Here is a 144,179-nt window from a genome sequence, read left to right as displayed (position 1 = left end):
ACTGTAAATATTTCCTTTCACGTAGGGTGAAACTGGGCCTCAGAGAAATTAGGTAACGAGCCCAAAGCCACAGGCAGTTGAAAGGCAGAGTTCTGAATCACTGCCCATTATTTTGCAGCCACACCACTAGCCCACACAAATCCTTATCTTCAGAAGAGAAGGCAGTCCAGGGTTCTGAGTGTCTGGGATTCTCAGAGCTCCTCTTTTGTAACTGGGTCCTGACTGCCCCCTCAGGAGAGAGGGTGAGATGGTAGTCATCGATGGCACAGACACTGGGAGTCAGGTAAAAGGCAAACAGCAGACTTGTTTATTCAGCAATGGGGAGAGTGTTATTTACCCTTCCAGTACCCAGGCATTCTGATCTGTTGACATTATGTGGTTGCCCCTTATTGGCAAGGCATGATCAGGACCTCTGGCAGCTCCTGTAGCTAGGCCCTCAGGCAGCATCACTGAGTTGCCCCTCATTGGCTGGGTAGACTCCACATTGGCTCATCTCTCAGCCTTGTAGGCCTTATCTTCCTACACCCTTTAACTCTGGGTAAGATACCAAACTTACCGCCAGGCGTTGGTGGTGCACGCCTTTAATCCCAGCACTTGGGAGGCAGAGGCAGGCGGATCTTTGAGAGTTCGAGGCCAGCCTGGTCTCCAGAATGAGTGCCAGGATAGGCTCCAAAGCTACACAGAGAAACCCTGTCTTGAAAAACCAAAAACAAAACAACAATAACAACAAAAAAGACACCGAACTTACCAACAGCAGCAGTCCAGCTACTAAACACAGCTGTTTCAGGAACTTCTGGTGGTCCAAAACCCCTCGGAGTGCATGTCAGGGCTGAGTATGTGTCTGACTCCTGTAGACGGTGGTTTCTGTCCTGCCCAATTCCACAGCCATTTAGTCTCAAATAAACACGCAGAGGCTTATATAAATTATTAACTGTTTGGCCTATAGCTCAGGCTTCTTATTGGCTAACTCTCTCTTAATTATTACTCCACCTGTTACCTTTCTCTTTTTCTGTTTGGATTTCCCATCTGGCTAAATCCTGCCTGTCCATTGGCCAAAACAGCTTTATTCATCAACCAATAAGAGAAACATATATTCACAGCATACAAAAGGACATTCCCACATAAGACTCACTTCAACTTGACAGGATTGAAGATCATGCCTCTACATTTGTGAATGTTTCTAGGGAGCTCTAAATGAAAAGGGAAACATACTATGAATATAGGCAACAGCAACCCTTGGGTTGGGGGTCACAGACTGAGAGAGGGGGGACCTGAGAACCAGCATTCACCTGTTCCATGACTATAGACATGTGACCAGCCACCCCATGCTCCTGTTGTCACAGATAGAGCTTTTCCTCACTGCCTCACTTTTCTAACACCATAGACTGTACACTCAAACTATCAGCCAAAACAAACCTCCCTTTCCTTGAGCTGCCCATGTCAGGAATCTGATTCAGCTTTCAAAGCTTCCAAAGGCAGAGGCCAAAGTGTGCTGGCTCTCAGGGGAACCCCTGGGCTGTCCTGCCCACCCCAGGCATTGAAGGCTTGACTGCAGGAATTTGGCAGCACACCTTGCCTGACCCTCAGCCCAGACCACATACATTCAGGGAGGCCCATCTCTTTTTTACCCTAATCCTGCTCTCTGATTTTGTGGTGACATTCTTTTTTATCTTTCCTGTGGTTCTTAACCCCTGTGTGACCTAAAGGCTCTATCATTTTAAAAACCAGTCCTGCTAGCCAGCTGCCCAGCACAATAGACTGGGAAAGCAAAGTTATGGGACTGAAACTAGAAGAAACCCTATTCATGAGAACAGCTGGTGGCTGGGAAACAGACAAAGCAAAGGAAGGCAGGCCAGTCCCTGCCTCCTACAGGATGGCTTGACTGGAGAGTTCAAAGCCAGTTTCGGGCTGCCTAAGACCTCCTGGCTTCTCTCCTAATAAAGCAGTACTTATCACAGCTCCCACCCTTCACAGAGGGGCTCTATGGGATTGATCCCCTTAAAGGAGCTTTGAGATGGAAAGCAATCAGGACAGGAGGGAAAGGATCCAGGCCCACAGTTAAGAATAATCATGTAATTCCACTGCCCAATTAAATACCAAAGAAATACCCCTAAGAGTTATATGTTTTTATTAAATGATTTTATTCCTTTTTAGATGACATAAGGAGAGCATACATTTTCATTGGAAAAAAAAGAAATCACATAGCTCTAATACATATACAGAATTATACTATATTAGTATCACATAATTATAGTACATATACAGAATATATACTATAATTTAATAGTATCACATAATTCTAACACATATACAGAATGTATACTATAATATAATAGGCACATAGCTACTTTTAGCATTTCATATGCATGGCTTTCATGCCCCAAAAGCCAGGTAAAACACATTTCCAACAATAGAACATGCACATCTTTTTCTTCCTCATCAAGCTCACTATTTGATCCTTCTAAATGGTGATGGTGTACTTCATCATATGCACAAAAGATAACAGTTTAAATCAATTCCCTGTCTCTATGCACTTAAACTGAAAGAAAGCTTGTAAGAAAACTTCACTTCCCTTTGGAGTATCAAGCAGAGACTAAGAAAGGTGATATCCCATCCTACTTAACAGTCTTCAATCCCATCATTCCATCCACCAATCCACTGGCTTGATACACTTGAGCTACTCTGCATTTCTATATAAGTTTGTCTGGACTCAACCTGGAGGAATTTCATTTGCTTCATTGTGTGTGTGCCATCCATAAACATGTTACAGGGTATGTCTTACCTTACTTGCTCTTCCTCTTCTTATCTCTTAAAGAAAACAGACTACAACTGAAGGCAAACAGCTGTGATGGGGGACTCCCTTATGTATATATGCTTCTCTTATTGGTTGATGAATAAAACACTGATTTGCCAGTAGCCAGGCAGGAAGTATAGGTGGGGCTACCCGATGAGGAGAATGCTGGGTGGAGGAAGGCAGAGAGGCTGCCAAGAGACACCATGTAGGTACCTGGAAGCTAGGACGTGCCTGGGGTTCTCTGGTAAGATAAGACCACTCAGAAACACTTAGATTAATAGAAACGGGCTAATAATTAAGAGAGAGCTAGCCAGTAAGAACCCTAAGACACCAGGCAAAATTGTATACTTAACATAAGTCTTTGTGTTTTTATTTGGGGCAAAGTGGTTATGGAACCAGGCGGTACAAGAAAATCCAGCTACACAGCTGGCTTCATGTGGAGTGTATTTACAGCATGTAGTATTGGATAGTGGAACTCCATTTCCCAATCCAATGTTGGAATTTTCTGCCAGTTTAGACTAGAGGCCCTGAAACTGGCTATCAGGGTGTTGAAACACCCTACAGAGAGAGGGGATAAGACCAGGGTAGAGAGGAAGAAACACTGAGAACAGGAACATACACACACTAATGCAGGCCTGCTCTGGAACCTTTACACTGGGAGATGAAAAGTGTCCATGAAGAAAGAAAGTCATATCTCACACTTTTCAGAGGAAGAAAAGTTGAGACCTGTAGGTTGAACACTGGTAAGCCTAACTCTGTCCATTTGATACTACATGCCAATGTCAAAGGAGTCTGAGAGCATAGCTGCTGATTCTCTTCCTCAATTCAGGTTTGTTTTGTTTCTTGCTTTAGATGGGATTTTGTGTAGCTCAGGCTAGCCTCAAATTCATTATGCAGTGAAGGAGAAAAAGCTGTTTAACTTCTAATATTCCTGCTTCCCTTCCTGAGTGATGGGATTACAGGTGTGCACCACCATGCCCATAGTATGCAGTACTGTGGATTAAATTATGCTCTACCAACTGAGCTTCATCACCAATGCAAGCACAGCTTATTTTTGTGTGTGTTTGCAGGTGCAAAAGAAATAGATAAATTTCTAGATTCATCCAAAGTGTCCAGATGAATGCACAGAAGAATTCTACCAGCATCCCGGCCTGGGGATTGAAGGCAGGAGATTCACCCTGGCAAACCAAGCTACTCCCACCCCACCCAAGGAAAGACATGAACAGGATGGGAACACAACAATACAAGAACACATTCAACAACAGAAAAACTAATATGACACCACCAGGGTCTAGGGAGTCTATACCAGCAAGTCCTGAAGATCCCAAAACAGAAGAGAACAACCTTAAAAACAACTTTATGCCAGGCATTGGTGGCTTACTCCTTTAGTCCCAGCACTTGGGAGGCAGAGGGAGGCAGGTCTCTGTGAGTTCGAGGCCAGCCTGATCTCCAGAGCGAGTGCCAGGATAGGCTCCAAAGCTACACAGAGAAACCCTGTCTCAAAAAACAAAAATAAAAAAAACCAACTTTATGAAGATAATAGAGACCCTTAAAGAGGAAATGAGAAAATCCCTTAAAGAAATGAAAGAAAAAAAAACAAAGAAAAATTCAAGAAATGGAGGAAAAGACAAAGCAAAAAAAAATGCAAGAAATAAACAAATCTCTTAAATAAAGCAAGAAAAGAACAACCAAACAAGTGAAGGAAACAATTCAAACAGTTCAAGTCTTAAAAGCTGAAATAGAGACAATAAAAAAAAAAAACCACAGTCTGAGGGAATGCTGGAAATAGAAAAGCTGGGTAAATGATCAGGAACTACAGATTCAAGCATAACCATCAGAATACAAGAGATGGAAGAGAGAATCTCAAGCGTTGAAGATACACTAGGAGAAATAGATTCATGGGCCAAAGAAAATCTTAACTCCAACAAATCCCTAACACAAAAAATCCAGGAAATCTGGGACACCGTGAAAAGGCCAAACCTAAGAATAATAAGTATAGAAGAAGGTGAAGAAACACAACTAAAAGGTGCAGAAAACATATTCAACAAAATCATAGAAGAAAACTTTCCCAACCTAAAGAAAGACATGCCAATGAAAGTACAAGAAGCCTACAGAACACCAAATAGAGTTGACCACAAAAAAGTCCCCTCGCCACATAATGACCAAAACCCCAAACATACAGAATAAATAAAGAATATTAAGAGCAGCAAAGGAAAAAGGCAAAGTAACATATAAAGGCAGACCTATGAGAATTACACCTGACTTCTCCATGGAAACTCTGAAATCCAGAAGATCCTGGATAGATATTCTACAAACACTAAAGGAACACTAAAGGAACACTAAACTACTGTACCTTTTAATCACTATAGATGGAGAAAACAAGACATTCTGTGACAAAACCAGATTTAAACAATACATATCCACAAATCCAGCCCTACAGAAAATACTGGAAGGAAAACTCTAACCCAATGAAGATAACTACACTCAGAAAAAAACAGGTTTTCAAACTATGACCTGATGATTCTCTGGATTTCCTCAGTGTCTGTTGTTGTGTCCCCCTTTTCATTTCTGATTTTGTTAATTAGCATGCTCTCTCTCTGTCTTTTGGTTAGTTTGGATAGATGTTTTTCTATCTTGTTGATTTTCTTGAACATCCAACTCTTGTTTTACTGATTCTTTGTAATGTTTTCCTAGTTTCTACTTCATTGATTCCAGACTTATCTTATCGGAAGCCTTCCATTGGTGTCCTCCCTTGCTGTTGGATCACATCGTGCCACTGGAGGAAGAGAGGGGGGAAAAGGAACACTTCCTGTTTGTCCTTGTTTAAATATGAGTCTCCATGCTATGTCACTTCCTGCCTGGATCACCACTTCTCTACTATATTTCCCAAAATCCTCTTTGACTCCTAGTCCCGTCTAACTTGCTGCCTCATTGGCCAAACAGTACTTTATTTATCATCCAGTAAGACAAACACATACACAGAAGCACTTCCCCCATCAAACAATATTCAACTTTATATGGAAACACAAAAATCTCAGAAAGCCAAAACAACCCAGTACAATAAAGCAACTTCTGGAGGCATCACCTTCCCTGACTTCAAGCTCTATTATAAATCTATAGTCCTGAAAACAGCTTGGTATTGGCACAAATATAGACAGGTGAACCAATGGAATAGAATTGAAAACCCTGATATTAACCCACACACCTATGAACACCTGATTTTTGACAAAGAAGCTAAAGTTATACAATGGGAAAAAAGAAAGCATCTTTAACAAATGGTGCTGGCATAACTGGATTCAGACATGCAGATGATTGCAGACAGATCCATATCTATCACCATGCACAAAACTTAAGTCCAAAAGGATCAAAGACCTCAACATAAATCCAGCCACACTGAACCTCTTAGAAGAGAAAGTGGGAGGTACCCTTGAATGAATTGGTACAGGAGACTGCTTCCTGAACATAGCACCAGTAGCACAGACATTGAGGTATGCAATTAGTAAATGGGACCTCCTGAAACTGAGAAGCTTCTGTAAGGCAAAGGACACAGACAAGTCAAAATGGCAGTCCACAGAATAGGGAAATATCTTCACCAACTCCACAACTGACAGAGGGCTGATTTCCAAAATATACAAAGAACTCAAGAAGCTAGTCACAAAAATGCCAAATAATACAATTTAAAAGTGGGATACAGAACTAAATAGAGAATTCTCAACAGAGGAATCTAAAATGTGCTCAACATCCTTAGCTATCAGGGAAATGCCAATCAAAACAACTTGAGATACCATCTTGCACCTGTCAGAATGGCTAAAATCAAAAACACCAGTGACAATTTATGCTGGAGAGAGTGTGGAGAAAGGGAACAGTCCTCCACTCCTGGTGGGAGTGCAAACTTGTACAGCCACTTTGGAAATCAGTACGGCCGTTCTTTAGGAAAATGGGAATCAGTCTACCTAAAGATCCAGCAATTCCACTCTTAGGCATATACCCAAAGGATGCACATTCATACAACTAGGACATATGTTCACCTATGTTCATAGCAGCATTATTTGTAATAGCCAGAAACTGAAGCAACCTAGATGCCCCTCAACTGAAGAATAGATAAAGAAAATGTGGCACATTTACACTAGTCAGCAGAAAAAAAAAATGGAATCTTGAAATTCTCAGGCAAATGGAACTAGAATAAACCATCCTATGTGAGGTAACCCAGTCACAAAAAGACAAACATGGTATGTACTCACTCATATATGGATATTAGATATACAGCAAAGGTTACTAGCCTGCAATCCATACCTCCAGAGAAGTTGGGAAACAAGGAGGACCCTAAGAGAGACATAGATGGTTCCCCAGAGAAGGGAAAAGGGACAAGATCTCCTGAGCAAATTGGGAGCATGGGGGGAGGCGTGAGGGGAGAGGGAGTTAGGAGATAGAAAAGGGGAGAAGAGGGGGGAGGAGGACATCAGGGAGCAGGAAGATTGAATCGGGGGAAGAATAGAAGAGAGCAAGAAAAGAGATACCTTAATAGAGGGAGCCATTATATGTTTAAAGAGAATTCTGGCACTAGGGAAATGTCCAAAGATCTACAAGTTTGACTCAAACTAACAATCTAAGCAATAGTGGAGAGGCTACTTTAAATGCCCTTCTCCTATAATGAGATTGATATTACCTTATATGCCATCCTAGATCCTTCATCCAGTAGCTGATGGAAGCAGAAGCAGAGACCCAAAGCCAAACACTAAGCCAAACTCCTGGAATCCAGTTGCACAGAGGGAGGAGTGATGAGCAAAGGGGTCAAGACCAGGCCAAGGATATCCACAGAAACAGCTGACTTGAACAAGGGGTTGCTCATGGACCCCAGAATGACAGCTCAAAAACCAGCATAGAATTGAACCAAGCCCCCCGAATGTGGGTGTCAGTTAGGAGACTGGGCAGTCTTTGGGGCCTCTGGTAGTGGATCAGTATTTATCCCTAGTGCATAAATGGACTTTGGGAGCCCATTCCACATAGAGGGATACTCTCTCAGCCTAGACACATGGGGGAGGGTCTAGGCCCTGCTCCAAATGATGTAACAGACTTTGAAGATCCCCCATGGAAGGCCTTAATCCTCCCTTGGGAGCAGAAAGTGGGTGGGATGGGGACTGAGGGGGGCAGGGGAGGAGGGAGGCAGAGGGAACTGGCATTGTATGTAAAATATGATTGTTTCTAACTTAAATTAAAAAATCTAGGAAAGTAAAAGTATTTAAGTAAAGGTGAATGCTGGGATGGAAGGTAAGCTCTGAAGTATAGATAAACTTTAAAAGGAACCCTTAAAAAAGTTCTACCAGATTTTCAATAAGTTACAGGCAATCTTTCTTAATTATTTTTTTTAAATAGAAAACAGAAGGAGTACTCCCAAACTCCTTCTACAAAGCCAGTATCATTCCAAGACCCAAAACAGGCAAGGACATAGAAGGAGGAGGAGGAGGAGGAGGAGGAGAAGGAGGAGGAGGAGAAGGAAGAGGAGGAGGAGGAGGAGGTGGAGGAGGAGGAGGAGGAGGAGGAGGAGGAAGAAGAAGAAGAAGAAGAAGAAGAAGAAGAAGAAGAAGAAGAAGAAGAAGACTAGACGACTACTGGTCCATATCCCTGATAAACACAGATTCAAAATTCCTCACTAAAATATTTGCAAACCAAACATAGACATACATCAAAAAGATTATCGACCATAATAAAGTGAGCTTAGCTCAGGGATAATAAATGAAATAATTGACTTAAAGGCAAAATTACACAATCATCTCAATAGACGCTGAAAAGGCTTTTCGACATGTCATAACAAAATCTAGCATGTCTTCATTATAAAAATTGTAGAGAGAGTAGGACTAGAGGGGACACACCTCAATATAATAAAAGAAATATATGAGACATTCATAGTCATTATCATCCTAGAGGGAAAACTTGAAACTGAAGAGGCTTTAACATCAGTGCAGCCATGTTAGGCTGCAAACTAACCAAACTGGGACTAGGCCTCACTACTACAATAACCAGCAAAAGCCACAGATTGTACCCCATGGGGGACCAATCAGAATTAAGACAAACAAGTACTAGATGCTTTAAAACATTAAGAATAGCTTACCTAACTTGTATACAGGTTGCCAATTTCCTTGAAGCAATGCCAGTACCAATCACTATTTGACAAATCTTCTGTTACGTCACTTCTTCCCAAATCAAGAGTTCAACCCCCATCTTAATCAGGAATTTGCATAGCCCACCCCATCCTTTACTCATTAAAAACCCTACCTCAGCTAAGCTCATGGCTGCCTGGTCCAGCTGCTGTATCAAAACAGATGGATAGCACAAGCTTGAGCTTGCAATAAAGCCTCTTTGGCAATAAAAGCTCTTTGCTTTTGCATATGAACTTGGACTCCTGGTGGTCTCTTGGGGGCTCATAACATTGGCAAAACTGAAACAATCCCACTGAAATCTAGAATTAGACAGGGCTGTCCACTACCTAATGTTCAATATTGGGGTTCACATACTAGCTGGGGCAATAAGGCAAGAGAAGGAAATAAAGGGATACATAAAGAAAAAGAAGAAATCAAACTATCCCTATTTCCAGATGATATGATATTATATGTAAGAGATCCCAAAAATTATCCCAGAAATCCTCTAGAAATGATCAAAAATTTCAGCAAAGTGGCATAACACACAGTCAGCTTACAAAAAATAAAAGCTTCAATCAGAAGCTTGAATACATCAGTAAGAAACAGAGAGAAGAAGATCACAATATTCTCTATAGCCTCAGAGAAATTAAAATATCTAGGAATAAACCTAATCAAGAAAGTGAAGGACCTCTACAACGAAACTTTTAAATCTCCGAAGAAAGATCAAGAAAAAACATCCCATACTCATAAATTGTGAAAATTCTACCAAAGCAATTTATACTCAACACAATCCCAATCAAAATTCCCATCTCATTCTTCCCAGAAAAAGGAAACAACTGTCCTAAAATTCATTGAAATCATACAAGACTCCAGATAGAAAAAACAGTTTTGTGCAAAAACAATGGTACTGGAGAGATAACTGTCTCTGTTAGGATCTCTATTGCTATGAGGAAACACCATGACCAAAGTGCAAACTGAAGAGGAAAGATTTTGTTTGGCTTACACTTCCCTGTCACTGCTCATCACTGAAGGAAGTCAGGACAGAAACTCAAACAGAGCAGGAACCTGGAGGCGGGAGCTGAGGCAGAGGCCATGAGTGGTGCTGCTCATTGGCTTGCTTCCATGCCTTGCTTGGCTAAAGTCAAATGCAATGTGGAGTCAGATCTAGATTAAGAAATAGTACTCACGCAAGTCCACTCAGCCAGGCAGCAGGGAGCAAGAGAAGGGGCCCACATGTGCGCCTCTAAATTACTTAAACCTTTTCCACGTCATTCTGACCACGCAGGAGTGGGCATGGTCAGCAGTACCTCTAAACAGGATTTCCCCTAAAATTCCCCTTTTAGTCTAAAAAGGATTAAATTTAACAATGTAAATTATCTATAATTGACAATCATAAAGGTGAATTACAAGAAGACACAATTATCTACTAATATCACATCCTAACTATGTCTATTCATCCAACTAAACCCTAAAATCATCTGAAAGAGATGTCCAAGCCTGAACAACTCCTTCTAAACTCAACCCTAAACAATAGGAAACTAGCCCTAACTAGGTGTACATTATCCTTAGTGACAACAGTGGGGAAAGGGGACATAGTTTTATCCAAGTTACTTCCTGCTGAAATGGGATCACGATAGCCTCATGGGGTCCTGTAGGAAGAAAATGTTAGAGTAGTGAAAGTCTTGAGTAGATTATCTGCAACACATGTATCCAGTTCTTGTGTGGTGGGAGACGCTTGATTGAAGATCTAGATTGAAGTCCTTATTCTTGATTGAAGTTCTTGTGTTAATTGGAGTCACTACTGGAAGCTCTGGCCAGAGTGTCAGTTCAAAACAATCAAGTTGGATCCAGTGGACTCGATGAGGTGGGTACCATTTTCTTTCCAGAGAGTTTAAGGATTGCTGTTAGGCAGTTCTTCATTGGCTGTGTGGAACACAAACATAACTGTTATCAGAGAAATTGTTACTTTTATATGTATGCATACCGGGAAAGGCAACAAAGGGAAAATAACAAGTATGAGAGAGTGTATACTTTGAGAGAAAGAGCCAAGAAAAGACAAATAACAGTCCCCAATTTTTCTCTTATTCTGTATTACATCAATTGGCCTCTTAATATAGTACAGAAACTCTGAATTTTATTTTAACAACATGCTTGGATTTAGAGGAGGAAAACCAAATCCAACTCTAAAGCCAGCATTGGTTTAATTGAATAGGGACTAGGAAACAAAGAAAAATAGGTTTAGAGGCATATATAGAGTTTACCATATGACAAATTTCATTTGTTTAATGGTTCTTTTTAGACAGCTACCTTCTCTTATTTAGGTATCTACCCATGCTTTTTGCTTTCTGGAGATGAGTTTCCTGTGAAAATAAAAACAAAACACTCCCTTTCCTTTGTGAAGCTTCAATACAGTTTATGAGATAGACCTTGGCGGATTACCTGTCATTTCTCCTCATTGAGAGGTTTTTCTTTTTCTACTGGAATCTTGATCAACTTTGATGGCATCCAAAGTTTTTCTTCTTCTGTGGAAACAAAGACAAAACCCCTTCCTCAGCATAACACATGTCCTGGTTTCCATACAGAGTTAAATACATCTTTGAAGTATACTGGCTGATTCAGTTCAGCAAGTTTTTCTATGGTCCAGTGTCTTTCTGCAGCTGTTTGTCCTTTCTCATTAGCATTAAGAAAATTTGGTGTTAATAAAGCATTATGTAACCTATGTTTGGGGGTTTTCATTCCCCCAGTCTGTATATGGAGCATTTCTTTTTGTGTTTGATTAGATCTCTCTACCACTTTGTCCTGTGTGATTGTGTGGTATACCGGTTATGTGCTTTATGTTATAATATTTGAAAAACTGTTCCAATTTAGTGGAGACATACGCTGGAGCATCCTCAGTTTTTATTTGTGCACGTATACCCATAATGGCCATTACCTCTAACAGGTGTGTTATATAACAGAATCAGCCTTTTCAAAGCTGAGAGCAGTAGCCCATTGAAACTCTGAAAATGTGTCTGTAGTGTGATGCTCATATTTTAAATTTCCATATTCTGCAAAGTGAAAGACATACATCTGCCAAACCTCATTTCTCCAAATACCCTTAGGATTACAGCCTGCTGGTAATGGAGTTTGGTTATAAAAGGAACAGGTAGGACAGTTTCTCACTATCTCCTTGGCTTGTTGCCAAATGATGGAGAAATCCTGTTTCAAACCTTTGCTATTTACATGGTGTTTCTTATGAAATTCTGAAGCTTCTAGCACGCTTCCTATTAATAAACAATCAATCTCATCATTGCCTTGTGCTAGTGGGCCTGGCACACCCATATGGGATCTGATATGTGTTTTATATATATAGGATTAGTTCTGTTTCTGATTGTTTCTTGTAATTGTATAAACAATGAAATTAATTCTGTATTGTCAGGAACAAATTCTGCAGTCTCAATGTGCAAAATGACTCTCTCTGCATATTAAGAATCAGTAACTATATTAAGAGGCTCTGTAAAATCCTTAAGTACCATAAGAATTGCATACAATTCTGCCTTTTGTACAGGGTTATATGGACTTTGAATTATTTTACTTATTTCTCCTGATTTATATCCTGTCTTACCTGATTTGTTTGCATCAGTGTAGAAGGTAATGACTCCAGAAATAGGAGTTTGTCTTACAATACATGGAAGGATCCAGATTGTCTTTTTTATGAATTTAATTCTGTCAGTTTTGGGATAATTGTTGATAATTGTTCCCAAAATGTCAGTAAAAACTACCTGCCAGTATTCATTTCCCTTCCATAAGGAGGAAATTTCCTCATTAGTTAAAGGTACTATAATTTCTGCTGCGTCTTTCCCAGTCAGTTGATAAAGTCTTAATTTGCCTTTTAGAATCAAATCAAAAATCTTTCCTATGTACATCTTTAGCTTTGTATTCTGCTTATGTGGTAGAAATATCCATTCTAATATAATATCCTCCCTCTGCATCAGAATCCCTGAAGGGTATTCTCTGTATGGTAAGGTAACCAGAATACAGTCTAAATTAGGGTCCACACGGTCTACATGTGCATCCAGTATTCTGCTTTCTACCCATTGTAATTCTTTTTCCGCTTCAGCAGATAATATTTGTGGACTGTTTAAGTCCTTGTCCCCTTTAAGGACCATTTTTAGATGCACTAAGTCATGTCCTTCTACTCCAATAGTTGTCTGTAGTTGAGAAATTTTCCCTAGCAATTTCTGAAGACTATTAAGAGTTTGATACCTATCTCTTCTAATTTGTACTTTTTGAGCCTGATTTTTGTAAGTCTATCTTATAACCTAAATAATTAATAGAATCTCCTCTTTGTATCTTTTCTGAGGCAATCTGTAATCCCTAATGAGGTAGAACTTCCTTCACTGTCTCAAATATTCGTTCTAATGTTTCCTTCTTAGAAGATGACAATAAAATATCATCCATATAATGATAAAGTATGGATTGTGGAAATTTCTTACAATTTATCTCCAAAGATTTTTGCACAAAGTGCTGGCACAAGGTAGGACTATTTAACATTTCTTGTGGCAAAACCACCCACTGAAATCTCTTAACTGGCTGTGAATTATTAAAAGAAGGTAAGGTGAATGCAAATTTTTCCCTATTATTTCTTTATAATGATATAGTGAAGAAACAATCTTTTAGATCAGTGACTATGATAGACCATCCTTTAGGAACCAAGGAAGGTGAAGGCATTCCAGGCTGTAGAGAGCCCATAGGCTGAGCTCTCAGGTCTGTCAGCATTCTCCACTTACCTGACTTCTTTTTTATAACAAATACAGGAAAATTCCAGGGGCTGGTAGATTCTTCTATATGCCCAACCTCTAGCTGTTACTGCAGTAACTTTTGTAAGCCTCTAGCTTTTCAGAGGTCATATGCCATTGTCCTATCCAGATATGTTCATCTGTAAGCCATTTTAAAGGTAGAGCTTTTGGTTCCTCTGAAGGTTTATCATCTGTACTTTGCTTATGTACAACTTGGATGCTTAGTATCTATTTTCCATAGTGCCTTACCATCTAGAGTTTGTATATGATTTTTTAAAACAATACATGTTTGTTTATAGCAACATTGTCACAAGATCTTTTTTTAAAGATTTTATTTATTTAATATGTATACAACATTCTGCTTCCATGTATATCTGCACACCAGAAGAGGGCACCAGATCTCATTATAGATGGTTGTGAGCCACCATGTGGTTGCTGGGAATTGAACTCAGGACCTCTGGAAGAGCAGTCAGTGCTCTTAACCTCTGAGCCATCTCTCCAGCCCGAGTTTGTATATGATTTGCATCTGATACTGGAGGAATATTAATCTGGGTATTCCATTGCTGTAACAGATCTCAACCCCAGAGATTTATAGCTATGTCTGCTACATATGGTTTTAACCGTCCTCTCTGTCCTTCTGGTCCAATGCAGACAACCCACCTAACACTCTGGCGTACTCTAGATAGAGTTCAACCCCTAAAAATTGAACATTCACCTAAGAGGCCATCTCTGAGGCCAGGACTTTTGGATTATAATAGTCACGTCCACCCCAGTGTCCACCAAACCAGCAATAACTTTATTATTTATTCTTACTTTCAACTGAGGACTCTGATCCTTTATAGAAGTTTGCCAAAATATGTGTTTCTCATCTCCTCCAGTCACATTTGATTCCTCATCACTAGCCAAACTACCATCTAGAGTAGTATCATTTTTTACAATAGGCAATGTACTATTTATTCATCCTGTGAGAGATTGTCCTCCACAGTGACAGGGAATGACCGGACCTTTCTCAATGTGGGGTAAGGCCCCTCAAAGAGTTTCCCGATTGTAACGGGTTTCCTTGTATGTCTGTGGTTGATCCACCTTCATTTGTACAGTGTCTGCCCTTACCACATCTCTTACAAAATCCAGAAAGTGGAGGCTTTCTATATGAGGCATTGTTGGAATTTCCTTGTCTACAATTTCTCCTAATATGTCCTATTCTGTCACAGTTGAAACATCTAGGTTCCTGATGCCTTCTTGACCCTCTAGGGATTGCTCTTCCTACCCAAGTTCCTGTTCCATTACGGTGATAGCATCTGGCCTCTTGGTGCCTTTTTAGACCTCTGGAAGTTGCTTCTCCTTCCCAAGCCTCTGTACCATCACCTTTAGAAAATTTAACCTCTTGGTGTCTTTTTAAACCTTTTGAGATTGCTTCTCCTACCCAAGCTTCTGTATTTTTGGACATTATAGTCAAGATTAGCTGTATGCAAAAATCCTTTCTTCCAGCGGTGCTGATCTGATTTTTTTTTTTTTTTTTTTTTGGTTTTTTCGAAACAGGGTTTCTCTGTATAGCCTTGGAGCCTATCCTGGCACTCACTCTGGAGACCAGCTGGCCTCAAACTCACAGAGATCCACCTGCCTCTTCCTCCCAAGTGCTGGGATTAAAGGCATGTGCCACCAATGCCTGGCTGATCTGATCTTTAAGGGCAAAAGTATTCTTTTGCATATTGGATTTGCATTTTCATAAGCTAGAAAGTATATGAGCATTTTTCTAGGTTCTGGATCTCCTACCTGTAACTCTACTGCCCTGGATAGTCTTTGCAAAAAGTCAGTGAATTGTTCTGTCTGTGCCTGTTCTATCTTCATATAGGTTTCTACTCCTTCTCCTGGTAACCAACAGCTCTCTAATTGGAATTAAGACCTGCTTGACAAGAGGAAAGTCATACCTGGTACAAGTAACGTAGTCGATTCCCTGGGGCTGGTAAGGTCATAGACCTAAAGGAGAACCTACAACTAACTGACATTTTACTAAGCCGGCATAATTCCTAACTACATTCTAAATATTTATCGTTATACCCACAGACAAGTGTAGCTCTGACCTTCATCAGAGAAATTTCTCTATGCAACAGACAGAAAACATTACAGAAAAACACAACTGATCATAATATACCATTGTCTGGTGCCCATCCCTAACCCATACATCCACAAAACAACTCCTGCATGTAAGGCTCAGAGAACATCTTAGAAGAGGGGACAGAAAAACTGTACGAGCCAGTGGAACAGGAATTCTGCTGTGAGAGTATGTCTCCTAGAAATGCCAGGGAAGCCACACCCATGTAGTCTCAACATGGCTAACTAAACAAGACCTGAACAAAAATAACACCAACAGACATGGTAACATGGAAGGGAAGAATCTCGCCAGGGCCCAAACCCTAAAAAAAGAACCATAGATAAATTAGGAATGCTGAGAGTGGAAGAAATAGACTTCCCCAAGGAAGAACACAGCAACAGGTTATCCAATTCCAAGTGGTCGACCCTGAAATCATATACATACAAGTAACATTAAACAGACTGAGAAGCTTTTATTTATATAATTAGGACAACAATTAAGAAAAAGGCCATGGGGCTGAAGAGGTGGTTCAGTGGTTAAGAGCATTGGCTGCTCTTGTAGAGGACCCAGGTTCAGTTCCCAGCACCTGCATGGCAGCTCACATACACCTGTAACTCCAGTAGCAATGGACCCACAGTCATCTTCTGTCCTCTGTGGGCTTGCAAGCATGTGGTGGTGCACATAAACTCATAAATGTTCCCATAGATATAAATAAACAGGTATTTCATAGGTGTGGGGGAGCTGGTTCCACCGCCTCTCCTGAGGCAGGTGACCCCAGCAGCCCAGACCCACCAGCTCAGCTACCACCCAGGCCCACAGCAGGGTATTGGATTGGTCCACCATCTGCCGTCTTACGACTTGCTGGAGCTCCTGAAGAGACTGGTCCTGTGGAACATACCTGCAGGATTTCTACGACTCGAGGTGGCCACAGGATGTCCCAGAGGAGTTCAGTGAGGATCCAATGATGAGGGTGAACCAGAACTGGAGGCCTTGAACCAGACCACTGACTCATTGCTTATTTGCTAGTAAAGTTGACTGGACAAAGAGTGTGACACACCAAGCCCCCAATGGTGCCAGGATGAAGGCGTTGGAGAAGCAGGAAAGAGAAGAAGCAAACAGGATTTGGGGGGAGGGGTTGGTTTGTTTTGTTCCTGTTCTTGTTTGTTTGCTAGCTTTATTTTGATTTTTTAAATTTTCTTTTGTGGGGAGCTCTGCAGGGGTGAGGAGAAGATATGGGGAGACTGAGAGGTGAGTGGAATTAAGATGCATGATGTGAAACTCCCAAAGAATCAATAAAGAAATTGTGTTAAAGGAAAAAAAGGCCATGAATTTGAAAGAGAGGGGGCCACACATGGGAGTGTTTGGAGAAAGAGAAGGTAAAAAAAGAGAATTGACTCTCAAAAGTTGTCCTCTGGCTCCACACAGGCACACACCTGCATTCACACGCACACACACACACACACACACACACACAGAGTCACACATCTGCATTCACACACACACACACACACACACAGGAACACACCTGCATTCACACACACACACACACACACACACACACACACACACACTCACACACACACACATACCTGTATTCACACACACACACACACACACACACCACAACACTCACACACACAGGCACATACCTGTATTCACACACACACACACACACACACACACACACACACAGAGGCACACAACTGCTTCACATACACACACACACACACACTCGCACACCTGCATTCACACACACAGGCACATGCCTGCATTCACACACACACACACACACACACACACACACACACACACACCTGCATTCACACACACACTCACACACCTGCATTTACACACACACACACACACACACACACACACACTCGCACACCTGCATTCATACACACATTCACACACAGGCACACACCTGCATTGACACACACACACACACACACACACACACTCGCACACCTGTGTTCCCACAAACACACACTTGCACACCTGCATTCCCACACACACTCACACACAGGCACACACCTGCATTCACACACACACAGGCACATATCTGCATTCACACACACACTTGCACACCTGCATTCACACACACACTCACACACCTGCATTCACACACACAGGCACACACCTGCATTCACACACACACACACACACACACACCTGCATTCACACACACAGGCACACAGCTGCATTCTCGCGCGCACACACACACACATACACACACACTCGCACACCTGCATTCCCACACACACTCACAGACAGGCACACACCTGCATTCACACACACCCAGGCACACACCTGCATTCACACGCACACATACCTGCATTCACACACACACACACACACACACACACACACACACACACACAGGCACACACCTGCATTCACACACACACCTGCATTCACACATACTCACACACAGGCACATACCTGCATTCACACACGCACACACACACACACAGAGGCACACACCTGCATTCACACACACACACACAGGCACACACCTGCATTCACACACACACACAGGCACACACCTGCATTTGCACATGCACACTCACACTCACATACATAAATAACATTAAATGTGTTTTCACATTTTGCCACAATTAGCCTTTCTCCTGCTCTTGCGGTTGTCTCTCACCACACTTGCAAGCATGTGAAGAGGCCTAGGCTTCCCGGGGATACCCACCCACCTTTGCTTTCAGGCTGCCTACAGCCTTTCACAGCCTTCCCTTGAGAGTCACAACACTTCAGAGCAAATCTCCACAAACGTCAACTACAAGAAAACATCCTCTAACAGTCTTAGTTCTCTGTCTACATTACCACCGTGCATTCTGTTGCCTGTTAAAATCTCCTGCTGAATTCTGAGTATTAAAGGACTGAGGCTGGGTTTTATTGGTCCTTCCCCTGCATGCAGCCCCAGGAAACTAAGTTTCTATGGGCCCTGCTATCTGGTAATTTCCATGCACTTGAGGCAACATCCTGGAAGACTTAGGCCCCACCTACCACAAGATCCCCAGGAATGAGAGAAGGGTGCATACACTTACTCATGAGTTTAGTTTGTTGTCATGGCTGTTCATTTGTTGAAATGATAACTCCTAAGTGAACATTTGAAAATAGTGTCTTTATCAAGGTAATCAAGCATATGCTAATGCAATTTGAACACAAAGATATACATTTATGGGGAAGATACCAGCTCACATACAGTCATCTATATTCCAAGGAGTACAAAAACTTAAAGAGGATCCTGCATCATATTTTCCTTCAACCCTGCCAAAAGTTTGATTTTTTTAGTCTCAACCTTCCAGAGCCGCGAGACAATACATTTCTGTTGTTCTGTGCTTCCTAGGTTAGACTGTAGTTTGCTTTTGTCTTTTGTTTTATGAGACCAGATCTTGCTATGGTCCCACATCATTCTCCTGGCCCAGCCTCTCCTAGGGCTACAGATAAGCACCACCTGCCAACCTCGTGATCCTTTCTGGAAGCAACTAATGTTGAAGCCTGAGAAAAATGAGGGCCTCAAATCCTTTCAAACCAGTAGTAAAGCCCTCTGAGATTCGCTAGCCAGGAGGACAGGAACCACAGCCAGGCCGCCAAGAGCCAACAGCTAGGCAGAGTGGCTGGTCAGCCATGTGGTGCTGACCAGGAGGAGTTGGCACACCTGAGACTGAAGCATCTCCAGGGAAATTTAGTTCTGCATTTGCAAAGGGAGGCAGCAGTGCAAATGCTGCAGGCAGCCCTGCTGTAGACCCGGCCCAGACTCTAAAGAAATGCAAGGAAGCCACTTTCTCCTTTGTCTAAAAGAAACAGCTAAGGGAAGAACAGTCTGGCTCCTTGGGAAGCTCTGATTTGGGGCTGATAAGGGTTTAGGGGCTCAAATGGTCAGTTCAGAATGATCATCAGACCACAGCATCTTTGCCCAGCCAGACCCCACCCTGACGCAGCATTCTAGTCCTTGGTATAGCTCAAAGAGTGACGCTACAGCACTCAGACCCTCAGAAGTTAAGACACTTACCTGAGGTCCTGCAGACACAAGCAGAGGAAAGTTGGTGGGGCTTTCAGTGAAAAGCACTTACGGTTGTATCAGAGACCTAGAGTTTGGACCTTAGCATCCATATCAGGTGTCTCACAGATGCCTGTGACTCCAGCTCCACTGTATCCAGTATCCCCTTCTGGCCTTTGTGCACGAATGTGCACAGGCGCGCACGCGCGCGCGCGCGCGCGCACACGCACACACACACACACACACACACACACACACACACGTAAATAAAAGTAAATCTTTTTCATTGAGGGCCGAGAACTGGAGAGGTAGTTTAGTGTTTGAGAGTACCGGCTGCTCTTGCAAAGACCTTAGCACCCACAGGATGGTTCACAAGCCATCTGTAACTTCAGTATGAGGGAATCTGGTTCTCTTGTCTGACCTCCATAGGCACCAGGTATGCATGTAGTACACAGACATACAAGTGAGCAAAACACACACATAAACAAAAAAAATAATTTCCCAAGATCTATCTATTTTTATCTTATGTGAATTTATTTATTATGTGAATTTATTTATTTTTATTTTATGTATATGAGTTTTTCAAGCTCTTATGTCTGGGAGCCACGTTTGTCACATTATCCAAGGAGACCAGAAGAGGGCATCAGATTTCCTCAAACTGAGTTACAGACACTTGTTACTATCTGGTGGGTGCTGGGATTTGAACCACCTTATGTTGAAAGAGCAGCCAGATCCTGTCTTTAAAAAGAAAAAGAAAAAGAAAAAGAAAAAGAAAAAGAAAAAGAAAAAGAAAGCAGACACACACATGGATGACAGGCTTGGGGCCAAGCCTATTGTTCCAAAGTTCCCATGGGCTTTGGCTGGCCCTTGAGTTCTGTGGTCTGGTAATCAGAGGTGTAAAGGTCCCTAAATGACCAGAGCCTTGGCTTTTGTTATAGTTGCCAAAACCCACATTTTCTGTTCTGGGAACAATGCCACCCAGTGACTGAGGCTTCCTCCCCACCTTAGTGAGAAAGCGTAAGCTGGAGCTGGTAGGTTCTGTGAAGGCAGACCTCAAAGGACGAAGGAGCTCTTACCCTGGCTAGCCTTCTTTCTCCCTGGTAAACTCTGAGGTACACCTTCAAACTGTCCTCACCTTACTCTTCCTGTCTCTGGCCCCTCGCTGGCCAAAGGCAACCACACCTCTGTCCTTTACTATTCAGGAGCTATTCAATAATTACACCCAAAGAGCTGCTTAGCTAGGCAGGGCGGCACAAGGCATGTCTGTAAACCCGGCATTTAGGAGGTGAAGACAGGAAGATCAGACGAGTTTCCAGTCATCCTCAGTTGTGTGGCTGAGTTCCCAGGCTAGCGTGGGTTACAGAGAGCCTGTCTCAAAATAAAATAAAGTAAAATAAAATAATAAAAAGTTTGTCGCACTGGTTTAAAATTTTGCCTTGGCTCTGAACTCACTTCCTCCGGATAATGGGCAAGCTGCTTCTTGTCTGAGGTACAGTGTAAAAGACAATGAGAGATTTCGTTACAGGGACAGAAAGACACGCTTTTCTGACGCCAGATTCAGCGACAAAGCCCCTCTAGGGTACATGCCATCTGGGGTAGTCCCTAGAAGGGCAGACATCTACGTTAATTTGAATGATGCGGTGCAGGAATGCAGGCGAGCAAAAGGTAATTTCCATTAGGTAGAGATGTTTTTTCCACTTCCTGTTTCTTGTCGGGTTTGCAGCGTTCAGGTGTGAAACCGCCGAGTTTCAGAAGCAGATGAAATTTACCAAAGGCTGTGTCAACTCAGCCCCTTGCCTGATGCCGATCATTTTAGAAGGGCAGGCATTTCTCGGCAAGCAGAAAACCTGCTCGAAATCACCACTCACCGCCCTGGGTCAATCTAAATGTTGAGTCTGATTGATTCCCCGATGGCGACTTAAGGAAATTGGGAAAACAATTTTCCGTCGCAGCTCCCCGGTGCTGACTGGTGTTTCCTCTTCCTTTGGTTCTTGTGAGGCATCAAGGGCAGACAGCCACTGCAGCCCAGACTAGATCATAAGCTCTGAGAAACAGGAGATGGGTGGGGCGCTGTGTTGCCATGCAAACAAAGGCAACACAGCTGCAGACCTCTGCCAGCTGGGCCAGCCCATTCAAACCACAGGGAGTTTCAAGTGGCTGTGTCCCCTAGGGACTGGGCCTAGCTCTAACAGGGGGAAATGTCAGCATTTAAACGGACGCGATGACGCAGAGGAAGCCAAGAGGACGCTGTCAATGTCTAGTCATCGCTGATTCTCAGTCAGAATGTTTGAGCAGGAAAGAACTGCCAAGAGCTAACCAGCTAACCAGACACCCCATACACCTCTCTCATCCCCTACCCCCACCCCCACCCCCACCCAGCCTGCCTTCTTTTAAACTTTAAAAACGTCTATTCTTTTAAAAATTAGTTGCTTTTTAAGCAGCATACAAAGCAGTTAATGTTTCATTGGCAATAGAATATAATGGAATTTAACAACTATGTAAAAAAGTTACCTTTGCCTAAGAAACGGTATCCACCTATGTGTCTACCATCCAGCACCCCTAGGGAGAGAGAGATACAGACACAGGCACACAGGCACACAGGCACACAGGCACTCATGCATGCACACACAAAACCTTCTGTGGCTCAAAACCACAGAATCACAGCCTATCTGCAGGCAACTCACAGAACTGCCAAATCCTGTTAGTGATAAGAAAAAGCATTCAGTGATGAAAGAATAGTTAGCAGTTCCACTCAGCTCGCTCTAGCTCAGCTCCACGCTACTCTCTGCAGCAGCTTCACATTGGCTCCATGGCCGTCGACAAGCCTTCCGGTTCCCCCAAGCAACTGCAGTGAGGCTTTGAAATAAAGGGGAAAACAGAGAGACAACATCCAGTGCTGGTGGCAGACAGCAACTTTACCTCTTCGTTCTTCACAAAGACTGAAGCCACTTTTCAGGACCCCGAAGAGCTAGGTAGGAGTCATCTATTTTCAAAGACTTGTCTGTAGACTATGCAATGACTTTATTGTCTTTTCCTATAGTCAAAATCTGAAATGAAGCCGGGCGGTGGTGGCGCACACCTTTAATCCCAGCACTCGGGAGGCAGAGGCAGGCGGATCTCTGTGAGTTCGAGACCAGCCTGGTCTCCAGAGCGAGTTCCAAGACAGCCTCCAAAGCCACAGGCAAACCCTGTCTCAAAAAAAAAAAAAAAAAATCTGAAACCATTTGTCCCTGTGACCACCTCTGAATCCACTCTAGGGTCAGTGAAGGTCCCTTTGTGGCTACTAACATATCCTCTGCCATCACAGAAGTCAAGGCCTCCTCTGTCTTGGTAGCCCTATGGTCAACAGGCAGTCCCATGGCCACCATTTGTCCACATTGGGGTTTCAAATGTGTCAGCATTCAGTCTTTCTTCAGCACAGATTGGTCTGCTTTCTCTATTATCATCACAAGAAATATTGCCAAAGAATGATTTCATTTTGTTGTAATAGTAGCTGGGTCTGAGTGGATCTTCAGCAGTCCCTTCTCTGTTTTTAAATACCAACTTCTGAGTTTCCTGCACCATTTACAAGCTTCTCTTGTTTCTCAAGTTTCTCTTCTTATGAAACTCTGTGACTGTCAAGTTCCTCCTTGTTAAATTGTGCATTTGTACTTTCAAAAGTCAAAGTCTTTCTCAAACTTCATTGAACCATCTTAATGGATACCAAATCTTCCTCTGTCACCTCGATGATCCCCAAGCCCTCTCCTCAGAGTAGAAGGAAGGTGTGGAACTACTCACCTCTTATAATTTTTGAGTTGCTCCTTTTCTGTCCTTGGGATTTTGTATATTTCAGGTTTTCTCTCTTCCTCTCCTTAACTCTACCCATCTTTCCCTCCCCCTTTCTAGGGACTAATTCTGTAGGCCAGGTGGAGCAGTCTGGCTATCACCTGATAAAGAGTCTGAGCTACACGTTGTCAGTTCTCTCCTCAAATCACCACTAAGAAATTGCTCCTGGCCATTTGGCTCAGGCAGTCAAAAGATACCCACAGGGCAGCCTGGGTCCTCAAGGTCCAGGCTGCCTGAAGGCATCCACCTGCTTGTGGCACTGGATGGGCAGGTGCCATTATGATGAGCAAGTATATGGTGGAGAAATGGGAGAGAAAGAGAGGCAGAGTAGTTTGCATGTAGCACAAATTCTAATCGGTATTAATACTAAAAAAAATTAGTATTTTATCCCTCCATGGGGGATCCCCAAAATCTGTTATATCATCCCAGGCAGGTCCTAGAGTCCTCCCCCCACCACACTGTGTCCAGACTGAGAGAGCATCCCTCCATGTGGAATGGGCTCCCAAAGTCCATTTGTGTGTCAGGAATAAATACTGGTCCGAGACTAGCCTGGTCTGCAAGAGCTAGTTCTAGGACATCCTCCAAAGCCACAGAGAAACCCTGTCTCGAAAAACCAGAAAAAAAGATATACAGCCTGAGACAAGATGTGATTGATTCTTAGTGTTCTCTCCTCCAGATCCCTAGTCTCTGGAGCAGATGGCCATAAAGCCTGTTTCAACTTTTGAAAAGAATTCCCGAGATTACAACTACCTCATATCTGTAGTATCTATAGTCTCTTTCTTGCCTCCAAGCCCTACCATGATCCCTTGCTGTTTTCTAGTTTATGGCCTGTTTTTAACATCATTTACACAGTAACAATACTGTGTGACCTATGAATATTCGAATGTGACCTGTGTATAGCTGTGGGACTTCCCAGAATTAAGCAAAGTGTTGGCTACCCTGGATAGATATTGAATGTGTAATGGAATGTTCAATAGAGAGTTCTTACCTCTACTAATACTCAGACCAAAGGGGCCACCCTGTCCTCAGACTACCTCAGTCTGTACAAATCCTCAGACTGCATCCTCAGACTGCATCCTCAAACTGCTTCCTCTGACTGACTGCCATGCCAGACTGACTGCCTCAGACTGCACTGCTCCTCAGACTGCAATAAGTTCCTGTCTCTTCCCACCTTATATTCTTCTCTCTACCCAGACATATCATTCCTGCCTCCACCTCCTTAATGCTGAGAGTAAAGGTATGGGATCCCAAGAGCTGGAATCACCTTTTTGTGAGCTCTGTTTCTTTTTTAGAAGAGTCAATCTTGTATAGTCCAGGATGGCCTTGAACTAACAGAGATCTGCCTGCCTCCGTCTCCTGAGTGCTGGGATTAAAGGTGTGTGCCACCACTGCCTGGCCTCTATGGCTAACTTGTGTGGCTTGCTTTGCAAACACTCTGGTCTTCAGGCAAGTTTTATTCATTAGATCATAAACAAAATATCACCACAGGGGTAAGAGGCAGAACTGAAGAAGCAAAGATGGTGAGGAAAGGGCTGATATTGGTGGCCTGCTTACCACCAGGGCCCAGGATGTTCTCCAGGCCAGGGCTGCTGCTAAGGGCCATGTCTGAGTCCACGTAACTCTACTGCAGCCAGGGTCTGTGTTGATGTCTGTGGCTTCTGATACCATTGAAGGCCAGGAGTCTGAGCCACCATCTGGGACCATGTTGGTGTCCAGGGGCCACACTGCCACAGGGTCCATGCTGATCTGGGTGTCCTGCCCTGCTACCTGACATCTGGGCCCAGGCTGCTACTGAGGACCATGTCTGGGTCCATGATACTACCACAGCCAGGGTCTGTGTTGATGTTGTGGCCCATAGTAACACCAAAGACCACAAGGATGCCCAGGGTCTAGGCTGTAACCTGTGGCCTTGTCTGAGGGCCATACTGCCACCAGGGACTATGCCAATCTGGGTGGCCTGTGCTGCCTCGAGGGGCCATGTGTCATGCAGGCCCAGGCTGCTGCCTAGGGCAATGTCTGGGTCTGCAGCCCTACCACAGCAGGGTCTGAGTTGATGTCCACAGCTCCTGTTACCACCAAGGGCTGTGTGGATGCCTGGGATCTGGACAGCCACCTGTTAATATCAGATGTCCTTGCTGCCACCAGGGCCATACTGATCTAGGTGACCTGTGCTGACACTGGCATCATGGTGATGTCCCCCAGCATGAGCTGCTACTGAGGTCCATGTCTAGGTCTGTGTTCCTGCTGTAACTGTAGTCTGTGATGATGTCTATGGCCCGTGTTACCACAGAGGGGTCATAGGAACCTGTGTGTTACAATCTGAAGGGTGTGCTGAGCAAGCCCTGCCCCTCACTGGCCTTGGGATAGCTGGCCCTACCCCTTGCTGGACACTGCAGCAGAATAACCGGCCCTACCCTCCATGGGAGAGCAGTCCCTTATACCAATGCTATGAGTCTACAAGAGCTGGCTCTGCCCCTTACCTAAAGAGGGCAGTTCAGCTACCACACAGACCCACATCCTGGGCATTGGGCTGGCCCACCCTAACTGGATTGTGTGAAGCGATTGGTTCGATAAGCATAGAATCTCCAAGCCACAGCAGGTTATCAGAGAGGAGTTTCAGTGAGGGTCCAACGATGATGGTGCCAGTGACTTGAACCAGACCAGTGACTCATAGCAATGAGCATTCCGTGGGTGGGGCTGATTGGACAAAAGGGTATGTTTTGTGATACACCACAGCACCCAGTGCCACTAGGATGGATGTGGTGTTGGAAAGACAGAGGAGTGAGGTGGTTTTCTTGTTTTGTTTTGTTTTCATTATTTAGTGGGATTCTTCGGGGGGGTGGGGGGTGCTGCAGAGGGGAGGGGAGGGTATGGAGAGACTGGAGTGAGCAGGGTCAGGGTGCATGATGTGAAATTCCCAAAGAATCAATACAGAATTACTTAGTTAAAGAAGAAGGAGAACGAGGAAGAATTTGTTGCTCCTCTCCCCGTCCCACTCTCTTCAACCACCACCACTGTCTCATCGTCACCACCTCTGTCACCGACCACCTCCACCTTTTCCTGGAGAGGAACAAATCAGACCGGAGGAACTGTCAGGGCCAAGGGGGGACCTTAATAAATATGCATAAAACACTTAATGCCCGGCATAAAAATAAATGATCAATAAAAACAGTAAGTTATTACTCTAGCTATGGCTTATTAGTCATACCAGAGACTTCTCGGCCTGCGCCATTGTGATTTCTCTAACTATATGTGTGTGCAAGCCTGGTCATGTTACTCAAATTTTCTAAGCCTAGATGTCCTCCTCCTTACAGAACATATAACAGCACTATGTTAGGGGGGATTACATGATTTTTGTATACAGGATTGGCATGGTTCCTGGAACCCTTTAATATTCAGTGCATAGTGACTATGATAATAAACAGAACTTGGGCGTTCAAAGCAAAATAAATGTAAAAGAATGAGACATAATTAATTTAGAGATGTGTGTAAAGGAAAGGTTGCATTCTGTCTTAGTTGGGGTTACTACTGCTGAGAAGAACTCCATAACCACCCTTGGGGAGGAAAGTGTATATTTGGCTTACACTTCCACATCACAGTACACTGAAGGAAGTCAGGACAAGAAAACAGCAAGAAGCTGGAGGCAGGAGCATAGGCCATGGAGCCCTGCTGTTTACTGGCTTGCTCCTCATTACTTGCTCAACCTGCTTTCTTATAGAACCCAGGCCCACCAGGGTGGTACCACCCACAATGGCCTGGGCCCTCCCCCATCAATCACTAATTAAGAAAATACCCTGCAGGCTTGCCTGCAGCCTGATTTTAGGGAGGCATTTTCTCAGCTGAGGCTGCCTTCTCTCAGATGATGCTAGTTTGTATTAAGTGGACATAAAACTAGTCAGTACAGACACTATTGCTTAGAAACAGAGTGATAGACTCCTTTGGATCCATACTCTAGATGGGTGGGAGGTGGACGGATGGTGGGTGTCCCAAGTTTACCCTTGGGATTGAAGCCCTATCAGAAAGTACTAAACCCTTTGGACCCCTTTTCATTACTTTCCATAATGTTCACCTCAAGAAGGTAGCAGTGTAATGAAGCTTTGCACTTAAAAAAAAGAAAAGAAAAGAAAGAAGGCCGGGGGTTGGTGGTGCACGCCTTTAATCCCAGCACTCGGGAGGCAGAGGCAGGCGGATCTCTGTGAGTTCGAGGCCAGCCTGGTCTCCAAAGCGAGTGCCAGGATAGGCTCCAAAGCTACACAGAAAAACCCTGAAAAACCAAAAAAAAAAAGAAAAAAATAAGAAAAGAAAAGAAAAAGAAAAAGAAAAAGGAAAAGAAAAGAAAAAGGAAAAGAAAAAGAAAAAGAAAAAGAAAAAAAGAGGGGCCAGGCAGTGGTGATGCATGCCTGAATCCCAGCACTTGGGAGGCAGAGGCAGGCAGGTGGATCTCTGAGTTTGAGGACAGCCTGGTCTACAGAGTGAGTCCCAGGATAGCCAGGGCTACACAGAGAATGTCTCAAAAACAAAACAAAAACAAACAAACAAACAAAAGGTAACTAAATGATATTTCATGTGTTGACTGAAATGGCTGAGCCAGTCACAGTGTCTTAGAGTTACTGTCATAGACCTACCAGAATAGACAATGGGTGTGTGCCCCAGTCACTTTTTGGGGGGTGGTGGTTTTTGGTTTTTGTTTGTTTGTTTTTTATGGTACACAACATGGTGCCTGGCACACAGTATGTATTTCTAGATTTGTTGAAGTCAGTGGAGCAGGTACCTTTCTACACCACAGTAAGAACAAAGCACTTAAGGCAATGTGTTCACCCTCCTGTAGATTGAATGAGGCAGATCTAAGAATGTTGAACCAAATCATTTATATAATGGGTTGTCCTTACAAGGTAAAGAAAAAGAGGACAGGCTACTGAATTGTAGTAACACAGAGAACTATAGATTGCTGATTTCCCACCTTCCAAACAAAGTCTGTGGGTGTTAACTGAATATAACAGCTGAGTTCTTCATGCCTTATTTCCTATGCAAAGTAAGAAAACCAAAAAGTGAAACATGGCAACATTGGAGCAATCAAGTGACACATAGACACAGTCCACTTTGAAATAGGGATGGGTGGAGGATTCTGGCAGATTTAATTAAATTGTCTTTTGTGCATGAAAGCTACCAGCACACTTTATACAATAGCAAAACACTGGAAACAACACAGCTGCACTGCTGTACAAGACAGCCACAATTGAATATTGTGCAGCTGAAAAAATCAATAACAAGTTGCTTTGTGTGTTAATAATGATCCCTAAAATATATTGAGGCTTGTTATTTGTCTGATTAAATTAATTTTAGCTGGGACAAAAGTATAAAAACCGGATATATTAAGAGATACCCCTGGGGGTTGGCCTTTAGTCACAGCTCACCAAAAGATCTTGCTCCTAATTGTAACTGAGCACCTAGTACCATGGCGCTCCTCTGGCTGCTGCCGAGAACACCAGGGTTTCCAGACTCCATGTGTGAGTGAGATAACCTGGTGCTTGTCTTTGGGTGCCTGGTTTTTCATTAGTTGGTGGACATTTAGGTTTTTCTCTGTCTTTTTGGCCTTTATCAATAGTGCTCAATGAGAAAAATGATTTTATTTTCTTTCAATATATACCCTGTAGTGGAACGTCTGGGTCAAATTGTATTTCACCTTTCCCCCCTACTGGCCTTTTGGAGATAGGGTCTCACTTTGTAGCCCCTATCTCCTAGGATAGCCTGAACTCATTATATAGCCCAGGCTGGCCTCAAACTCAAGATCTTCCTGCCTCCACCTCCTGAGTGCTAAAATTATACTTGTGCACAATATGCTTAGTTTTCTGAGGAGCTGCCATACTTTCCATAAGGACTGTATTCACTCACATTTCTACCAACAATGTGGGCAATGGCTCCTTTTTCTTCACACCCTCTCTAATACTTGCTATCTTTTTGTCTCTTTGAGGAGTTATTCTTATTGGGGTGAGGTGGTATTTTGCATTTTCTTGATAGTGATTGAGAAATATCCTTTTCCCAGGGAAATCCATGTATGTACCTCTAAAGATCTTTCTTGTTACCTAGCTTCTCTGGGACTGTGAATTGTAGTCTGGTTATCCTTTGCTTTCATCTAATATCTACTTATGAGTGAATACATACCACATTTGTCTTTCTGTGTCTGGGTTACCTCACTCAGGATGATTTTTTTTCTAGTTCCATCATTTCTCTTCACATTTCATGATGTCATTTTTGTTTAACCACTGAGTAATAAATACTCCATTGTGTGAATGTATCACATTTTCTCTATCCATTCTTCAGTTGAGGGGCATCTAGGTTGTTTCCAGGTTCTGGCTATTAGAAATCATGCTAAGCAAGTGTCTTTTGGTATGATTGTGCATCTTTTGGGTATATGCCCAAGATTAGTATTGCTGAATCTTGAGGTAGATTTATTCCCAATTTCTGAGAAACCGCCACACTGAATTTCAAAGTGACCTTACAAGTGTCCACTGCTGGATGTGGAGTAAGGAGCATTCCCCTTACTCCACATCCCCTCCAACATAGGCTGTCAACATTTTTTTTTTATCTTAGCCATTCTGACAGGTGTAAGATGGTATTTTGATTTGCATTTCCCTGATGACTAAGGATGTTGTGCAATTCTTTAAGTGTATTTCTGGACATTTGAGGTTCTTCTGTTGAGAATTCTCTGTTTAAATCTGTACTCCATTTTTAAAATTGGATTATGTGGAAATTTGATGTCTAGTTTCTTAAGTTCTTTATATATTTTGGAGATCAGCCCTCTGTCAGATGTGGAGTTGGTGAAGATCTTTTCCCATTCTGTAGGCTGCTGTTTTGTCTTATTGACAGTGTCCTTTGCCTTACAGAAGGTTTTCAGTTTCAGGAGGACCCATTTATTAATTGTAGATATCAGTGTCTGTGCTACTGGTGTTACATTCAGGAAGTGGTCTCCTATGCCAATGTGTTCATGGCTACTTCTTTCGGGTTCAGTGTAACTGGATTTATGTAGAGGTCTTTGATCCACTTGGACTTGAATTTTGTGCAGGGCAATAGATATGGATCTATTTGCATTCTTCTACATGAGAACATACAGTTGTGCCAGTACCATTTGTTGAAGATGCTTTCTTTCTTCCATTGTATAATTTTGGCTTGTCAAAAATCAGGTATTCATAGGTGTGTAGGATTATGTCAGGGTCTTTGATTCTATTCCATTGATCCACCTTTCTGTTTTTATGCCAGTACCATGCTGTTTTTATTACTATAGATCTATGGTAAAGCTTGAAGTAAGGGATAGTGATGCCTCCATAAGTTCTTTATTGTAAAGCATTGTTTTGTTTTTCCATATAAAGTTGAGTATTGTTCTTTCAAGGTCTGTGAAGAATTGTGCTGGGATTTTGATGGGGATTTCATTGAATCTGTAGATTGCTTTTGGTAAGATTGCCATTTTTACTATGTTAATCCTACCAATCCATAAGCATTGGAGATTTTTCAATTTTCTGATATATTCTCCAATTTCTTTCTTCAAAAATTTAAATTTCTTGTCATACAGGTATTTCACTTGTTTGGTTAGCATTACCCCAAGATATTTCATGTTGTTTGTGGCTATTGAAAGGATGATGTTTCTCTGATTTCTTTCTTAACCCACTTAGGATCTATATATAGGAGGGCTACTGATTTCTTTGAGTTAATCTTGTATACATCCACATTACTGAAGGTGTTTATCAGCTGTAAGAGTTCCCTGGTAGAATTTTGGGGGCCACTTATGTAAACTATCATGTAATTTGCAAATAGCAAAAGTTTGACTTCTTCCTTTCCAATTTATATCCCCTTGATCTCCTTTTGTTGTCTTATTGCTGTAGCTGGAACTTTGAGTGCACTATTGAATAGAAATGGAGAGAGTGGACAGCCTTGTCTTGTTCCTGATTTTAGTGGGATCACTTTGAGTTATCTCTCCATTTAACTTGATGTTGGCTGTTGGCTTGCTGTGTATTGTTTTTTACTATGTTTAGGTATGTTCCTTGTATCCCTGATCTCTCAAAGACCTTTTTCATGAAAGGGAGCGAGATTTTTATCAAAGTCTTTTCAGCATCTAATAAGATGATCATGTCTTCTTTTTCTTTCAGTTTATTCATATGGTGGATTACATTGACAGATTTTTGTATGTTGAAACATCCCTGTATTGCTGGCATGAAACCTACTTGATTATGGTGGATAATTTTTTTGATGTGTTCTTGGATTCAGTTCGCCAGTATTTTACTGAGTATTTTTGCATCAATGTTCATGAGGGAGATTGGTCTGTAATTCTCTTTTTTGTTTCATCTATGTGTGGTTTGGGTATCAGTAACTGTGGCCTCATAAAAAAGAATTTGGCAATGTTGACAATTTGAGGAGTATTAATACACATTGAATTTCTGATAGAATTCTGTGCTGAAACCATCTGGCCCTGGGCTTGCTTTTTGTTGTTGGGAGATCTTTATTTTTATTTTAGATTTTTTTTCGTTTTACATACCAACCCCAGCTCCCCTTCCCTCCCTTTCTCCCACTTCCCACTTCCCTTTATCCAAACCCCCTTCCACTCCTTGGAGGGCAAAGGGCATCCTATGGTGAGTCAACAAAGTCTGGCATACCAAGTTGAGTCAGGACCAAGCCCCTTTCCCCTGCATCAAGACTGAGCAAGGTATCCCACCATAGAGAATGGGTTCCAAAAAGCCACATTGTGCACCTGGGATAAGTCCTGGTCCCACTGCCCCCCCCCCACAAACAGATAAAGCCACATAACTGTCACCCTCATTCAGAGAGCCTAGTTTGGTCCCAAGCAAGTTTCCAGCTCACAGTCCAGAGTCTGTGAGTTCCCACTAGCTCAGGTCAGCTGTCTCTATGGTTTTGGTTGGAAGACTTTTAATGACTGCTCCTGTTTCCTTAAGGGTTATAGGTCTGTTTAAATTATTTATTTGGTATGTGTTACCTATCAAGAAAATTGTCCTTTTTTTTTAAGATTTTCCAATTTTGTGGAGTACAGGTTTTTTAAGTATCACCTGACCTGATGTTATGTCCCCCTTTTTGTTTCTGATTTTGTTGATTTGGATATTCTTTCTGTCTTTTGGTTAGTTTGGATAAGGGTTTGTGTATCTTGTTGATTTTCTCAAAGAGCCATCTCTTTGTCTCATTGATTCTTTGTATTGCTCTCTTTGTTTCTATTTTACTGATTTCAGCCCTCAGTTTGATTATTTCCTGTATCTTCTCCTCTTGGGTGACTTTCCTTCTTTTTGTTCTAGAGCTGTTAAGTTGCTAGTGTGGATTTCTCCAGATTCTTTTTTTTTTTTTTAAAGATTTTATTTATTTATTATGTATACAGTCTATACAGTCTTCTGCCTGCATGCCAGCAGAGGGCACCGGATCTCATTCAAGGTCTTTGTGAGCCACCATGTGGTTGCTGGGAATTAAACTCAGGACCTTTGGAAGAACAGTCATTGCTCTTAACCGCTGAGCCATCTCTCCAGCCCCTGCTCCAGATTCTTTATGTAGGCACTTTAGTGCCTACTTTCCTCTTAGCACTGCTTAGCACTAGGCTGGTCTCAATTCACAGAGATCCGCCTGCCTCTGCCTCCCAAGTGCTGAGATTAAAGGTGTGCACCACCACCATGCAGCTTAGCACTGCTTTCATAGTGTCTCATAAGTTTGGGTATGTTATGCATTCATTTTCATTGAATTCTAGGAAGTCTTTAATTTCTTTATTTCTTCCTTGATCCAGTGGTGATTCAGTTGAGCATTGTTCAGTTTCCATGAGTTTATGAGCTTCTACAATTAGTGCTGTTGTTGAATTCTAACTTTAAGCCATGTGATCCAATAAGATAAAAGGGATTATTTCAATTTTTTGTATCTGTTGAGATTTGCATGTGAGTGAGTATGTGGTCAGTTTTAGAGAAGGTTCCATGTGGTGCTGAGAAGAAGGTATATTCTTTTGTCTTTGGGTGAAATGTTCTGTAGATGCCTCTTAAGTCCATTTAAGTCATAACATTTGCTAGTTCCCTTGTTTCTCTGTTAAGCTTCTGTCTGATAAACCTGTCCAGTGGTGAGAGTGGGGTGTTGAATTCTTCCACTATTAGTGTGTGGGGATTGATGTATGATTTAAACTTTAGTAATGCTTCTTTTACAAATGTGGGTGCCCTTGTATTTGGGGACATAGATGTTCAGAATTGAGACTTCATCTTGATGGATTTTTCCTTTAATGAATATGAATGTCCTTCTCCATCTTTTTTTATTAATTTTAGTTTGAAGTCTATTTTGTTAGATATTAGGATAGCTACACTGGCTTGCTTCATTTTATTAGATCTTTTCCTAACCCTTTTCCTTACCCTTTGAGGTAATGTCTGTCTTTGAAGTTGAGGTGTGTTTCTTGTATGTAGCAGAAGGATGGATCCTACTTTTTTATCCATCCTGTTAGCCTGTTTCTTTTTATTGACAAATTGAGTCAATTGGCATTAAGAGATGTTAATGGCTGGGCAGTGGTGGTACAGGCCTTTAATCCCAGGACTTGGGAGGTAGAGGCAGACAGTAAGTTCAAGGCCAGCCTGTTCTACAAAGTGAGTTCTAGGACAACCAATACTGTTACACAGAGAGACCCTGTCTAGAAGGGGAAAAAAAAAGATGTTATTGGCCAGTGAGTGTTAATTCCTGTTATTTTTTGGTTTTGGTGGTAATGGTTGTAGTCCTGTGTGTGTTTCCCTTCTTTGCGTTTGTTTGTTTGTTTGGTTGGTTTTTTGTTTGTTTGTTTTTGTTTATTTTGGGGTTTTTTTGGTGTGAAATTATCTATTGCCTGTGTTTTTGTGGATGTAGCTAACTTCCTTGGGTTGGAGTTTTCCTACTAGCACTTTCTGTAGGGCTGGATTTGTGAATAGGTATTGTTTAAATCTGTCATGTAATATCCTGCCTTTTCCATTTATGGTGTTTAAAAGTTTTGCTGGATATAGTAATCTGGGCTGGCATCCATGGTCCCTTATTGTTTGCAAAATGTCAGTCCTGGACCTTCTGGCTTTTAGACTCTCCATTTAGAAGTCAGGTATAATTCTGATAGGTCTGCCTTTATATATTACTTGGTCTTTTTCCTTTGCAGCTCTTAAAATTCTTTCTTCATTCTGTATCTTTAGTGTTTTGATTATTACTTGGGGAGGGGAGTATTTTGGGGGGAGGTTAGCCTATTTGTCATTCTGTAGGCTTCTTGTATCTTTATAGGAATGTCCTTTAGGTTGGGAAAGTTTTCTTCTGTTATTTTGTTGATTATATTTTCTGTGCCTTTGAGCTGGGATTCTTTTCCTTCTATGCCAAAATCTCTTAGGTTTGGTCTTTTCATGGTGTCCCAGATTTCCTAGATGTTTTGTGTTAAGAATTTGCTGGATTTAAGGTTAAATCCTTTTCTTTGACTGGTGAATCTATTTCCTCTATCAAATCCTCGATGCCTGAGATTCTATCTTCCATCTCTTGTATTCTGTTGGTGATGCTTGTATCTGTAGTTCCAGTTCACTTCCCCAGATTTTCCATTTCCAGAATTCCCATGGTTTGTGTTTCTATTTGAATTTTCAAATCTTGAACCATTTCCTTCACCTGTCTTATGGCTTTTTCTTGGCTTTCTTTAAAGGATTTATTGATTTCTTTCAATTTTTTGTCTTTTCCTTGATTTCTTTAAGCAAATTTTTCATTTCATTTTTAAAGCCCTCTATTATCTTCATAAAGTTATTTTTAAGTTTGTTTTCTTATCTTTCAGCTGCATTGGAATGTTTAGGTCTTACTGTGTAGGATCACTGTGTTCTGGTAGGGTCATATTGCTCTTTCGGTTGTTGAATGTATTCTTACATTGGTATTTACTCATTTGTTCTTCCAATTGGTGTGGGTCATGCCTGTGTCTCTGTAGTCTGTTCTTCCAACTGGTGTGGTTTCCACCTGTGCCTATGTATTCTGCTTGTCAGCTAGTGGGGACTGTTTTTCCAACTGGTGTGGTTTGTGCCTGTGCCTGTGCCTATGTAGTCTGCTGGAGTTGTGGGGGAGGGCTGGTCACAGGGAGGATGTTCAGATGCATGGGGTTGGGCAATAGAGTGGGTGTTGGAGGGACAAAGTCCAGTGGTGGGGGTGGGGTACAGCCTGGAGGCAGGTCTCGCACCTGCTTGCCAGCTGGTGGGGACTGCACCAGAGCAGGGGAGTTCCCAAGAAGCAAATATTTTAAAGCTTGCTACTAAATTGTCTCATGATTTTAAAGCAATTACTATAACTTACGGGATTTTTGTTCTTATCAATTATTAGATATATAACATTGTAGGAAATAATGAGTTGGGTGCTTTTTTTTTCTAATTTTAACTTTTTATTGATTTTTTTTGTGGATTTCAAATCATGCACATCAGTCCCACTCATCTCCCTGACCCTTCACACTCGCCCTCTGCCCGTGCAACCTCCCTGCGAAGATAAAATACAATTCATAAGAAAAATAAAAACCTTGTCATGTAGTGTGACACAGTGAGTCAGTCACATGTTATACCCTTTGTCCATTCATCTTTATTTGCAAGTGTTCATTGCCATGAGTCATTGGTCAGGTTCGAGGCCTCTGGTTTCTGCTACACTGTCAATTCTGGGCCCTCATTGGGACTCCTCTTGGTTATTCTGTTACTTTGCTGTGTTATGGAGATTCTGCAGCTTTGGGTTTGCAGGATCAGCCTCTTTACATGCTCCAGCAGATCATAGATGGGATGGATGTTGGGATGGGTCAACTCATAGCCCTGGTTCTGGGTCTGGATGTTTGCTGGGCTGGTCAGCCTGCCCGCTCTCCCTCATCCTTACCATCAGCACTGCCCCAACTAGCTCACCCTATGCCATAAGCAGCAAGGAGTGGGGCTGATTCTCCGATCCTCATGCCCTCAGGCCTGCTCACCCCACACCTCCACCACCAGAGCCAGATCTACTTTATTGCCCATATGAGGTGCAGCTGGGCGGGGAAAGGACAGCTCTCCTACCTGTCACAGGCAGTGAGGGACAGAGGTGGGCAGGGCATCTCACTCTTGCCCACCACCTTATGACAGATGAGGGCCACTTCTCTCAAGTTCTTGGGGCTGGCTAATGAGCAACCCTGTCAACAGGGTCAGCTCTATTGTGCTGCCCAGATGAGGTGCAGGCCTGATACCCTGAATGCTGCAATTGGTGGTGGTGGTGGGGGGGCTGGGTTAGCTGTCCCGTCAGCAGCTGGTGGCTAGGACAGGGTGGGGTGGGGTTGTGTGTGTGTGTGTGTGTGTGTGTGTGTGTGAATTGGATTCTTAACTATGGGGTTAGGTTCAGAAGCTGTGATTTCCCAAGATGTACACTAGATTTTTCACACCCTATGTGCCCTGCCTTATTGCTTATAAATATTGTTTAAACTGGGCAGTGGTTGTGCACACCTTTAATCCCAGCACTTGGGAGGCAGAGGCAGGCAGATCTTTGTGAGTTCGAGACCAGCCTGGTCTATAAGAACTAGTTCCAGAACAGCCTCCAAAGCCACAGAGAAACCCTGTCTCGAAAAGACACACACACACACACACACACACACACACACACACACACACACACACACGATTTTTTAAAATTTGATTTATGCTATTGTTTTATATATGTGAATGTTTTGACTACACTCACATGCCAGGTATTCTTGGAGGTTTAAAAGGGCATTGGATCTCCTAGAATTGGAATTACAGAGGGTTGTGAGCTGCCATGTGTATTTGTTGGGAATTGAACCCAGGTCCTCTGGAAGAGCAGTCAGTGTTCTTAACCACTCCAACCCTCACATTTTGTTTTCAATTTTTGAGAATTTCATACATGAGTACAGTGTTTTTTGTTTTTTGTTTTTCACTTTTTATTTAAATTAGAAACAAGCTTGTTTTACATGTCAATCACAGTTCCCTCTCCCTTCCCTCCTTCCGTGCCCCCACTAACCCCCTATTCCATCCCCTTTCTGATCCCCAGGGAGGGTGAGGCCTTCCATGGGGGAGGGGGAATCTTCAAAGTCTGTCATCTCATTTGGAGCAGGGCCTAGGCCCTCCCTAGTGTGTCTAGGCTGAGAAAGTATCCCTCTATGTGGAATGAGCTCCAAATTCCATTCCTATTCTAGAGATAAATACTGATCCACTACCAGAGGCCCCATAGATTTCCCAGACCTCCAAACTGACATCCATGTTCAGGGGGTCTGGGTTGGTTCTATGCTGGTTTCTCAGCTATCAGTCTGGGGTCCATGAGCTCCCCCTTGTTCAAGTCAGCTGTTTCTGTGGGTTTCACCAGCCTGGTATTGATCCAATTGCTCATCACTCCTCCCTCTCTGCAACTGGATTCCAGGAGTTCAGCTCAGAGTTTAGCTGCGTGTGTCTACTTCTGCTTTCCTCAGCTACTAGATGAAGGCTCTAGGATGGCATATAAGGTAGTCATCAATCTCATTATTGGAGAAGGGCATTTAAGGTAGCCTCTCCACTATTGCTTAGATTGTTAGTTGGGGCCACCCTTGTACATCTCTGGACATTTTGCTAGTGCCAGATTTCTCTTCCTCTATTAAGGTATCTCTTTTCTTTCTCTCCTCTATTCTTCCCGACTCAATCTTCCTGTTCCCTGATGTCCTCCTCTCTCCTCCTCTTCTCCCCTTCTCTTTCTCCTAACTCCCTCTCTCCCCTCCCCCATCTCCCAATTTGCTCAGGAGATCTTGTCCTTTTCCCCTTCTCTGGGGAACCATGTATGTCTCTCTAAGGGTCGTCCTTGTAGGCTGGTAATCCTTTGCTCTATGTCTAATATCTATATATGAATGAGTACATACATTTTTGCCTTTTTGTGACTAGGTTACCTCACTCAGGATGGTTTCTTCTAGTTCCATCCATTTGCCTGCGAATTTCAGGATTCCATTTTTTTTCCCAATGAGTAGTACTCCGTTGTATAAATGTACCACGTTTTCTTTATCCATTCTTCAGCAGAAGGGCATCTAGGTTGCTTCCAGGTTGTGGCTATTACAAATAATGCTGCTATGAACATAGCTGAATGGATGTCTAGACTAAACTTCTGAGCTGTAAACCTGCCACAATTTAATATTTTCCAAAGAGTTGCTGTGGTCATGGTGTCTCTTCACAGCCAATAGAAAACCTAATTAAGACAGGGACCATGTTTCTTTAAACTGTGAGTCAAAATAAACCCTTTACTACTTAAGTTGCTTTTATCAGGCATTTCATCACACTAATGAGACAACTAATTAATACAACCCCCTTGAGAGAATACTGCAAATAGATTTGGAATTAATGTCCCTCAAAAAAACCATACTTTAAAGAATACAGCTAACTTGTAGGAAACGGGACAAACACTCAGACTGCCACACTGAATGTTCAGTGGATCTTCATATGCAGATGCCTTGCTCACTAGAGTCCTCTTAAGTCCTTCTTTGATGTAAGCCAAATTTACCTGGCATCCCTAGTTTCAGCTGATCTTCTAGATTTCATAACAAGGGCTAAGCACATTTTGCCTGTGTAAGAAAAAAAATCTATTAAAACCAGATACTGTCTGTTCCCACTTATAGAAAATGTTCTGGAATTATAGGCTGGAGGTGTCTTGGTGGCTTATGAGCACTTGTTGCTCTTATATGGGACCCAGGTTCAGCTCTCAGCATCGACATAGTTCACAACAGTCTGTAACTCCCATTCTAGGGGATCGAACTCCCATTTCTGACTTCCTGGGCACCAGGTAAGCATGTCGTGTACATTCTTACATGCAAGAAAAATACTCATATACTTGTTAAAATGAAATAAATGCAGCTCAACAGTTTTATGAAGACATTAAAGTATGCAGAATTAATGTCTGCCTGAGGTCTGGGGAGTTTGGAGGGATATGGCTATAAAGGCTTCTGGATATATGGTTTCTTTGGAAGCTGATCAAAATGTCCTAAAATTGTTTGTGGTGATGGTTCCACAATCCTGTGGCTAAAGTTATTCAAGTGTACATTTTAAGTTGGCAATGTGTATGAAATGTGAATTGTATCTTCGTAAAACTTTTTGTTTTGTATCAGGTAGTCTAGGCTGACCTTGAACTAGATATGTAGCCAAGAATGATATTGGATTTCTGGCCATCCTGCCTCCATCTCCCATGTGCTGGGATTACAGGAATGTACCACTCTTGGTTTTAGGCAGCATTGGGGCTTTGTGCATGCTTGTCAATCAGGGGTCTATCAATTGAGCACTTCGTTGGGAGTGTGGGGGAGTCTGTGCTCACCTGTGCTCACTACAGGCAGAGGCTAGGAGAGTGTCTTGCCCTATCTTTTCCTGCCTTATTCTTTTGAAACAGAATCTCTCACTGAACCTGGAACTTCCTGCTTCAGACAGACTGGTAGCCAGCAAGCCCTAGTAATACTCCTGCCTCGGCCTCTCACAGCCCTGGGGTTAGAGCTACCTGTGTAACCATGGTTTTTCATATGGTTCTGGGATGGGACTCAGATACCCATAGTTGCTTATGTATGGAGCATCCTTACTCCCTGCACCATCCCCCAGGCCTAATTTTGTCATTTTAATGGGCTGAGTCTGATGATAGATGCTTGTAATCTTAGCACCTGGGAAACTGAGATAGGAAGATCTCAGGGTCAGCCTTAGCTGAACAGTGAGTTTGAGGTCAGCCTGGGCTAAATATAAAAACCCAGTGTTAAAACAAAACAAAAGAATACTAGTGTGAAATTGAGTAAAATATGTGCATAGCTTCATTATAGCAAAGGAGAAAAAGATATATATATATATATATATATATATATATATATATATATATATATCTTTACTACCAAACAATATATATATTTGCTACCAACAGAGAAGAGTCTAATCTCTCATCCTATCTACTTTTACATATACAATGTCTATTTTGGTCATTTTCATAGTCTTGTTATAGTTAGTGAGCAACTATGAAGTCAGAAACCACAATAAGGCCTTGGCTACCACATATCCTTGTTTTCAATCAACAATAAACATGACTAATGTCACCATGGCTCATTTCAACCACACACGTGGACTCAGGAAGTTTGGGACATGTGCTGGGGCCTGGCAAGCTGAAGAGCTGGAGGGACAGTGCTTGGCTAAACTTGGATTTCAAGGCCATGGTGTTGGTAGAGGCTGGAAAAATATCCTCCAGACCCTGGAATGAAAAGTTACCATGGAAGTAACTGAGGAAAAAAAGGAGTTTTAGATACCAACTGAGAATTTGTGAGAATGGATTTTAAGCCTAGGAGTCCCTAAATAACTTCCAGCCTAGGATTCTTCTTTTGCCTCACTCCTTTGGTATATGATTTTGCTGTTATGTTTGAGACAAGCTCTCACATAGCCCAGGCTGGCCTCAAACTCATGCAACCTGACTTCTGATTTTTCTTCTGCTTCCTCTTAAGGATTAGAATTACAGGTGTCTGCTCTTTCCCCAATCTGTGGCATGCTGGGGGGCAAAACAGCACCTCGTGCTGCCAGAGAAGCAGCCAGCCTAGTGCTGAGCTTCGTCCTCAGCTCCTACACAAGGTCTTCAAAGGCCACCGCAGAACAGAACAGAGGGCAGCAGAGACGGGCCTGGAAGAGAGCCCTGAAAGAAAGTCCCCACCAGAGGTAAGTGTGGCCAAGAACAGAAGAGCAGGAGACAATTCCCCCTGGTACTTAGTAACAATCATAAAACTTGACCAAATAAGCCAAGAAAGGTGGCTCATGATTTCTGCTTTATCCAGTGAGTGATCTGCATAGCCTTACCTGGGAGGAAGCCCGGAAAATGTAGTCTTGAAATTTTCAGCCTCTTCAATACAAAAGGGAGCCTTAGAAAGAGGTGGGGATGGATGCTAAGTGTCAGTCATTTCCAGTACAAGCAATGGTTAATAACTGTGTTTCTCTGGGTTCAGGGGTAACCTTGATTTAGTTCTTTTCTGTTATATCCGAAATCAATTGTAAGACTCAGTATCCTTCTTTTCTCACTAGAACATTAGGAGTGCACACACGCGCGCGCACACTCACACACTCTCACACTCACACACATACTCCCACTCTCTCACACTCACTCATACACACTCACAACTCGCACACTCACACTCACACACTCACTCATACACACACTCTCTCTCACACACACACCATTTTTTTTAATTCTTTAATTACTACTCATATTTACACATCCATCCCCCCATTCCCTTGCCCTCCCATCCTCCCATGTTCCCCACCAACCCCCCAACCCAACCCCCAACTCCTCCCCAGAGATAGTGAGGCCCTCCACAAGGGACCTTCAAAGTCTGTCATATCATTTGTGGGGAGGGCCTAGGCCCTCCTTGCTGTATCTGGGCTGCAACAGTATCCCTCCATAGGAAATGGAGGGATTTGTGCTCTAGGGATAAAGACTGGCTCCACTGTTAGAAGTCCCACAGACTGACTTGGCCTCCTAGCTGGCACCCACACTCAGAGGGCTTGGTTCGGTCCAATGCTGCTTCCCCAGCTTTATGACAAGGGTCTCCATGCTCTCACTAGGTCAGGTCTCTCCAGTTCCGTCTTGGCTCCTTTGCTCATCCCTCCTCCCTCTCCACAACTGGATTCCAGGGGTGTGGCTCAGTGCTCAGCTCACACACACCATTTCTTTCCCAAGGGCTAGTAAACAGGATGTGTCAAGGAGAGATCCTCCATAAGGAGTAGTGAGGACTCAGACCCAGCATCTCCCGCCAGCAAGCTCTCTGCAGACTTGCCAGGAGTTAACTAGCATAGCCATTTAACACAAGCAAGAGTTAGAGCTTCCTTAGATATAGTTTGGCACTGAGTTCTAGCCCTATCTACTTGTCCATATATCTGCATTATCTCCTCTCCTCTGTGAACCCTCAGCCTGTAGAGTGTTTTTCTAGACTTGATAATGAGTTTTGCTGATGTTTTCTCCCGTCTTTAGCTTTTTAAGTCCTCTCCAGTTCACAAAGGACCTAGAATAATGGTTTTCAAAAGAGCCCCCTCTCCTAACCGTCACTCATTCCTGGATTCCCTGTCTCTTCTTAGCATCCATCATGTGTGCCTTTCCAGTTCTCTACTACTTTCCACACTTTGCTGAGCAACACACATATAATCATTGTTTGTACTGGAAATAGATCGGTACTCAGCACACATCCCCATCTCCTTCTAGGGTGTACACATAATACCTCCTTAATGCTTATGACAATTCCACAGAATGGTACTTTGCTTCTCATTTACAGATGAGAGGTAGAGGTTCAGAAGGGTCACACCACTAGAATCTGTTAATCCCAGGATCTGAGCTCAGTTTTGCTTAGTTCTAGGTCCCAGGTCCTTCCCACATCTCTGTGTTACCAGCCCACAGGATAGAAACCTTCAGTTAGATCCCCATAACAACCCCGAGTGCACCAAAGAAACCCATTTCAAATGCTGATCTCTGAACTAAAGGTCCTGGGACTGCAGAGCCTTAGCTCCACCCAGGGTTCTTTCCTTCTGCTAATGTCTGGGACATTCTTTTTTTTTTTTTTTTTTAAACAAACTATGGTTTTATGTAGAAAAATACTAACAAATTTCCGGCAAATGCAAAATTGTGTAGGTTGTGGGAGAGAACAGTTATTTTTGGCAGGAGTGGTCTAAGTCTGGCAGTAAACTTCAGAAAGCATAATCATAAAAGTGCTTTTTAACATCCTGTTTTTTTACTCTTTTGTTGATTTTTGAGCATTTCTTCCCAAGCAAGGAGTTATGCAACAAAAATTGAAAATTGCCAAAGTTTATTGTTAGTTTTATTTGGTTTCTTTCCCATGTTTCTCCACACCTTGTGTGCTCTAAGTCTTAAATTCAGGAATATAAATGATTATACAGCACTCTGAGGGTGGCCTAAAAGGTTCACACTCAGTGGCAAGGGTAGCTGAGGAGCTGAGTGCCTGTGACTACTGGGTGTTTGTTCTTCTGAGACAAAAAGGTTTCAGGTCATTCTGTCTTTCTGGACATCTTCAGAACCCCCATGCCTATTTCTTAGTAAGGCTAACCTGGAGTAAGAGTTAGGGTGTGGAGCCTGAAAGTAGATAGCTTCATTCAGATCCTGTGTCTCTCCATCTGTGTAATCTTGCACACATTCTTTACCCTCTCTGGCTCCTTATTTTCTTACCTATAAAATGAGAATAACAAAGCATCAATTTCCTAGGCTCACTCTGGGAATAAATTAGTACACAGAGGGCTCCTCTGGAAGTCCCTGGTGTGTAGTAAATAAAATGCTAAAGATGTTACCGGTTCTTTTGCTTTATTTTTCTGTGCCATTAGAAAAATGAACCTTAATATGTAGCCCATGCTGTCTTTAAAATTGCTTATTATTATTATTATTATTATTATTATTATTATTATTATTAATTCTTAAAATCTCATGTGTAGGGGGCTTTTGCCTATGTGTGTGCCTGTGCTCTTCCTGGATGCCTGGTATCTGAGGAGTCTAGAAGAGTGCATCAGTTTCCCTGGAACTGAAGCTACAGACGGTTGTGAACCTCCATGTGAGTGCTGAGAATCTAATCCTGATCCTGTAGAGAAGTGCTCTTAACGGTTGAGCTATTTCTCCAGATACTGATTTCAAATTATTGATCCTCCTGCCTCAACTTCCTGAATGCTGAGATTACAAGCATGAGACGTCATATCTAGCTCTCAAACATTGCTTTTGTTTGATACTGATTTTGTCTTCTGGTATAAATGAGATGGCTATACAAATATACTTCTGAGCATTTTTCTGAAATCTAGACTGGTATATGGACTCAGAAGGTTCTAGTCTTTGCCAGAGATAGATGGTAACAGCAATTCCTCCCCCCAAATTTTTCCTTATAAACTACACTATCATTTTAGTTAGCCCCCTCCCTTTGCTGCTCCATGTCAAAGATTAAAGCTCAGAGGCAGAGGTAACCTACCCCCAGCCCCAACAGAGTTTTCCTGTGTAGTCCTGGCTGTCCTGGAACTTGCATTGTAGACCAGGCTGGTCTTGAACTCTTAGAGATATGACTACCTCTGCTTCCCAAGTGCTGGGTATGTACCCCCTATGCCTGACTGACAGAGGTAATTTTTAAAATAATCTGAGCATGCCTAAAAGACATCTATACTGGGTAAGACTTCAGGCAAGCCTGTGTGAGATTATTATCTAGATTAGTTGAGAAGGGAGTGACCTTGAATGTGGGTAACACCATTCCACGGACTAGAGTCCTGACTGCAAACATTAATCTCTTTCTGCCTCAGACTGTGGGTACAATGTAAACAGCTGACTTAAAGTTCCAAAACCATGACCTCCACCCCCATTTCACCCCCATCCCGCCCCCTCTGTGATGACTATATCCTGAAACCATGAGCCAAAACAAAAACAAAGCCTTTCTTAAACTGCTTTTATCATATATATTTCACGATAACAATGGAACAAGTTACTGGTAAGGTAGTTCTGCCATTAACTCTTTGTAAAACATAAAAGAGATCACTTCTCTAGCTTTAGTCTCAGTACTGAAATAGAAGGCTTTGATCCACTACCTTATGATATGGGGCTTCTGAGATTCTAGGGAAAACTGTACTCACCTCACAACTTTGACAAAAATGACTGCACTAAAAAAGTAACATTTGATAATCAACAATAAAGCATTTCTGTTGGCAGTCGTCCTGGTTAGTTTTCATTGTCTACTTAATGCAACCAAAAATTACCTGGGAATAGGGAACCCCAATCACAGAATTGTCTCAATCGGATTGTTCTGTGGCTATGTCTGTGAGAGATTGCCTTAATTAATGATTGATGTGAGAGGGACTTGCCCATCGTGGGTGGCACTATCCCTAAGGCAGATTGGCCTGGGCTTCATAAGAAAGTGAAGTGAGCATTGAGTCAGTGAGAGAGTCAGTAAGTAATATTCCTTTATGGTTCCTGCCTCTAGGTTCCCTGCCTGGACTCCCCTCAATACCAGATTATGTCCTGGAAATGTAAGCAAAATAATCCAGTCCTCCAAGGTGCTTTGGGTCAGATGTTTTAGCATAGCAAGAGGAAAGCAACTAAGACACTATTAAAGCCAGTCAAGTAAAATAATGTGAGAGGCAGAGACAGCAAACTCTCTTCTAATGGGTGGTATACAGAGCCTTTGTCCAAACCCAAGGCCTTCTGGGAAGAAGCATGGCTTATATTCGTCACAGCCCTGAATGAAACACCCCTCAACAACTGTGCTGTATTATTAGAATGCTGCAGAAGCAAAGTGAGCATGGGGAGCCCTTGTCCTGTGCTTAGGGGTATTTACTTGGCATCTCAAGTTTATGGACAAGTCTTGGCTGTGCTTCTATTTGGGTGAGCTTGAGCAATCCAATGTACTTCTTCCAACTTCAGTTTCTCTTTGCATTGTAGTCATAATGAAAGAAATTTAAGTACATCAAGTACCCAAGACAGTTCTTGACAAAGCTCTTATTAGCATTAATTGCTACCTTGTCAACATCCACTGTTGGGAAGAGGGTGGGTCCAGGATCAGGTGATAGGTTACCAGGCTGGACAGACAGGCTTTGTGCAATTATGGGATCCTTGGAGAGCAAACTAAGCAGCCAGAGTGTGGGATAGTCTGGGTGGTGTACTAACACCTTAGAAAAGCTCTCAGGCAATTGAGTTATTCTAAGCAGAGCCCCAGTAGGTTGGGGACTTCTGGAAGATGACTAGGAAGGCATGTCTCTGGCTAAAAGCAAAACAGGGTAACTTTACCCCAGACAAGGCTTCAGTCCTGAGGAGACAAACTGAGACAGGGGATGGTCTGATGAACTAGGTCCTGGCATGGTAGGAGGTCGGCTGAAAGGAAGGGAAGAAATATTGTGACAAGGGAGATCTGCCACAGCCTCAAAGCTCTTCTGTAAACCAGGAGCTAATTACAAGCTTGGTGAGGCTGAGCCCCTTGCTAGAGCAGCTGTGGCCATCAGTGACTCAGTTCGAACTGTCCCTCTGCCAGATAATCTGGTGTTCTGGGAGGCACAAATGGTCAGAACATGGCAATCTGCAGCAGACAGGAACACGGAAAACATTTCTCAACAGTAACAATGGCCTGAATGTGGAAGAAAAAGACTTTTCTTATCTGCCTAGGATGTACATGTAGTCTGTTTTTGGAAAAGAGAGGGCCTAGGTTTATACCAGCTGTCTCCTTGGTTTTATAACAATGGTTAAAAACAAAACAAAATGAAAAGGTTGGAGTGTGAGAGTAAACAAAGCTACTTGGCCTGTAGATTTTGTGAAATTTACCAAATATGAGAAACTCTGGGCTTTTGATTTCTTTGTTGGTATTGCTTTTTGTTTGTTTGTTTTTATTTTAGAGGCAACTCTGAATATGAGAGTATATTACAAATTGTGTTAGCAGTAGCCTGGGAGTCTGTATTTCAAATTTCCTGTCATTTTTCTTTTTCCATTTATTTGTTTTGGAGACATGAACTACTCCTATGGAGAAAAAAATAAACAATCAGATAAATTGCAGTTTTTCTATATTTCAGATAGGTTTTTCTAAATGCCTATGAGATTTTCTAAATGCCTTTGATTTTTAAAAAATGAGTTTCCTAAATGAATGAATATGAGGACATGACCACTCCAAGGTTTAGTTGAGACAGATTTTATTGTAGATATGAGGGAGAAAACAGCCAGAGGCATCTGGAACCGTCCAGACAGAACTGGGAACTGAGAGGAGAGACCGGGAGAGCAAAAGAGGAAGGGGAAGAGAGAAGAGGGAGCAAGCCGACCAAGAGAGCATATGGCTGAAATGGCAAATTTATGTACAAATGACAATCTGGGAGAAGGAAGAGCCTGGGCTGGAGAGGTTTAGGGCAGGGCAGGGTGAGAGGTGCTGGGAGGAGCCACAGGGACAGTGTGAGCCTTGTCCCAGATTTCTTTGGGACCTGACACTAGAAGGAGCAGTTCCATTGATCTTCTTCTAATTCAATGATTAACAGCAGCAATAATTACTTATCTTTTTTCTAATAAGAAATGCTTCATCCAGGACTATATAGTGAGACCCTGTTTCAACAACCAAACAAAAAGAAGTGCTTCAAAACACTTTCTGGCTTGGAAAAGGGGAGATGCTGCTGGCTTACTACTTTGTGGAGTAAAATCCTTTGGGTGCAGATGACAAATTTGTTTCTGTGAAGTGTTCATGGTCATTGTCTAAAGACTTCAAAATAATCTATCGTACTTCTGATAACAGAACTATACCTGCAATATCTTTCAATTTCCTCCTGCACAAGTTTTGTCTTAGATGCAAGACCTGAGACGATGGTTTGGGGAGAAGGGGGTTGAGATTACTCCTTTGAGGATTTATCAAAGTGTTTCAAAACCTCTATACTGTTATAGTTGGAGGAGTGACAGCATTGTAAGACTATTAAAAAGTAAGTAGACTTTATGTTTTTAACAAGTACACAAATTTAATATCATTACTATTAATGGAACACAGTGTTTGTTCTTACTGCTTATTTTGGCTTCAAGCTACTTTTCTATCTTCACAATCTTTATTAGGTTTAACTGGCCAAAAACCAGCTAGAAGAGACTCTATGATGGCTCTAACTTATTGGTTTTATATTCATTGAACTAGAACCTTTCATCTATGTCTATTCTATTGGCTACCTAAAGCCTTATTAAGCATCTTGGCATCAGTATTTTTGCTGTCCTACCTTCAGAAATTATCATTGAAAACAGATTCCAGTTGGGTTCAGTTAGAATTAACATTAGTTAGAAAATAAATATTGGTGGGTCTATTCTTTGGTATTAAGTTCTACTTGTAGATGATTTTAAAAAATGAAAAAGAAATGCTTTCAAATTGTTGATGATGATGATTGTTTTCTTTTGTTTCTTGTAGTGCCAGCGACAAAACCCAAGGGCTTGCCAGTGCTAGGCAAATCTTCAGTCCTTGGGTTTTTGATGGTTTTCGTGTGCAGTTTAAACTGGTCTTGAATTTGCTATGTAGTACAGGCTGTCCTCAAACTTTTCTCTCCTCTTACTTCTGTCTTCTGCGTAGCTGGAGATGTATGTATGTACATGTATATGAATATATATATATATATAATGTCTACTGTATCTGGAATATATATATATATATATATATATATATATATATATATATATATGAGAGTAAATCCAGGAATATCTGTACACCCCTATAATCCCAACACGTGAGAGATTGGGTGGAGACAGCCTTAGCTGCAATGCAAGTTCAGGGCCAGTCTGGGTTGGGTGAGAAAGACTATCTCACAAAATCAAATAGTAGAAACTATTCAGCGGGGTGTGGTGGCACACGCCTTTAATCTTAGCACTTAGGAGGTGGGCAGATCTCTGTGAGTTCCAGGCCAGCTAGGGATGTACAGTGAGAGGTTGGAGAAAACAAACAAATATTTATCACTTTCTGCTCCTGGAATGTGAATAAGATTGTTCAGTTGCCTCCTGCTGCCCTACCATTCTTGTCAGGATGGACTGTGCTTCCTGGAACTTTAAGCCAAAATAAACCACTTTCTTTACGTTGCTTTTGTTAGGTATTTTTGTCGCAGCAACAAGACAAATACCTAGTACAGAAAACTGGTACAGAGAAATGGACTGCTGCCATGATAAACCTGGCCTCTGGGTGTCAGGCCTATGGAACTGGCTTGCAGGGTGAATATGGAAGAGTCTGAAACTTTAAACTAGAAAAGCCCTTGAATTCTGCAAGTAGAACTTGATGGGCCAGAGGATCAAGAGAAATGAAGAAAATGGAAACCTAGTTCATGAAGTTTCAGAATGGGGAACAAGGAGTCCATTGAGAATTGGAATAGAGATCATTTGTGTGATGGCAAAGAATCCAGTTGCACTCTGGCCATGTCATGAACCCAAGTAATGAACCACTTTATATGGTGGAGGGAATTCAAGGCAGGGAAGCAGCATGCAGGCTGTGATATGGTGATTGCTTGCCATTCTTATTCCTAACTACAGTGAAAAACACTGACAAGTGGGGTTGGAAGCTATAGTGTTTAGTTTTTCCTGGAAAAGAGCTCAAGTATGTTTAAAGTTGCAGAAAAAGAGGCTGTGGCTGTTAAAAAAAAGTAGCCTGCCTCCCTTTGTACTGGGAAAAGGGTAAGACCCTATCCATCAAAATTTGAAAATGCAAATTCACTTGCAAGGACAGCGCCTGAAATGAGAATGCTGCTGCCCAGTTCTTCGAAAGCAACTACCTCAGGAAGTGTTTCCCCAGGGACAGAACAGAGGCTATTGTAAACTGACCAAAAGGGTCAGGTTCCACCTAAAGTGACTAGTGTCACCCAAATGTTACTGGCCATGCAACTATGAAAAATGCAAAATTGAGTAGATCGTGGAATCTTGGACTATGATTTTAGAGGGCTGCTGAGGTCATGCAGAGTGTGGCAAAGCTGGAATTCCTGCAAGGAAGCTCCGCAAGGCCATTGTATGAAACCTTAAAGATGAAGCCCAAGTTGCAATGAAGACCTCAAGATTTTGGAGATGCCAGAACTATAGGGCATTTGCCAAGGATAACTGAGTGTTTTGCAGGAGCAGCTTTGGTGCCCACAAACTCCAGATAACTAGACTTACTGTTCACCCTGTAAGCTTTTAGTATTACTTTGGTCCCAGCATTCCTTGCTATACCTCAATTCTCTATTTTGGAATGGGAAAGTTTATTCTGTGACATTGTATATTGAATGTAACTTGTTTGTAGTTTCATAGGTACAGTTAAAAGAGTGTCGAGTGTCAGAAGACTTTGGAAGTAAAAATCATTTCATGTGTTTGAGTGGTGATGCCTGCAAGCCATGGTGCATAGGAGGAAGTCAGAGAAAAACGTATGGGAGTCAGCTCTCTCTTTCTGCCATGGCTTCTGAAGGATGGAACTCAGGCTTGCATAACAAACTGCATTTACCCATTGACCCATCTTACAGGCCCGAGACTTTGGACCTGTAAACAATGTTGAAATTGTTAAAGATCATGGCAACTTTTTAAAAAAGTTTATCAAGATAGAGTTTCTCTGTGTAGGCCTGGCTGTCCTGGAACTCACTCTATAGAGTTGTTCCTCTACAGTTCCAGGCTAGCCTAGAGCAACTTTTAAGTTGAACTGAATTCATTTTGCATTATGAAATGGCCATGGACTGCCGGGTTAGGGGTCTGAAGGCTATTGCCTAAAAGTGATGTGTTTGAGTATTAAATTGACAAAGGATGTGATTATGTTAATATTGCCAACTTGACAGGATCTAGAACCCTCTGGGCTTATCTGTGATGATTATCTAGATTATGTTCATTGAGGGGAGACCTACCCTAAAGGTGGACAGTACCAGGACTGAGTCCCAGACTGAATGAAAATAGAAAGGGGACTAAGTCTGGGGTCCAACAGCTTTAATCCCAGCACAAGAAGCCAGCCTGGTCTACATAGCAAGTTTCAAGCTATCCAGGGTTACATATTGAGGACCTGTCTCTCAAAAAATAATATTTTAAAGGTGGGGGATTTAACTAAATGTATATTGACTTCAGTTATCAAAAACATTTTTTTTTTAAAGATTCTAGTGGCTGGAGAGATATGGCTCAGTGGTTAAAAGTATTGGCTACTCTTCTAGAGGATCAGGGTTCCATTCCTAGCACCCATATTGTGGCTTACACCCTCCATAATTCCAGGTCCAGGGGAAATTATGCCCTCTTCTGGCCATTGTGGTCACTACATGCTCATGGTAAAAAATAATATTAAAAGATTTTACTTTTATTTATGTATGTGTGGATATTTGCATATAAGTGTAGGTGCCCATAGACATCAGGGTCCAGAGCTGGCAGATCTTTGGAGCTGGAGTTATACAAGGTTGTGAGCCAATGGATGTAATCTACAAAATGTTGGGTCCTCTACAAAAGCAGGACGAGCTCTTAGCTGCTGAGCCATCTCTTCAGCCCCATAAAAATACATTTAAAGTGTTTCTAAAGCAATGATGAGTGTGTAACCTGATACTGGGATTTCATGTCCAATGTTAATATAATGGTGAAAAGAAGTTTCTATTACATACAACTTAAAAAGGTCTAATTAAAGTGTAGAAAAGGTATTCCTTTGCAGTCAAATGCTAGGCAGAGAAATATAATGTCATCATATATGACTATAGCAGATTTCAATAAAGGGTTGCAGGACAACACAGAATTGTGAACCCAATACTGGTTTATTCAAATAGTTTGTAATTCAAAGCAATTGCTGCTCCCCAGACAGGAATTTACAAATGTCACATTTGATGGGAAGATACTGTGTCATTCCAAGGGGAAATCAGGTCTGGAAAGGGCCTTCTGGTTGGAGAACCTCATGTGTCCTGAAACAGCTCCAAAGCAGGCCAAATCAAACAAAACAAAGGAGAACCACCCTATGAAGTAAGCCTGCTTTGAACTCATCTGTATTTCCTTTACTTTCCTGCTTTATCAGTGAGTGACAAAAAGTCCCCCAAAGCAAGTTTAAGACCTGGATAAGGCTGCCAGCTGAAGGATTTTTTAACCATCCGGGCAAAGGCATTCAAGCTCATTCATGAGCACTGTAACACATGTATGAATTGTATATTTATGTAACTGATGAACACAGAGCAGTCTTCCTGGAGTCAAAACATCTGCCAAGAGTCAAACATGAGTCAACACCAAGAGGGAGCTTGAGTCATAGATTTTAAACAATTTGATGAACAGCCCTTCTGGAAGTCTTCAGGTTTTGTTTTGTTTTTTTTTATTTATTCTGAGAATTTCAGATATGTGTACAATGTGTTTCAGTATCTACCACACAATCCCCCTTCAATTCCTCACAACCCCCAACACATTTCCCTCCCAACTTCACATCCATTCTTCATCTTTTCATCCCTGAGTCTAGTGCTGCCTGCTGTGTGCACCAGGCTTATTTTTCAGTTTAAAACCCTTTTTATTTTATTCATTGCATGAGGTGAATGTGTACGTACATGGAGATCAGAGGACAATTTGTAGAGTCACTTCTCCATTTCCACCTTTACAGAGGTTCTGGGGAAGGAACTCAAACAGCCAGGCAAACGGGGCCAATGCTTTTTACCTGGTGAACCGTCTCTCATTGACCACCACAATTCTTCAGTCTTATGCTTTTTTTTTTTTTTTTTTTTTTTTTTTTTTTTTTTTTTTTTTTTTTGACAGGGTTTCTCTGTGTAGTTCTGACTGTCCTGGAACTCACTCTGTAGACCAGGCTGGCCTTGAACTCAGAGATCTGCCTGTCTCTGCCTCTGTTGTTATTATTTTAACATTAAATGGGAACAGTTAAAAGTTTGATTTTTGTTCGTTTTTGTTTTGTTTTGAGATGGTCTTCCTCTGTAGCCCAGGCTGGCCTGGAACTCACAGGCTGAGTATGTGCTTCTCTCCATTCAGCTGAATGCTGGGATAATAGGCCTGTACCGTCATACCTGACCTCTGGGACCACTAAACAAACACACATACATACTACCGTTGAGTCCAGTTACTAATCAATATATTTCCAGAGACAATAAGCTACATCATACCTGCACTGAGCTGCTAGTTTCTCTGGGGCTTTAAATCAGGTTACAGCAACACAACAGAAAGCAAAATTAAACACAGAAGAAGAGAATAATTGCTCCTGGATAAAACCTTTTCACAGAACTCACCTTCAGTGGGTCCTACCTGTTAGGATGCTTAGAGAATACTTAAGAGTTTTAGGTAAGACAGATGACCCCATGAAGATCGGTGCTGCTGTAGCGTGTTGTAAAGGAGGCGTTCCCCGCCCCCTTAGTCATGTGGTTCCTTAACTGTCCCATTCCCCATTTGTTTGTTTCAGCCACTAAGACAGAATTATCAGTTCTAGGCTGAGGCCCAGGTGAGCACATAGGAATTTTCTCCCTCCACAGTCAGGATGGTTGAGGCCAAGGGTTCCACTGATGCAGCTCCAGAGTCCAGGCACTATAACCGGGGCTCCGGACTGGCATTTCCTTGTCAATGTCCTCACATTACCACATCAGTCAGTCAGGATGGGTCACAAAGCAAAAGCAAGATACAAACTTGTGATGAGCCAAACTTCTGTTACTATAGAAAAGGGTAGGGCAAATCAGTAGCTTTTCTAGATCTTTTTGGGAAAAGGAGAAAGCATGAGCAATTTGAGTAGCATAGTCCGTAAGTGAGGCTTTGCCTGGTCACCATTCCAAATTGTTCTAAAGGCCTTTCTGCTTTTGGAGTTGTCACTGTTCCTTCAGGGAGTGGTAGTGAGGGAAGGAAGTCAGTGGTTTGTATCTGAAGGTTTCTCTTCTTATTCCCCCCACATTTCTCTTGGGATTTAAGTCTTGCTAAACACACAGGCACATCAGTGAAATTATTTATTGTGGTTTTCTTTTGAGAGCGCTAGTTTCCACTCCTAAGAAGGGCCTTAACAAAACAGGAAGTTTTTTTTGGATCTAGAAATGGAACAGTGCCTTTTAACAATAGTTTTTTTTTTTTTTTTTTTTTTTCTGACTTCTGCAAATCTGTTTTCCTACTTCCCAGTCAGAAGTGAGAACAAATAGAAGGGACAAGATAAAACCAGGCGATGCTGATTGGCATAGCAGCAAATTGGCTAAGAAGTAAGGGCTATTAGGGTTGTCAGTGTATGGAAGGGATAAAACAGCTCTCCAGACCAGACCCTACATTCCCATTTGACTATGTGATCTCCTACTTCCTCCCTCCCATTGGCCAGAGAGGATGTGTGATGGGAGATTTAAAAGCCCTGGGAATGTATGGGCAGAGAGGATGTGTGATTGGAGATTTAAAAGCCCTGGGAATGTATGGGCAGCATGTCGGCCCTCTTTGACAGTAACCATTCACATATGTATGCCAGCTGGTTGTGCTCGATTTTTAATGTTTTGTTGTTTTTTGAGGCAGGGTTTCACTGTGTGCTCAGATTTTGACAGATTCTCCACATTAATGTAGGCCCCATGAGACAGAGTTTTTTGTATCTTGTTCTCAATGCTCGTAGTTTAGAGGGTACCCAAGAGTAGTAGAAGAGATATAAAAAGAAATAACTGATTTCCTTACATACCTTAAAATGAGGGCAAGGGTTGTAAAGATGAAATGCAATTTTGTTTTTCAAAACTGCTTTCTCTGTATGCTCAGGGTCAGGCTGAGGTGGAATCCAAAATACAAATTTCCCCATTCCTTCTTTCTTTCAATTATATGACAGCTTAAAAGTCATATCCCTACTCCAGCCACTCACAACAGTATTGGCCACTTGTCACAGCAACACAGTGGAAACCACCACAGAGCCACTGTTTTGGATGTCTATGTTTATGTTAGGAAAGACATGGAAATCCTAACATTATCACTGGTGGTAAGAATTTCAATTTTAAGAGTTTTCATTTTTATTTGTGTGTGTGTGTACCATATGTGTGCATGTGCTCAAAGAGGCCAGATGAGGGCACTGGATTCCCCTGGGACTGAACTTACAGGCAGTTATGACCCATCTGATGTAGGTGCTGGGAACCAAACTAAGGTCTTCTGTAAGAGCAAGAAGTGCTTTGACCCACTGAGTCCTCATGTTCTTACTGACACCTAGTTTCTGTACTATCCAAAAATAATCGAGGGAATAAGATGACTCCCAGTTTTTCACATTTTTCTTTATGCAAGGAAGAATATGGGCTTCTAACTCAGCACTGAATTATTAACTAGGCATATCTGAAGTGATAAGCCACAAGAAGAGAACTGTGGCTCTTCTCCAATCTGTATTGTCTTGCTTTCTCTTGGGCTCTCTTTGTTACTCAGGCTGGTCTCAACAAGCGACCTTCTTGCTTCACCCTCACATGTAGCTGGAACTATGAGTGAGCATTGCCATTCTTCGCCCATTCTCTTCTTAAATGGACTTATGTGGGCACATGGTCACACCATTTTTCCACCACCTTTGTAGCTAGATATGGTCAGATAGTAGTAGAAGCAAGAATATAATATGGAGTCCACTACCGGTTCAGGGGAGGAGTGTCTTCATTCTCCTCCTTTCTGTTGCAGAGTGGGAGCTGGACCTATATTGGACTGCAAAATGGAAGCCATGTGTTAAAAGTGAGAGCATAGTCAAACATCGTTGAGTTGGTGCCACCTGTCTCAACACATATCTAAAGTAATACCAGACCTGAACATTTAACAGAAAAGTGCTCTGACTTCCTGGCCTAAAAACAAATGTGCTTTTTGCAAGGTATGTATATTTCAGTCAATCAAGCTTGCTTTCGTCTATGGGCACAAGAACCCAATTCTACTTGAGTAATAGAGTGTGAACCCTAAATCCATGTGTGATGTGACAGGGCAGGGAGGGCACAGCAGAGTCTTCTCACATTTGAGATCATATATACTGGGCCACTTAGTTCCCATTCTTCCTGCTTTAGCCGCCACCACCTCCTCCAGACACCATGTATCTGGAGCTCAAGCCACACATGCCTCTGATAATAATGCAAATGAATTTGGTGGTTGTTATTTGTTCAGGTCTTAGCACACAGATAAACCATGGAGCAGTAGCGTTTGAAAAGCTACCTTGCGACGATTAACCTAGTTTCTGTGGGTGAGGTGAGGGATCTGGGTGTCTGTCCAAAAGCACTATTCAGCATGCTGTGCTCAAGTGCTGAACCTTTTTTTTTTTCTTTTTACCTAAGTGGCTATTAGAATACCAGGTCCTCCAGCCAATAGCAACTTACCAGAAATCTTCAATTTGGGGGCTGGGTGTTAAGAATACAAAATAAATATATTTGCTTTCCTAGTTGAGGTTGCTCATTGACTAGTTTTGGGTGGAACCTTTCTGGGTCACAAGGGACCTTCTTTGTAAGCTTCAATGAGAGTGCCTTAACTTAAAGATGGAATGATCTCAAGTTCTCCCATTAGTAACTAAGGTCTAGTAATGTTTTCGTGCCAACTCATTAGAATTACAAATTGAATGCCAAATACAGTTCATGGCTTAGAGAATTCTCTCAGAAATTCTTTGATCCCAGGAAAAGGCACTTGGTATTGTTTCATTTCCTCTGTTTAAGGAGAAATCTGCAAAGTTGCAAAGTGTCAGGATTTGAAGCTCCATGTGAAGCCAAAGCTCATTTTGTTTCCAGAACTGAGTTGGTCCAGAGGCTGGAAAAGTCAATATAGTATTCCAGCCCAGTCAGCGTCTTCAATGGGTAGCATTGTTATTTGCTGTAAACAGCTGTAAATTTCCAGAACCACAGGCACACCCATATTAAAATGTTAATTGCCAAAGTGTCTCATAATCCCAACTGCAAATGAACAGTGAATTAAATGCCCCGTGGGACCCTGTCTCTGGATTTCCTCCACTTGCACACATCATTGGACACTCTCAAGATCTGACTCTTCTTAAAAGACATTCAGTCCATCATCCTGCAAAACTTCTAGATTGTGGAGATAACACAGCTCAGCTTTATGCTGCTTTGAAAAATGCCAAGCCTAGTCTTCTGAAAGAGAAACTGAGACTTCAAAAACAGGCTTTCTTGGACACACAAATTTTGCCGAAAACTCACAGAGATGGGAAACTAGTTCCTGCTTACTCTTTCTAAAAGTTCCCGAAATTCGAGTGCCCTGCCAAAATAGCAGACCTTAAGAGTCCACAAACCTTTTACTGGGATTATGAAAGAGGCTCATTTGTTTTCAAGCTATGGTCCCTCCACCCAAGTAGTTCCACCCCCATGCCAGTGTCTGCGGCTTTGATTGCTAACCATCCGCTCACATAAACTCTAACATGGACTGGGATCCTTCAAAAAGACTAAGGTGTAAAGCAGGGGAAAGCTTTTAAGAATTAGTGTGTTAGAAATGGAGGGCTGAGTCCAGAGAGAGGAAAGGCAATTAAAAGAAATCACGTGCTTGGCCTAAGGGAAAGGGAATGTGGGTACAGAAGAACTCCCCCTCCCCTAAGAACACAGAATTTGTGTGCATCAAGACAGCTTTCAGTACTGTGTGTAGCTTACCTCAGAGAGCTCATTGCTAAAGCTAGGGTAGGATGGCTGGTGTATGTATGAACTCACTCCCGCTTTGTCTAGATTCCTTTTATATGCTTGCACAGCCTGATCACAGTTTTCCCAGATGTAAGGCTTGGGATAAATAATAGCAGCTGCAGTATTCTGCCAGAAAAGAACTTGCCTCCCCAGCTTAAGCGGATGGATGACAAATGCAAAAGGCTCCCAAGAAGAGAAAATGTCAGAACTTGTGTGCCAGCCTTCCAAAACCATGAGGTGTGGCTAAACCATGAGCCATAATTACCATTACATCAGGGTCCGTCAGACAAGGGGGCTTCCTTGGAATCAAGATACTTAAAAAAATTGCTGGGCTTAGTGCCTCAATGAAGTGCTGAGATTCTCACACTTTCCCAAATTGCTTTCACTCAAAATATTCCTTTGCAATGTTTCTGATAGCTGTGGCCACTGGCTTTAAAAAAAGACAACTTCGGGTTAGAAGTCTGACTCTGCCACTTAGCAGAGCCACTAGAAATTTTGTATAGAAAATGGGGACCATACTCTGTATACTAGTCATAGCTGTGAAAGTGAAGTTAAACATATAAAAAAAATTCAGTACAATGTCCTAACATTAACAGATGCTCAATTAAAGGTTAACCAGTTCACAAGAAAACTCACTTGGGTTAGCGTGAATCCAAAGACAACAGAAGGGAAGCTAAGGTAATAGTTACATGTCTAACATGTGACACACAGGAAAAATGGGCATAGGGATGCTAGGCGTGGTCAAAGACTGAGCTCACACAGGTTGTAAGTAGCTAATCCTCTCCTGAGTTACATGGATTCCTGGGGGACCCAAGAGGTAGTAGTGTTAAGTACGAAAGTCCTTGACGGTTAGCGAAGGAAAAGAACTACAGAGAACATGTCTTTTGGGCTGTTCTACAAGAAATAAATTCTAGCTGCAGAGTTTAGTGGTGCTGGACCTGCGTGACCAAGGGTTGGTTTGTAAATCAGGACTCACGTGGTCTCCTGTAAATGGTGCTGCTTTTGCACCTACACATGCTAACAAATCCTGCTCATAGCTTTTCAGATGTTACCTACTCCAAAAGTCTTTGACTTGCAAAACAGAAAGTCAATTATTATTGTTTTGAGATAGGCTCTCACTGTGTAGTCTAGGCTGGCCTGGACTTTGCTGTGTAGAACCAGCAAGGCTTCAAACTTGTGATCCTCCTGTGTCTGTTCCCTGGTGCCAGATCACAGACATGCTGTTAACGCACCGGCTCCATCTCATGCCGTTCTTTGTCTTCTGTTTTCTAACATCTACCACACAGTCAATTTTAACATTCAAAGACAAGATTAGTTGTTGAGCATGTGCAATTAAAGGCACTGTGACAGATGCAAATGAAATCAACATGCTCCCAGACTGCAGAAATGGTACAAATTATCTCAGTAATAAAGAACCACCTTGTGACATGGCTCAGCAGGTAAAAGCACCTTGCCTTGCAAACCTGGTGACCTGAGTTTGATCCCCAGAATTCACATCAAGATAGGAGAGAACAGATTCCACAAAGTTGTCCTCTGACCCCACCTCCCCCCCAACACACACACCTTAATAAAGGTGGTACTAGAGAGTAAGAATTATATCTAGAATTTATTCTTTACTGTTCTCATTCTCTCAACTAGCAGGATTCTTTATCTTCAGTCCTATGACAGCCAGAGATGCACAGGAAAACCCTGTCTCGAAAACCCAAAAACAAAACAAAACAAAAAATTAGTATTAGACTCCTACTATGTGTCAGGCATCCACCTTACAGCTCGTTTAATTCTTAGACAATTCTAACCTGGCACTTCATTTTACAGAAACTGAAACCTATAGAGATTGAGGAGCATAGCACAAGGGGGGTCTCTGGATGCAATGAAAATTTAAAACAAGTCACACTAGAATGGCAAACAAATTCACGTATCTTTTAGCTAAACCTTAGTAAGAATAAACTATATTTTTGTAAATAGAAAATAAAACACTAGAGGGCACTAAACAGAAACTGAGACAACTGGTTTGCCAACGCAGTTCTCACAGTGGTACAAGATAATCAGCCATGGATCCAAGTCAAAAAAGGCTCTCCCCAAAAGGAGCATGATGCATTTTATGGTAACTAAGAAGCTGTGTTCTTATCTCTCCAACTAAGTTAGGAAACAAACAGAAACAAAAACAAAGCCTCATGTGGTATGTTTGAACAATTCATAATTTGTCTCTACTTGATACTCATTGCTGTTCAAGTGCCTTTCTTTCTTTCTTTTTTTTTTTTTTTTGTTTGTTTGTTTGTTTGTTTTTCCGAGACAGGTTCCTCTATGGCTTTGGAGGCTGTCCTGGAACTAGCTCTTGTAGACCAGGCTGGCCTCGAACTTACAGAGATCCACCTGCCTCTGCCTCCCGAGTGGTGGGATTAAAGGCGTGTGCCACCACCGCCCGGCTCAAGTGCCTTTCACTTAGGCATTTTTTTTTTTTTTTTTTGTTCTGCTTGCTAAGTGGTAAAAAGAAAGCACAAGTAACTTGGGTGAAAATAACTTTAGACTTTTCAATTAAGTCCACACCATGGCTTCTTTATTTAGTGTGTGGCATTGGGGAATGCACACCCTACTACTAAGCCATAATTCCAGCCCCGAGAACAAATTTTAAGAATTAAATATAGACACACTTCATCTTTTAAATTTTACTTTAGACAAGTAAAACAGCTGCACTTTAAACAAACCAACCTTTCATACTTAATTAAATTCTAGAGAAAAGTCTACCCAGAATTCCAGATTTCTGAATATTTTATTTTTTGATTTACCAAAGTTCCATCTTTTCTTTCCTCAACAAAGAGAATACTCGTCTTTTGCAAGCAACCAGATTTAGGAAATACATTTTGTTGTTTTCTATTGTTACAGCACAGAACATTTAAACATCAGAAATAAAGACAAGCATCAACATATTAGTAAGTGCACACAAATATATAAAATGGATTTTGCAAAAATAGGATTATCGCTTTTTTTCCCGTGGCGCCTCCTAGGTGGTCGGCTGTGTGAAGATGAAGCTGAATATCTCCTTCCAGGCCACCGGCTGCCAGAAACTCATCGAAGTGGATGATGAACACAAGCTTCGTGCATTTTGTGAGATGCACATGGCCACAGAAGTAGCTGCGGATGCTCTGGGTGACGAGTGGAAGTGTCATGTGGTCCCCATCAGTGGCAGGAATGACAAACAAGGTTTTCCCATGAAGCAAGGCGATTTGGCCCATGGCAGAGTGCGCCTGCTGTGGAGTAAGGGGCATTCTTGCTATAGGCCAAGGAGAACTGGAGAGAGAAAGCGCAAGTCTGTTCAAGGATGCATCGTAGATGCCAATCTGAATGTTCTCAACTTGGTTATTGTTAAAAAAGGGGAGAAGGATATTCCTGGACTGACAGATACTACTGTTGCTCATCATTTGGGACCTAAAAGAGCTAGCAGAATCTGAAAGCTTTTTAATCTCTCTAAAGAAGATGATGTCCGCCAATATGTTATGAGAAAGCCTTTAAACAAAGAGGGTAAGATCCAGCGTCTTGGTACTCCATGTATCCTGCAACACAAACGCTGTCATATTGCTCTGAAGAGATATGGACAAAGAAAAGCAAGGAGGAAGCTGCAGAATATGCTAAACTTTTAGCAAAGAAAATGAAGAAAGCCAAGAAAAGTGCCAGGAACAGATCAACAAGAGACGTAGGCTGTCCTCCCTGAGCTTCTACTTGAGTCCAGCCAAAAACAAGTCTTTAAGGGTAACAAATGAATAGTCATACATCGAAAGAAAAGATTATCTTGTAAATATTATTCATTAGCCTATACACGATAGCCATCTTTCCATATAATGTTTCGACAATAATTTTATAGTATTTTCCTTGCAGTGCTACCAGCAGAGCTACCACGGGGTCACATTTCTTCATGACATTTTCGTTTGTTTTGTATTTTTACTGTTAACACAGCTTACATAAAAAGTATGTCTTAAGTATTTATTAGAAAACTTTTTATATTATATGCAAATGTACAGCTATACCTCATGGCTTCCTCCCCATCAATATGGCTTTAAACACAAGGCTCTTCTAATCCCTATCAAAGACTGTATCTACACTTTTAAAGTTCGTGTACAACTTCCATTATTGTTCTAATATATAAAGAACCTCCAGTTCAGCTGATGTGGGGATCTGAAGTTTTTACGTCACCGTGTGAATTGTGATAGTTGATTGTATCATTCACTATCTTATGGGCTACTGAGAATAGTGTCTAAAGGGATTAGGGTTTGGAGTCCTGTGGAGATTAACAACGGAGCCTGAAACAGAAATGCTCAAATTGTTCCTAAGTATATTAAGACTCAGTGGATTACGGATAAATCACATGTTTTGGGTTATTTATTTTTACTGTTTAAATCATCACTGCCTTTTAAGTTATCACAAATACACACAGCTGCTAGATTATCAGTACACCAAAAAAACAAAACAAAACTAAAACAAACAAAAAATCCCACAAAACAGCCCTCTCTTGCCCCTTAATCAATACCTGGTTCTAAACCAGCTAGCTATAATATAATGGAAGCAACACCATAAAAATAAAAGGGTGTGTGTGTGGGGGGGGGGCTGTGCAATCTACTATCACCTATCACCTAAAAACCTACAACGTACTTTAAATTCAGTGTACTTGTTTTTTTTTTCCTATAAAGTAGAACCCTGATGGGACTACCAAACTTTTATACAGTATAAAAGTATATTCATTCAGCAAAAAAGGAGTAAGTCACTTAAAAAGAAGCCCCCTTAGACAACAGAAATCAATAAAGACTGCTTTGGATAGGTCAGCCATACCGAAGAGCTGTCAAAATACACGCGGTCAGAGGTCAGAGGCCTCAGCATGTTTCTCTGCAGCTTTTCCTCTTCCTGCTCATTTTTAGGTGGTGATGCCCAGCCAGGTTCTACACGTATTCCCCAGCCCCTTGTTTGCTGTCAGGTACTGTTGTATGCCTGATACAGTGTTCGGGCTGTGCATGGTTATCTCATTTAATACATCAGTCTAAGTTAAGTGAGAAAAGACTGTCTTAGGGAGATTAATTATCTTTTCAGTCTGTACAAGAGTTGTAAGAGGGCATTCAAGTAACGGCCAGACCCATAGCAGGACGGCAGCTTCTGCTTCCCTAAGCTGAACATCATCAAAGCATCAGACACGGCGTATGTCTGTAACCTTAGTGCTGGGGGCGGTGGGGGGGCGTTAGTCCAAACGCAAGACCTTCTCAAAAAAAAAAAAAAAAAAAAAAAAAAAAAAAAAAAAACAAACAGAAAAACAGTCATTTCCCCTGGGCACACAGGGCGACGAACAGGCTCACCACTGCCACCATTTCCGGAATACGGTGGCGGCAGCAGCGAGCTCAAAATGTGAGCGCAAAGCACCGAGGACCGGGCCCAGCCAGGGTGGCCCGCCATTGCCTCCCTGTGAGGCACAAGGACTAAACAGAGAAAGGGGTGAGCGTCGCCGGCTGGGGAAAGGACGAAGGGCCGAGACCAAGGTGCGGTGCAGTGCGTGCACTCCCAGGTGGGGCCGCCGCTCTCCCGGGCGGGCGGGAGAGCGGGAGGACAGAGCCACTGGGGAGACGCCCTGCCCCGTGGCAAAGGCCCACTCCCTGTTCTGCCAAGACATGTTTTTCCTTAGGTGTACAGCGGCGTTGGCAGCCGCAACAGAGAAGCTTGGGTTTTGTTCACCGTTAGGAAACGCCAGTATCTGTAAATGCGCTATTTGCCACAAAAGGTAAAAACTAAGCTCCAGACCCTCTCCACAGTCAAGCCGGGCTCAAGAGGATGGAACTTCAGTGTTTCTTATTGAAGAAAAATCCCTCCCTGTACCTTTTCACTTCAGCCACTTTCACTGGACTAGTTTCTAATATGTCAGTTGAGGGAAGGGGTCACACCAGGTGAAAACTAAAATAACATTTAACAGAATAGCTGCGTACGGTGGTACACACCTGTAATCTCAGCACTAGGGATAGCAGATATAGCAAGATCAGTTCAAGGTCATCTTTGACTATAAAGTGACTTGGGGCCAGTCTGAGTTAACATTAATCAGGCCTCGCCTTACGTAATTACGTTTGACCCAAATAGGGCGTAGAACACCATTCCACATACACTTCAATATTTGTCAGCTTCCTTTTAGAATCTCAACATCCTGCAAAGGATTTCTAAGCAGGAGTGTTCAGGTTCTAAGAGGATGTGTGCACTATATAACACACCTACAACATTCCGAGAAGGCACCCACACTTCACAAGCATTAATACAGATGCACTTCTAGTTAGGGAATCCCGCAGTGCTGGGTGTTGTGGTGAGCCTGAGTTATCTGAGACCATCTTTGCAGAGCAACCCACACCGAGGTCATTTAAGCTCATTTCTGCGGAACTGTGGAACCAATCGTATTCAAAGGCACACTCTGTAAAAGCTAAGCCTCCAACTTCCGATCCTTCCTGAGGGCCAAGACTGCAGTGACTGCCTCTATGTTTTCTTATTAGGACTATTTTTTCAGTTATGGCTGGGTTCACAAAATACTTACTCTATGGATGACTTCTCTTCTTTGGTGCTGGGGATAGAACCAGAGCTACACCTCAGCTCCTAAACCCTCTACCACCCTCGGGACTTTTAAACCCATGACAGGCATGATGGAGAATGCATTTAAACCCAGCACTCAAAGGCAGATTTCAAGGCCAGCCTAAAAGCAAGTTCCAGGCCAGCTAGGAACAGTGATAACTTTCCCCCCAAACAAAACAAAGCTAGAAATCAAACATACGACTGGAAGCATATGGAGCAAGTGCTCTACCACAAAGCTATAACCAAAGTTCTGAATACTTTTAAAGGGCCCAACAAACGACCATAAGCAATCAGTTAATACTGAACTGAACTGAATTCATTTGGCTGGGTGAAACCCTTCCCTGTGGTAGTACTGTCAGTCTCCGGGACCTCTACTACGAATTAAGATACGAGTTTACTTTAAAGCATGCAGTTTTTCCATTCAAAGGTACAGAGAAGAGGGTCTCTAAAAGCCAGTGACTGCTCAAAGATGCTGCTCTTCATTAGTTTACACCATGTACTAGACTATCTGTGACTGTCGTCTTTTCATAGTAAAATCAGTATCACAAGTGCTTGGTGAAGGCACTAAAGCTCTGAAACAATATACTCTACAGAATGAATTTAAGTTCTCTAGCATTTATTCATGTTTTAGAGACAGGGTCTCCCTGTGTAGCTCTGGCTGTCCTGGAGAGCACCATGTATATCAGGCTTAAAGGTGTGTGGCACTACACCTAATTTAAAACTTCAATTCTTACTACTTTTGATAATACTGACTTGGGGCCTAGGATGAGGTAACAAGCTAAAGTCAGAAGGTGGGCAGGCTTTTCAGGGTTAAGCAGACTGGAATAAAAATGTAAGATTGTGCACTTTCAACAAAATTAGCTGGCTAAATCCAGTGAGATGATCCCCAAACATAAGAACTGACACTTCCACAAATGGCAGTGTCCCTCTGTGACACCTATTAGAACACATCATATTTGCTTCCTCTGAGTACATAAAAACACACTAAGTTTGTCTACTGCTCTCAATTACTCCAAGAGTCTGCCTGTGGAAGGTTTTTTAGTCACCCTTTCCTCCTTGCTGGAAGCAACTGTTTGAAACTGTGTTTATGTAGGGGATGGACTTGGCAGGCCTCTGAAAGAGCAAGTGTGTTTTGACCACTAAGCCAACTCTCCAGCACTACTTTTACAACTTAAACACAAGCTCAGCCTCAACTGAAGCAGTCAGTAAAAATAACACATTGCTCTATTTTCTTGTGGACCATGATCAAACATAAAACCTTTGTCACCCTCCACCCCACAGCTTTCCTGAGTCAGGGTCTTACAGGTTAGTCCTGGCTAACCTGGAACTCATTATGTAGACTTTTAGGGCCTCTGGAGTGTTGGGATATATGGCATTTGTTACCAGGCGTGGCTGACAGTCTTTGGTTTTAAAATTTGCATCACTGCTGAAGGCTGTCCATGGAGATGCTTGTGGGGTATTTTCTTATGGCCAATTTCTAAGTCTCATACAGCTTTGGTAATTACTTTATAAAATGCTTATGCCTCAGTTAGAGTCCATCATGTTACAGAAAAATGTTTACAGTGATTATTATGTCCGATTTAACTTTTTTAGTAGCCTGTCAAGTAATAAAAGTATTCAGAGAATTAGTCATTCCATTGCATTCAACTTTAACCTTGTAGTCTTATTTTTAAAGGTCAAATCTTCTCAGTGAGAAACCATTTTTTCCCCCTCCATGTAGCCTTGCTGTCCTGGAACTCACTCTGTACACTAGGCTGGCCTTGAACTCAAGAGATCTGCCTGCTTCTGCCCAGTGAGAAAGCAATTTTTTATATAAATGTCAGTTACTTAATTTACCAAGCCTATTTTAGCTTCCATTTTATTAAAAAAAAAAAGGTAAAAACAAAAAAGGAAGGATATTGGTAGCACTCTAGAGAATACTGTGGTACCACCACCTATCTAGGAATGAGGCTGTAGAAGACCCTGCTGGAGATCCACTAAAGCTAGCAAATCTTTATTTTTCTAGTTGCTGTGATGGTGGATCCTTTATTAATAATACAGTGTAAACTCACTGGGCTGTTTGAGTTTCTTTTTAGACAGTCTTTCATAGCCCAAGTTGGCCTTGAATTCCTGACCTTCCTGCCTGCAATCTCTCAGGTGCTGGGGTTACCAACACATGTGGCCACCCCAAACATAAAATCTTTTTTTTATTTTTATTTTTTTGTGGAGCTATGAACTGAACCTACAGGATAGGCAGTTGTCCTATCACCAATCAATAAAATGACTACATATTACTGCATTTAGTGGCTGGGACATAATGTATGTAATTATCACCTATCCATTTAACCCCTCTGATTATTGGTATTCTGGATCCCAGACAGCGATCCCCTCGTTTCTTTATACTAATGCATCTCTGATACATACTCTACTATTGCTCTACTCCTACTTCTAACAATCCATAAAAATACTCAACCCTGTGCTTATTATGGTTTTCTTATTCCTATTCTACACATTAGAGAGAAGTCAAACTCAGTTTCATGTACACATCTATGATTATAGGAATTTAGTAGATGCTAGTTGGGTATTTAACTGAACTTGGTCTTCATCATCAAGCTTTCTGACATCTCAAATTACCTGAGTTCTTATGAATGGCCAAATACTACAGCAAGTACTGAAGCACACTAAGCACTGTGCCCTAGGGGAGGAGGAATTTAGTGGTTATAAAGCAAAAGCAAACCCCAAACAAAAGAAAATACTTAAAGTTTATTGCAACAGGAGCACAAAAATCATACTTATATGTGACAAAGGAATTCATAATTTCAAATAGTGTCTAAAACTTAGCATTATAATCCCAGTAGCTAATATATTTATTTTTTATGAAAACATTACTAAAGAATCAAAAGTCAACTCAAAAAATTAACACTGGTCTTGGAGAGATGGGTCAGGGGTTAAGGGCACTGGCTGCTAGAGGACCAGGGTTCAATTCCCAGCAACCACACGGTGGCTTATAACCATCTGTAATAAGATCTGGTGCTCTCTTCTGGCCTACAGGGATACATGCAGGAAGAACATTGTATATGTAATAAATAAATCCTTTAAAAAAAGGTAACATTCAACCACCTTTTATTTAGTTGATTAAGTACACATGAAAGGAGCTAATAATTTAAAAATGTAAGTATTTGCCATCTACTTGCTCGGCTCCTCATTTATTCATGTTGTGAGGGACAGAATCAATCTAGGAGACTGGTTAAATCTAGGGGCCCAGAGGAAAAGAAAAATCTGATCAAAAGAAATGTTTTAATATAAAGGTGTCATTAAGCAAAAGTAGGGAGAGGAATTAACTAATACTGAACAACTTAAAATTGCTTCAGGTTAATCCTAAAAAATTTTTGTTTTGCTTTGTAGATAGGGTTTCTTTGTGCATCCCTGGTTATCCTAGAACTCACTCTGTAGACCAAGCTGGCCTCCAATTCAGAAATCAGCCAGCCTGTTTCCAGAGTGCTGGGATAAAGATGTGTGCCTGTGCCACCGCCACCGCCACCACCACCCAACTAAGACTGGAGATTACTGTTGAAGCTCTAAGACTTTACTATTTGATGTGCAACATTTACTTTATTATTTTATGTGTATGAGAGTTTTGCTGAAGTATGTGCACTGCATGTATGCCTGGTGTTCCTGAAGGTTAGAAGGACTTCAGATCCACTGGGATTGGAGTTACAGATGGTTGTAAGTTGCCATATGGGTACTTCAATTTAAATCCAGGTCCTCTGCAAAATAACAAGTGTTCTTAATCACCAAGCCATCTCCTTAACCCCTTCAAATTTTATCATCAAAAATTTCCACACATTCCTAGAGCTAATCCTAATATTGTATCAAATGTCAGAATTCCTGAAATTAGGGGTGAGTGAGCTGAGTGCGTTGCAACTTTTCCTGGTAATTTTCATAACAAGCCCTCAAGTCAATGTAAAATGCTGGACGATGCTGCAGAACGGGAATACCCCATCCCCAGATAGTTATCTTGAATTATGAAAGAAATGGTTACAAAATCTCCAATTTTCTTATGTTGGATAAGTCCAATATAGTAATACTCCACTAGAAAGAAATGGAAGAATGTGTTTGAGCTGGTCTTTACATTTTGTATCCTTGTGTGGTGTGTCATGTGTCTTTAGAAGCCAGGAGGCTGACAAGTGTGGTCCCTTGTGTGTCATGCCCCGCCCCACACTACCGTATTTATTTAAATAAGGGCTCACTGAGCCTAAAGTTTAATGATTGGCTGGCCAGTGAGCTTGATTCCCGTTTCCACCTTTTAGTGCTGGGAATACAGGCATATACTGCCAGGTCTAGCTTTTTAGGTGGGCACCGGGCTCCAAACTCAGGCTCTCATGCTCATACCACAAGCTACCGAATGAGCCACCTCTTTAGCCCCTACATAGGGCATTTTAATAAAACACTTTCCATTTATCTGTTTTCTGAAGTAGTGTGTCCTATTTAACTATCAGCTTGACACAAGCACAGTCTGGAGACACCCCAAAAAGGAGTCTCAACTGAGGGACTTCCCTGGGCATGTCTGTGGAGGATCCTTTTGTTAATCACTACAGGAAAGCACAGTACCATTCCCTGGTCCTTCAGTGTGTAAGCTAGTTAAGCATGGGCCTGAGAGAACCAGAAAGCATCATTGTTTCTTCACTGTTCTGCTTTAAGTTCCTATCCTGACTTCCCTCAACAATAGACTGTGACTGTTAATTGTAAGCTGAAATAAACCCATTCCTCCCCTAAGTTTTTTTTGGTTAGTGTTTTATCACCAACAAAAAGCAATCTTGAACATAGTGTCCACAAACAGCCTATGGCTGAGAGGAATTAACTTCTAGAGTATGAAGCAAAAGGGTCCTTGATTCAGAAGTAACAAATCTAACTTGTCAAGAAGCATAGGTACTAATGACTAATAACTATGTAACTTGACAAAGATTGCGTATTATGATTAGTAAGTACCCTGACGTTCTTATATCCCTCCAGCAGCTCAAAGTCTAATCCACAATACTTTCCTTAATAAATATCAACTATCAAAATAAACAAGATCAGTTCTTCCGAGAAGCTGTAAAGTTTACAATCAAAGTATATCCTTACAATGTCAAAGATGGGATTACAGATGAGGGATGGAGAAGCAGGGCTGAACACAACAACGGAAGGCTATGATCCTAGCACCTATCCTGCCTACATAATGAGACCTTCACTCAACCAAAACTATCATTTGCTCTAAAGGCCTAGAAGCCTGCACATTTTCCTGAAAGTTCCAGCCCCTCAAATTTAGTAAGTCAGCTGGTAAGACTGTAATTCCTGAGCTCTAAAATATCAGTTTTTTTTGGCTTCTGTTATCTTTCTTGCCAGGTGTGGTACACACCTTTTTCATTCCAGCACTCCGGTCTTAAGACAAGTGACTTAGAAGACACTGAGCTATTTTGTCATGAAACTCTTCAGTAAGAGAATAAAATGGATAATGAATCAGTAAAAAAATAAGCAGAGATATATTTTCTAAAGCAGAAGCAATTTTTTTTTAAGGGTTTTGCTAAATACAGACTTATTTGTCACACAGATTCTCAGGATGGAATTTTAATTGCCAGAATGTACACACATGTAGTTCAGACTGGCCTGTAATGTGAGCTCTTGTCTTAGCCTCCTAGATGGTAGGAATATACCTAATTTGATGTTTCAAGTTTTTTTGTTTTTTTTTTTCTGGAGCATAGACCTTTCATGAAAAATTTAATAAAGCTAAGGCTAACCTTGTAGAATAGGTTCTTTCTTGATTCAACAACAGTAAAGTTTGTCAGAAATACAGCAGGAGCTTGACGTTTGGCATTATGTGTAAGTGAGGTATGATAGACAGGTATAAATTGCCTATAAAGAAAATTTTTTAAATATAAATGGAGATGTTTATACATTTCTCACTTAATCAACATCAATAAATGACCTACGGTGGCTCACCTGGCTAAAACACAAACCCCAAGGTCTCATTACAAATTGTTACTTCAAATTAAGACTCTCATTAACCAGTGATTATTTCTTTAGCTCTGCTGTTGTTAGCAACACAGCAAACCATCCACAAGGAAATGCAAATGGTACAAAAACCATATAAGTTTCAACTGACAAAGTAAAGAATGGAAGGAAATGACATTCAGATAGGAAGGTCTGAAGTTCTGATTACATAACTTTAAATCAGCCTAAGATGTGAAGCTGGGAACTAGTTATCTGTTGGCTGAAATCAGGGTCACAGTGGCCATTTTCCTCAGGAATAGAGAAACAATAGAAGGGAAAAACCAGACAATAGCTTTGACACTAATACTTGTACTTGGAAAAGACAACTTTAAAAATAAAATCTCTTGAGAACAAGGACTATGAAAATCACAATCTCTATGACTAAATCCCTATAATCATTGAACAATCTGGATTAGTTTATATAAAGTAGCATCTATTGTAGGTTATATTCAACTCAGTTTATTATATAAAAACTTTTATACATAAAAGTTATTTTGGGGCCAGGCGTTGGTGGTGCATGCCTTTAATCCCAGCACTCGGGAGGCAGAGGCAGGTGAATCTCTTTGAGTTCGAGACCAGCTTGGTTTCCAAAGCGAGTGCCAGGATAGGCTCCAAAGCTACAGAGAGAAACCCTGTCTCAAAAAACCAAAAGTTATTTTGGGGCTAGAGATAGCTTAGTTGATAAAGTATTGCCATGTTTATAAGGACCTGAACTGGACCCTTAGAACCAGGGTATATGGGGGTGTTGGAGAGAGACAGGAAGAACACTGGGGCTTGGAGGCCAGCCAGCCCAGCCCAACTGTTCTAAGAGAACAGAAGCTGTCTCAAACATTAAAAAAGTGGATGCAGCTGAGGAATGACAATTGCTGTTGATCTCTGGCCTCCATTATGCTCTGCAGACATTATGGCTCCTCTGTGTGCACAAACATATAAACATACATGAAGAAAATCATGTTTTGTAGCAGTAATTACACCAAAGGAGAAAAAAAACCTAAAAAAATTTAAGTTATATATAACAGAGATAATGAAGGAAAATGTCAAGAAATACAAAATCGGAAGCAATCCAACCATGAACACTAATAGGACAAATACAAAGTTGGTACATTTATATATTTTATTTGAAGTACTGCTCACTTTTTAAAAATTTTTTTAAAATTTTAATTAGAAAGAAAATTGTTTTACATGTCAATCCATTTCCTCTCCCTCCCCTCCTCCCCTGTCCCCTACCTATCCTATACCCTTTCTGCTCCCCAGGGAGGGTGAGGCCTTCTGTAGGGGGGTCTTCAGAGTCTGTCATGTCCTTTGGCATAGGGCCTAGGCAAACCCCCTTGTGTCTAGGCTCAGGGAGTATCCCTCCATGTGGGATGGGCTCCCAAAGTCAGTACTGCTCACTTCTCCAAGTAAACAAAGACCTCCAACAAGTGGTCTTCCTCATTAACTGCTGTTTTGGAATTCAAAGGTTACAATTTATACTGGATATTAAAGGAATCCCCCTCCCTCTTTTTAACTACATACATGGTTAACACATATTTATAGAGGCAGTAAGGTTTGTAGTCAGAATAATACAACATTAGCTCACCTAAAAATAATTTCATAGAACCATGGGGTCTCTGTGCTTGTTACTTTCCTATTTTGCTTCCTTTAAATGAAATAGTGAAATACTGGTTCATCACATTTTCATATGAAATTCCATTCTGAGAAACAGAATGATCTAAATGTTAAATGGCACGGAGATTTATGGAATCCACTTTTTGGCTAGCAGCATTCAGTAAACTTTCAGAATGTTCTTGGTTATTTAGGAATAAATTTACTTTTTCAATTTTCTGTTGAAACAGGGTCTCGTGTAGCCCTGGCTGTCCTTAAACCCCTTCAACCTCCTGCCTCTACCTCTCTGCAAGGTTACATTTTCATTTAAAAAAAAATGAGAAAACTGGATTCAAGTTACCTACAACTCTTAAATATTTAGAATCTTCAGATCCCTAATCTGCAAGTAGAGTTGGGTATTGCTGCCACTAAAACATATTATCCAGGAACAGGCAGGTAATACCAAATTCATCTTCTTAAAGACAAACTCAACAGACCATGTGCATATTTAGCTGTGACCTGTTTGAGACAGGATCTCATGTAGTTCAAGCTGACTTTGAACTTCTGACTCTCCTTATTCCACGTCCTAAACGCTGATTAGAGGGATCTGGCACCATCCCCAACAAACCATAACATCTCATTTTGTCTATCAAATGATTTCAGTTCCAATCATTTTCAGGTATGAAACTTGATATCATTTTGTATTTTCAAGAGACACTAAATGTCAGGGGCATGGGTGAAACATATAGGAGTATTTTAAATAAAGAGCAGTTCTAAGTTAAAAGTGGAATGTTTCTCACTCTGAATGTCTCGTTTATTTTGGTAAATTTGTCAAATGAATACATGCAATATACTCACAAAGCTCTAAGAGCAGACAATGAACAACCAATATTCAGACTTGCCTGAAAGAGTTTTCAGCTTCACTTATCATGTTAATAAGCCCTCTTACTGGAATGTCAATTTTCTGTTCACTAAAACCCATAGCTACTAGAAGCAGTCACACTGACATAATTTAAGCAGATTTAAACAAAGCCACTGTAAACTGAGTTTAGTATCTGAGAAAACAATATTCTCTATCTTGATAAACCTCCAAATACATCAAGATATCATAAACCCATCCATGTAACCATTGTTTTTTATGTCTGGTCCATTAGCTGCTCCTAGCCCTGTTTGCCTCCCATTCTCTTTTCCTATCAAAACTCTGGTCAAAACAGCCTTTGGCAAAGTTTGAGAGTCAATATTTTTACAGTCTACAGTCCACTATGACACTGTTTAATCTTACACTCTCTAAAAGAGCTTGTATACCCAAAAGCTCATCAATTATCCATCAGTGGGCTTGGTCACCAATATACAATGGCCCTAAGCATTGGGAGTAGAGAAGTTTTAAGAGGCATAAAGGAGGCTAAACCTGTGTTTATCTGGAAGTGGGAAGGAAGGTTTTACTCAGACAATAGGAGAAATGTAGTTAATATTTTTTTGAGATGGTATTTTTAGCACATAGGCAAATTATGTGTGACCCCAGGTAAGATTACAAGTGAGCAAAAGACGATCATTTAAATAAAATGAAGGTAGGGAATAATTTGGTAATTTTTTTGATATTACTAGAAAAGAACTAAGAAGCAAGCTAGGAATCTATCAATTCAGATAAATCTAATCCCTGAAGCTTTAACAATGAATCTAAAACTCTCAAATTAGAATTACAATAGAAATATTAGAGAATAGTCACAAATGAGAGAATTTCTATGATGAAAAGTAATCCCACGGTGTTGACAGGGTCTCACGAAGACTCGGCTGACCCTCCAGCTTACTGCATAGGGAAGGATGGCCTAAATCTTAGAATTTCCCTGTCCCTGCCTCCCAAAAGCTGGGCTTAAGCTTGTACAACCATGTCCAGCTCTAAAAAAAAAAAAGTTTGAAACGCCATTTTAAGAAAAATTGTTTATGAACTTCACTGAGTCAACGACCGGAAAAATAGGAGCAACAAGCACAAACGATGTTTCCATTAGCCTAGAAAATGGCTTCTCTTCCTTATTAAGACAGAAAATTTGAGAGCCTATTGAAAATTATGAGCTGTCTTCATAATAAATTTTTTCTGAGAAAAGTGATGTAAAGGAGCAATGGGATTTATTCACAAAAAATAAAAAGGTTATTTCACAACTCTTATACAAAATACCCATTTAGTAAATAAGCTGGGGGGAGGGGGCTTTGAATTTGGTCTTTGTAATACAACTATTTACATACATTTAAAATACTGTTTCTCCAGGTGACCAGAGCTAGTGGGAGTTCACCGACTGCATACTCACAGGGGTAAACCTGCATAGGGTCCAATTTGGCCCCCTAAATGTGGGTGACAGTAGTGTGGCTTGGGCAGTCTGTGTGGCCGCTGGCAGTGGGACCAGGATTTATCCCTAGTGCTTGAACTGGCTTTGTGGGGCCAATTCTCTTTGGTGGGATACCGTGCTCAACCTAGATATGGGGGGAGGGCCTTGGTCCTCAAAGTGATTCGACAGACTTCCTTGATTTCCCATGGGCGGCCTCAACCTCTCTGGGGAGTGGAAAAAGTATGGGGTAGGAGGAAGGGTGGGGGGAGCAGGAGAGGAGGGAGTGAGACCTGGGATTGGTATGTAAAATGATAAGATTGTTTTGAAACAAACAAAAATACTGTTACTTTTACTCATATTCAGTTACTTAAAAAATCCACGAAACAATGGTATAAAACAAATCTTGTTTTCAAACTATAAAAAAGACCCCACAACTAAAAATAAAGGAAGTAACATAACCATGATGCAGGTTAAGGTTGTCACTAAGCCCAGTAAGCATTCATTTTCTCTTAGCACAAAATATTGTTTGTGGGGGGAAAGTACCCAGGTCGCTAGAGCCTGTAATCCTAGAAAAAGGAGAGTGGGCAGGCATAGAGTTCCAACCCAGTCTAGGGTATTAAACAGGAAAATCCAATCTCACCCTTATTCCTAAATCCTACTAAAATATATATGCTTTTACAAGTGTGCTTTAAAGACGCGGGTTCGAGAACTTTAACGAATTAATATTTACCAGAAGCATTTGTAATTTCATCTTTTATTTTTTTTAAAAAAAGGACGACATAAATGCAACGTCGATGATTGAGAAATGACCTTTTGGTTTCATACAGATACAAGAGACCAGCACAGCTGGTATTCTGAACAGGCAACCCTCACCCGGAGGAGGGAAGATTACACATTCTCACGGGGTGCACAGGCAGGGAGGGTAAGGGGGGGGGGGCAAGGACTCGAGGAAAAGAAAGGTCAGACCCTGACACACACGGTCCTTGGGGCCTTGCCTGCTGCGGGAGACTTCAGTGTTGCTGGAGCCACTCTCGAGCTTCCCCGCTTTGAGTACCCGATCTGAAAGGAGCCACCCTCGGGGCCGCCTGCCTGGCTCCCGGGGAGACCTGGCACCTTACGTAAGGCCTCGGCCGGGGGAGGGGGGGCGGCTGCGACACGGGCGGCTTCCAGCCTCCTCCTGCACCGGCGGCCGGCACACCCGTCCCCGGTCCGCAGCCGCCGCGCGCAGTGGGGAAGGGGAAGCGCTTCCCGTCCTCTCTTCCTCTCCAGGAAGGCTCCCCCGCCCCCGCCCCCGCCTGGGTCCCCGCCAAGCCCCGCGGAATGCGGCGGGCGGTCACATGCGCTGCGGCGGACGTGCCTCTCCCCCCGCGCCCCGGCGCCATCTTGCCCTGACGCAGTTACAAAAATCCCGGGCAGGCCGCGTCCGCACGGCCGCCGGGGTCCCGCCGGGGCCGAGCCGGGACCCTCACCTCGCACAGGGAGAGCAGCAGCAAACGGTCAGGGCGGAGCCCGGCCACCGCCTTCGCCGTCGCCGTAGCCGCTGGGCTTCACCGCGGCCGCGGGGACGACGACCGCCGGCGTCACTTCTCTCTCTCTCTGGGCCTCCGCTCGCCGCCCCCGCGCCGCGGGCCCCGCCCACTGCTGCAGCATGAGGTCACCGCTAGCCAATCCCGGCGCGCCCCACCGCGGCCGCCGCGCGCCCATTGGCTGCCCCCGCCCGCCCCTCTCTCCGCTCCGCCGGCCGAGCGCCCAAGGTCGAGCCGGGGGCCGCCGAGGCGGAAACCGCCATTTCGGGGACGGCCCCGAGCGGCGCCCGTAATGGCCGTGTGGGTGCCCGCAGCGGGCCGCGCTGTGTCCCCGGCGTCCCCGCTCGCCCCGGAAGGCCGGCTCTGCCCTCCCCGTTCAATCACCGCCCCGCAAACGAACCAAGTCCCGCTCCCCCGCCCCGCGGCGGCCACGGCCCCGGCGTTTCCCCCTTACACGGTGGCGGGAGGCGGCGCTGACGGTGGCTGCGCTTTTTCCTGCGGCTTCTCCCCCCGGCCTCTTCCGCGTCTCGCTCCTCCATCGCGACGGCGGCGGACTCGGCAGCTCCGCTTTTATCCGGCGCCCGGAGCCTGCGCACTGGAGCCGCCTCCGCCGCTAGTGGGCGTCGAGTGACGGCCCGACCCGGCTCGCCCTGCGCGGCAGGCCAGGCCCAGGCGATCGGGCGAGCGGGCGGGGGAGGGGAGGGCCGGGGACGCCGGGGCGGCGATGGGACGGGGGCCGGCCCCCTCCCCGTGCCCGCCACCGTCCCCCGCCACCCACTAGCGGCGTCCGCGGCTCGCCGACGCGCTGACGGCGGGACACGGCCGAGCCCTGCAGTCGGGCGACCCCCACGGCCGGCGCGGCGGCGGCGGCGGCGGCGGGAGGCGCCGCCGTGAGGAGGACCCAGCGTCGATCGCCCGTCGGCCCGCTCGCGGCTCCCTCCGTGACGTCCCGCCGCCCGGCGGAGCGAGAGCAGCGGCCGCGCCCGGCGGCGGCCCCCACACAAGATGGCGGCCGCAGCTTGGTCCCCTCCCCCTGCCCCTGCGGAGCGGGGCGGGCGGGCCCCGTGCGCTCGCCGCCGCCGCCGTCGCCGCCGCGGCCGCCGCCGCCGCCGCCGCCGCCGTCGTCGCCGCCATTTTCCCAGAGCGAGCAGCAGTGACAGTGAGCGGGCGCGGGGGGCCGAGCCGCAGAGCGAGCCCGAGTCGGGGAGCGGCAGCAGAGCGGGCGTAGACACTCCCGGGAAGAAGGAGCAGCCCCGCCGTCTCCCAGCGCCCGCCGCCGGCCCTGCCCGACACCAACACCACCGCCACCGCCGCCGCCGCCCGGGGAGGGGGTGTGGAGCCGCCGGAGCTCTCCGCAGAGCCGCGGACGGGACGCGCTCGCCGGGGGCCGAGCCGTGACAGACGGGGTCCGGGCGTCTGGTGTGTGAGCAGCGCAGGTCAGTGCCTGTGGTGCCCGCGGGAGCGGCGGCCTGCGGCGGGGCTCGGGGCCTGGGGCTCGGGGAGGGAGGGAGGGCGGGCGGGCGGGCAGGGGTCGTTCGCTGTCCCCGGGAGCGGAGCCCGGCGCCGGCTCCGCTCTGTGCCCGTTCCCGGGGCGCGACGGCGGGGTGGGCAATGGAGGGCACTGGCGGTTAAACCCCCCTGGGCAGCGGGAGTTGGAGAGGGGGCGCCGGGGCTGTGACGACCGCCGGGGCCTGGGGAGCGGGGCAGCGGGGCCCCGCCGGCGCGCTGCCTGCCTGCCTGCGGCGGGTGCAGGTGCCGGGGGGACACGCTTAGGCCTCATTTTCTTCCTCCTCCTCCTCCTCCCCCTGCCTTTATTCCTGTCACTCCCTGCCTCAGCGTCCTCATAAATGCGCCAGGGGTGAACAGAACGCCCCGGGCATCTCTCTGTCTTTGTAGGAGAGAGAGAGAGAGACAGCTCCTCATCCTCCCGGGCCGGGGTAAACCCGCCCCTAAGGTGGTCACCCCAGCCTCCCCTGTCTCCTCCCCCGCTCCCTGGCACGACTGCCGGCCGTCCTCCGCGGTGCCCAAGACCGAGAATCCACAATATGGCTCGTCTCAGGAAAATAAAAAAAATAAAATCAAAAGCTGATTTTGACCGAAGGGTTGGCACCAGCGCGGTGGCCGCAGATAGCGACGAGAAACAAACGGTCCCCTGTGCTGAACCCGGGAGGAGGGAGAGAGGGAAAACAACAATCCCGGGCGGGCGCTTGCTTCACTGGCCGCAGTTCCGCCTAGATCCGCCCTATCTAGGCTGCCTCTCAGGAATGATCACATTTAAAGTCAAAAAGACAGACCGCCGGAGTTAACCCCAGAGCGAATTTCTGTGTCGCTTGTTTTATTCACCCTTGAGAGATGTGGATAATAGAAGGTGTTTGGAGTTCTGGAGACCTCGGGGAGAATTAAGTGAGGTGCGTTCGGCTCTAGGTTGGAGTTAGCAATACCTAATTGGGAAAACAGCCCCCCTTTCCCTTTAATTTCTGAGATGGAGAGTAAAAACTGTAATTTCCCTCTTTTGTCCTTTACAGATTCTAAAAATGGCGGCCCCAGGCTGATGTTGTGGTAATCTAATCAGCTCGGGTCCTCCACACCCCATGCAGTGCGTTTGTCTGCAGCATATTACAGGCTTATTATGTTTACATGAAAAAGACTGGGCTCGCCCCCCTTCTCTAAACTATTTACAAAAATGCGTCAATTTTATTGCAGATTATAATGCTGTGTTTTAGTTGATTAATTTTGTTTTTTTCCTGAGAGGCAAATAAAAGAACACAACTTTTGGGAAAAAAATAAAAATACTTGGTCTTAGAAATTCCATGATCAAGGGACTTTTAAACATTAGAAATTTTTTTAGGTACAGATAATAGTTTATGTTGGTCTTAAATCACCCATGTTTATCTAATATGTCAAAGTAAAATGTTTTGTTGAGTGTAACCTATTCTAGATGATTGAGAATTTTTATCTTCAGTTAAACATACAACTCTTAACTAATTTTGTGTATTTTGGGTTTTGTATTTTGCTTTAGAGTAAATTTTGTAGGGAGCTGTATAAACAGACCTAACCCTGTTAAGTTCACTGGATATAAGGATGCTTTTCTTCCCAATATTATGTCTTGCCTCTGCATTCTCTTGTATTTAAAGCTTTAATAATTTTGAATTGGTTGTATATTTGGTAAGGTGACACTCCATGCTTTGCTGCCTCTTAAATTTGTCTGATTGCATACTATCATCATTATGTAAGTTAAAAAAAAAAATAAGGCTTTGGTCTTGATTCCCTTTCCCATGCCCATTTGCCTATTATGGGATTGTGGAATTAGTCTGTTTTAATAGACCTTAAATCAAGCCATTGCCATAATAGGATCTTGAATCCATTTTTTGCCCTTGTCAAAATCTTCAAGACTGAGACAGAAAATTAACTCTGAGGTATGATTTAGCTGTACTTTCCAAAGTGGGAGGGATTGTCTTCTTTCTGGGTGGAACTGAATAGTAGGATATGATGGGGCCATTAGTGGGGTTTAATGACCTTTCTGGGTATGCAGCACTGAAAGATGAATGCCTTTCAGTCCAGCAGTACTTAAAAAGGCCGGAGAGCACACATCCTTTCGTGAGTCTTTCTCCGTTGTGTGAACCTTAGAACAGGATGCACTTCATATGGTGAAGATAGGAACATTCTGCAAAATAAGTGTGGAAGTAATGGTGTTAGGCAGTTTTACATCCCAGTGAGTTTCATCCTTGAAGACTGATTGAGTACAGAACCATACGTAGAATCTTTGAAATATTGTATAGTGAAATGTTGGTGGGTAGTGGGTGAGTTTGTATAGGAATTCCAGGTTACTTATTTACATAATACTTCTAATGTGTGAATCTAGACTTTAGATTCAATATATGGGCTCTGCGGTTAAGATTTGTGATTTAGAACAAGGTTGGTACTTTTAACTTGATAGTTGGTATTTGGTCTTCCTATCCAGTACATGAAATCAGTGTTTTATAAATTTATGTAACAATTAAGAGGGAACACTATACATACTATGGTTTTCTTGATATTGATGTTGGTCAGTCAGGTCTAGACATAAAGCAATTGACTAACTTGGTTTCACATAAAAAAACATTGTTAAAAATAAGAAAAGCTTCCTTTTGTGTTTTGTTTCTCTTTTGACTCCTGTGAAATAAAAGAGTAATTTTAAGTGTTTGTTGTACCTTATTTTCAGTAAAAAACAACACAGTTGTTGTACAAGTTAGGATAGGGGGACACAAATTTATTAACAGGTTGTGTTTAATTTCTGTTCCAGAGAATTTTGAAACATTCCATCTCGGGAGGAAACTAACAGTGTTTGTTCCTAGGATAGCTGAGTTTCAGGGATTATATATTTATCTGTTTAAGTGGATTTGTAGAAAACCTGTAATAGAGTAAAATTACTTTTAAAAAAGTTAATTTTAGAGACTGCCTTTTGATCATTCTTAGTTTTTGTTGTCATTATAAAGTATTTTTTTGATCCCTATTTAAATCGAGAACTTTTGCCCATTTCCTTTTACTTCAACTCTAGAGTCATAGTGACAGCAATAGCTGTTAATAGTGATTATGATTAGCAGTTATGCTCCTATGTATGATTCTGGCTTGTCCTCGATTCTTGCAGCCAGAGAAGCTTCTCTATATACTTTTTTGATGAGGGAAACCATTACTTCTTAAGTTAGTATGCTCATTTATAAGAGTAGTGTACTCATTTTTGTGTATTTACCTCTTAAAACTATAGTATTTTTAAAGGTGTATTAGAAAATCCTAACAGCTCTGCTTTTTTGTACATTGCTATTGAAACATAGATGTGTATTACCGTGGTAGTGTTTAAATGTAAAAATGTTTATTTTTACTTAGTTATGAAGTAGTTATGGATATTTGCATTTATGTAAAGTATTTGCTATGTAAAATTTTACCTTAAATTTCTATATTTAAGTAGCAATGAAATTTGAGTAGTTATCAGAATTGATTGGGGATATTAGCATTAGTGGAATGCAGTTGTCTGAAAAGACAGTACATTATTGAAAAACATATCTTTAAAAAGTATAATAGCTTTTATTTCTAAAAGACTTACTCTTGGCAAATGATAGGTGCTCATTTATTGAATTTAAAGCTTTAAGTGTACTTGTACTTCAAAATGGCTTAATCAGAGACTGTTTCTTATTATGTCTCAGAGCGTATTTTTTTTAGTTTCTGCCCCAATAATAGGAAGGATCTATTTACTTCAGACATTGCTGTGTGATACTATTAGCTTTGGGCTGAGTTCAAGAATCCAAGTGACTCAAACTTATTTTCTCTTTTTGTCATCAAGAAATATATCGGAAGGAGCCTTTATTTCCTTAATGCTGAACTGATTGTTTTTGTATTAATTTAGTATGAAAGAGCAGTATTTGTGGTTAGAATTGTTTTGCACTGTTAGAAGTAGACAGTATTAACCAAAGATTGACCTATTGCTATTAAGTCATGAGTATGTTATAGAGGACATATTATCAAGCAAACAAATTGTTTATTATTGTAAACTTCTAGACTAAGTGCTAAATTAAACATTAAATAGGGCTGGAGAGATGGCTCTGTGGTTAAGAACACTCATTGTTCTCCCAAAGGTCCTGAGTTCAAATTCCCAACACCTAGATGGCAGTTTACAACTGTCTGATGCCCTCTTCTGGTGTGCAGATGTTCATGCAAAGTACCCATATAAATAAATAAACAAACAAATAAATAAATCTTTTTTTAAAAAAATCAAATCGTGGTGACCCAGATTAAGTATATCTTATTTGTATCTTTAGGCGTATGAAATGTTTTTTTTTTTTTTTAATTAATGTTTAGTGATCATGGTGCTTCTTAAATCAGAATCAGAAAAATCCTTGTTAAAAATTCACTTGATACAAAATCAGTTGTTTTTCCCTCCTTGTCAGTTTATTGTAGGCAGTTTTTAAAAAGTCATTTTAATGTTATTGGGTGGATTTTACAGCTTTATTGGAAATCTCATTTAAGGTCTTAGTTAATTTTTGAGGCAGGGTCCCATGTTTGCCAGACTGGCCTGAACTTTCCTCTATAGCTAGGATGACCTTAAACTTGTCATTCTGTCTCTACTATTAAGTATTAGGGTCAACACCGTGCACCACCACATCTGGTTGATGTGTTAGGGCATGAACATAGGACTTTACATGTGCTAAGCAAGCACTCTGGTCACCACCAGGCTACATCCCCAGGCCCAAGAATCTTTTAATTTACAAATAATGACTTGCAGTACATTGATTTGATTTGTAAATAATCTGCTATTTATTCAAAATCATTTTTTTTAAGTTCTTAACAGTAAAGTGTGAAATCTGGGTAAAGAAAATGAGAAACAAGGGAGTCGGGGAAGGGTAGTAGAATACCTGTGATATGAAAACAGAGGGGTGCTATTTAGGGAAAGAAGTGGCCAGAGATGGAGAGGCGAAGAGTTGGGTGAGTTAGAGCAAAGTATAATGAACATGTGTATGAAAATATAATGAAAATATAATAAAATCTAGAGTTAATTAAGGAAAATAAAAGAAGGCTAGGGCTGCAGCTCACTGTCTCCCATGCGTGAAGCTCCCAATCCCTAGTCCTGCTTCCTGCCCCCACTTTAGAAACAAATCTTACTGTTTCTCTTATTTTTACAACTGGGGAAGAACAGTAATTCCTAGTAACTCTTAGGTTGCTTAATGTAGTGTTAATCCAAAAGGAGGGACACTTTCAGTCCTGAAGTTTATTATTGAGAAAGAATATTGAGTAATTACACCTGTATCAATGCCAGCTTAGTTATTGGTACTTAAAGTATGTGCCGAGCTGGGGACAGAAAGCTAAGGTATGGCAGTGGGATTCAGTTTGCTTCCATTTATGGCATTTAAAAATATTTTTCAAATATTTTTATTTTTTTGAATTTGTGCGTAAGGTAATTTTGTGAATTGTGTGTGTGTGTCGGGGGGTGTGGTGTACATTGGTGAGGGCATGTATGTACCTAACCGTACTTACCGAGATCAGAGGACATCTTTGAGTAGTTGAAGTCTCTCAGGCCTCAAGCTTGGCAGCCTTTACCTGCAAAGCCATCTATCTTGATGGCTCTGTAAGATAACCTTTTTTGTTTTGTTTTGTTTTGTTGTTTTTTTTTGAGACACAGGGTCTCTGTGTAGCCCTGGCTGTTATGATACTTGGTTTGTAGATGAGGCTGACCGGCAACTCATAAGAGCTCTCTGCCTGCCTCTGTCTCCTGAACCTGAAAGATAATTTTTAAGTTCCTATAATTATGCTGTTAACTTTTGTTCTGTTTTTTGTTTGTTTTGTTTTTTTGAGGCAGGGTTTCTCTGTGTAGCCTTGGCTGTCACAGAACTTACTCTGTAGGCCAGGCTGGCCTGGAACTCACAGAGATCTGCCTGTCTCTGCCTCCCGAGTGTTGGGATTAAAGGTGTGGACCACCTGACCTATTAAGCATTTTTATCTCCAACCTTTTTTTTTTTTTAATTTGTATTGTTTTTGGATAGTTTATTCTATTTTTTAAAATTAATTAAAAAAAAAAAAAAAACATTGCCGGGTGTTGGTGGTGCACGCCTTTAATCCCAGCACTCAGGAGGCAGAGACAGGCAGATCTCTGTGAGTTCCAGGCCAGCCTGGTCTATAGAGCCAGTTCCAGGACAGTCTCCAAAGCAATACAGAGAAACCCTGGGGGGGGGCGGGGGGAGGAGACTAAACAAAAAACATGGTCCTCTACATAGCCCTGGCTCTCTTACTGGTATAAAACTGAAATGAACAAATGGTATTTTTATTTGGTGGTAATAACCACACTACCATTTGGGATAGTGTGACAAAATGTAAACATAGGTTTGATTTGTATTTTTTTGTATTTTTTTATTGGGGGGGGAGAGAGAGAGAGAGAGAGAGAGAGAGAGAGAGAGAGAGAGAGAGAGAGAGTATATTCTGATATAGCTTTGAATTTTTGTCCCCCATAGGGTCACAGAAAAGGAGAATGACTATAAGGATGATACCCTCTTCTAATAGTTTTGTTTTCTTGTTTGACACACTAGTAAATGTAACTTGATTGTGAGTTTACACAGATATCTGGAGTGGTACACGGTTTGAAGGGTCTTAATGTTACTAACTTCAATGATTGGATCTATGCTTTAGAAGCCATGAATTAATACGAGTTTGAGATTGGTCAAATATGTACATAATGCTCATTCAGAAAATAACATTGTCTTATTTGGAACTATTCTCTGCTGCTTCTTTTAGAACAAAGCCGCTTGGTTGGTTGATTGACAGCCTGTGTTGTTAAGCCTCTACCTAACCGTTTTGAAGGCTAGACAAGAGATGAATTTGAATAGCCTCTCTTTTCCTGGTACTAAGGTTACAGAGATAGGTAAGCTCATCTTCACCTTGAGGAAGCTAACAGTTTGTTCCTACCCCTCATAAGTCTACTATTTTAGGTTTACTTTTGTTGTAGGGAACAGATACCAACTAGAACTAGCTTAAGTAAAGGATTTGTTACAAGGTTATCTAGGGAAATCTCAGGATTTATTTGAAATCTAGAGGGTCTCACAGAAAGTAGCTAGGTGTCATAGAGGCTCCATTCTTTGTCTTGCTCCTTAATACTAGCTATACTTGGTTAACGGGGTGGTGGCAGGGAATGTATTTATGGTGTGTGGAGGGGAGGCTATAATGTAGCCCCAAATACTTGTTTTTCTTACTATATTGTTTTAGAGAACAAAATAATGGGCCTTACATCTTCATACATATTTATCACTGTATTGGCTTACTTGCTGTTCTCCACTCCACATCTCAAAATTGCTTTTTTTTGGGGGGGGGCAATGTTAAAAGGTACTTGACAGTACCTTTAGAACCAAATAATTGATATTTCAAACTGACAGCTCTCTTTTTTAGCTTAAAAAAAAAAAAAAAAAAACAAGTGGCCTGGTACACACATGTGTTTGTTCACTTTAGCACAAACACGTGTATGTTGAAACTAAATAAATATTCAACATGTGCTACATGTTGAAGAATGCTTTTTTTTTTTTTTTTTTTTTTTTTTTTTTTTGCCCCTGAGGTAGAGTATTTGTCTAGCATGCAGAATGATCAGGGCTACACAGGGAAACTGACTCAAACAAAATGAAAAAGGGAGGCAAAGGCAGGAAGATCTCTGAATCCAAGGCCAGCCTGGTCTACATAAAGAGTTCTTGGACAGCTAGAACAATAAAGAGATACCCTGCCTCAAAAATAAATGGATGAATGAATGAGTGGGAGAAAGTGTGTAAAAGGAAGTTGTACTTTGAAGGTTTGAATTTTGAAATGATGACAGTTACCTCAATAGAATATATTCTATAGAAGATTGGGGATAGAAAACCACAGAGGATGAATGGTTGTTGAGATTAACAATGGAGAAGTTGAGCCTTCAGAGACAGCTGTATTAATAACGCTATGAGTTTATATCAACATAATGTTTACAAGAATGAGAGAAAGAAGTTGTGGTTCAGTTAGCATAAGTGGGTATCTTAGCCAACAAACTTGTAGGCTTTGAGGGCAAATGCATAAATATCTCAGGTTTTTTTGGTATGGGGTAAAGTTAATGATCTAATTATGAAAAGTACATCTCATAGCTGCTTCAAAATAATGTGACAAAATAAAAACTGGTTATTCAAAAATGTAATATATTCTTTGAGAAGCTAAGAAGGTTGAAAAGATTGTGTGAAAAAGGTTTTATAACTGGAATAATCTTCTGAAATAATATTGTCAGTTTTTTGTGTGTATGACTCAGGAGGTTGAGTCTGTTATGTATCCCAAAGTGTTTTGTGGCACAGGTTTTTAAGTTTGAAAGTGGAGAAAGCATAAAGGTTCCTGGAAGTTTAGTAGTGTTCCAATAAGACTGGGAGAGAAAAACAAATATAAAGGAGAATGACTTTAGAAAATTTGCAGAATGATCAAGGGTATGCAATAGTTGTTAAAAAAAAAAAAGAAAGAAAAAGAAGGAAGAAAGAATCCTTGCATACCCAAAAGATTTATATGTTAGAATATTATCAGTGTGGAGCCAGGGTAACCTGATAGATTTGGAACTTGACTGTGAGCCGTGTGTGTGTGTTATGTGTGCATGTGTGTGGACATGATGTATATGTGTGTGTGTGATGTGTGATGTGTGCATGTATATGGATATGATGTATGTGAGTGTGTGTTATGTATGCATGTATATGGACATGATGTATATGGGTGTGTGTGTGATGTGTGCATGTGTGTGGACATGATGTATATGTGTGTGTGGGTGTGTTTGTGGGTGTATGATGTATGCATGTATGTGGACATGATGTATGTGTGTGTGTGTGTGTGTGTGTGTGTGAGTGTGTGTGTGTGTGATGTGTGCATGTGTGTGGACATGATGTATGTGTGGGTGTGTTTGTGGGTGTGTGATGTATGCATGTATGTGGACGTGTGTGTGTGTGTGTGTGTGTGTGTGTGTGTGTGTGTGTGTGTGTATGTGTGCATGTATATGGACATGATGTATATGGGTGTGTGTGTCTGTGTATGGCCTGTGGAGGTGAGAAGAGTGTCGAATCTGATGGGCTGGTTTTGTAGGGAGTTGTGAGCTACCTGAATGGGTTCTAAGAATTGATCTTTGGTCCCCTGCAAGATGAGCAAGTGATACTTGAAGTCATGTGTCTAACCTCCTCTCTTGTATTTTAACTAGTAGTTCAGAGGATGTGCAGATCTGGGCATTGTTCTAACCCTTTTTAGCCACTGAGATAAGAAAATGGAGCACAAATGCTTCCTATCCCCATTAACAGACATCAGTCTTTCTATATAACCAAAATCCTGGGTACTGGGATTACAGGAATGCACCACTACCCCTGGTTTTCAGGGATCAAACCTAGGACCTCCTTTGTGCTGCATACAGCCCCAGCCCCAGCTCTTTGTCCTTGACATGATCTTAAAAGCAGCCTTAGTCTTAGAGGTTTTGGTTTTTGTTTGATTAGTAGAATTCATATTAACAGAGCTCTTCTGGTTGATACTGGCAAACACTGGAAAAAGTATAGGAGATTAAAACTATTTTTTACTTTAGAATCAAAATACTATGTTTTTAAGATGACTATATAAGATTTTATTAGTAAGGAAGTTACTACCAATATTGACCCCCCCAACCAAGACTACAATGTTATTTCTTTAATGATTTCTTATTCTCTCTCTCTCTCTGTCTCTCTCTCTCTGTCTCTCTCTCTCTCTCTCTGTGTGTGTGTGTGTGTGTGTGTGTGTGCATGCATGCTTCTTTGTGAATAGCGTGTGTGGCTGTAGGGCACGTGTATTGGTGCCTTGTGGATTCCCTGGTACCAGCATTACAGGCACTTGCCCAGTATGGATGCTGGGAACTGAATGTAGGACCTCAGAAAGAGAAGCAGGGCCTCTTAGCTCTTAACCACTGTGACCTCTCTCCAGCCCTCAATGTTATTTTTTAATTAAAAATTCAATTCCAAGATAATTATAATTCTATAGGTAGTGTAAGAAAGGATACAAAGATACTCCATATCTCCTTTAACATAGTGTAACATCCTGTAAAATTGTAATATAGTGTGACAACCAGAATACTGACATTGACATACTTCAACCAACTCAGCTTTCCCATTGCAAAATTATAATACAGCTAGAATACTGACATTGATATAACACCATTTTTATTCAGAGTCCCCATTTTACTTTGTACCCCTTTTTCCACCATCACAGTTAGAAAAGTTCTATCACAAGGATATTTGGTATTTTTCTCTTACATAACTGTGCCGGATCCCTACATATCTGTTCTCTTTTTCTATAATGTATTATTTTCAGGATGTTATAGAAATAAAATTTCATACGATGTAATCTTTTGGGACTGAATTAAGTTTTATTTTAAGATTTAGTATGTGTTGACAGTGGGGGTGGGTGGGAGGGTGGGTGTATGAGTGTGGGGGTGTGTGGGGGTGGGTGGGTGGGTGTGTGTCGGGGGGGGGGGGGTGGGGGTGTGGGGGTGTGTTGTAAGATCCCCCTACAGCGCTAGTTATAGACAGTTCTGTGCAGCCTGACATGGATACTGGAGACCCTGGAAATATTAAAATATTTAAAAAAATTTTTTTCTTTGAGACAAAGTTTCTCTGTGTAGTCCTGGCTATCCTGGAACTAGCTCTGTAGACCATCCTGGCCTCAAACTCACAAAGATCCGCCTGCGTCTGCCTCCTGAGTGCCGTGATTAGAGGCGTGTGCCACCACTTCCCAGCTATAAATATCTACTTTTAAGTCATGCAACTCTTTACTTCTTTAGACAGGGTCTCACTCTATATCTTGCTAACTTTGAACTCAAGAAAATCCTTTTGTTTCAGCCTCCTGAGTGCTGGAATTACTGGTCTGAGCTATCATGCCCAGGAGTAAGACTGACTTTTTAAAAACTCAGTATAATTCTCTTGAGATTCTTCCAGCTTGATGCATGCATGTTTCAATAGTTCGTCCCTTTGTATTGCTGAAAATGTTCAGTTTCATGTTCTCTTTACACTTGGAAGCTCTGGCACAGACCATACAGTTTTAAATCTTACGCTTGTCTGTCTCCAGCCCCCGACAGGATCTTATTTCTACCAGGCTAGCCTTGAACTTACTATGTTGGTAAGGATGACCTTAAACTTCTGACCCTTCTGAGTATTGGGACACAGGCTTGTACCACCAGTTCTGGTTTATGTGATGATAGAGATGAAACCTAGGACCTCTTCCTGCTAGGCGAGCATTCTGCTGAGCTATAGCCTCAGCCCTTTGCCCTTTGCCCTTTGCTATGAACTTAAAAGCAGCCTCCCTTGGTTCAACCAGTTTTTCTAGTAGGCTGGTGCATGTGTGTATGTGTGTTTTGTTCTTACTCTTATTTTTATTCTTGTTTTTATTTTTAATATTTGATTTCCCCTTTTCACTTTTATTTGGTGTTTAATTATTGCCTTTGCTTGTGTTCATTTTTATTTAAAAATAAAAGAATGAATTTGTTCTTGTCAGTTTTGCTGCTTTCCTTGTTTGAGGGTACAATTTCAGTCAGAAGTACCTAGGACGTATACCATTTAACATTAGCTCAATACTCCTATGTTCACTTGGTTTCTAGGTCTATTCTGGATAGCAGGTTTTGTGAAGACATTTATTCTTTCTTGGACCTCAGAATTCCCAGACATCTCATGGTATTTCCTTTTATATTTATTCCTTATTGGTTGCTGTTTATTTTCCACGTATTTTGTCTATATCTGACTTGCCAGTTGGTGATGTTAGGTTGTTTTTTTGTTTTGTTTTGTTTTGGTTTTGTTTTTTTCCCTTGCACATGAAAGTTTGGAGTAATTGTTTGGATTGTGTTGAAATTCCCCATTCCCCTTTTATACCTGTAATATAAGATGATTTCTTACTACACAACACTGACTTTCTCTCCTTTCTTTTCCTTACCCATTTTGTCTGTCTATCTGTCTGTCTCTGTCATGCCCTGTCCCCACATTGATTGAATCCAGAGCCTTGCACATGAGGCAAATGGTCTACCCTTGAGCTATGCATCTCTAGCCCTTTGTTTTTTCAAGACAAAGTCTAAGCAGGTTTTGAACTCTCTGTGTAGCCCAAGCTGACCTCAGATTCATGGTCATCTTGCCTTGGGTTCCCCTCTGCTGGGATTACCATTACACTGGAGAGGTAGGTAGGGGTGTATGAGTGTGTTTGAAACAGTGTCTTTCTCTATAGCTTACACTGGCCTTGAACTTGCAGTAGCCTGCCTCACCTTCCTGAGTGCTGGGATTACCCACTCATGATATACCAAATTTTTGCTCTTGATTATTTCAGAGATAATGATTTGACCCGATTGAAGTTGCATTTTTTTGTTTGTTTTTCAAGACAGGGTTTCTCTATGAAACAGGCCTGACTGTCTTGGAACTCATTCCAGGACTAGGCTGGCCTTGAACTCCCTAGTGCTGGGATTAAAGGTGTGTGCCACCACCCTCTGGCAAAATTGCAATTTTTATTATCAGTTGATTTTTTTTCAGCAATATGAATTATCTAGCTAAAACATGTATATTAATGGAGATAATGAAATAGATCTTTTCTTTAGAATGAAGCTAGGAGTCTATAATTCCATTTCATATGTGATGTTTTATCCTGAACATGAGTGTTTTTAGAGACATGCAATTCTAGGTATGTCATGTGGTAATGTTTGCAACTCTTGCTGTGTGGGATAATAGTTCATTTGGTTTGTGAGGCCAAACTGCACTTTAATCCCAGGATCTCTAATTCATTCATCAACTCTTTGTAGGGGACCATTGTGTTCCAGACACAGCAGGCGCATACGGGCATAAACCATTGCTTGAAATAGGCCATTTACAAGCTTTTCATTCTATTGGTTTACTTATTTTCATTGCTGGTTAGAACAGATCAGATGTATTCAGCGAAGACTGTGTATTTTAAAAGAACATACTATTATGTTATATATACGTTATATACGTTATATATACATTATATAATACGTTATCTTAGATTAGAAATGTTACTCCACTAAATTAAATAAGCTGAAGAAAATGTTACCATGGAATTGATACAAGGGACGATGGCTTAGTTTACTGCCTGTTGTTAGGTGTCTTTATCATCTTAAGGAAATACAGGTCAGTAATGTTTCAGTAAAACAAACTTGTTTTGTTCATTGCTTGCATTTTGAAATAAAATGTTATAACATTTTGTGCTAATTAATAACTACAACATTGTGAAGTAATTCTTAGGTATAGAAAAAGGGTAGGACAATGCTTTCCTTTGTTTAGTTGGTTTTCATTGTCTTGAGGGGAGTCTTTAATTGTGAAACAAATTAGAAAACATGACATAATGACCTTATTTTCAAGGTTGTAGAAGAGTTCCTTTAAGTGAGAATGAATGTTTGTCTAACCATACATTGTTTCCTGGTGAAATAAGAATTGTGGTTGTTTGTAGTTACAGATTGTCTCTTACCTGAAATTCATCGGACCATCAATCTTTCAGATTTTGAATACTTTCAGATTTTGTAATATTTATAGATTGAGCATCCTTAATTGAAAAATTTGAAATCTTGAGCATATTTCACAGCATTTCTAGATGTCAGTTTTTTTAAAATTAGGAATGTGCAGCTTGTACCAAATGTACTGATTGCTAAATATATATAACCGTTTCTTTGAAATTCTTTACATTCATTATGTCATATTCTTCCCAGAAACTCCAATTTTACAGTCCTATTTTATAAACAAGGACTCTAAATACTAGAGAGGTTAAATGACTTGTTTAGTCTCACACATTGAGTAACTGATCTAAGCAGATCTAAGTTTTTAATTTTCTATGTAATTGCCTACTTTGGGTCTTTTATTTTTTTGTTCTAAGATGGGTATCACTCAGTGTGTCCCAGGATCGTCTCCAGCTCCTAGGTGACAGCTGTTCAGCCTAGTACTACAGGCATGTACTACCATGTCTTGTTCACTTTCATATCACAATAATTTGGAAACTAGTAGCTTTCTTCCAGCTATACAAGATTTGAAAGTACGGACAAGTTTTCTTACAGATTTCAAACCACTTTAATCATCTTCTCTGATAATTTTTCCACATAAGGTATGATCAGTATATTTGTATCATCTGTGAATAGAAATTAGAGTAGGTGTGCTGAAGCTGAGCTGTAGAAATTGAAGGTAAATGTAAGAATTATTCCAGGAAACACTGCCTTTGTATTAAGGTTGCCTTTTGTTCTGAGTTGGTTTATGTCATTATAGAAGAGACTTTGAGTAGTCATTTTATAAACAATACATGGAACAAGTGCAGTGGAGTGAATTTAGATTAGAATCTTTTAGTTACTCCTGTAAATTTTATTATTATTATTATTATTATTATTATTATTATTATTATTATTATTATTATTGGTTTTTTGAGACAGGGTTTCTCTGTGTAGCTTTGAAGCCTGTCCTGGAACTTCTCTGTAGACCAGGCTGGCCTCGAACTCAGAGAGATCCACCTGCCTCTGCCTCCCAAGTGTTGGGATTAAAGGCATGAGCCACTATGCTCAATTTCCTACCTTTGAATTGTGAAGATTAAATAGACTCTTCATAAAAGTTAGTTTGCTGCTTAGTGCTCCACGTGTAAATATACTATCATATCACTACCAAAAGACTTGATTTTGGATACTTACAAAAAGAACTTCCATTTTAACTTTCAAAATAAATGTTTGCCAGTCAATCACTGACTAGTGTGCTTTAGTAATCCTTTCTCTGACATTCTAGTTGTATTCCTTAAAGAATGTTAGATTCAGAAAGTTCTTTTTTTTTTTTTTTTCTTTTTTCCTTTAATGTGTTGGATTTGAACACAGAGACTCATGCATGCCAAGCACACTTTCTTGGCTGAGCTATACTTCCAGAAACTTTTCTTTTGATCATAAACAATGCAGCATAATCCCAGGGAGAAAATGAAAAAGCTACTCTGAACATTTTTACATTTGTGTTAGGACCTTAACAAAGAATGCTTTCTTCACTTGTTTTGTTTACTGTTGTTTCAGGATAACTGGTTTTGCTGTACTTTGCTAGTTTAGGTGGTTCTTAACTCTTTTGTTCACATTTCTTTTAAACAGGGTTTGTGGATGCACTTAGATGTTTGCAATGAGCACTGTGGCTGGCATGCCCCAGTATTTTGGATACCAATGCATAGGACTCCATAGTAATCGAATTTACCAGAGGCGAACGTCATGAGCATAGCAATCCCATTGGGGGTTGGTACAACAGAAACATCATACTTGGAAATGGCTGCAGGCTCAGAGTAAGTATTTAAGTGCATGTATTTTAGATGGGGAAAGGCAAAGTATATCCTACAGTTGTCACATACAAACAGTGTTTATTTGCATATGTCACTTTGGATTCTTGGCTAAGACATCAGAAGTTTAAAGTACAACATTCCTTTAAGATTACTTTTATAAATAACTTTTGTTCTAAAATTCTCTGTCTTTTGGGTATTTGCTTTTTGTATTTTCCACTTACAGCACTTCTCCAGTTTTGTTTTGTGGCAACCACCAGAATTTTTGTGGTTTAATTATTAAACTTTTAAAATCTCCTTTTTTTTATGTAAGACCTTAAGGCTTGAAAAGACTGGTAACACATTTACTTCTCATTTCACAGAAATGTAAGCTTTTCTATTGTTTCCCTAATATATTGAAAAATAACTAGCATTTTGCTTTTTTTTTTTTTCATTTCCAATATACTGTCAAAAGATTGAAAAATATCACTATGGTGGGTGTTGTGGATGTATGTCTGTAGCCCTAGCTATTTGGTACGCAGAAAGATTGCCTAGTCCAGCCTAAGCTATATAACTAGACACTGTGTCACAAGAAAAGACAGGAAGGAGGCCAGGGAAATGTGAGGTTCTCCTTTCCCGTACATTCCTTTTGTAATTGCTTATGAGTTGATACTTATTTTAAAATCAAGTATTTTAATTTTTATTATACTAATGTTGTGGGTTTTACAATTTTAAATTATGTATTATTTTCAAGAAGATTGGATTGCTAAAATATAATCATTAATGAAGTAATTTAAAATATAGAAAGTGCTCAGTGAAAATGTATTAATACTAGGTCAAATTTTATAAGGCCATAAAAAATTGTTATATTAGGCAGTCATCCTGTCAGTACTTCAGGATCTAGAAACAAACAGTAAACAGTTTAATCAACTCTGTTATTTCAATTTCCAGTAATATTTATTGTCTCTGAAGTGTCATTCCATTTGTCTGCTTTTTTTGTTGTTTTTGTTGTAATGTACATTTGTTTTTCTGTCAATACTATACTTGAAAAAATATTCATCTCATTTTGTTCTTGTGTTTTACTTCTTATTCCCTATTACTTCGCCTAAAAGTTGGCTCTTCTTTAACATTTGAACTAAATGTAAACTTTTAAACATTTAAGAATAATTGATTAGGTCAGATGGTGGTGGTGCACTCAGGAGGCAGAGGCAGGCGCATCTCTGAGTTAAAGGCCAGCCTGGTCTACAGAGCAAGTTCCAGGATAGCCAGGGCTACACAGAGAAATCTTGTCTCGACAAACCAAAACCAAAAAAGAATAATTGATTAAGCAGAATAGACTTTTGATCTTTGTGAGGAACTCTCCTGTAATTGCATTTTGTTTTATGAACTTAAGTTTGCAAAAAAAGAAAACTATAAATATTTCATTGTCACATATAAATAAAGTCATTTTATCATAAGTGAACTTTTAGGAACTTCATTTTGTTTGTTTATTTATTTATTTATTTATTTGGGTTTTTCGAGACGGGGTTTCTCTGTGTAACTTTGGAGCCTATCCTGGCACTTGCTCTGGAGACCAGGCTGGCCTCGAACTCACAGAGATCCGCCTGCCTCTGCCTCTGCCTCCCGAGTGCTGGGATTAAATGCCTGGCTAGAAACTTTTTAAAAGACAAACATGCCAGTTATAACCCAGCACTCGGGAAGCAGAGGTAAGAGAATTTTTGTAAATTCAAGGACATGTTAATATAAACAGAGTTCCAGGCCAGTCAGTGCTACAAAAGGAGAAATTGTCTCAAATAATAAATCAAAGCAAGTAAACAAACAGAATCCAAAGACACAAAAACCACTGCAGCTTTTTTTTTTTTTTTAGAAAAAAAATTATTTTATGCGGGTGTATGTACACCATGTGCTTTCATGAACTCTGGGACATAAGAAGTGGGATAACATGCTCTTAAACTGGATTTAGAGACTGTTGTGAAAAGTTTAAAAGTACAAACAGTAATTCTATATTGAAAAGGAAAAACGTAGCTAGGTATAAATACAATTTTTTAAAAACCCTCCAGGCATTGGTGGCGCACACCTTTAATCCCAGCACTCGGGAGTTCGAGGCCAGCCTGGTCTCCAGAGCGAGTGCCAGGATAGGCTCCAAACCTACACAGAGAAACCCTGTCTTGGAAAAAAAAAAAAAAAAAAAAACCTGATCAGCAGCTGGGGGTGGTGGCGCACACCTTTGATCCCAGCACTTGGGAGGCAGACACACATAAAATAAATGTTTGTTTGTTTGCTAGTTTTTGTTTTTTGAAACAGGGTTTCTCTGTGGCTTTGGAGGCTGTCCTGGCACTAGCTCTTGTAGACCACTGTGTACTTTTTAAAAGGATTTCATTCTTACTTTTACTTACATGTAGTTGTTTGAGTTTGCATGTGGGTATTTGCACATGAGGGAACATGCTTGTAGATACCAGGAACATCTGATGCTCAACTGGAGTTAAATGTGGTTGTGAGTTGCTTGATATGGGTGCTGGGAACTGAACTTGAGTCGTCTAAAAGAATTGCAAGTGCTATTGACTGCTAAGCCATCTCTAGCCCATTTTATTTGATAACAGAATGACTTCTTTCTATACTTATCTTTGTTATTCTAGCCATCTCAATCATGAATTTGTTACATAAGTAAATAAAATAAAAACATGGAAGGGAAGTCCCCCCAGAGCTAGAAAGTAGGAAAAGATGCAAATGAGAAGTATTTTGTTTTTTCCTAGTCTTAAAAAAAGTTACTTTTCCTTTGTAGAAACTGGACATTTGATTACTATTAACATTATGTCCTTTAATTACTGTTACGTTATTTCTTTAGTGCTGTTTATTAGAAAGCATAATGAGATGTTACTCCTTTTTTTTTTTTTTTTTTTTTTTTAAGATGAACAATTTAAAAATGTGACATGTGGCTGCACATTGGTGGCGCACACCTTTAATCCCAGCACTCGGGAGGCAGAGGCAGGCGGATCTCTGTGAGTTCAAGGCCAGCCTGGTCTACAGTGCGGGTTCCAGGACAGCCTCCAAAACAATAGAGAGAAACCCTGTCTCGAAAAAAACAAAACAATGTTTTGTGTGAGTTAGAAGTGAATTACTGAGCTGGAGAGTTGCTCAGCAGTAGAAAGCACACTCTGTTCTGGCAGAGGCCCAGATTTGGTCCACACCACCCATAGCCCTGGCTCCGAGCTGCTTTAATTCCAGCTTCGAGAGTTCTGCTGCCTTTGACCTCTGTTGGCATCTGCAATCCTGCCACATTCCCATACACAGACACACTCATACACACGTAATTGAAAATAACGAAAATAAATTACTCTGAATGAGGTCTCCTCATTCTGTCTCTAGTAATCCAGTCAAAGCTGAATAACATGAGTAAGAACACGAAACAAAAATAGCTAAGTTCTTTCCACTTTTTCAGTCACTAATATGGTAGTAAGCCCTTACAGACAGCCAAGTAAATCATTTTAGAATTTGTTGTCCTCATTTGCAAAAAGAAGTTTGCATTGAAATCATATTAGATAAGTTTTTCTCCAAATTTGAGTTTTGTTTTGTTTTGCATTTACGTGTCACTGGAGACACCTGCCGACAGAATTCATTAATTTCTTGGTGCCTAGATATTCTGAGTTTGAGTTTGTATAATGTAAGACAAAATTTTTTTGTCTATAATGGAATGTTTTCAGTGTGTTTTACCCATTTTTTACCAGTATTTAACTGTTTTTTGATTTCTTTACATTTTTCTTGTATTTCCATTTGTTTTGTGTGTGCTAGTGTGTATGTGTGGGGGTGTGTGTGGAAGTGGGTGGGTGTGTGGGGGTGTGAGTGTGTATGTGTGTGCCAGTGTGTGGGTATGTGCGAGTGTGGGGGTGTGTATGTACACGCCATTGCATTTGTGTAGAGGTCAGAATAGCTTGTTGAAACTGGTTCTCTTTTTCACCCAGCTGGGCGTGCGTGCATGTGGAAAGAGTCCTTGCTGATCTTCAAAGGACCAGAGTTTGGTTCCCAGCACACACACATCAGTTAATTTAAAGCCCCCTGTAAACCAATTACTGTGTAATAACTAACAGTACTTACTTAAATCAGTAATTCCTAGGTATAACTAACACTCTAGTAAATTTTACAGGAATGGTGGGGAAAGTATAGTTTGATGGGAAGAGCGTTGGGACACTTGAAGAGATGTAGGCTTCAGTATTCTTTCTTTAAGGAAGTAGTGTTGGGGCTGGAAGATAGCTTAGTGATTAAGAGCACTGCTTGCTCTTTCAGAGGACCTAGTCTAGATTCCCACCACCAGTTTTGCACTCACAACTAGTTCCAGGGGATCTGGTACCCATTTCTGGTCTCAGATACCAGGCATGCGAATGGTGTACATGCATACTTGCAGGCAGAATACCTATACACATTAAATTTAAAGAAAAATCAAAAAGCCTTCTATGTCTTTAGAACATCATTTATATTTAGGATGTAGAAATTGAGACCCAGCATCCTTATGTAGTATGATATATCCAGTGCCTCTAGTAGCAGGGTTAGAACTTAAGAGTCTGAGACATTTAGGACAGATCTCTCACAATCAGTAAGACTGTACCTCCTAGGATAGTACCTGAACAATATTTAGGGACAAAGAAACTATTTTGCTAACTGTTCTTGTCTCTTTGTACTCAGTCTATACCACTAGGACTCAGTACTTAAACCTTCATGATAGTCTTGTGATCACATTATATTGGGAGTCCTTTACCAGCAGTTTTACACCATGACAGTGCAGCTTTTGGTCTCCAAGTCATCTGGGAGATAGGAAACCACACCCTGAAATTCCCTTAGGGCCAGATGCAAACTGGCCTTATTACGCTATTATACTTTGCTTCCCAAAGTTTGACTATAGCATTCACCTTCTCCAGACCCTAGGTAGACCTGCATGGCTCAACTGTATTAACCCTTGACCTGTGTCATTGTTAATTTTCATTTCTGCAGTTCCTTGGTCACTGGTCTGTACAGATTCTTGGACTCTGGCCATATGTGCCACTATCAGAGTAAATCTACTGCCTGGTTTTATCATTTGGGGCAGGGAGTGGGGAATGCTGGGGTTTGGCTTCAGGACCTCACTGATGCTAAGCATGTGAGCATATATCACTGAGCAACAACGCAACCCTATATATATTGCCTGGTCATGTGGCAGGATTCTCTACCTTTGCTATTAGTGAAAAGATTTATTTTCTGTAGAAATGATTGTATTTTTTTAAATTTATATTTAGGTGTACAGTTTCAAGTGCCACTAAGTATATGCAGAATGTTCAGCAATAGTCACCAATTTCTGAATGTTTTCCTCACCCTAAACAAAAAACTTCAAAATCCTTCTTTCCCTTTATTTCCAGCACCTTGTAAATTGTAGTTTGGTTTCTGTCTATGCCTATTCTAGGTCCCTTTTATAAGTGGTTTATTTTATTAATGTATGTGTAAGCGTGCACTAGTGTGCTCATGAGTGCAGCTGACTGCAGAAGCCAGAGGAGGGCATCGGGTCCCCTAGAACTGTAGTTACAGCTATTTTTAAGCCAACTGATGTGGGTGCTGAGAACCAAATTCTGTTCCTCTGGAAGCAAGTACTCCCCTCCCCCAAGCTGAATATTTTAAAAAATTGAATATTTTTAAAAACCATATACTTTTTAATTTTTTGAGATCATAATTACACATTTTTCTCTTCTCTTTCCTTTCTCCAGATTCTGCCACAAGCCCTTATTCTTTGCTCCTCTTTGAATTCATGGCCTCTTTTCATTAATTGTTGTTAGTGTGTGTTTCTAAGTACATAAATACTACTCAATCTATATAATGCTATTTGTAAGTATGTTTTCAGGGTTGACTTTTTGGTATTATATAGCCAATAGATATGCTCTTTGTTAGGGAAGATATTTCTCCTGCTGTCAGCATTCCTTAGCAACTGTGGGGTTTGGTTTTGTGTGTGTGCGTGCGTGCGTGAGTGTAGGGTTGGAACTTAGTCTTAATCCACTTTGGCATATCTGTTGTTGTCCTTGTATAGTTAGTTCATGATGAGGTTGTCATCTTATTGAGATCTCATTGGTGTACCTTCTGACATTACTAGGAGACCCTCTCTCAGCAAACTCTGTGACCTTCTTACAGTCTATCTGCCCCATTCTTCTTGCATGATTCCTGAGCCTTAGGTGGGGGAGTTGTTTTTTAGGTGTAACCATTGCTACTGGGTTCCACAACTCTGCATTTTGATTGGCTGTGTTTTTCTGTAAATGGTCTCTGTTGCATAGAGAAGTTTCATTAATAAGGGGTGAGGACTATACTTTATTTGTGGGTGTAAGGGCAAATATTTAGAATGTAGTTAAGGATTATGCTGGCTTAGTAAAGTGGTGGTTATAGATCTTCCTCCCCCCCCCAAGATCCATGACTTTGCTAGGTTTGGTTTGTTGTTTGTTTTCAAATATTTTTAAATTACATTTAGTTATTTATTGTGTGCTTGTGTATGTGTCTGGACTTCAGTGCCACAGTGCACCTGTAAAGATCAGAGGACAGCTCTCAGAGATCTGTTCTCTCCTTCCTCCTTGTGGGTCCCAGGGATTGTACTCATGTTGTTAATCTTGACAAGTCTTTATTCCCTGAGCCATCTCACTGGCTCTAATGCAATTTATTTATCAATGACACATTATGTCTATGTATTTATGCAGATATAAAATTGGCTACACAAACACTAGCTGCCTTTTACTCAGAAGTTTATTTCATGATCATGAAAGCTTTTTGCTGAGCAGTGGTGGCATATGCCTTTAATCCCAGCAGTCAGGAGGCAGAAGCAGTGGATCTCTGTGTTTCAAGACCAACTTGGTCTATAGAGGAAGTTCCAGGACAGCCAGAAGTACACAGAGAAATGCTGTCTCGAAAAAGCAAAAAAAGAAAAGGAAATGTCATTAAAAATGTGTCAACCAGGAGTAAAAGCACTTTCTGTGTAAGACCAGTGGACCTGAGTCCTATCCTCAGACCCCATGGAGAAAGGAGAGGATTGGAAGTCTGATCCCCATATGTGTGCTGTGGCATGTGCACAGCCTGTATAACACATATGTGTCACACACAATAACTGTTGTATTTTTTAAATTATTTATTTCTTATGTGTAGTGTTCTGCCTGCATGTCTGCTTACAGGCCAGAAGAGGGCACCAGATCCCATTATAGATGGTTGTGAGCCACCATGTGGTTGCTGGGAATTTAACTCAGGACCTCTGGAAGAGCAACCAGTGCTCTGAACCTCTGAGCCATCTCTCCAGCTCCCAATAATAACTCTTTTAAATCAATGTCAACCAGTTTTATATAACATTATTTCCTTGTTTTAAAACTTGCTTTTAGTGGACCATTTAGCTGACTTAGTGGGGATCGGTGATTGCCTTCAAGCCTGATGGTCTTAGCTGAATTTTTAAAGTTATTTTAAAAATCACTTGTAGTAAGTATAAATATTCAACACAGCTATCTGTTTAAACCATTTTCTGCTTTCTTACATGACCACCTTGTTATTATTACATCCTATATTTGAATTGTGATTTCTAAAAAGAATTTGGCTGTTTCATATGCTTGAATTCATCTATATTTACACGAAAGCTTGACTTTATTAGCTACTCCATAGCACTAGTTTTACCCATATTCTTCAGTAACACTGCAGTTTGATTACATCGTTAAGAATGAGTCTAGCCACAACCCCTTCATGTAGTTTTAATGATAGTATTGTAGATCTTTGCTAAAATTCAGCATTCTTAAATTTTCTTTCAAGTTAGGCAGGCATGGCACATTCCTATAACCTCAGCATTTAGGACATGGAGGCAGGAGGATCAGGAGTTCACGGCTAGCCTCAGCTACATAGTGATTCCCAATTTGTACTACATGCGACTATTACCCTACCACCACCAATAGGAGGTAGGCATGGTGGGTCACTCTTGCAGAAACCTGAGGCAAGGGGCTGGAGAGATGTTTCAGCAGTTAAGAGCATTGGCTGCTTTTCAGAAGACCTGGATTTAGTTCCCAGCACCCATATGGCAGCTCACAGCTGTCTGTAACTCCAGTTCCAGGGGACCTGACACTCACATACAAATGCAGGCAAAACAACAGTGCCCATGAAATGAAAACAAATTAGCTGGGTGGTGGTAACACAGGCCTTTAGTCCCAGCACTCAGGAGACAGAGGCAGGCAGATCTCTGAGTTTGAGGACACAGAGAAACCCTGTCTTGAAGGAAAAAAAAAAAAAAAACATGTTGGGAAAGTGTTATATGTAAAATGCTAGGGCAGAGAGCTTTCAAAGCAACAACAGTTTGGAAGTTGCTACTCATAGTAGTATCAGCAGTTGGTTCATCACCACTACTCTCTTCTTAGGCCAGATCTACAAAGCTACTTGCTACAGACTACTGCTTGTATTTTTCAGGCATAAATCCTGGCTCAATGTGTGGTTCTCTGTTCTTTAACTTACTGACATTTCCCAGAATCTGCTCTGTCACAACACATTAAACACATTGTTTTGACCATTGGGATGCATTTAAGCCAGAGTCTATGTAGACTTAATCTACCTTAATCTTGCTTAAAACCATTTCTGCCACTCTGGCCACCCTTTGCATGTTTAGTGACACTGGGTAAATGGAGTAATTTGGAGTAATTTGGAGGTTTTGTTTTTGTTTTTGAGTGCCATGGTGGCACTGTCTCTTGATTGTCCTGCCTCAGTGCTAGGATTACAGAAGTACATTGTCATCCCCAGTAAATGGACACCTTTTAAATGAAACTATAGTTGAACTTTACATTAGGATGTTTATTTTATTAAGTAAAACTTTTGTTACGACACAGTCTATATAGGATGAATATGCCCACAAGCTGTGCACATATTGTAGACATTGTATTTGTTTTGACAATATTTTAGAATAAGGACTTACAAATTATTTAATAGATTAAAACAGAAAAATGAATGGAATTCTAATCTGTGGAACTTCTTTCCCTTAGACCAGAATCTGTAGAAGCTAGCCCTGTGGTAGTTGAGAAATCCAACAGTTATCCCCACCAGTTATACACCAGCAGCTCCCATCATTCACACAGTTATATTGGTTTGCCCTATGCGGTAAGTGTCAAACGTTTCTTCAGAGAGACTTTTGTAAGATTAGAAGCTGAAAGTGAAATGTGTGATAATGTGCTTAAGACAATAATTCAATTTTCTGTATAATTAAGTATATAAGTTATACTTTACTATTAAGGGAACAAAATTCTGTGAGAGGAAGTCTGTAGTTTTTGGGTTTGGTTTTTTTTTTTTTTTTGCTTAATTATTGTATGTGTGTTGATTTTTTTTTTCCAACTTCAATGAAAAGAATATGGATAAGGTTACATTGTACTATTTCCTGCTAATTCTAAGTTACATAGTAATTAGTAAATTGTGTAGTTATTTTTCTAATGATTTATTTATTATTTATGTTGTTGATTTTGGAGACAGGGTCTTTCTATGTAGCCCTGGAACTCGCTCTATAGACCAGGTTGGCCTCAAACTCAAGAGATCTGCCTGCCTCTGCTTCCCCAGTGCTAGGATTAAAAATGTGCTGCAGAAGCTTGGTTATTTTTATCCCTTTTAATTATGGTTTGTGTGTCTGCATGTAGGTATGTATAGTACAGGTGCCTGAGGAGGCGTCCAGTTCTTTGCAGCTGGAGTTAAGAGTGGTCATAAGCAGCCAGATATGGGTGCTGAGCTTGCATCCTCTGGAAGAGCAAGGAGCATACACTCCATAACTCTGGAGTCATCTCTTTGACTCTGGCTTATTATTATTTTTCAATTATTATTATGTTGAGTGAGCAATACACAAACATATATGTGTGCCTAAATATATATATCATACACACACACACACACACAATTTACTTTTTAAAGCAAACTTTTCAAAGGCAGTTTCATCACTGTTTCACAGCTGAGAGGACACAAGCTTATTCCCTTAATTTATTTCCTCTTGAGGGTTCTGTAGTATCTTAATTCAAAGAGTTACAGGACTAAATTTGTGACTACTCGGAAAGTACAGTTTATGACAGATTAGTACTTAATGTGAATAAAAATGGTCAGAAATGTAAAACACCATGTTGTATATTTTACAGTAATAATGTACCTTTTGTTACTATTTTGACTGTTTACAGTTATTTGTTTGGGGGAATGGGATGTGTATTCTGGCACACATGTTGAAGTCAGTAGGCTCTTTCCTTCCATCGTATGGGTCCTGGGAATTGAACTCCAGGCTCTATGGCCAGCACCTTTACCTGCTGAGCCATCTCTCCAGCCCAGGTTTGCTATTCTGTAGCTTTTTTACACCTGTGGAATTTGGGATTTTACCCTTATCCTAACATCATGGACTTAATTTCTTCACAGTGAAAATGTGTGATCACAGGAGTAGAAATGTGGTTTCTGCTGTGGAGGGCGGGGAAATGTCATTGATGTGAAGGTGACTACCTTCTACACAAGTGATTCTATTATTAGTCTTATGTCGTCATTTGACAGTATTAAGAAATGGACCGATTTTATATTAAGTATTCAAATTTTATTTGCGTAGTTTGTGTCACTGAAATTGATATTGTGCTGTTTTGTGTTCTGTTATTCAGGACCATAATTATGGTGCTCGTCCTCCTCCAACACCTCCAGCTTCCCCTCCTCCATCAGGTCTCATTAGCAAAAACGAAGTAGGTGTGTTTGCCACGGCAAACTTCGATGACACTTCCAGTGCTACTACCATCAGCACATCTGAGGACGGGAGCTACGGCACTGACGTGACCAGGTGCATATGCGGTTTCACACATGACGATGGGTACATGATCTGCTGTGACAAGTGCAGGTACCGTGTTCCATACCCTCAGTCCCTTTTCCTGATGCTATTAACCTTTGATTGTTCATTTGGAAAAGCTAGTTAGGTCTTTTGAAGGAATTAATTCCTTTTTTAAAGTAGGATGTCTGCCTCTATTGCTGCAATTTTTTTTTTTTCTAGAAAAAAGTCCTTATTTAAAATAAGCTGTTTTAGGACTGGAGACAGACACACACTAATCATGGAGAGGACCCACATGGGGCAGCTCAAAATCCTCTGTAATTCCAGCTACAGGGTATCTAATGTCCTCTTCTGGCCTTTGTAATCAATCAATCAATATTTCTCTCTCTTTCTCTCTCAAAATTAAGTAAGTAAATCTTTTAAAAAAAATAAAAGAAGCTATTTTATAATTTAGTATTAGAAATCCTTGTTATGCCGAGTGTTGGTGGGCGCACGCCTTTAATCCCAGCACTTGGGAGGCAGAGGCAGAGGCAGGTGGATTTCTGTGAGTTCGAGGCCAGCCTGGTCTACAGAGGGAGTTCCAGGACAGGCTCGAAAAGCTACACAGAGAAACCCTGTCTTGAGAAACCAAAAAAAATAAAAATAAAAATCCTTGTCATGATGCTGGATGTTGGTAGTACATGCCTTTATTCCTAGCATTTGGGGGCAAAAAATTATTCTGTCAGTCAGTTAGATTATATTGGATTAGTTTTTGATTGTTACTGATAGTAGCATGTATATTTTCAGAAGGTTCATTATCTCTGTCAGTAAGTAGGATATGAATGTAGAAGATGAAATTGGTTTTCTTAAGTAGACGGTTGTAAATTAATAGTAACATGCTATGGTAATTTTAAAATTTAGAAATAAATTCTCACTGCCTGTGATAGTTATTGTAAGTAATGACTGGTAAATCTATTGAGGGGAAATTTATAAAACTTAAATAACTTTGAGGAAGTATTTTCTGTACATTATAAAAATACCCATTCTTATTGTATTCAGTTATGTAAAAAAGCTTTCTTGTAGCTGATCTCATCTAATGTGATAAATGTAGCAGTATTTTTATTGAAATAATAATTTAAGGAATGGTTTTTGTTTGGTCCAGTTAGTCAAATGGACATGTAATAAATACTTATCATTCTTAGACATTCATGCAAAATTCTTAGTTACCTTTACATTCTTAAAGGTAATAGATTTTAGATTATTCGAGGTATTTACCATGAAGTGTCTTTTACCATGACTCAGTGTCTGGCTGATTCTACCCAACCTTCATTTTTGTATTCAGCCTATATTGTTCTCCAAGGACTAATCTTTCTCTTCCTTTTTTTACATTGCCCCTCTCAATTTTTTTTCAGTGTTCGCATTGCCCATATTCAGTGTTTTGACCTCTGACATCTAGAACTCTGCTCTTTTATTTTCTAGATTTACTTGTTATCTGCATGACACAATACTTAAACATAATTTGAGGGTTCTCAATTGATATGTAAAGAGTAACATGATACTATTTAGTTCAGTATGCTTATAAGTGACATCATAGGGCTGGGAGATGGCTCAGTGGTTGCTTCCCAGCCTGACAAGCTGAGTTTGTTCTCTGGGATCCACATGGAAGAACAGAGAAGTAACCTCAGAAAGTTGTTCTCTGACATCTGTACTTGGGCTATGACATGTGCACACACAGACACATTCATACACATACATACACGTAATTTTTTTAAAAGTGTATAATTATGTGTAAGAAGAAGTAGATAGTATTTTTTTATTTTTATTTTTTAAAGAGGAATGTATATCAATTTCAAGTACATGAAGTTTTGTCAATAACATTCTGAGTTTAACTCAAGCTTGCTTGTATACTCCCTTCAGAGTCATTAAGTTGAATTCCTTTCCAATGGAATGCTTCCTGGATTCTGACCTGTTTGGAATTATTTTAGTTCTGTTCTTTCTTAAATATAAATGTTAGAAGTCTTTGTTATTCTGTTTCTGATCTTTCAACTAATACTGTGTACCACCAAAATTGTTATATGTCAACAGAAGATATAATCCAACTTGGCTCTTTTCCTTTGAATTCACAAAAGGAACAGTTCTCTTTGTATATATTGACCATATTTTGGTCGTCATATAGCTGGCAATTAGTGAATGTTTCAATGGCACACTTCCTTCCTGTTTACCCAAATCAGATTCTTGTCACACTGATTATTACACTCTGTTTATTATTAGTGTCGACATCTTGAGGCGTATAACATTTTAAACAGTTATCCTTTATGCTTTAAATTGTGTTTGCTTCAGAAATTTGTTTTATGTATTCTGCATTTGCCATATTTTGCATCTTAAAATTTTTCTTCCTGAGAACACATTTTAGTGTGTACTAAGCTCAAAGTAGGCACTTAAATGATAGACTATTACATCTTAATTTATGCAAGGTTTTAATGTTTTCTGGTTTTGTTTTTGTTTTTTGTTTTTTTTTTTTTTCTTTTTAAGTGTTTGGCAACATATTGACTGCATGGGGATTGACAGGCAGCACATCCCTGACACATATCTATGTGAGCGCTGTCAGCCCAGGTAAGTAAGTTACCAGATCTGGTAAGACGGTCAGCTATTTCATTGGAAAAACTTCCATGGAAATTTATTAAAAAGTTGCAGATGAATAAAATTATGAATACTAATATTTGTTTTAAGAAGTACTTTTTTTTCTAGCTGGGCATTGGTGGCGCACGCCTTTAATCCCAGCACTCGGGAGGCAGAGGCAGGTGGATCTCTGTGAGTTCGAGGCCAGCCTGGTCGAGCGAGTTCAGATAGACCCTAAAACAATACAGAGAAATTCTGTCTTGAAAGAACAAAAAAAGAAAAGTGCCTTTTCCACTTACATTTATTATTTTCTTAACCTGAAACCTAAATCAAGATTTTTTTTTCATTGATATTGTGGTTGACTGTATAATTTTAACTTTGTTAGTGAACAATAGTGATCAAACACTTTTCCAAGTGTTTGGCACTTTTTTTTGGCAGTCATAAGAGTTGGGTGTGATTGTGCAGCTTTGTAATACAAGCTGTTTGAGCAGTCAAGGCAGGAAGATTGGAAAGCTCAGGGTTTGCTAAAGATACAGCATGAGTTCAAGTCCAACCGAGTTAACTTAGTGAGATTCTTCCTCAAAATAAAAGCAGGAAAAAAAAATGTCGGGGTTTGGGGGGGATATAACTCAGTGGTAAAGTGCTTGTGTAATAGACACACTCAAGACAACTGAGTTCTGAGCACCCCAGAAAAGAGGGTTGGACAATGTAGATTTATCGTGTTGGAATAATCGTGTTGACTAATGTGGGAGAAGCCCTGAATTCAATCCCAGTATCCGTTTTACTACTCCCCCAAAACGGGTTATTAGAGCACCCTCTTAGTTACATACAGAATTTGCTAGGTTTGTTTGCAGTGTACAGGTTCAACTCCCACCATTTTTTATTTTTATTTTTTTAAGCACATATAGTAAGGTACAATGTTTGCTTCTTGTAAGGTCCTGGGGGATCAGTAGGAATTACAAAAAGAAAGCCACCCATCTTTGCCACAATGTATTAAAGCATATAGTCACAGGAAAGTCTCTGTTCTATGGCAGAAAATATGGTAGGTAACTCTCCACGTACTTACTATGTTTGAAGAAAAGTATCTGAGTTACGTTAACATGAATGAAGCAAGAGAACAGGGGTGCATGTGGAACAAGAGTAGACTTGCCTGACCCAGCAGTGGAGAGAAGTAGATGGAAAGGAAATTGCAGAGATCCGAGTAGAGCTCTACCATGTAAGTGTAAAGAATTATGACAGGACGGGAAAACAAAAGATGTTCCTGGGAACTTGTTCTGATCTTGGTTTCCTAGGCTTGGGTTTTCTGTCAAATGAATTCAGTTAAGGTGGCAGAATGTAGTATAGAAAACAGACTATTTCATGTAAACTGAGGTACTTTCAAGGGTGAGAGTGAGCAGTGACCAAATGGGCCATTGTCTGATTTATTTTTAAAGTCGTTATTATAGAGACAGGCAAAGAGAACAGTGCCTGTAATTCCTACCATTGGGAAGTGGGGAAAGGAGGATCTGGAGATAAAGGCCCAGCTTGACTACAAAGTTTGTTTGAGGTCAGCCAAGACTTCATCAATAACAAATCTTTTTATTATAGACATTTAAAACTCAATAAAAAGGGTTGAGGAAACTGCTTGATGTACTAGAGCCCTTATTAATGAAAAGATTCACATTATGGCCTGACTGTTAACCCTGACACTGGGGAAGCAGAAACAGAAGACCCTGGGGCTCACTGGCCAAGCCTGTTTAAGTTAACTGGTGAGCTCTAGGCAAACGACCCTGTCTGAAAGGAAGTAGATGGTGTCCCTGAGACTAAGACTTGAAATTGTTTTCTGCCTTATATGCACGTGCACCTATGTCCTGCAAATGAACATACACACACTGAAACAACAACAAAACACACTTCCTTATAAAAGTAAATATACACACATTCTGCCCCCTGCTTCAGTAATTACTAGTTATTTCGTCTTTGAAAAACAATGAATTAATACTTACAATTGTAGTTCAAATTAAGTATATAAATTTTTGTTTCGTGTGTGTGTGTGTGTGTGTGTGTGTGTGTGTGTGTGTGTGTATTTGTTTGGTTTTCTGGTTTTTTTTGTTTGTTTGTTTTGTGATAGGATTTCTTTGTGTAACCCTAGCTTTCCTAGAACTCTCTATAGACCAGGCTGGCCTTGAACTCAGGGATCCATCTACCTCTGAGTGCTGGGATTAAAGGCATACACCACCACCAACTGGCTACATCTGTCTGTTTATTCTTATAGTACATCTGGGTCTATATATTTTTACCCAAGTTCTCAATAAGACAAGAATAATATAATTAGAATGCCATAATTACCCAATTGCTTAATTCCATAGAATAATACAGAGTAATATCAACACTAGCAACATTCATATGTAGAAAAATTTAGAACTTTTCCCTTTGTGGACTATATCACAAATGGATATTTATAGTATTTAAAAGTCCCTTTAAAAGAATGTCACTATGTAGTTATGGTACCAATTAGATACATGCTTAGGTTGTTTAGATTATTAGTTTTATTTGGACTGTTACTCTTCTTTTCCATTTTTAAGTTAAACTTTTAATTATTTCAGATTTACATAAAATAATGCAGGTAACTTGTGTATCCTTACTTTCTCCTACTAGTAACAGCTTGTGAAACTGTTTATAGGATATTGTTATTAGAATTTTCACATTAGGCTATCATGAAATAATTGTTTCATTGAAAGGACTCTTCATCCTGCCTTTATCAAGTACTGACCCAAGTCCCTCTTCATTCCTAACCTATAGGGCCTATATTTCATTTTGATAATTTTTGTTATTTCAAGAATTATATAAAAGGGGAATCATACACAGTATATGACCCTGTATGCTTTTTCACTCATGATAATGCCTTGAGAACCAACATTTCAATCTCCTGCATGTATCGCTGCTTCCTTTTACATTGCTGGTATATTCTTTGCTATGTATTATGGTTTACTTACAGACCTCCACAGAATTACATTTGTGTTGCTTTCCCCTTTTTTGGATTCTACAAATAAAGTCACTCAGAACATTATTACAGGTTTTAGTGTGAACCTAATTTTTTTCCATTCCAAAAAGTGTGTAACTCATTTGTGTGAAAGTTGCATGTTTAGTTTTTTTTAAGACATTACAAGAGCCATATGGTGGGATAAGCCTTTAATTCCCTAAGGACTGAGTATAGATAGTGGTAGAATGCTTTCTTAGTATATGCAATGCCTTGGCTCCCAGTACCAAATGAATGAATGAATGAATGAATGAAAGAAAGAAAGGAAAAAAGTCATGAAACTTCTGATGAAATAATTAATGTGGCCTTATATTTACATCAAGAATATGCAAATAATCCAGGTGGGTAGTTGATTTGTTGATCATTTATAGAGTCTTATATAGCCGAGACTGACCTTGGACTTCTGAGGTCTGTCTTCCAAGTACTGGAATTATAGATATGCACTACTACCCAGAGTTCTAGTTTGTTTTTAATATTAAGAATTGCTTTTTTAAAAATTACTTTTGCAGCTAGATAGTTCATTGTAAGAAATAATTGTCATACTAAAGTCAAATATATAAAATAAGTTATTTCCAAGTAAGTCTAAACTTTGCCTTATCCTTTCTACTCCAGATCTTTTTCAGTAGACTTGTTTGTTTTTGTTTTTGAGGCATGGTTTCTCTGTGTAGCTCTGCGTTTCCTGGAACTCCCTCTGTAGACAAGGCTGGTCTCAAACTCCCACATCCATCTGCCTTTGCCTCCTGAGTGCTGGGATTAAAAGTGTGTGCCACCATTGCTGAAAGAGGGGAGGGATTGTTTTGGTTTTTTTTTATTTTATTAATTAATTAATTTTTTGAGATAGTCTCATGGTGTGGCTTGGCTGGTCTGGAACTTTCTATTAGATCAAGCTGGTCTTAAACTCAGGGGAGTCCTCTGCTTCCCAGCATGCTTGCCTTGCAGTATTTATTCAGAGTAGAAATGAGCGGCATGTGATGGCATACAACGGTAATCCCAGAACAGGGCAGATACGACAGAGTTTGAAGCCAGTGTGGGTTATTGAGTGAGACCCTGTCTAAAAATAAACAATATAAATAAGTCATGGAAATAATTTGTCATATGGGAATGTATAATATATATTAATTTGCTGATGCATTAAGTTTAAACAGTTTGTGGTTTCAGTACATTTGCTAATGTGGGTTTTATTTTTTTGCTACAAATTTGAATTTGAAAAACATGCTCAATTCATAGGTAAATATTTTCTTAATAGAATAACTTAACTGATATCTACTGTTCATATATATATGTATATATATGTACGTATATATACTGGATCATATATAATCCAGGGCTGCTGCATATATTTTATAAAATTTATTCACTAAAACATAAGAGATTATGAAGTTCATGATATGTAAAACATGTTCATATTTAAGCTTCTGGAAGTTTGATGAGTAACATTTTACTATTTTAATATAGGAATTTGGATAAAGAGAGGGCGGTGCTACTACAACGCCGGAAAAGAGAAAATATGTCAGGTATGTCAGGACTTATTCTAAATTAAAATTAGTGTGATTAAGAAAATAAGTGGTCTGAATGTTTTTAATTAAATGTAAAAACAACTGTTTGCATTTGTTTGTTTGTTTGTTTTTGTTGTTTTTTGAGACAGGGCTTCTCTATGCAATAGTCCTGGCTGTCCTGGAACTCACTTTGTAGACCAGGCTGGCCTCTCAATCACTGAGATCCACCTGCCTCTGCCTCCCAAGTGCCATCACTGCCTGACCTGCTTGCTTTTTTACTTAAAAAAAAAAAATGTGTGCATGAGTGTTTTGCCTAAATGTATATCTGTGAACCATGTGTGTGTCTGGTACCTATAGAAACCAGAAGAGGGAGCATTGGCTCCCCAGGACTGAAGTTACAGTTAGGAGCCATCATATGGGTGCCGGGAATCAAACCCCTGTACTGTGGAAGAGCACCTACTACTTACACTTTGTTAATGTATTTTGAGTGTATGTTTTACTTATAATCTCAGGTATAGGCTTTTTTGATTACAGAATATGCATGTTTGTATTTTAAAAACACATAGGAACCAGAACAGAACAAATGATAAGCTTCAATCAGCTCTTGTTCTCATATATAGGTAACCGTTAAAGAAATGAAGTGTATTGGTCAGAAAGTAGCCCATTTCTTTACCATACAAGATAGTAGTTCTTTAATTTTTCAGATGCCATTTTCTTAATTTTGTATATGCTGCCATTTTTCTGTTTGGTGTTTTTGTTTGTCTTTGTTTTTTAGATAGTTTTCTATTTAGCCCATGTTGGCCTGAGCTCACTAGCCCAATCTGTCCTGACATGACTCAGTTATGTAGTTCACAGTGAAGGCTTGTCTCAGATTGGGTGATCCTCTTGCTTCCCAAGTACTGGTATTATGAGCAGGTGCCACTATGTCTCAGCATGTCACATTTTTTTTTTTTTTTTTGGATTAAGACTAATCCAAACAGTTTTAAATAATTTTTTTATTCAGCCATTGCTCTTTGGGTAGACACTGTGGCTTATATCCAATTGTTTTGTTATGTTGTTCTGAAAAGTTCCTTTATTTGGACAATGGCGCATAAGTTTGCTTTTGTGTTTCAGCTGTTTTATGGAATGACAGGCTAATATTTAAGTGAATATATGATTTTTATAGATATTACTATCCTAGAAAATTTGAGTTGCCTTAGTCATGTGTACTATTGCCTATTTCCCGAGAACCCCAGAGTACTATTTCCCGAGAACCCCAGAGTATGTCATCAGACATTTATCCTCTATGATTTAATGTGTAAGAAAAGCATTTAGTTTACATATAGGTCTGTCTTTTGAGTGAGTGAATAATTGAAGTAAGAACATATGTTTTCTTTAGGAACAGGGAAGTGACATTTTGTTAGGTGCAGAGTTGCTTTCTTTTCCTGCTTGAAAGTATTAAATTTCGGTGACTTTATTTTTCATTGAAGATGGTGATACCAGTGCAACTGAAAGTGGTGATGAAGTCCCTGTGGAATTATATACTGCATTTCAGCATACTCCAACTTCAATCACTTTAACTGCTTCCAGAATTCCCAAGGTTACTGACAAAAGAAGGAAAAAAAGTGGGGAGAAAGAACAAAACTTTTCAAAGTGTAAAAAAGTACGTTTTTGCCTTTTTATTTCAGATGAGTAGATAAAGTTGGTATGAACTGAGTTACAGGCAAGACATGACAATAGGAAGAGCATGGGTAACAGCTAAATATATGGGAAGTTCTAGCAAAAATGTATTTAAGTTTTTTTTGAGCATTACTATTTAAAAATTGCAGTGTATTTTAAAGATTGACATGTACTACAAAAGAATCATTGCTCATTGTGTTGGAATCACTGTTCTAACAAGACAAATAACAGAAACTGTAAATGCTAAAGTGAGGCAGAACAGACTGAAAACACAAATAACAGCCATATATTTTAATAGCTAACTAGGTAAGGAAGCATGTAATGATTACTTATAACTTCTTAACTTTGGAAAATATTCATTTTAATAAAGGCTTTCTAGTTAGTGAACTTATTTTTGTCTTCTAAATTTTTTTTTTTAATATATGATCCCTTAGTCTATAAACTGCCGTTTACAGACTAATGTTTCATTAAATTTGTTACTTACAAATTCTCAATGACAGCAAATGCGTTCATGGTCCTGTCAAATTATAAGTGAAGACATTTTATCAAGTATTTTTTTAATGTACCTTTTCTATGTTTGTGTTTTTTTTTCTCGAGACAGGGTTTCTCTGTGTAGACTTGGCCATACTGGAACTCACTTTGTAGACCAGGCTGATCTCAAACTCACAGTGATCTGTCTGCCTCTGCCTCCCATATGCTGGGATTAAAGGCATGCACCACCACTGCCCAGTGAAACATACAATATTGATCATTATTTTCATGCAGATACTTATTAACAGGTTACAATTGCTCATAAGAACATAATGTGTAGAGTTATATCCAGGATCAGTAAATTATGCCATGTGTAGCTTAGGTGTGTGGTTATACTATAGCTCATAGACTTATGTACATATTCTTCGTGATATTTACAATAAGGACAGAATAACTTAATAATGCAGTTCTCAGAATGTGTCCCTGTTAAGTAATGTGATATAATTGCTAGTGAAAATATTTGTCACATAAGGTTAAAATACTCTACATTGACTATATTCCTATGGAAGAATGAAATTATGTACAGATAAGTTATGGCTTTAAAATCAAGGTTCTTTTTCTCTTGAGTAATTTTTCATGGTGTACTTTAAATTTTTTCATTTTCTAATTTCATCTTTCTGTAACTATTGAAGTCTCTTCTGTTTGTTTACCCAGTCTAGACAGTTAAATGTCACTACAGGCACCCACAGTTTGTGGCCACATCTCTGTTACACTGTTCGTTTTCACCTTTTGAAATAGTCCTTTGCTACTAGACTGAGCTTTAGCTTTTAAGGAATGTTGCTTTTAAAGCAAGTACAATTTTTCTTTGCATCCTGTCATGGCATTTGAGCCATTATTCTGTTATTAGTTTCCTCATCTCTAATTTTTCACAAAGAGATCACATGTCTTTTACTGTATTGTATCCGATGGATATGAATTCAACCTCTTTTTAAAGTACTCAGTGACACAGTAGGTGACTTGGCCTTTGAGTACTGTGTTTCTGTGAGACTAGAGCTTTGTTTTGTATAAAAGTTATGTGGAAATTTGATCCTAGTAGATTTGTTTTACATCATTTGCTTTAGTAAAGCATAGATTGTATATTTTTGGGTGAAATGACTACTGAGTATTCAAAATGAATGATCCTGGGTCTTCATTGTGTTGTTTCAAAATACTGCTGTATATTATAAATAGAAGATACTTTATCAGATGTTTGTAGGGACAAAACCCGATTAGAGGTACCACTGACCATGCCCATTTGGGCCTGGTTACAGGTACCACTGTAGTATTTGACAGGAATTAAAGAGTTAAGAAAATCCAAGAACTGGGCATAAAACTCTGTTCTTCAGTGTGCGTTAGTTTTTTAATATGGGGGCAGTGTACAATAAAAATATATAATTTTACTTTATATTCAGCCTATTTTGATTTAGATGTTGAAAATGAATGGAATTATTCATAAATTATTGAACAGAAATATATTTGTAAAATCCTATTAATGTATTCTTAGTGCTTAAGTAATTCAAAATTGATATGAAGCATTAGCATTAAATAAACTACATTAAAAAGCATTCAGTTTGATTGCCTACAAAGAAGAGTTTACTGACAGCGAATAATAGTTATGAGTGCCTTATTATAGCTTGAATGTCCCTAAATCTGAACATCTGAAATGGTTCTCAGAAAGGTTTAGAAATTAGAGCATTCTGGATTTTGAATTATGAATTTCAAATTAGGGTTTAATCCAAAACCTGCGAGTGTAAAAACAGTCTGGAAAACTTATAAGCTTATTGAGTATTTTGGGTAAGGGACACTCAACCTGTGCCATTTTTCTTTTCCAAAGCATTAAAAGAGAAGTAACTGTTTCCTCCCACAAGCCATGTTATCTTCGAATTTAAGCCCATTGGTTAAATAAGCTAATGAAAAGATCCTGGAGACATCCTGCCTAGTTTCAAATCCTCATTCTTTTGTTATGTTTTGTTTTGTTTGTTGAGACAGGGTCTCACTGTGTAGTCCTGGTTAGCCTGGAGTTCACAAAGATCCACCTGCCATTTCCTTAGTGCTGACATTAAAGGCTTGCTCCACCATGTGCATCAAATACCATTTTCCTTTGTGTTTCCTTCTACACCAAACTTGTATCTTCTTTGGTCGAGTGCGCTCGTGTGTGTGTGTGTGTGTGTGTGTGTGTGTGTGTGTGTGTGTGTGTGTGTGTGTGTGTTCAGCAGCATAGCCAATACTCAGGCTCTAAAGTGTGTAAGTCATATTTAGCCTTTGATATCAAATTTATTCTGAAAAGCTCTATTGAGTTTTCTGTTGAAATGTCTTGGTATATTTTTAATCTTTGTGCTATTACAAATTTAGTCCCAGCCCCCACTGTCTTGTAGTACAGTTCATAAAATGTGATGCTTATAATATTTAGTACAAAAAATACTTTGAAGTTTTTATCTTAGCATCATTCTAAACACACTTTATTATTCTAAATAGTTTATATTATATTTATAGTATAATAGTATTCTAGTATACCTTTGTTTACTTCTCTTACTTGTTCTAGTTTGTTATTGCCAAATTATTTCGCTTCAGCAAAACGCTTCAGTGAACCAGTTGATTGTTAGTTATAACCAAGTTAAAAAACAAAAAAAAACTAACTCAGAATTCCATGCTTATTTTAGGCCTTTCGTGAAGGATCTCGGAAATCATCAAGAGTTAAGGTAATTATATTAAGTTAAGGCATTATTGTTAACTAGTGATAAATTGAGAGCTTGCTGAGTTAGCTTGATTGTTTATGTTGGTACTTTATTCTCTATGGGGTTTGATTTCATTGCTTAATACATTTACAAGAAATAGGGCCTTAAACTTCTAATCAGATTAATAAATCACTCTTATTGTTTATTGGCATTGTTACATCATTAACGAGAAGGGGGAGGTATGTAAATACCAGTATTAAAATTGGAATAATGAGGGGCTGGGGAAGTGGCTCATTGGTTAACAGCATTGGCTGCTTTTCCAGAGTACCTGGGTTCACTTCCCAGCACTCCCATGACAGCTCACCACTGTCTGTAATTGCAGCTCTAGGACTTCCAACACCTTCACACAGACACACATGCAGGCAAAAACACCAATGCACATAAAATGATAATAATAATATTCCATTTGTCATTGTATTTCATATCTCTGATGCTTCAAAAGTTTGTTAGTATACTCTACACATTAATCCAGAGTCACATTGAAAATTGCAGTTGGAATTCTGAGGTAATCGAGCTTAACACTGCATTATAAATTCATCATAGTCTGTTGGTAATACAAACTGCCACATAAACCTTGAATTATTAGCATATATCCTCAAATTTTTGGATGCTCAAATTCCCAGTGGAAGCAAGGCTCTCCACCTCTGCTTTTTCCATAAATACAGATTTATGATGTTATAGAAGTATCTTTATTATATAGATTTCTGGGCTAGGTAATAAAGGAAAACATTTTTTTTTATTTTTTTGTTTTGAGACAGAGTCTCAAAACTTACTTACTATGTAAACCAGGTGGGCCTTAAACTTTCAGTGATCATCTTTCCTCTGTCTCCTAAGTGCTAGAATTAATGGGCACCAGCACACCTAGCACTAATTTTTTAAATTTCCAGCTTAGTAGTAAAAAAGACAAAATGAATATATTATAGCATTTTTGTCCCTATAATAGAAAACACAATAATTATACATTTCTGAAATGTATTCTCTAGAAGGTTACTCTTAATTTTGTAATTCTTTCTCAAGAACATTAATATGTGATGTTTATTATGATGCATGTTCAAATGTTCTTTGAATTTATATTAATAGAGAGTTTCCTACTTATTATATTACTTGAATTTGTGCAGTTGTGACAGAGTAAAGAAGTCTGAACTTTTTTTTGTTTTTGTTTTTGTTTTTGGAGACAGGGCTTCTCTGTGTAGCTTTGGAGCCTATCCTGGCACTCGCTCTGGAGACCAGGCTGGCCTCGAACTCACAGAGATCCGCCTGCCTCTGCCTCCTGAGTGCTGGGATTAAAGGCATACGCCACCAATGCCCGGCCGAAGTCTGAACTTTTAAGAAAGGTTTTTTGAGGGAGTAAAAGATGGCTCGGGAGTTAAGAACACTAGTTGTTACTGGTGAGGACCTGGGTTCAGGTCTAAGCGTGCACATGGCTCACAACTGTTTTAGTCTCAGTTTTAGGGGCTCTGACCCCTTTTTCTGCCCTCCGTGGGCACTGGGCACACATGGTTCATATATACGGCAAAGCACTCACACACAAAAGTAAGTCTTTTCAAAGTCGATTTCAATTACCAGTACTCTAGCATTTTCTCCCTATTTTATCTGATTGAATACTAGGCTTAAAAGAAAGTGATATCTTTTTAATTGAAACAATTCTTTATTACATAAAAAAGTGACTAGGAAAATGGAAATTTTCTTTGTTAAAATCTTAAATAAAAACCCTTTTACCTTAAAAGCATTACCACTCCAGTAATTCTTGAGTTAAATTTGTAAGATTAAAGGGCTGTAATAAAGATATATATCAAGTTATTAGTAGTTTGTTGCAGGTAACTAAAAATTTAAAACTAAATTTATTCCTGTAGTATAAAGTTGTGGGTCATAAATCTTTTATTTATCAAATAATTTATCAATAATGTCTGTATATACATAAAATATCCATTCAATTGTTTTTTTGTTTTTTTTTGTTTTTTTTGTTTTGGTTTTTTTGAGACAGGGTTTCTCTGTGTAGCTTTGGAGCCTATCCTGGCACTCACTCTGGAGACCAAGCTGGCCTGGAACTCACAGAGATCCTCCTGCCTCTGCCTCCCGAGTGCTGGGATTAAAGGCATGCACCACCAACGCCCGGCTTATTTTGGTTTTTCAAGACAAGGTTTCCCTGGGTAGCTTTGGAGCCTGTCCTGGAACTAGCTCTTGTAGACCATACTGGTCTTGAACTCACAGGAATCTGCCTACCTCTGCCTTCCAAGTGCTGGGATTAAAGGTGTGCGCCATCACCACCAGGCCATTCAATTCTTAATAAATTGGTTGTTTTTTTTTTTTTTTGGTTTTGTTTTGTTTTGTTTTTTTGAGTGCTGGTCATTTGAGTTAGGGCATTATAATGCTAAGAGTGCATTCTACACATCCCAATGTCACATAGTAACAGCTGATCAAGTGATAGAATAAACCGGTTCCCATCAAACAGTTGATGAGCTTATTACAGTCTATTGTTCATTACAGGAAAGGACTGTAATAAAGGTTACTTCTTTAGAAGATGACGTGATGCTACATTTTAGTAATGTGTTAACTGTCCCTCACTGCACCACTTTCCCCAATACTGGAGGTTGAACCTCAGGCTTTGTGCATGCTAGTAAAATATTGTATCAATGAGCTGTTCTCTTCCTCTTTCGTTCTTTCTAATTTTGGGAACAGGGTCTCACTTTGTTGCCCGAGCTGGCCTTGACCTCACTATGCCAAATGAACGGTCCTCTTATATCAGCATCCTTAATAGCTGGAGGTGCAGGTTTGTGCAACAAATGTTGCCTGGTAGACTTGGCTTACAAATAGAGATGACTTAGTGTTTAAGAGTACATAAGCATCTATTCAAGTTAAAACATACAAGTTTGCTGCTATGGAAGTGGATATTGGCAGTAGAATCACATTTTTTTTTTTTTTTTTTGGTCAATACCCGAGGACTGATTCAATTTTAAGCATTTGACTTTATTGATATAATCTTTAAATTGTCTAGCATAATGAAAATGAGTCTTGAATTTTTATTTTGGTGTAACTCAGCCTTCACAAGTTTCTCAGCTTATTTCCTGGCATGTAGTATAAAAATTTAATGGGCTAACTTACGAGCTTTTAATTGGGATTAACTTAGATAGCCAAACACTGTAGTTTCTATTCTTTTATATAAATTGCTACTTACTTGTATATATGCGTTCATGTGTGTGTGTGTGTGTGTGTGTGTGTGTGTGTGTGTGTGTGTGTGTGTGTGTTTACATTCAAACAGTAATCTTTATTTTGGTATGATTTTAGGGTTCAGCACCAGAAATTGATCCTTCATCTGATGGTTCAAATTTTGTATGGGAGACGAAAATCAAAGCATGGATGGATCGCTATGAAGAGGCAAATAATAACCAGTATAGTGAAGGTGTTCAGAGGGAGGCACAAAGAATAGCTCAAAGACTAGGCAGTGGGAACGACAACAAAGACATGAATAAGTCAGAATTGAGTACCAACAACTCACTCTTCAAACCTCCTGTAGAGGTATATGTCACTTGTCAAAAATTGTGGAGCTGCCTTTGTATTATGTGTCTCTTTAGTTGGAGTGAAATTAACCAATTTAATGTCTGCATTTACTGCACTTATTGATTCTAGAGCCATATACAGAAGAATAAAAAAATTCTGAAATCTGCCAAAGATTTGCCTCCTGATGCACTTATCATTGAATACAGAGGGAAGTTTATGCTGAGAGAACAGTTTGAAGCAAATGGATATTTCTTTAAAAGGTATATATATATATATGTGTGTGTGTGTGTATATATGTTGGTTTTCTATAGTTAATTTTGTTTGTTTGTTTTTTGAGACAGGGTTTCTCTGCGTAACAGCTCTAGCTGTCCTGGAACTCGATCTGTAGACCAGGCTGCTCTTGACAGAGATCTGCTTGCCTCTGCCTCCCAGTGCTGGGACTAAAGGTGTGCACCACCACTGCCTGGTGGGTTTTGTCTTGTTATGTGTTTTTTTTGAGATGTTTTTATTCTATAAAACAGGTTGGCCTGGAACTCTTTTTATTCTTCCTGCTTTGGCCTCCCTTAATGCTGCATTTACAGAGATGAGCCACTACTCCCAACAAAATGAATGTGTGCAGGAGACACACACACACACACACACACACACACACACACACAAAAACACACATGTATGTATCTGTGGGCATGTTCATTCCATGGAACCCATATGAAGGTCAGAGAACCACTTCAGATTTCAGTCTTCACCTTCCACCTTGTTTGAGACAGAATCTCTTGTTCACTGCCCTACATTCCAAGCTATCTGGCCTGGCCTCATTTAGGGACTGTTTCCACCTCCCAACTTGATGTAGAAGCACTGGGATTGCACGCCGCACCTGGATTTATAGATTCTGAAAATTCTAAGCCAGCCCTTAAAATCGCATGGCAAGTGTTTACCTGCTGTGCTGTGCTGTCTCCTTAGTCATCCCTGGTTTTTTGAATACTGTGTCTAGATGCTTTATGTGATTTTTCTTCTATGTGGTAATTTCAGTATTTTCAAGGATAGTGAGGTTGACATGCCAATGATAACTTTTGTAGTGTGCTGACATGTAAAGATTTATCTCCCAACCTCTTGCCCTTTTCTGTGTTGCTGAATTCTAAAGTAAGCCACTTTAAACAAGTAAAAGCAAGATAGCTTAGCTACCTAGGGTGTTGGTCAGGAATTCTCATTACCTAGGGTGTTGGTCAGGAATTCTCATTACCTAAGATTGTCAAGAACCTTTCCACCTACTACCCAAGTTGTAACATACTTGCTAGAATCTGAAGAGAGTGGTGATTAGAAGCAAAAGTCACCTTCTTTGTTAGACAGTGTTGGTGATGTCCCCATGCTACGGCCACCACTTTAACTCCCTGTTCCCTTCCTTAGTATCAGAGTGACTTTGGAGGCTTCTTTTGTGGTTTGGGATTCTGGTGGAGAATTTATATGATCTTTTGATAGCAACTGCTTTTCAGAGGTATAGAAACATGTTACTATCCTTAAGCCTGTACTGTTTAATACATTGACACTATTAACACTCTTAGATTATAATTTGAGTATTTACTTAAGCCATAAAAGATACATAAGGTCTATGCCTCTTATGTTATCTGAAATTAGTATAAATCAGTTTTAACCACACCAAGAATGGTGCTTTAAAATCATTTCTAATGAATTTCTGCCTCCTGGGGGTGAGTGAGATGGCTTAGCAGTTAACAGCACTGGCTCTTCTTTTAGAGGACATGGTTTGACTTCCCAGCACCCACATGGTGGCTCACAACCATCTATAACTCCAGTTCCAGGGGATCCAAGGCCCTCTTCTGACTCTAGGTACTAGGCCACAGCTGGTACACAGACATGTTCAGGCAAAATGCCCCTACACATAAAATAAAAATATAAAACAATTTCAACCTTAATTGCTTTTGACTTTAGGCAGACTTGTTATTGCCAAATGTGTCTTAGAAATTTCTTAATCTGTTATCTGTTTACCTCTGAATAAACAGGAAATTGTACAGTTTTGTTGTTTGCTTGTTTTGTGGCACTAGGGACTAAACTGAGGATGCCTTGCCTGCCAGGCAGGTACTCACCACTAAACTACCTCCTCCAGACCTGCTGTACTAAAAGCTGTACTCCTTCTTTGTTTGTAGGCCATACCCTTTTGTTTTATTCTACTCTAAGTTTCATGGGCTAGAAATGTGTGTTGATGCGAGGACTTTTGGGAATGAGGCTCGATTCATCAGGCGCTCTTGTACACCCAATGCAGAGGTAAGCTTATCTTAGGAGAAACAGGAACACAAAAGATGAAAGGCTGCACCTGTGTTATTTTGCTCAGTATTTTTCTTTTGTCCATATTTAGGTGGTAATCTCTTTTCTTAAGATTACTATCCATGGTTGTGCACTCAAGTCTTTTAATCACTTGGGAGGCAGAGGCAATTCAAAGCTGGCCTGTTCTTCATAACAAGTTCCAGGCCAGCCACTGCTACATAGTGGGACCTCGTCTCACTTTTTTTTTTTTACTTTATCTATGAAACTGTGATTTTTCTTTGTAAGAGGAAATATTACATTTTTGTTTATATTGGAAGCTCTGTGTTTTCGTATCACATAGCTAAAAGCTAAAGTAGATTTAATATTTTTGCATTTATTTATAGTGTGTGCCAGCACACACATGGAAATCAGGACAACAGCTTGGGAGAGTCACTTCCTCCTTCTCCCATGAGGGTTCTCAGGATTGAACTCTTAAAAAAGATTAGCAGCAAGACCCTGTACCACCTGGGTTATCTCACCAGCCCTAAGTAGATTTTACTAGTTTATAACCTTGTCAGTACCTTTCACTCTTGTTTGTGTGTATGTGTAGTGGTGGAGACCAATGCTAGAACCTCACACGTTGTGCATGTGTTTTACCACTTAGCTGCATCCCCAGCCTTGTATGCCTTGCTTTTATGCATAAAACAGTCATTCTGAACTAAGAGTATCATGGGAAGGGAAACTTTGTCAAAGAAAAGTATTCTTAGGTGTACCATTAGTGCACACTCATACCCAGGGTGATTTAGGACTTCAAAGAATCCACAATTTCAAGCATGCTATATGTATGTTCAGATAATGAGATGGCAGTGTTGTATTTTGAGTGTCAGAGGATAGGCGGTAGTGCTGACAGTGTACTTTTGAAAGCCTTTCAGGTGATGATTGATGTGTAAGTCTTGTGATGAATGGCTGTTTCCATGTCATGCTTGTAAAATGCTTTTAAGAATGTTTTTAGCCAGTCATGGTAGTGTAGTGAGACACTATCAAAAACAAACAACATAAACGAATAGTAATGAATAATCTTCCTAATAGTGTATAGGAATATATAATTATGCTTCTTAACAGGTAAGACATGAGATTGAAGAAGGAACCATACATCTCTACGTTTACTCCATACAGAGTATCCCAAAAGGGACTGAGATTACTATTGCCTTTGATTTTGACTATGGGAATTGGTAAGTTCAAGTCTGTAAATGCCTTAGTTGTTTGAAATAGATTAATGTCTTCATCTTAATTTAGACATTGTTATTATCAGGAGACGGTTGGAAGTACCCGAAATTAAGTGTGCTGTTATCAGTAATCCTATCCATCCTTGTTACTTACTTTATAGACTTGAATGTGATGTGAGTGTTCAGACCTTCTAATTATTAGCTTGAATCTCTCTATACAGCACTGACTTCATTATGTGAGAATTTTTTCTCTCACTTTCTTATACTGCAACTGGTTAAATAACTTCCTTGGTCATTTGTTATGAATACATAATTTTTTTCATAAAAACAAAAGGTACTGTATCAGTTTTTCTTTGCATTGTATATCCTGCAGTAAAACTTCAAGAATTATTGTTTTGAAATGTTAGGGAGGAAATCATTAATTTGTGATTTAAAAATAACCTATTTGTATTTTTAAAACTATAGCAATGAAACACAAATATCCATGTACTTATTTTCCAAATTAAATAAATTAGATGTAGCTGTAGAGTGCTTTTCTTTTTTTTTGAGGGTAAAGAAGAGGATTTAGGCTAGCCTCAGACTCCCTAAGATGTTCTTGAACTCTGCTTTTCCACCCTCTATTTCTCGAGTGATGGAATTAACAGATGTGCACCACATGCAGACTCTTTCACTCTTTTGTAAATATTTTAATTCGTTTCCTCCTGTATTTTATTATTTGCTTGTTTTTATGTGTGTATGTCAGTGTGTACGATGTGGGTGGATGCCAGAGGCCAGAAGGGGGCGCTGCTGCTGGATCTGGATTGGCAGCTGTCTAGCTGTGGGTGATGGGAACCAAACTTGAGTTCTCTGAAAGTGCTCTTCACTCTGAGTCATCCTCTTACATATTATTAAACATTTTATGACAGGCATCATTTCTAAAATTAAGTTTTGAAGTGTGCATTGATTTCCTTTACTGTGCAGCCCCTTTACCTTCAACATGTATCTCTACTGTTGAGTCATAGTTATCATAACAATGTAGACTATCTCCCCTTTTTTTTAATTTTTATTTGTGTGTGTGTGTTTATGTGAATGTATGCCACATGTATATTGGTTCCTGAATAGGCCAAGAGGACCCTGAGTCACATGGAGGTAGGGCTCTGCACTCTATGGGTGCAGGGATGTAAACTTGGATTCTCTACTGCCCCAGGATGTGACCTTAACTGCTCAACCAGCTCTCCTGCCTCAGGAAATAGACTATTTTGAAAGCCTATTAGTAAACAGCATGAATGTTTAATTGGTGGTGCCTCTTTTTTTAAAAAGACGGGGGCTTCCCTGCTGCCTTAGTCTCTCCAGCTTTTTAAAAGCTCTTAACCTCTCAGAAGGGGGAAGTGAAACAAAATGGCTGGGGTTACTGCTTTAGGAGAAGTTCAGAGTATAAACTTTTAAAGATCTGTGTAGTTTTATATCTAGCTTGATTACTTATTATGTAACGGTATACCAGTTTCAGCTTCACTTTGTGATTCCTTAGCTCAAGATTGAGAATACTATTCACTTAATTGAATGTTTTGAACTGTTGGTGAGTTAACATATATGAACTGTTTAAAAAGCAGTTTCTGGCATAGAGTAACTGTTGAGGTAAACACAAGTTGTTGCTATCAGACTTCTGCAGTTAAGTGTAATCCAAAAAGGAAGTATTTAGAGACTCATGAGCCTAAGCTTTAAGCTCATTTATAATATTGAGAGTATTAATTACTGTGAAGATGAGGGATAGTATAATTTTTCAGGCTCCCATTTAAAAGAAGACTTAGAATTAAAGTTTTCTTAAGGTGTCTTTTAAGGAAAACTGGTTATTAAAATCATTCCTTAAAGTATATTACAAACTAGGTAAGACCTGGTATTTAACATAGCTAGCATTTTCTTTAAGTGAAAATTCAGCATAACACTCTAAGACCAAGTAAGAGTAGTTTTTGCCTTAATGCTGTCTACATTGCACAAGCTATAGTATCCTTTTGCTTTGTTCAAAACCAACATCTAAAGGCTGGGGCTACCGCTCAGTGCTATAGCACCTGCCTAGTATATTTGAAGTATTTGTCTTTGGACTCAATCCCCAGTACCACAAAACAACAAAAATCAGTATCTAATACTTTTTTTTTTTTATGAAAAAACATCAATTTTGCCATAGTTACCAGGAACTTAAATGCTAAGGCTTAGTTTTAATTAATAACATGAATTTTATGGAGTTACAGCTTAAAGGAGATTATGAACTTCTCAGTCTTGTTTTATGTAGTAATGTTTATCTGGTTGTCATTTCAGTAAATACAAAGTGGACTGTGCGTGCCTCAAGGAAAATCCCGAGTGCCCTGTTCTGAAACGGAGTTCAGAGTCTACAGAAAACATCAACAGTGGTTATGAGACCAGAAGGAAAAAAGGGAAAAAGGAGAAAGATGTTTCAAAAGAAAAAGATATACAAAATCAGAATATTACTTTGGATTGCGAAGGAACAAACAACAAAATAAAGAGTCCAGAAACAAAACAGAGAAAGCTTTCTCCACTGAGACTATCAGTATCAAATAATCAGGTACCTCTCTCCTAATTCTCAAGGAAATTATTTTAAAGAGGAAAATGTTGTATTTAAACATCTTTTTAAGCATAAAATCATTTAATAGTCTAAATACTTATTTTTCCAGTGCTGGAGATATAACAGGGCCTAACACACCCTAGGCAAGTGTTGGACCTCTGTGCGCTATCCCAGGTCCTGTTTTGCTAAGCAAGTGTTGGACCACTGTGAGCTGTCCCTAGTCCTGTTTTGCTATTTACTTTCAGATACGATTTCCTACAATAGAAGCCACATTATTAAGAAACAACCAAGTTGACAGATCCTTATAGAGTTGAACATTTTCCTAAGACTGGGTAATTAAAGACATTCCAGATAGCCTGGGTTTTTGCTGTTTCTTTGAGAACTCACTACATAGATGAGGCTAGCCTTGAATTCAGCTCTGTCTGCTTCTGCCTCCAGAGCACAGGATTAATGGTGTGTGCCACCATGTGCCATATCTAGCTAGCTTAGGTATTAAATTGAACAGTGAAGATTTCACATCTGCAGGTTTGATGAAACTTCGTTCTGAACAAATAGGGACATAAAACCACAGTACTTACTATATTTGATTGGAACTTCATAAAACAAAATTACTTGCTTGTATGAGTTTGAAAACTTTGTTTAGAAATTCAGATTTTGGTGGGCTTCCTATTTTACACATTAAATTTTGGTTAAAAGATACACTGCAAAGATGGAGTAGTATTAATAGTAATGCCATTCCCATCTTTCAGGAACCAGATTTTATTGATGATATGGAAGAAAAAACTCCTGTTAGCAATGAAGTAGAAATGGAATCTGAGGAGCAAATTGCAGAAAGAAAAAGGAAGATGGTAAGCTGGGAGCTAGTGGCTGCTTATGGTGCCTTGGGCTGGGTCAGCTGCCCCTCTATGAGTTAACTACTTTTATGTGGGTTTCTGTCTTTCAAGGTAGCAAATTTGGGGTTCATGACATGTCATTGAGCATTTGTATTTGTCTTTGTCATTACCATTTAAATACACTTTTTTTTTTTTGTATTTTTACTGACTTTCATTGGGCATTTAAGAATGTATATCACCTTTAAGAAATAACTTTGAACATTTTTAGAGCCAAGAATTTTTAATAAATTTAATGCCACAATTATTGTTCAGTATGCCTTTTCATTAGCTGAATTGTATTTTTTTTTTTTTCATGATTTAAGACAGAAACAGAACTTTAAGCTTTATATTAGTAAGTCAGGTAAAAATAACTTAGCAAAACTTAAAGATCCCATCATGGCTTAGTAGCCACAGTGTCTGTATTCTCAAAGTTATCATGAACAACAGCTCTGTCTTTCATGATTTAGCTGCAAATGTTTTGTCAGTATAAATTGGACAAGAAATTGTAAGTCAATTGTAGCAGCAGAGTGTGGTGACTCATACCTGTAGTCTCAAAGGGTTTTTAGGGATAGAGCAATAGGATTACCATGAGATGAGTAGGTTAAATAAATTACAGGGCTGGAGTATAGCTTGGTGAAGAAAATTTGTATAGTATGTAAGGGCCTGGGTTGATCTGGTGTGCACCCTCCCCGCAAAAGAGTAATTAACAATTGCAGTTAGCTTTCCATGCATATGATATGAAACTTAAAATCTTTGCCTCCTTGACCCTAGCTTCATGATCATTGTGATCTTAATTCTAACTGGAACATAACTTTGATGTTTAGTTTATTGATGTAAATAAGTTTCTAAATAATTCGGCTTTTCTTCTCAAAGCCTTATTTGACTTTGGAAAAAAAATTAATTTGAATCAGCTTTTATTCTTGTAGACTGTCATTTATACTGGTTGTATTAATACCAACAGTTGGATTGAAGAGAGTAAATGAAAAAATGGCAATTTAAAAAGAAAGTAGACTATAGATGGTAGCAATACTTCTGAGAAATTTATGTCAAACTGATTTAAATTTTTCTCTTGTGCAGGACAGTTCATTAGGAACTACTAGCTAATATGTTCCATTTACCATATTTGGATAAAGAGGAATCAGAAATGCTGTCCTCCAAGTCAAGTTCTCTGGAATCTTTTGTATACGATTCTAGCAAAACAGAATTGTTTTGCTGATTTTTATCTATATAACACCTTGCTCAGTTTTAACAAATATATTGGTATGTGAGGGTGTACTGTGTGGTGTCTTTTACTGTGCACTCTAACTGCCTGGAATTCTGTTGATCTATGTGCCCCTGCCTCCCAGTGCCTATTATAGTCAAATAGCTTCAACCTGGAGTACATGGAGTTGATTCATGATGGTCTTCACATTAAGACAGAATTGAGACTCAGTGAAAGGGTGGTCAGGAAGTAATGAGACATCTGCACTTGCCACTGTTGCACTAACTGTTGCATAAACTCCCTAACAGCTTACTTGGAACTTGTCTCGTAGGTGAGCACAACTACTCGTACCCTTAATCAGAGGCTGGTCCTCCTTTAGCTGAGGTCATCTAGCCTTTTCAACTGATTGTGCAGCTTCAGGAAGGACACATACACTTGGAGCTGGAGTAGTGTGGGAGGAAGGGGACATTAGGCTAGGAATCATTGCTGTTGATCAGTGGGTGACAGATGTCTAAGCCAGATGACTTTCACATAATAACATAAACTTACGAGAACTTGTTTATTATCATGACCTCAGCTGCTAAGGTGGGGAAAGTGCATGGCTTTTAGAATGGTAGCAGTTTAGTACTGAGCCACTTAGAAGAGAGAGGCCACGAGTATGAGCCAATTGAGTCTTCTCCACAGCCCAGCTCATGTCTATAGGCATCGCCTAGAATTATGTATGATTCTCACAGTTTTCAGAGGCAGGTTGTATTTCATAGATGTCTAATATGACATTTGTGAAAAACTGTGTTGTTATTTAGAAATTCTTTTGGTTAGCCTTATCTGCACTTGAATACCTTGCAGCTTTTGGGGTGAATGATGACTCTTCTGGAATTCATGGTTCTTATTTTAGGGAACAAGTATCCTGGGGAAACACTATTATTTTTTAGAATCTATAACTGTTACTGATGAATTTAGAAGTGACTTAACTTAGAAAAAGTTTAGAAGCTGCCAAGCTTTAATATTATTAAAGTATGGCTGCAGATTTGTTGCCAGAAGCATCATCTGACAGAAGTAGGATGGATATCATTCTAACTTACCACTGCTTTCTCCTTATTGCATGACTAAGCTGATGCTGACTAATTCTTGAGATTAGTAATCATCTTTGTTAAAATGATATGGTAGATAGTCTGTTCAAACAAAATGAGGTGGTTATGATTTAGCTGCCTTGTAATAAATAATTCAAAATCTTTAAATGCTTCCAGTTACACTTCTTCACACAGCAGTGACCTATGCTTTATAAAATATGTAGTTATTCATGTAACAAAAATCTAAGTGTTTGATACATGGGTAGGGTTTACTTACGTAAAACTAGGTGGATAGAGAATGGGCATAGTGCATCTGAATGTCAAGTAACAGGGCTCTTGAGGGTGCCTTTAACTGTGATGTGACACAGGAAATGGAGAATGCTCATTACTTTGGAATGACTTCCATTCATAATAATCTTAACCAGCCATCTTTAAGTTCATTTGTCAGTTTTCATTTCTGTGTGACAGAGGTTTGGGGAAGCTCATATTTGTAAAGTAGTAGTCTTTTTTCTGAACTGTGAGCTGGTTATTTGGTAGGTGCTTTCTGGTTTCATCTTCTGTTTACTGACAGTTCTAGAGTGAGGGATGTCTTACTATGGGGCTCTTTCAGCCTGTGGGTACTGAGACTGAGGAGAGGGGGACTGGAAGGTTGCAGAGCTGTTGTTTCCCCAACCAGCTCTCTTGTTCTTGCACTCTGGCTACTATAGGCCAGGGGTACTGCTCTTGAGGTTCAGGGATAATTTTTGTTTCAGAAAAGGCACTTGCTAGCAAGCCAGAAAAGCTTTCAGGAGGAACACACATTTCTTCTAACACCAAGTTTACCTTGGTGCTCAAATTACAGGCTTATTTTCCATTGTTTGAAATGAGTGACAGCTTACCCAGTTCAACTTGTTTTCCACAGCAAGATGGCTTAGTGTGTAAAGGCATAGATTGCCAAGCCTGTCGACTCTTGAGTCCATCTCTAGGACTCCCCTTGTGGAAGGAGAGAACTGACTCCTTCACATTGTCCTTTAGCACTTTGGAATGCATACCACTCCTTCCCACACATACACACAGATAAACTAAATTTTAAATTACACCTCAAGTAGGAAGAGGTAAGATTATTTTTTTTTTCTTCTGCTTACAGGAAATTATAATACTAAGAAATACCAGAAGAATAGTGTATCAATAGGTCATGTGGAATATCCCACATAACTCTAGCTAACACTCCAGCATAACAGGATACCATATCTAGTTGTGAACTGGAACCTGTCAGTTCCGAAGCTCACAGATAATGAATTAAGCCATGGGTTGCATCACTGTTCTAAACCTCAGCCGTGAGAAGCTATAGTCTTGCTAGGGTTAATCAGGATGTCCAGTATTCCCTGTTTCCTCACCAGCTCCAGTTCCCTATAAACTACATCAGACCTAACATACTTTTCAGAGATCTATAAAATGGTTACAAATTCTTATTCATTAAATACACATCTTTACACAAGACCATGTACCAATTAATGCATTAGATACAGTGGTGAATATAAAAACTGAATGAACTTGAGCTGGGCATGTAGCTCGAGTCTTTAATTGTAGCACTTAGGAGGCAGAAGCAGGCAGATCTCTGTGAGTTCAAAGACAGCCTGGTCTACATAGTTCCAAGACAGACAGAGCCACACAGAGACCCTGTCTTTTAAAACAAACAAATAAATGAATAAGCTAATGGTTTTTATCCATTCAGCCAATCATTTATTTTCAAACATTTGTGTAACTAACAAATCTCAATTAAAGTCATTCGGAATTTGTTTAGTGCTTTCAACTTTTGCTATATAATAAATGCTTGTAGGAATGTGGTAAGAATGGTGCATTGTGTGGCATCAGTGGTTAATTGGAAAGAAGGTAGTTTATACCTTTGAGTCATCTACATATGTGGTGGGCTTTTGTTCCCTCAGTAATATGCAATGTGACATTTTCTAGGCGGACTTAACCAACTAAAGATTATGAACCACCTCTAACATGTTTTATTTAATCAACATGTCACACAACTTTCAAGGGAGTTCAACGATACAGTTTTATCTCAGATTCTCAATCTCACAATCCCAAACAAGGAAATCCTAGATTATGTCAAAGAAATTTGATATACATATAGTTATAATAGGATAACTATAATAAAGAAAATCTCTTCTTTGGGTATCTATCTAGTAGAGTTACTCACACACAAAAGCATCAGGAGAAACGGCTCAGTGGGTGAGGGTGCTTACTGCTTACTCCTGTGGAGGACCTGGGTTCCTTGCCCAGCACCTACATTCATGGCTCACAACTATAACTCCAGTTTTAGGAGATCTGATGCCTCTTTCTGACCTCCAAGGGCACCTACATGCATAGTCCACAGAAACACAGGCAAACACACAAAAATAAGTATTAAGAAAAATAATAACGTTGTTGTAAAACAAGCTTGTTTCTTCTGAAAAATGTTTTCCCTAAGTTTTAAAATGTTTTTGAAAAGAAGCAATCATGGTAGTTGAAGTCTCCCCTCCAACCAGGTTCAACGGTGAGGCAATTTTAAGAATTACTTTTGTCAAGTCTAGATTTCTAAATGAAATCTGATATACAGAGACAGGGTTTGTTTTTTTTGTTTTTTTTTTTGTTTTTGTTTTTTTAATAGTAATTGAGTAAGGTAGAGACAGAAATTTGTCTAACAATTTGGCTTTAAATTTTTCAGTCCCACCAGGCCACCATACTGGTGCATGCCTTTAATGCCAGCACTTGGGAGTCAGTGGCCAGCCTGGTTTAGAGAGCTAGTTCCAGGGTAGGCTCCAAAGCTACACAGAAAAATCCTGTCTCAAAAATCCAAAAAAGAAAAGAAAACATTTTTCCTGTTCCAGTGAACTAATGAAACCATGTTTTGAATTACCCATTATTCCAGATTACATGAAAAGATGCAGCTGTGTGTCCATGAACAAGGAATCTTACCTCTGTGGACTCATGTCCTCTGTATAAATTAAAAAGGGTAAAAATCAGAAACTTTGCAAAGCTATGTCAGCACCTTTTGTTCCCTTACTGAATGTGCTTAGTAACAGTTACACATGCCTAAATCTCTGCCAGTAATTATTGGAACTAAAGCTGAAGCTCCAATGTTTCGAAATCTGTGGCAACCAGATCTTGAGTTTCTGATCTTTCTTTCTTTCTTCCCCACATCGATGACAATGAAGGAGGAAAGTCAAATGGATCTGAGCCTCAGGACCTGGTTCTTTGATTTGGATAACTGGACAGTTGATGGACCTGCTTCCTGGTTCTGGTTGAGAGCTGAAGCATGTGCCAGGCCCTCTGCTCAAGGCTCTGGGTCTTGCTCTTAATGTTCTCTGCCCAAGAGAACTGATGCTCAAAGGAACTCTTGCTGTTCCCTCAGCCCTGTCTTGAAGTGTCAGTGTAAGGAAGGAGCAGCAGAAGGGAGAGGAACCCTGTGAAGACTTGTGATGGAGGCACAAGTAGGAGTGAGAGTTAACATTGATGAATGCCTGCCATTCCCAAGTACTGTTTGTCTTGGAGCTCAGTAACAATCCAGTGAAGGGTTAAGTGTTGTGTGCTCTTTTCCAGGCTTAGAAATGTCAAGACTAATTTGCCAGAGTGATAGAGTGTGGTTCCGGCATGGCTTGACCCTCAGACTTTGCCTCGATGTCACAATGACACATTGACTCCTTTACTGCATTTGAGTTTTATTTTTTCTTTCTCTTTTTTTCTTTTTCTTGTTTCCTTAGGGAGTTTTAGTCTTATTTTTTAAAGGCAAACCTCTTGATTAAAAAAAAAATTTTTTTTTGGGGGGGGTTTGGTAAAACAGGGAAGTTTTTTTGTTTTTAAGATATGTTTGCTGTATTGTTCTTTTGTGATATACACTTATGAGTTGAAGTTTGGGATTCATACACATACTGAATGAATAAACTGTTCCCCATCCTACCAGCAATAGACTTGTTATGCTAAAATCTGTCATGAACATTTGACATTTGGAATAATGATAGTATTTACTTCAAACTTTAAATTCCATAGACAAGAGAAGAAAGAAAAATGGAAGCAATTTTGCAAGCTTTTGCCAGACTTGAAAAAAGAGAGAAAAGACGAGAACAAGCTTTGGAAAGGATCAGCACAGCCAAGACGGAAGTTAAGCCTGAGTGTAAAGAGTCACAGGTCATCACAGATGCTGAAGCTAGCCAGGTATTATTACTTAGGTTTGCCTTTACTTTCAGACTGAAGTGCCTTCAAGTATTTGTACACAATATATGGTTTCTGTGTAGTTACATCTACAGAAGTGGTTTCTGTTTAGTTATATCTACAGAAATGATTTCAGTGTGGTTGCATACTGTTGTATACATGGGTTGGAGGGTGGCAACTCTTGAGTCAGTACTGTCTCCTCGGTCATGTGGACTCTGAGGCTCAAAGGCCATCTCACCAGCTATGAATTTTAAGTAGTATCCAGTATTATCCAAATCCTATGGGAAATTTAGACTTGAAATGATAGTATATTTGCCTTGCTTAGAAATAAGAAAGTGTAGAATTACTTTGGTTTGCTGTAAGAAGTTAGCTAACCCACTAAAGCTGCTACATGCCAGCCAACTTTATGTTGGTCCCAGTACCTATGTGGCAAAGGAGAGACAACAGCCACAGGCTGTGCTCTCACATGCACACACATAAAATAAATACATTATTATTATTATATTTAGACAGGGTTTCTCTATGTAGTCCTGGCTGTCCTGGAACTCACTGTAGACCAGACTGGACTTGAACTCAGAGATCCACCTGTCTCTGCCTCCTGAGTGTTGGGATTAAAGGGGTATGCCACCACAGCCAACATAAAATACATAATTTTTTTTAAAAAAGATTCTGGAAAGCTAGTTTTTAAAGTAGATAATGTTGTATTTCAACCTAAACATACCTATAAGCATGAGAAGTCCCACTATTGTGTTTTGAACTAGGAACAAGTAAAAGAAGAAACTGCTATCAAGCCAACCCCTGCCAAAGTGAATAGAACTAAGCAGAGAAAAAGCTTTTCTCGAAGTAGAACTCACATTGGACAGCAGCGTCGGAGACACAGGACCATCAGCATGTGTTCAGACATACAGCCATCTTCTCCTGACATTGAAGTTACATCACAACAGAACGATATTGAAAACACTGTGCTTGCTGTAGAGCCCGAAACAGAAACTGCAGCAGCAGAAATAATTACTGAAGTGGAAATTCCAGCACTTAATAAATGTCCCACCAAGTACCCCAAAACAAAGAAGGTATGAGCCCTAGTGATATTTTGCACACAGGTGTCTTTTTAACTGAAAGTAACTGTCTTACACATTTTTGCACTCAGATACTTGATACAGTATGAGAGGCACCAAATTGTCAACATTAATAGTTGTATTATGGAGAATAAATATAAAGACCTTTGTTACTACAGTTCATGATTTATCTAAATAAGCTTTTCTAACAATATATAAAATACTCATTTATCTGAAAATGGTTTAACATACATCCTCTCTCCCATGCCTATGGAGCTAATCCAGGGCATTGTGAACGGCAGGCAAGGACTCTACACCAGAGCCACACTCCCAGCCCTTCTTCATTGTCTGTACATTTACAGTCATAAGAATGAAAAGGAAAGAAACTTACGGTTTCAACAGAATGTACTAAGAATGTGGATTTGTTTATTTGTATGTGCCAGAGTGCACGTGTGGCTTACAGTGGGTAAGTTGCAGGAGGCAGTATTCCCTGTTGCTATGCTGCTTCCAGGCTTGACAGGAAAGTACCCTTACCCACTGAGAAAGGTCAGTTTTAGGTCAAAAATTATCACAGTTAATGAAACAGTTTGAACTTTTCAGCTCAAGAGTAACAGTATAACATTAGGGGCTGCTGTTTTTCTCTAAATGACAGCATACAGGGATAAGTGACCATATTTTGGAACTTTTCTTTTGTTTTTCGAGACAGGGTTTCTCTGTGGCTTTGGAGGCTGTCCTGGAACTAGCTCTTGTAGATCACGCTGGTCTCGAACACACACAGATCCGCCTGACTCTGCCTCTGCCTCCCAAGTCCTGGGATCAAAGGCGCCACCACTGCCCGGCTGTATTTTGCAACTTTTTAGCTCTGTCTTTTTCTTACCTAATTTCATACACTTTGTAGAAAAGTATGCATAATGAATTCTGGTGTGAGTTCAAGATTATACGTCAGTGGCAGACTCTAATTTCCTTGCCAGAGTCAGAGGTTTTGTTGGAGACATCGGTAATGTTTCATTTAAAGCTTCTGTGCCATATACCTTAAGCAAGTGGATACTTGCCTTCAATAGTAAGAGTATTTTTCTTACCTGCATTTGGAAGGAGAAAAATTAAAGTTTTTCTTTTTGAAATGAAAAAAATACTTGAGTTTTTAAACTATTTTCTCAATTACAAATCATTTACATATTAAATATAAAATATAAATATTTGTTAAAAGCAAAATGTTGGCAGTGCTATGTGTTTATTTACATCACATTTTATCATTCTGTTTAATAATACATAGAATAGCATTGTTCTTCAAAGGTACAGACAAATTATCTATATAGGAAAAGGAAGATGGACTGTTTCTTGTATGAGTATGTAATACTTCCCAACACCAAAAAATAATGTTCCTAAGCAACTGGGTTTTTCTTTGTTTTTTTGTGTTTTTTTTTTTTTTTTTTTTTTTTTTTTTTTTTTTTTTTTTTTTTTTTTTTTAACAGTTAAGGAGTCATTAGTCTTCAAGACCAGGTATAATCAGGTAGCCAAGAGAAACTAGATTATAAGGGCTGGGGTGTGGCTCAGTGGAACAGCACTTGCCTAGGGTGTGCAAGGCCCAGGGCATAATCCTAAGGATTTCTCAAAGAAGAACAACAACAAAGGCTGAATTCTGTACAAGGGGGAATGATAAAATTTCAAAAGTAAAGGATCTTCAGAGGTATTTCAAACCTCTAAAGACCCAAGGATTGACTGTCAGTGTAGACATGCTTCTTTATCCATGTGCTAACCTCATCTCCAGGCGACTATGATGGGCACCTTGTTTAGAAAAGCACTCCTTGAAAAACAGACTTTCCTAACAATCCTACAGTCTCAAATAGAAAATAGAAAGCAACAGGCCTACATTGTTTGTGGTACTCACTGGTATCTCCTAGATTTTGCTATATCAATAAACGGGAAGGGGGAAAAAAGGCCCCTGGTGCTGGCTGGTCAGGTGCTTACTATATTGTAACCCAGGCTAACCTCAAACCTATGTCAGTCTTCCTGACTTAGCCTGGAATAATAGGTGGCGCACCACCATGACCTGCCAAAAATTGGTGTCTTTTGTAATATAAATTTTCTACATGTATCCATCTGTTTTATCCCTATAAAACAGTACATAATAGCCCTTAGGATAACAGTAAGTGAAAAAAAAAAAATACAAGTACTGATAGTGGGGTTTCTTTTTCACCACATAGTATGAATAATTTTTGTTAAAGATTATTACTAATTATGCATGTGTGTGTCTGTCTGTGGGTATATGCACATGAGTGCAGGTACCCATGTAGACCAGAGTGTCAGATCCCCCTGGAGCTGGAGTTACAGGCGGTTGTGAGCCACCTGACAAGGGTGCTGGGAACCGAACTTGGGTCCTCTCTGAAAGAGCAATACTTTGCTCTTAGCCGCTGAGCCATCTCTCCAGCCCAATAACATGAATAATCTAAATTACCCAACTTATCGTCTTAGACGATGTGCCAATATCTAATTTGGTATTAGAATATTCTATAGTGGAATCTGTGCAATTACTATATAGTGATCCAAATGTTTCTGTTCTCTAGCACTTGGTCAATGAATGGTTAAGTGAGAAGAATGAGAAGACAGGAAAACCTTCAGACAGCCTTTCAGAAAGGCCTCTGCGCATAACTACAGATCCAGAGGTGTTAGCTACACAGCTCAATTCTTTGCCAGGTCTCACTTACAGCCCCCATGTATACTCTACTCCTAAGCATTATATTAGATTTACATCACCATTCCTTTCGGAAAAAAAGAGAAGAAAAGAAACTACTGAAAACATTTCTGGCTCATGCAAAAAGGTAAACTTTTCTTTGGATATAAAAATCTAGGAGAAGCCAAATGCAAATTCAGTCCTTACTAGAGCGCCTCACAATGAAATGCTTTTGTGATTGGCTTTGCATTTATAGGCTATGTTTTAGCTGCAAACTAATTCTTATTCGTTTATTGTTTCTCTTTTTATTCAGCGATGGTTGAAACAAGCTCTAGAAGAAGAAAATTCAACAATTTTACATAGATATCATTCACCTTGTCAGGAAGAATCCAGAAGCCCTACAGTTAATGGTGAAAATAAAAGTCCACTACTGTTAAATGACTGCTGTTCCCTCCCAGGTAGTGCTTCTGTTCGGTGGTATTTTAGTGTGAGGAACTGTGGCAGGACAGTTGTAGCTTTGTGACAGCCGAGTCTAGTCACTGCTGTGTACTTCTGAAAAACAGCCTACTGCTACCGGTTTTCTCTTTTGTGCTCAGCAGACCTCTTGCATGTAGACAGACATAAAACTGTAGATGAAAATAACTAAGTTGGGGTTTTGAGTGGGGCTAGATGCTTTCCAGTGGATTCAAAAGGATGCCAAGACATCAGTTGCAGTAACAGCAGTACTTGATAATGCAACTTTTTTGTGACTTGTAGGCTTATAAACTTCAGGCAAGATAATAGTTGCTAATACTGAAAGTTTGTAGGCTTAAGAAAGATTTCATGTTAGTACCATTTTTTAAAAACACTAGTTTGGGGGCGAGAGTCATCTTAATTACTGTTCCTTATATTATAGCAAATACCAGCAGTATGATTTCTTATAGATTATTATTTTACCAACAGATTTAACTACACCACTAAAAAAAAGAAGACTTTATCAGTTGCTAGATTCTGCCTACTCAGAAAGCTCCACCCCTACTCCTTCACCATATGCTACACCAACTCACACAGACATGACTCCTATGGACCCAGCATTTGCCACTCCTCCACGGATAAAATCAGATGATGAAACTTACAGAAATGGTTATAAACCCATATATTCACCTGTGACCCCAGTAACTCCTGGCACACCCGGAAACACTATGCACTTTGAGGTGAGACATTTCACGGGAAGGGGAGGAGAAATGTCTATTCCTGGGAATAAGTGTTTATTAAACTTTTTTGGCAAACCCGTTCCTGCCTTGTTAACTAGTGTGGTAAGAAACTATGAAAATTGGGAACCTACATTTATATAAATTTAAACACTTTTATTTGTGCCACAATGAGCATTTTTATAATGTATATATAAAATTGACCTAAAGCAAGTGTCTTCAACAAGATTTAAATCTAAATAAAATCTAAGCATAAGTCTTTGCATTTAAATTTTCATGTCTACAAACTAGAGGTGGTTGTACTTTAATTTCTAATTTTGCTCATTACTTTTATGTAGAATATTTCTTCCCCAGAAAGTTCTCCAGAAATAAAGAGACGCACTTACAATCAAGAGGTAAGGAATTATCAAAAAACCATTCATTTGTTGATTTCCTCGAATATTATTTTGCTTAAATTACTGTTAAATAGTAAATTGTCCCTAAATGGCATTGTGTGATTCCCCTCCCTCCTACCACCAACAGGGATATGACAGATCTTCAACCATGCTAACATTGGGGCATTTTAGAAATTCCAATTTAACTGAACTGGGCCTTCAAGAAATAAAGACTATTGGTTATACTAGCCCTAGGAGTAGGACTGAAATCAACAGGCCTTGCCCAGGGGAAAAAGAATCGGTGTCAGACCTTCAACTGGGACTCGATGCAGTCGAGCCAGCAGCCTTACAAAAAAACATGGAAATACCAGCCCATGACAGGACTGAGCCCAACAGCCAACTGGACTCGACCCACTCTGGACGAGGTGCACTGTATTCTTCCTGGGGAAAGAGTCCTGATAGAACTGGAGTTAACTTCTCAGTCAACTCCAATTTGAGGGACTTGACACCCTCACATCAGCTGGAAATTGGAGGAGGCTTCCGAGTAAGTGAGTCCAAGTGCCTGATGCAGGACGACGCCAGAGGCGTGTTTATGGAAACAGCTGTCTTTTGTACTTCTCAAGATGCACTTGTCTCTGGTTTCGGACAGACTGTTAATGACAATTTGATCGACGGGAGTTGCACACCCCAGAATCCACCACAAAAGAAAAAGGTTATGATTTAACAATTTACAGTCTTTTGAATGGGTTTTTCTCTGCGCTCTTAAGGGTTATTGATAGTTACAGCATGTGTTATGTGAGGCATTTGTAACTTGGTGATGTAAGTTAAGGTATTTTTTGTGTACATTTTTAAGCTTTTTGTAAGTAATCTGATGTTCCTAAGGAAGTAAAAATTATAGTGATATGAAACGTCTAATAAGAAATGTAGTATGAGATAAAAGCCTCGAGGTAATTTTTTTCATGAAACAGTAATCTTTAAAAATAAATGCCTCCACCAAAACCATACGTAGATAATACTTGTTCTTATTTCTCTTATTTTACATTGAGCAGGCAGCCTTGGAGAGAAGAAATGCCTCTTCACCATCTCATAATACTTACAGTGTTTAGGCCATGGATGTAAGAGTATTTTGGAAAGTATGATACTGATTCTACCTTAACACACAAGTTCCTAATTTTGAGACAGAATGCCTTATTTTGCAAGAATGGGAGAAACACACTTATTTGTTAAGTAACTGATGTATATATAAGTCAAAGCATTTTAGTGATATGTGCTTTTAATTTTTATAACAGAGTCCAGTTGGCAACTTTGTGGGAAGCAATGTAGTATAGTGGAAAGAGCACGGGCTTTCAAATAAGACCTAGGTTCGAATCCCGGCTCCAACACTCACCAGCTGTGTGACCTGGAGTGAGTGAGTTACTCAATTTCCTCATCTGTAAAATGGGGATGATAATATACCTATTTCTTAGGGTTGTTGTGAGGATTAAATGAGATTGCATATAAATCAGCTAAATACAATGCCTGGCATATATAGTAGGCATTTAATAATTGTTAATTTATGAAAAATTCAATTATTTTTATATAATTTTCCTAATATAAATGCTGCAGTATCCTTTTTTAAAGAATAAATTGATTCTGATACATAAAACAAGAATAAAAGATTTACTTTTTTTTTTTTTTTTCCTTGTTTAAGGTTTCTCTATTAGAATACCGTAAGAGACAACGAGAAGCTAGGAAAAGTGGTTCTAAGACAGAAAACTTTGCTTTGATTAGTGTATCACCTCACACAAGTGGGAACCTGAGCAACAGTGGTGATGCATGTGTCCACGGCAGTGAAAATGGGGAGCAGGTAGAAAACCAGGCTAGCTTGCCTTTACCACCGCCAACTACCACTTACAATGCCTCTTGTGAAGAGGGCAGCAGTAACTGCCCTGCAAAAGAAGCCAACGCCAGTGAGAAGAAAGACCCAGAAGTTCAGTGGTAAGCCCCTTCCAAAATGTGCAATTGTACAAGGAGAAAAGAAGAAAACAGTTAAGAGAGTTATTCTTCCTGTTTGCTGTTTTGGGCGTGTAAGCATAAAACAGACAGTGGTTGTTGCTGGGAAGGTCTAATTTTTTTTTTTTTATCTCAGCCATGAAAATATTTCTTCCTGCAGAAGTTGCCATCCCAGTCAGCATCCTCTACAGTTGTATTTCCCTTACCAGTTACCTGGGATGAAGAAGCATTTTTACTTAAGTGTTTCTTCAATAAGACAGAAGCAGCTTCATTAAGATGGGTCTCAGAAAATAGGAAAAAGACCACATTCACTCTGCTCCTTACCTTCCCACTCAAACTTACAATTTTGACATGGGCATTTTGTTGGGAGTATTTGCTCCCTTTGGTAAAGCGACCCTATAAATGTTAACATAGTATTTCCAACATTTCCACCTTCCTTTTTACCAAGAAATTGCCAAACACAGATGTTAGTCTGATTTCAAGCAAACAGGAATAAAATCTCAGTTTGGAGTGCAGTTAGCAATGAAACAAGCTGCTTTCAAAGCTTTAATACCAAAGTATTGTCCCAGTATAGCACAGTCCTTCCTGTGAAGGCCCTTTCATTCATCATGAGACAGGAAGTATAGTCTGACCAGAGGAATTTTTGATTCTTTTAAAGGACTGCCTCTACTTCAGTGGAGCAAGTAAGAGAAAGGAGTTATCAGAGAGCATTACTGCTCAGTGATCACCGGAGAGATAAAGACAGTGGTGAGTGTCCTTGCTCTTCTCTACCTAGGGGGACTGGCTATCTGTCCCTGTTCCCTGTGAGCACTAATGTTCTTTCTGGGTCTGCTCTGCTTCATCTCTAGGGGGAGAGTCACCATGTGTCTCATGTTCACCGAGTCATGTTCAGTCTTCACCTTCATCTCATTCAAATCACATTCCCCAGGTGCACACTAAGAGCCTAGTCCCTTCCTTGAGTGAACTTATAGCAGGTCAGTAAGTAGATGACCTCTCATGGCTATTATTTTAAAGTACTTCGTGGTCAGAAGAAAGCTGTGTACAACGGGCACTGTGTGTCTGTGTGTGACAGTACTCATCTTATAATTGTACACTGACTATAGGTTTCTTGTGCTTTACAGATCCTGACCCTGAAAATCCAGAACCCACAACTGTGAGTGAATGTCCATCCCCTGACACTTCTCAGAGCCCCTCAAAAACAAGCAAGGTAATAACATTGACTTTCAAGTCTGGCCACTCACAAAAACTGATGGTAACATCTGGTCAGACTGTTTTTCTTGTTACATCAAGTATTAGCTTGTGATTTTTATACACTCCTATTTACTCATTCTTATACTCTGGCTCAACATTGCAGTTTTCCCAGTACCCTTCTGTAGCTGATATTTCCCCCAGAAGTAAACAAGCGTTTACTCCTATTTTCATTGGAAACAATTTTATGACCAGCCTATCGGCACTCCATAAACAAAAGCTCAGGCGACATGTATGAAAAGGAATGCTTTCTGTGAAGAGCCTATGTGTGTCCCACTGTAAGCTAAGGGGATGGGGGGATCTAAGTAGTGCCTGTCAGTATCATGGGTCTCTATACTTGTCGTATTCACACAACTTCCTGCCCTCTTTAAACAACACTAAATATCAGTAAGAGTAAACTTCAAGGTACTGGACATATTTTTAAATTTTATATAAACAAAAAATTTATGTGAGTTTTTTTTTTTCCCCCCCTCATAGCCTGGTTCACCAGGACCGATAAATCCTGCTCAGTTACATGGGAAAATACTCACAAAACCAGATTCCCACTGGGAGACAACAGTCACTGTATCAGAAGCTGAGAACACCATTCACCTGAAGACGGAGCTCCAGCAGAAACCGCTGTCAAGTAACACCCCAGCACTTTCAAAGACCCACCCTCCTCAGGCCCATGTTCGCAATGCAAATGAGCAACTTCCACAAAAGCTGCCTTCTGCACCAACAAGGTTGCACTGTCCTCCATCACCTCACATAGAAAACCCTCCCAAGTCCTCCACGCCTCACACAACTGTGCAGCATGGTTACCTCTCACCAAAGCCTCCTTCACAGCAGTTAGGATCTCCCTTCAGGCCTCACCATTCACAGTCACCTCAAGTTGGAACTCCTCAGCGAGAGACTCAGAGAAGCTTTTATCCAGCAGCACAGAACCTTCAAGCCAGTACTCAGCAGGCAGCTTCTGGAGCATTATTTACACAGACACCCTCAGGACAATCTTCAGCAACATACAGTCAGTTTAACCAACAAGGTCTCAACAGCACGGCACCACCCCCTCCACCCCCTCCGCCTCCTTCGTCGTACTATCAAAACCAGCAGCCCTCTGCAAACTTTCAGAATTATACTCAGCTCAAAGGTAGTCTTTCCCAACAAACTGTGTTTACATCTGGACCAACTCAAGCACTTCCTGGCACCACAAGCCAGCAATCAGTTCCAGGACACCATGTTACTCCAGGACATTTTCTGCCATCTCAGAACCCTACCATTCACCATCCAACTGCTGCTGCTGCTGTGGTCCCTCCCCCGCCTCCACCCCCACCTGTCCCAGGACCACACCTCATGCAGCAGCCAAACTCGCATCAGCAGCACTCTGTAGCACATGTAGTTGGGCCAGTTCATGCTGTCACCCCTGGGTCACACATTCATTCTCAAACTACTGGACACCATTTACCACCACCCCCTCCACCTCCTGGGCCTGCCCCGCATCACCACCCACCGCCCCATCCTCCCTCAGGACTGCAAAGTCTACAAGCACAACACCAGCATGTGGTAAACTCCGCACCCCCACCCCCACCCCCACCTCCTCCAGCCAGTGTTCTGGTTTCTGGGCATCATTCAACATCAGGTCAAGCCTTACACCACCCACCTCATCAAGGACCTCCACTTTTTCCTGCAAGTACTCACCCAGCTGTCCCACCGTATCCCTCACAAGCTACACATCATACCACTTTGGGACCGGGACCCCAACACCAGCCTTCTGGAACAGGGCCACATTGTCCATTACCAGTTGCAGGTCCTCATCATCAGCACCAAGGACCTAACAGTATTCCAACACCTACTGCTTCAGGGTTCTGTCCTCATCCTCATCCTGGCTCTGTGGCCCTGCCACATGGGGTGCAAGGACCTCAGCAGGCATCTCCAGTGCCTGGACAGATTCCAATTCACAGAGCACAGGTGCCACCAACATTTCAAAACAATTACCACGGTTCAGGGTGGCATTAAATTGGACTCTAAACATTTTTTAAAATGTTCTGTAAGATAAACTGTATATTTCATATGTACCTATTAAGGTACTTTTTAAAGCTTGTACATGAAACTTTGTATAAAAACAAAACAAAAAAGAAAAACAAACAAAAAACAAAACAAAAAACAACAAAAAAAAAAACACCAGTGCTCTTTCATTGTAGGTTCCCCATTTTTGCTTTTAAAATCCCTTAAGAAATGTGCTCTTGAGCCATTCATAGGCATCTTTATTTTGTAAGTGAACATTCCAGCTGTTTTTCTGGCCATAGATCCGAAGCTACATGACCTTTAAATTTTATTGTTGCAGTTCAATTCATTTCGTGAATATTTTCTATATTTTATACATATGCATTAAGTAAGGAAAGCACTATGAGGATTTTCTTCCTTTTTTATGGTCAGCAGTTCTGAGAGTGCATCTTAGGTCTGAAAATGCAATACAGGTTTTTATAATTTGGTGTGGACATGGCTCATTTTGTTTTATCAGTTTTTTTGCAAGCAAAATGTAATTTAATGTAAGATAATTTCTAGTGACCCCTGACAGACTGTAAATACTGCATTTCTTTTGCATATATAATTGCTTCCAGCTCTTTTCATTTGGTGTATAGCATTGTATATATGACAAGTCTTTTGCAAAAGTGTGATCTCTGTGAAAGTAGTTCAGTAAGTACAGACCTTTCCTTTTTATTTCAAATATGCTGTCACATTGAAGCACTGGTTGGACATTTTAATTCCTGTTAATAAATCACAATTATGTCAGTTTTACTAAATTGTTCTGTACAACTTCTGAGATTGAGGTCTGCTTAATGATTTTACAAAAGTTAACGATTTTCAAATATAATTTGTAAGGAAAGAACCTTCCATTTTCTTTAGTAACTACTACCTCAATTGCTAGGCAGGCTACCAGCAGTGAGTCTGGGTGGTTCCCACAGTCCTTCCTATCATTTGCCTTTTCTTGATAGGCATGAGTCACAGGTAATTAAATAGCCAAGCCTATGTGACTTATACTTATCGATAACAATCTAACATCATACAGAATTACAAAATTAATCCAGATCATTTATACATTACATACTAAGCAGTTACATACTGCAGTTTACGAGTTTGAAAAGAAGTAATTTACCTAAAACACAGGAAGAATTAATTTGCACACTTTAGAATATCACTGTAATGCCCTACTAATAAAACTGATATGAAAATGTAACATTTAATATCTAGCTGTAGGGCTTTTTTAAGTTGTAGAAAATATATTTCTTTAAACAAAACTTAAGGGGAAAGGCATTCTGAAATATGTCAAATAGAATGAAGAAGGTATCTGAGTATCTTACTACTGAAAGAAATGTGTCAGTTGTGTTTTCTTTTTTTAATTTCCAGCTTTTGCTATATGAAATTTATCAATAGCAGTTACCCTGTTTATCAACATCCATAAGTTTTCTGTATCAGGGAAAAAAGTAAAATTTTTTAAAGTGACTGGATGAGGTCTGGTAGTGACGTAAATATTATCATTTCATTTCCATTTGAAAAGTAGCTGCTGACTGTATGTGAGAATACACCGACTTTAGGATTTAATCCTAATCACCTTCAAGATTTTGAACACCATTAGCCAACTTGGCCATCT

At 40.3% G+C, this 144,179-nt stretch overlaps 2 protein-coding genes and 2 pseudogenes across 6 annotated transcripts; 3 read left to right on the top strand and 1 right to left on the bottom strand.

Moving 5' to 3' along the window:
* The first annotated feature begins 40,730 nt into the window (after window positions 1-40,730).
* On the top strand, window positions 40,731-55,743 carry LOC107980132 (annotated as a pseudogene).
* Window positions 55,658-62,811, top strand: LOC113833154 (annotated as a pseudogene).
* Window positions 62,812-72,235: 9,424 nt separating this feature from the next.
* Window positions 72,236-77,384, bottom strand: LOC113833165 (translation initiation factor IF-2-like). Its single transcript, XM_035451380.1, has 3 exons — window positions 77,342-77,384; window positions 76,059-77,225; window positions 72,236-75,719 (listed from the first exon to the last, which is right to left on the bottom strand). Exons 1-3 carry the CDS (start codon window positions 77,382-77,384, stop codon window positions 75,544-75,546), a joined length of 1,386 nt encoding a protein of 461 aa, XP_035307271.1. The 3' UTR covers window positions 72,236-75,543.
* Kmt2e (lysine methyltransferase 2E (inactive)) lies at window positions 76,902-143,326 on the top strand. 5 transcript variants are annotated; one of them, XM_027393407.2, is made up of 27 exons: window positions 76,907-77,040; window positions 88,713-88,785; window positions 92,208-92,392; window positions 101,362-101,476; window positions 102,988-103,217; window positions 105,657-105,737; window positions 110,218-110,276; window positions 111,728-111,900; window positions 115,088-115,126; window positions 118,448-118,678; window positions 118,790-118,920; window positions 120,820-120,937; window positions 122,039-122,148; window positions 124,435-124,699; window positions 125,449-125,547; window positions 131,860-132,024; window positions 132,783-133,091; window positions 135,641-135,895; window positions 136,061-136,205; window positions 136,690-136,940; window positions 137,276-137,332; window positions 137,460-138,023; window positions 139,002-139,288; window positions 139,962-140,050; window positions 140,152-140,277; window positions 140,425-140,510; window positions 141,029-143,326. In XM_027393407.2, the coding sequence occupies exons 3-27, from the start codon at window positions 92,322-92,324 to the stop codon at window positions 142,541-142,543; spliced, it is 5,571 nt and encodes a 1,856-aa protein (XP_027249208.1). In that variant the 5' UTR covers window positions 76,907-77,040; window positions 88,713-88,785; window positions 92,208-92,321; the 3' UTR covers window positions 142,544-143,326. The 5 variants fall into 5 exon arrangements, with proteins under 5 accessions (XP_027249209.1, XP_035307480.1, XP_027249208.1 ...); XM_027393409.2 differs by lacking the exon at window positions 76,907-77,040 and adding an exon at window positions 83,861-83,987; XM_027393408.2 differs by lacking the exon at window positions 88,713-88,785 and having other exon boundaries at window positions 76,902-77,040.
* The last annotated feature ends 853 nt before the right edge of the window (window positions 143,327-144,179 follow it).

Source organism: Cricetulus griseus (assembly GCF_003668045.3).
Source record: "Cricetulus griseus strain 17A/GY chromosome 1 unlocalized genomic scaffold, alternate assembly CriGri-PICRH-1.0 chr1_0, whole genome shotgun sequence".
Classification (NCBI taxonomy): Eukaryota; Metazoa; Chordata; class Mammalia; order Rodentia; family Cricetidae; genus Cricetulus; species Cricetulus griseus.
Note: the sequence above shows the minus strand (reverse complement) of the source record. Positions and strands in the feature narration are given on the sequence as shown.

Coding starts and splice junctions, on each gene's coding strand:
- LOC113833165 (XM_035451380.1), bottom strand. CDS start 77,384: ATGAGGCCTAAGCGTGTCCCCCCGGCACCTGCACCCGCCGCAG. Junction 77,226..77,341: donor GGCACCTGCACCCGCCGCAG/GCAGGCAGGCAG, acceptor TTTAACCGCCAG/TGCCCTCCATTGCCCACCCC. Junction 75,720..76,058: donor GCGCCGCCTCCCGCCACCGT/GTAAGGGGGAAA, acceptor CTCATGCTGCAG/CAGTGGGCGGGGCCCGCGGC.
- Kmt2e (XM_027393408.2), top strand. CDS start 92,322: ATGAGCATAGCAATCCCATTGGGGGTTGGTACAACAGAAACATCATAC. Junction 118,921..120,819: donor AATGGATATTTCTTTAAAAG/GTATATATATAT, acceptor CTTTGTTTGTAG/GCCATACCCTTTTGTTTTAT. Junction 124,700..125,448: donor TATCAGTATCAAATAATCAG/GTACCTCTCTCC, acceptor CCCATCTTTCAG/GAACCAGATTTTATTGATGA.